The sequence below is a fragment of the Limanda limanda genome, chromosome 13 (genome assembly GCF_963576545.1).
Source record: "Limanda limanda chromosome 13, fLimLim1.1, whole genome shotgun sequence".
NCBI lineage: Eukaryota > Metazoa > Chordata > Actinopteri > Pleuronectiformes > Pleuronectidae > Limanda > Limanda limanda.
Genome location: NC_083648.1, coordinates 15192153 through 15334435, shown reverse-complemented (window position 1 = coordinate 15334435; position 142283 = coordinate 15192153). Strand labels below are relative to the sequence as shown.

The 142283-nt window shown below is 42.9% G+C and overlaps 9 protein-coding genes and 1 pseudogene across 14 annotated transcripts in view; 5 read left to right on the top strand and 5 right to left on the bottom strand.

The window, feature by feature from the left end:
- Window positions 1-21414: 21414 nt before the first annotated feature.
- On the bottom strand, window positions 21415-45376 carry LOC133018676 (potassium/sodium hyperpolarization-activated cyclic nucleotide-gated channel 2-like). The gene is made up of 8 exons (XM_061085093.1): window positions 44202-45376; window positions 41360-41783; window positions 39307-39468; window positions 31801-32019; window positions 23592-23738; window positions 23157-23397; window positions 22899-23063; window positions 21415-22364 (listed from the first exon to the last, which is right to left on the bottom strand). The coding sequence occupies exons 1-8, from the start codon at window positions 45329-45331 to the stop codon at window positions 21415-21417; spliced, it is 3438 nt and encodes a 1145-aa protein (XP_060941076.1). The 5' UTR covers window positions 45332-45376.
- A 2157-nt stretch (window positions 45377-47533) lies between these two features.
- Window positions 47534-52904, bottom strand: LOC133017896 (E3 ubiquitin-protein ligase RNF126-like). The gene is made up of 9 exons (XM_061084141.1): window positions 52800-52904; window positions 51427-51485; window positions 51265-51325; window positions 50938-51176; window positions 50453-50521; window positions 50260-50329; window positions 49749-49842; window positions 49415-49530; window positions 47534-48584 (listed from the first exon to the last, which is right to left on the bottom strand). The coding sequence occupies exons 1-9, from the start codon at window positions 52872-52874 to the stop codon at window positions 48426-48428; spliced, it is 942 nt and encodes a 313-aa protein (XP_060940124.1). The 5' UTR covers window positions 52875-52904; the 3' UTR covers window positions 47534-48425.
- A 1152-nt stretch (window positions 52905-54056) lies between these two features.
- sugp1 (SURP and G patch domain containing 1) lies at window positions 54057-61641 on the top strand. The gene is made up of 14 exons (XM_061084482.1): window positions 54057-54154; window positions 54594-54762; window positions 54956-55062; window positions 56116-56331; window positions 56489-56612; window positions 56699-56799; window positions 57778-57901; window positions 57998-58314; window positions 58441-58547; window positions 58734-58911; window positions 59038-59144; window positions 60057-60202; window positions 60838-60967; window positions 61128-61641. The coding sequence occupies exons 1-14, from the start codon at window positions 54136-54138 to the stop codon at window positions 61152-61154; spliced, it is 1872 nt and encodes a 623-aa protein (XP_060940465.1). The 5' UTR covers window positions 54057-54135; the 3' UTR covers window positions 61155-61641.
- A 1217-nt stretch (window positions 61642-62858) lies between these two features.
- stk11 (serine/threonine kinase 11) lies at window positions 62859-77635 on the top strand. The gene is made up of 11 exons (XM_061084839.1): window positions 62859-63019; window positions 63808-64729; window positions 69792-69875; window positions 70068-70157; window positions 70422-70554; window positions 71018-71154; window positions 71703-71830; window positions 73221-73278; window positions 73431-73624; window positions 75244-75488; window positions 76921-77635. The coding sequence occupies exons 2-10, from the start codon at window positions 64446-64448 to the stop codon at window positions 75450-75452; spliced, it is 1317 nt and encodes a 438-aa protein (XP_060940822.1). The 5' UTR covers window positions 62859-63019; window positions 63808-64445; the 3' UTR covers window positions 75453-75488; window positions 76921-77635.
- Window positions 77636-80754: 3119 nt separating this feature from the next.
- Window positions 80755-94607, bottom strand: LOC133017511 (uncharacterized). The gene is made up of 13 exons (XM_061083618.1): window positions 94595-94607; window positions 94175-94314; window positions 94054-94132; window positions 93794-93861; window positions 91157-91228; window positions 85502-85647; window positions 85279-85338; window positions 85012-85179; window positions 84752-84932; window positions 84480-84623; window positions 83049-83247; window positions 82717-82921; window positions 80755-82630 (listed from the first exon to the last, which is right to left on the bottom strand). Exons 1-13 carry the CDS (start codon window positions 94605-94607, stop codon window positions 80755-80757), a joined length of 3351 nt encoding a protein of 1116 aa, XP_060939601.1.
- Window positions 94608-101413: 6806 nt separating this feature from the next.
- LOC133017510 (proteasome subunit beta type-7-like) lies at window positions 101414-104610 on the top strand (annotated as a pseudogene).
- Window positions 104611-112291: 7681 nt separating this feature from the next.
- Window positions 112292-117097, top strand: LOC133018313 (midnolin-like). Of its 2 annotated transcripts, none has more exons than XM_061084634.1 (7): window positions 112292-112690; window positions 113062-113149; window positions 113240-113302; window positions 114214-114639; window positions 114794-114899; window positions 115350-115598; window positions 116420-117097. In XM_061084634.1, exons 1-7 carry the CDS (start codon window positions 112482-112484, stop codon window positions 116590-116592), a joined length of 1314 nt encoding a protein of 437 aa, XP_060940617.1. In that variant the 5' UTR covers window positions 112292-112481; the 3' UTR covers window positions 116593-117097. The 2 variants fall into 2 exon arrangements, with proteins under 2 accessions (XP_060940617.1, XP_060940616.1); XM_061084633.1 differs by having other exon boundaries at window positions 114139-114639.
- A 3781-nt stretch (window positions 117098-120878) lies between these two features.
- On the top strand, window positions 120879-124105 carry cirbpa (cold inducible RNA binding protein a). 2 transcript variants are annotated; one of them, XM_061083745.1, is made up of 7 exons: window positions 120879-120961; window positions 121624-121744; window positions 121856-121962; window positions 122118-122262; window positions 122363-122555; window positions 122669-122727; window positions 123196-124105. In XM_061083745.1, exons 2-7 carry the CDS (start codon window positions 121645-121647, stop codon window positions 123207-123209), a joined length of 618 nt encoding a protein of 205 aa, XP_060939728.1. In that variant the 5' UTR covers window positions 120879-120961; window positions 121624-121644; the 3' UTR covers window positions 123210-124105. The 2 variants fall into 2 exon arrangements, with proteins under 2 accessions (XP_060939728.1, XP_060939729.1); XM_061083746.1 differs by lacking the exons at window positions 120879-120961; window positions 121624-121744 and having other exon boundaries at window positions 121891-121962; window positions 123825-124105.
- Window positions 124106-125971: 1866 nt separating this feature from the next.
- Window positions 125972-128727, bottom strand: ndufa13 (NADH:ubiquinone oxidoreductase subunit A13). Its single transcript, XM_061084185.1, has 5 exons — window positions 128601-128727; window positions 127397-127475; window positions 127229-127300; window positions 127058-127127; window positions 125972-126210 (listed from the first exon to the last, which is right to left on the bottom strand). The coding sequence occupies exons 1-5, from the start codon at window positions 128692-128694 to the stop codon at window positions 126091-126093; spliced, it is 435 nt and encodes a 144-aa protein (XP_060940168.1). The 5' UTR covers window positions 128695-128727; the 3' UTR covers window positions 125972-126090.
- Window positions 128728-129875: 1148 nt separating this feature from the next.
- LOC133018335 (transcriptional repressor p66 alpha-like) overlaps window positions 129876-142283 on the bottom strand; it is a 17172-nt gene continuing 4764 nt past the window's right edge. The window contains exons 2-11 of one of the 4 annotated variants that reach the window (XM_061084678.1): window positions 137398-137930; window positions 135756-135894; window positions 134958-135086; window positions 134755-134832; window positions 134539-134658; window positions 134133-134306; window positions 132765-133020; window positions 132179-132576; window positions 131559-131817; window positions 129876-131072 (exon numbers count right to left, since the gene is read on the bottom strand). In XM_061084678.1, coding sequence (XP_060940661.1) covers window positions 130933-131072; window positions 131559-131817; window positions 132179-132576; window positions 132765-133020; window positions 134133-134306; window positions 134539-134658; window positions 134755-134832; window positions 134958-135086; window positions 135756-135894; window positions 137398-137927 — 2223 coding nt within the window. In that variant the 5' untranslated portion in view covers window positions 137928-137930 and the 3' untranslated portion in view covers window positions 129876-130932. The remainder of the gene's footprint in view (window positions 131073-131558; window positions 131818-132178; window positions 132577-132764; window positions 133021-134132; window positions 134307-134538; window positions 134659-134754; window positions 134833-134957; window positions 135087-135755; window positions 135895-137397; window positions 137931-142283) is intronic. The other 3 variants (XM_061084681.1, XM_061084680.1, XM_061084679.1) reach the window with 3 other exon arrangements.

Sequence of the window (142283 nt, the reverse complement as noted above, 5' to 3'; positions counted from 1 at the left end):
AGCTGGTCATGTTACATGTCATCTAAACAAACTGAGCTTTCAGGTCTATTTACCCTTTGACTGTTTCTGTCTCCAGTGACTGAAGTAAACGGCAGCGGTTCAGCATCCTGCTCAAGGACACTTCAACAGGAGTAGCTCTGGGGGAGATGTGATGTGACTCTGTCTGTTTATGGAACAGCCTCATTGACCCCGAGGCAGCCCCCCCACAGGACACAGACACGTTCCCAGGAAACCATTTGAGCTTCTACTTGAGGGATAAACAGAGCTGACTACACTGAATATCCTCCAGAGGTGCGATCACATCTGGTGTTGATACAGTGCATTTTGATGAGTAACAGTACTGTGTTACTCTCCATCAGGCTGCTGGACTCTTAGTGGACTCTGTCTGTCTGCCCGAGCTTTCTCTGCCTTGCTCTTTAATACTTTAATTTCTGCATAAACCCACTCTGACTTCATAGCCCTGAGTCATTCTGGATCACATCAGACTTCACTTCTCTCCTCTCCTCTCCTGTCACCATCACACAAACAGCAGGGGGTGCAGTTAACACTTCAGCAAACAGCAAAGGAAGAAATGTTTTAGCAAAATTCCACCGCCAATAGTGTTATTCATTCATATCGGTTGCAAAATAATTCAAATGTAATGTAAAGTGTATTACGTCTAATTACAAAATAATAACATTAAACTATTACTGCATAGTACATATACTTTACTATAGTTTTTTCTATAAAGGTTTAGAAGTGAAAGAAGATTTATGATCTTTCACGGAAATTAACTATGAAACTAAAATGACACTCAGTCCCCTTGAAATTCAACCTGCAACAAATTGCACACACTCATAGATCACAGATGTCCGTCTTGTAAATATACCTGATGTTTTTTTCATTAAGATTTATGAATTATTTTCTGGTTAATCTGTGAAAATGTGAATCCAGATCCACACCAACATTGTGTAGGTTCTTCCTCGGGTTGTGCGTAATCTTGCTTTCAAACTAACAATCATTCAAACCAGCCAACAAACAAACAGACAGGGGTGAAAACATAATCTCCTTGGCGACTGTAATGTATTACTCAAGTACTCAAGTCCTCCATTCAAAATCTATTCGAGTACAACAGAATGTATATATAGTTTTAAAAGTAGTATTTAAATGCAGCAGAATTTTGAACTCCTCTCAATGATCTGGTATAAGAACTACTTTTTTAACTTAGCTGCTTTACGAGAAGTCTTCATCAGAATATATGTTTTTGTTTGTTGTCATTTGAACTCCAGCGCACCTTCTGAAATCTTTTCTTCCCAACTTGCTGCTGTTGTTTTATAAACACTGCTGATAAGTATGACTATAATTAAAAATCCATCCCGACCAATCAAATCAATGCTTTCTGCCCACTTAGCAGTATAAAATCACCAATTTCTACACACTCATTTCTGCTCCGGTGGCCTGGGAGGCTGTTAAAAGTGGAGCATGTGGCTCACATTTTTGAGTCAGAGGTTTTATAACCACAGCAACAAACATATGGTTAAGATATGTCCATCAAAGCGAATGCCATACTGTCTCCACATAATGCAAAATAAAGATGTTTATTTATATTAACATATTAGTCATCTTAGCTAAAAGTCTCTAATCTGTTGTAGTTTTGAATGATTTTATGATCATTTCTGTGATCGTCCATATGATAAAAACACAGTATAGCTGTGGAGTCACAACATGCCTCATCCTCTTTCCCTACAGCTGTCATCCTCTGTGTGTGTAAGAGTGTGTTCCGCTGTGACGGTGGCAGGGGTGGAGACAAGCTGTGTGACTTGGTGTGGGGCTTGTGGGCGAGAAAGAGACAGACGAGGGGGAAGAGAGCTGGTCTGCAGCTTTATACCCTTCTAGTGACTCAGCAATTTCAGGGATGAATATTTGTAAATAATCCCCCTCTTCTCCTCTCTGCTACCTCCGCTCCTTATCCCCTTTGTCCTCTTGACACTCCGACACCCTCCTCTTCCCCCCAACCCCCCACCCCCCCGCTCACTCCCAGTGATCGTTCATGTCTCGTTACTTAATTGCTTTTGCACATAAAAATAACATCTCATCACTGTAATGACTCTCAATCAGAGCAAAGAGCGACAGCACTCATTTTCTGCACTCATCACCAACACATCCATTGTCCATTGAAGCTCCTCTTTCCCCCCCTAAAAAGCGATTGAGGTGGGAAACATAATCTGGGGAAGTAAAAAAAGATTTGAAAAAAAAGAAAAGGCATTATTTAAATTCTGTTGGTTTGGGATGGGACCTTGAATACCCATCACTGACAGCTCTCATCTGTTTAGTGCAGAGAAAGACGTCAGAGGCACTTTGCTGAAAGCAGAGAGACGCAGGGACAGAAATAGACTGGGGAGGAGAAGGGAGAGGCCCTGGGTATTCTGCCATCCTAGATAACACTGTCTCTCCAGCATGGTGGGGCGGAGAGTTAATGCCAGAAGAGACAATGGGGAAGCATGAGCATGCAGTGGGTCATGTACTGAACTTGTGTGTGTGTGTGTGTCTCAGCCAGGAGGTGGTCGAATCAGTGGTGGTCTGATAGAAGACAGAAGGAGGAAAGGAAAGGAAAGGAAATGAGCTTCCATATCAGCTCTATTAGATTAGGATGAGTCTGCCCAGGATCAGGGGACACGGGACAATTAGAAGCCTAATGCAAGAACACGTGTCATGGATGTTAAATGCAGTCAGCAGTGGTCATTTCCCTGATCTGGTTAATATGTATTATTTATTAGCGCTTTGTGGTTTGAGGACTCACTCGATGTTTACCTGACAATCAGCATGGACTGATTGAACATTACTTTTTTCACATCAGATGAAGAAAGTTGCCATTTAAACAGAGTTTACACTTGTGTATGTCAACTTACCAATAGAGTATTGAATGGCATTCAGTAAAGTGCACCTCAGCCAAGACATAGCAGTACGCTTATGAAACCACGTTTAATTTCACTAGATTTTGATCTGCAGCAAATTGCGAACGTTCATAACCATCGGTCCCTTAAACATCCATAAATTATTCTATGAGAAATCAAGGAAAATCTAATTAAATGTGCTTCATCACTGACAAAATGCAGTTGAACAATGGTAATTTTTGCATGTCTGAAATGTGACACATTGCATTGTGGAATAACTTGCAGAACTACAGAGTGTACACCTCCACCAAGGCCCAGCAGTCCTCTTATGAAACCCCATTTAAATTGAACGGATACAGATTTTCCTTTTGAATCTGCACTAAATTTAACACACTCATTTAGAAACTGAGAAATCGAGGGACTTATAACAAAAGTGCAATGTTAAAGAAAGAGAAAAATAATTCCTGACACATACCACATCCTTCCACCAAGTTCATGGTAATCAGTTCTGTGTTTTTTGTGTAATGCTCCCAACTAACAAACAGACAAACCAACACACAAATGAACGCAGATGAAAACATGACCACACAAAGAAGACCACCCAGTAGACCAACAGGGAAATCAATGGAATCTATGCCACAACTAGGTCTAACAAACTCTGCAGTTGCAATGCATTCTCCTGCATACTAATGTTATGTGCCTTTTTTTTTTTTGCTGTTTCTCTCGCTCTGGCTCAGGAAGATGATGATGACGTCCCCCATTCCTAATCCGACCTACAAAACTCTGACGTGCTTTGTTGTTTTTCCAGAAGCATCTATGAACACATGAGACCGGTTTGAATCAGAGATGCCGACATTTATGGGTTTGGAGCCACTTAATGGAGCCTGTCAAGCACCAGTAAGTCAGGCTTGCACGCCCACATAGCACCTTTAGATGTCTCTCACCATTTCAGTCCAAAGTCAGTGGGTTGATCACATCAGCAACGTCAGACTGAGCAAAGGGTCGTCATGACTGGTTTGACTTTTCCTCGTTGTTCACTGTGATCAAACCTCACGCCCCCTGCCTCCCATTACTCACCACTTATCTATATTGGTTGGACTTGTCATACGAAGGCCTGATACAATAACATGGATCACAGAAAGTTGAACATGCTCATCATGTCTGCCATTAATGAAAAAACAACAACTTTGAGATTCACTCGCTTTTTTTTTTTTTTTTTTTTTATAGTATGTTTATTGAGCAAAGGTAATACAAAATGAGGACATGAAAGAGATACTGTACAATGCTCACATTTTTCCAAATTTTACAATTTACAGTGACCCCCCACCCCCCACACCCACCCACAAATCCTTCCCCAGTAGAGGTCCCACCCCAACCTGTCTCTAGGTGAAGGGAAAAGAGAAGAGAAGGAGAAAAAAAAAAAAGAAAGAAAAGAGAAAGAGAAAAAAAGAAACAGAGTTGAGAGGAAACAAAAAAAAAAAAAAAAATTAGAAACAAAACATTTGAGAATATAAGTTTTAGTGGTACGTCAGCAGAACTCAGATATCTGACTCCTCAGGTGTAATATCTAAAGAGTCTATAATGGACAACAAGGGGTTCCAGATTTTGTCAAATTTCCTCAGAGAGCCCTTGAGGGAAAACCTCAATCTTTCCAACCTTAAGTTGTGAAGAACTTCCTTAACCCATCGAGTGTAGGATGGGGGCAATTTGTGCTTCCAGTTCAACAAAATTAAGTGCCTAGCCAACAGAGTGCAAAAGGCCATGGAATGTCGTGCCTCAGCTGTTAAGATTTTGTTGTGTGGGATACCAAAGAGGGCAGAGAGGGGGTGGGGGTCGGCCACAAAATGGTAAGCAATTTGAAGGGTTTCAAATATTTTGGACCAGAAGTCAGTAAGTTTTGGACATGACCAAAACATGTGTATGAGGTCGGCAGGGGACTGGTTGCATCTATTGCAGGTGTCAGTTACATTGGGATAGAATTTAGACAGTCTATGATTGGTGTAGTAAGTCCTGTGTAAGAGTTTACATTGAATCAGCCCGTGTCGGGCACAGACGGAAGAGCTGTGGACCAGCTCAAGGATCCCGCCCCATTGATCTTCTGTAAAATTGAGTCCCAGATCCTGCTCCCACAGATGTTTTGTGTGCTGTGGGAAAACTGAAGCGATGGCGTCCATTGCATTAAAAATACGGGAGATATTCCTTTTCTGATTGGGGTTTATCATGAGAAGGGTGTCTAACAGAGTCTGAGGGGGGGTGTTCGGGAAATCAGTGTAGTTTTTCTGGGCAAAGTGTCTAATTTGAAAAAAACGGAACAGGTGAGATGAGGGGAGATTAAATTTAGACGATAGGTCACTGAAGGACATGAACGTGCCATTGTCGTAGAGGTCACCGACAGATGCCACACCTCTCGCCGACCACAACTCAAACGCGGAGTCCATAATGGATGGTTTAAAACTGTGATTATGGGATACTAGGGCATGAATAGAGGGACCCTGCAAGCCAAAATGTTTCCTGAATTGTAACCATATCTTAAATGACTGTTTAACTACTGGGTTATCGCTGGCTTCAGTGGCCGACACAGGAAGTGGGGAACACAGCCATGACCGCAGTGAGACCTGGGATGATGACATTTCAATGTGGACCCAGGCAGGCTGGTCGGCGGCAGATCTGCCAGTCCAGTACAAGAGCTTGTGAATATTAGCTGCCCAATAGTAATATAAAAAATTGGGAAGAGCAAGGCCCCCTGTGCTCTTAGGAAGCTGCAATAACCTTTTCTGTATACGCACAGGTTTATCTGCCCAGAGAAATGTTGATATCGCCTTATCCAGTTTAGCAAAAAACTTTTTTGAGATAAGACACTCGCTTTTTAAACAGCGACAAAACAATGTCACTTAAACTAAACTATTCCCAGACAGCATGTGGATGTAGGCCACTTCAGGTAATGGTGCAGCACCTCTGGTCTTTTTGAAGCCCGGACTAAAAAGATGGGAGCCTAAAGTGGCCCACTTGGAAAATAGAAAATGTGGCTCAAACATCCCAAAACAAATGTGGTAAATTATGAATATGGCCAAAACAGCACAAAACAGATTCAGGTCACCTTTGGCACCTTTGGTTGAAATGTGGTGTTGCCATGGTTAACTAAAACAGGAGCAGACCACCCATGTGCCATCATTCCATGTGGTATGTGGGCAAAATCTGGGCCAAAACAATTATGCCATGTAAGTTTCCAATTAGTCTGTGTATCTTCGATTGAAATAATATCCGTAGCTCTTTCTCTGTTTCAATCGAAACATGTCGTCATTTGTTTGCAGTGAATTGATTGAAGATGATTGACAGTTAAATATGCGCTGCCACAGGCTGAGTGGTTTTATGAACACGCTGCATATTTTCACCCTGAAATACTTTCCTCACTAAAAATGCTTTTCTCACAGTTTTAAGCACAACATTTTTAACAGCGGGGTCATTAATAGTTGAAAGGCCTATTTCTTTGCCATGTCTGTGGCTTTTCTGTGTTCATGTTCACAGCTTTTGTGCCAAGACTTGTTCTCCTCTTCATGACACTGTTGATAATTAGTGAGGTTTATACTTTTTTTCAGCTGCACTCTATTCCACACGCCTTCCAGAGGATGCAGGTCACAGTCGCTGAGATAAATATGAATATCATTAACAGTTGTAAAATTACAAATTCAGTTTGCAGGTAAAAGAAAAGCTAAAAACACAAGATCACTTGACACCTGTTGTGTTTTACATTCACTTTAAATGAAAACCATGGCCTTTCCTAAATTGAATTGTGCATTTAACTTAGTCCTTAACTAGGACTGGTTTACACAGATTTTCCTGTACATGTTTCATGTAATAATAAACCCAGCATGCTCTTGGTCAATGTGTTTACATTCAAAATGTGTTCTAAATCACATATGTTAATTACATGATTTTTTTTTTGTCACTGTTCTTCATATTGATTCTCAAATGTTTTGATTATAGTTTTATGAGTTCATGACTTTAGTTATGTGCAGTTAGTACCATTATCAGGACAAATGTCATAACTGCAGGCAAGAAAATTCTATGTACAACACATTGTCACACACAGGTCATTCAATGTGCTTTACAGAAATAAAAAAGGATTAAAAACTGAAAGGCAAAAAACAGTAAATACTAAAAAACATGTTTAGAAACAGAATAAAAGCATTTATTATGAAAGCAGGTTATGTCTAATGTAAATGATAAAGTAAGTGAACTATACAACTATAGCTGTCAATTGACTTTGTGAGATCGTCCAATTCAATCTACCATTTCTCACTCTCTGATAGGCAGAGTAGAGTACATTAAGTTGTTGCAACTTATTCTTATTGAGTCATTGTTCACTTTGTGTCAGGCCTGGACTGGAATGAGGACTCAGAAGCAGAGAATATCACGTACCAGCACACTTTATTGATTTCAGAACCTCAATGCAGAGTGACAAACAAGAAGGCTATGAAAATCTCACTAACTATATCTATATAATAATATAATACTTGGCAAGCAATAACTGGGGAAAAAGAACTTCCTAATAAATACAAAACATACACTAGAAAAAGAAAAAGCTTTTAAACATAAACCACTCCCGAAGGAGGACAAACAAATGGCAAGAGAAAGAAATCAAAAGCGCTCCCGAAGGAGGAAAACCAAACTACTAATAAATGGGGCAAAAGAAAAGGCTCACCTAAACAGGAGGCTCAACAAACTAACTAAATCTCTCTTAACATAAATCGCTCCAAAAGGGGAGACGCAGACTATAAGCACATGAGGGTGAAGGGAACAGGTGGAAACAGAGACAATCAGACCGGTGATACATGAGGAAGGGCAAGTGACCTGAAACGAGAGGAGAGTTAGGATTTCAAAATAAAACAGGAAGTTGTGAGACAAAAACCCCAAGACAAGACAAACCTCACCGCGGTGTGACAGTACGCCCCCCCCCCCCAGGGCCGACTCCTGACGGTCCAGGCTGGTCAGGGTGGTCCCTGTGGAAGTCTGTAATGAGTGTAGAGTCTACAATGTGACGAGACGGAACCCACTGCCTCTCCTCAGGACCATATCCTACCCAGTCCACCAGATACTGTTTACCTCGACCCCTGTTGCGAACCGCCAGCAACTGCTTGACCTTGTATACCGGACCGCCTTCAATCACTTCTGGGGGTGGCGGAGGGGTAGCGGCTGGAACCATCGAACTCTCCTTGACGGGCTTGACCCGGCTCACATGGAAGGTGGGGTGAACACGGAGGGATCGGGGCAGGCGAAGGCGAACTGCTGCAGGACCGATGAGCTTGATGATGGGAAACGGGCCCACGAACCGCGGCGCCAGCTTCTTGGAAGGGACTTTAAGATGTAGATCTCTGGCGGAGAGCCACACTCTCTGTCCTGGCTGGTAGGCGGGGGCGGGTCGTCTCTTGCGGTCCGCAGTTTTCTTCACTCTGTCCCCTTGGCGAATCAATACCTGCGTGGCGGCTGCCCAGATGCGGTGGCAGCGGCGAACCATGGCTGTCCCAAAATTAGAGTCTGTGACGGTGACTTGAATACATAGAAACGAATGTTTTCCCGGTGATGGTTAATGCACAGTTTGAGAGGTGCTGTGATATGTGTGATAGTAAACAGTTCCTGTCCATTAAGAGCTTTAGCTCTGATGGGCTTAGCTAAAAGTTCTGTGCTAAGGCCCAGTTGTTCTGCTAGTTCCCAGTCCATCAAGCTTTCATCAGCCCCTGAGTCTATGAGCGCCTTGAGTTCAGTGGTGGTGTGGTGCATTACCTGGACTGTCGTGAGAGTGCGTGAGGTGGTGCCTGAAACCTTGAATTCACTCACCACGGTCCGTTTGGCAGTGCAGGTGGCGACGAGATGACCGGGTTCACCGCAGTAGAAGCATCGGCCCTCCTGCAGACGTTTCTGTCGTTCCCCGGGTGTTAGTCGAGCTCTTCCTAGCTGCATGGGCTCTCCCTCCCCTTCCGGATGGGAATGATGGCGATGCTCTGGCGGTGATCGACGGGTGGTTGACCATCCTGGTGCTTGAGTGCGTAGGGGTCTCTCCATCGTTGTGGGTCTCGGAAGACGTTGCTGCCTGAGTTGACGGGTTCTGTTGTCTGTCCGGATTGCGAGTGCGATGAGTGAGTCGAGATCTGTGGGTAGGTCCAAGGGAACCAGAAGGTCTTGGATAGGAGCTGCCAGCCCCTTCAGGAACACGTCGTATAAGGCCGTTGTATTCCAGCCACTCTCCGCCGACAAAGTGCGGAAACGGATAGCGTAATCACAAACGGAGTCGCTGCCCTGTCTCAGCCCGCTCAGCTCACCAGCTTTCTCCCGGTCGGTCGTTACCGGGTCGAAAGTTTTCTGCAGCGCCGCTTCAAAGTCTGTGAGGGATTGGCATCTGGCGAATCCCGGGCCCACTCTGCCGAGGCCCATGCCTTGGCTCTTCCGGTAAGGTGGGAAATCATAAAGGCAATCTTGGCTCGGTTAGAAGGAAAAGCATTGGGGTTTAGTTCATAGTGTATGGAGCAGTCTATGAGAAATGTTTTGCATAATCCTAATTCACCAGCGAATCGTGCTGGTGGGGCTAACTTGCATCCCGCTCCAACGGCTGGCACAGTCAGGACGGGAACCACGGGTGTAGCATCCGCTGCTACTGGAGGCTCGGGTGCTGTAATTGTCATCTGCACCAGACAATCGTTCAGGCTCTGAAGTTGTGTCGAGAGAATCCCCATCTGGGATGCCATAGCGGTCTGGAATTCCTCCTGACGGGAGAGCCGGGCTTCTTGGGCTTGCAGGACTGCCGTGAGTTGTGTCATCCCTGCTGAGTCCATACTGGCCGAAGTGTAATGTCAGGCCTGGACTGGAATGAGGACTCAGAAGCAGAGAATATCACGTACCAGCACACTTTATTGATTTCAGAACCTCAATGCAGAGTGACAAACAAGAAGGCTATGAAAATCTCACTAACTATATCTATATAATAATATAATACTTGGCAAGCAATAACTGGGGAAAAAGAACTTCCTAATAAATACAAAACATACACTAGAAAAAGAAAAAGCTTTTAAACATAAACCACTCCCGAAGGACAAACAAATGGCAAGAGCAAGAAATCAAAAGCGCTCCCGAAGGAGGAAAACCAAACTACTAATAAATGGGGCAAAAGAAAAGGCTCACCTAAACAGGAGGCTCAACAAACTAACTAAATCTCTCTTAACATAAATCGCTCCAAAAGGGAGGAAGAAAAACAGTTTACAAACAACACAAAACAAAGCTAAAGTGGAAAACTTTAACAAACAAAAAAATCACTCTCAAGGAGGAAACAGAAAACAACTTACGTGGCGTAGCAAGAAACTCTTTGGCAAAAACGACAATGACTGTGGGTAAGGCTTAGGTGCACGAACAAGAACGAAACACTTCGGCACAAGACAAAGGGGAGACGCAGACTATAAGCACATGAGGGTGAAGGGAACAGGTGGAAACAATCAGAGACAATCAGACCGGTGACACATGAGGAAGGGCAAGTGACCTGAAACGAGAGGAGAGTTAGGATTTTAAAATAAAACAGGAAGTTACGAGACAAAAACCCCAAGACAAGACAAACCTCACCGCGGTGTGACATTTTGTTGTAGTTAAAAATACAATTGTTCACGAATGAAAACCCACAAGTTATTTTAACTCACCATCTGAAGTTTACTTTATTATTATTTTTAATATGTCAGTGTGGGAACAAGTCAAATAATATTAGAATTAAGTGATTAAAGAAAATATAAAACACATTGAAAATGTAGAAGTAAATAAGTAGTTATGAATGGCAGATGTTGATGTTGGTTGATTGAACAGCAGCTGCATGTCCAGGTTTACGTGTAGACAGACAAAATGTTCTGTATCTCACAAAAGAAACCGGGCACAGGGTTTGTCCTGACGAGTCTCTGATGTCCTACCTCCAATCTGCATCGGCTGGTTCATTGAAGCTTCACCATCGCCGGCTCATTCTTCAGGTGTTTTGCTGACGTCCAGTCATGTTCATGCAGGTTTACAACCCACCCTCTGTGACCTGAGAGAGCTCACTGTCACTCTGCTGGCTCGCTCATCTCTCTGCCGTTTACTCCAACCTCCTCCTCACAACCTCTTTTTCTGGTATCGCTGAGGTCAAGTCTTCATAATGCACTTTTATTTAGGGAGAAATAGTCCTGCGCTTAAAGGTGTGTGGACATATATGAATGATCAACGTGTCATGTCAGTGATATGGCCTCCACACTCATTAGACTCTATCGAGCACACAGCCTCAGGTATTTTATTGCTTTTCTTTGAGGTAGTAGTTCCCTGGTGGGATAAAGAGACGAGGGCGCCATTAGGACCCAAGGGTGCTCTGAGTGAAGGTGATGGATGCTTTGGGGTTTCTCTATTCTCCTGACAATTAAGCCATCAGTGCTGTTCGTCCCCCCTCACCTCCTTCTTCAGGAGCATCAGCACAAAGTCATCAATCTTTTCTAAGGCCACTTAAAATCCCTTACTAGAGATTATGTTTCTGCTGTGCTGAATTGCACTACAAAATGCAACAACCCACAGCAGTGTATTAGGTATTAGGGTCACATAGCCAAACACAGTGACAGAACAGGAGAACACGCGCTGGCCCCTCGGCTAATGCTCGGCGTCAGAATTAAATAGCTCTGTTCAAGGGTCACAGCAACAAATAGTTTGTCTTGTTAATAGTTTTCTCTCTGTTTTCTGGCACTTTCTGTGCCTCCTCACAATCTCTTTCACTCACTCTCACACATATACACACACACACACACACACACACACACACTCACACATCTATCTAAATAAGTAATGAGACAGTCATTGGCATTATGCATTCCCCAGCCCCTTACCTTAACCATCATGTTTAAATGCCTAGCCCTAACCTAAACCTTAAATCAAGTCTTAACCCTCAAACCGGCCATTGAAAGTGGGTCAGGAAGCAAGAACCGGCCAAAATGACCTCAATTTCCAAAAATATCCTCACTCAAAGTTGTAGGCTCAAAATGGACCACACAAAGATATCTAAGTACACACACGCAAGCACACGGACACACACACACACACACACACACACACACACACACAAACACACACACACACACACACACACACATACACACACACACACACACACACACACACACACACACACACACACACACACACATACACACACACACACATACACAGCGTGAATCAGCAGCGCCTCAGATATAGGACAAAAAATTCACATGGTCATTTGAACAATGCAGTGTTTGTTTGTTGTTGATTTGCCCATTGTTTGTGTTGGGTCGTGCGAGGTACGTTTTACATTATTTATTCATTTAATCTGTTCCATGTTATTCGTAAGGGACCATGTACATTATCAAAGATACATGCGAACATCTGTACCAAGTTGTAGCAGCGTTTTCGATTCAGCTGGTAATCCAGCATTGATATGACCCAAATCTCTACACAAGTGGTAAGGGTAAAGTTGGCATGATACACACTCAGAATGACCCCAACGATGAAAACCAATGTACCTTTAAACATTGAAAGTACAGTGTCAGATTTTCTTGTCTGCCATAAAAAAGGCCACTTATGATTTTGGGATTAAATCAACATGAATTGACTTCATAATAACAGCTGCCCATGAAGGATTTAGACACATCCATGTTTACTCGCTGCGTTCGTCTCTTGGCATGTTACCGCCCCCTGTAGCTCAGGGAAATAGCGTGATCAGTGTGAAGCCCATCAGTCTCCGGGATGCCCGTGCATGTGTGTATGATACAAACTAAATGGGGACCCACTTGTCACTGGTGTGGTTCACAAGCCAATGTCACGCTGTAAGTGGTCCAGAGCTCCACAGGATACTGGTAATAACAGACTCAGAGGTTGGGTGGTGTTTTAGTGTGTGTTCTCTTATTAGTTAATAACAGCTCTGCAATGAGGAGTGTACATGGAGAATGATACTTTTCTTTCATTGTGTGTGTGTGTGTGTGTGTGTATGTGCATGCGACAGTGTGCGACAGTGTGATTGTGTCTGCTCTGATGAATTGCCACAGTGTCACAGAGTGCAGACCTTGATAGAGCAGAACAGATGAGATGATTCAGAAGCCGGAGCATTGTCCGGGCTTTCATCACTTCAGCTCGGGGCCCGAGCAAATATTATCGCTGGAAGTGGATGATGGAGTGAAATTATTGAGCGGGGGCCTTCGTTTCCTGTCGCTGAACAATCACAGCTGAGAGACCAGAGGAGATAAAACGTTTGGCTAATAAAACAAAGTGATTGAGGGAAGGGAAAAAAAAATATCTACCTGGAGATTTTTTCCGCCATTTCTCCATGAATCTTATTTCCAGCTTATCACTGCTTTGCCGTCCACATTGCTTTTTTTTTACTTCACACCCTCCATTTTTCTTCTGTTTTTATTGGCCAGGGGGTTCATGGACGTTTCTGGGTCGACACTAATGGGAAGTGTTTAGTAGAGCAGATGTGCGGAGCGCTGCTCAGGCCAGCTGCTCACAGAAAGCCCAGAAGCCGACCTCCTCTTCTCCTCTTTACCTTTTCTCTCCTGAAAATTATCTTTTGTCCTTTCAAGAGAAGGAGATCTCATAACAACAGCTTTTCCATGGGTGTAGATCTGAGCAGGGGACGGTTTACCTTTTCTTAGTTTGAAGTTCCGAAGATCAGAAATTTGAAGTTCAGAAGAAATAGTTGCTGTATTATAAAACAGTATCAAGAGACGTTCATGATTTATTCCAAACACTGAATGTACGAGCGGCTACATCCAGGCTGTGCCCTTGTTACTGCTGTTGCCCTGTTCCTCTTCCTCCTCTTCCTCCTCCTCCTCCTCCTCCTCCTCCTCCTCCTCCTCCTCCTCCTCCTCCTCCTCCTCCTCCTCCTCCTCCTCCTCCTCCTCCTCCTCCTCCCCCTCCGCCTTTAAGAGACACAGTGCTCATTATATAATTTGTTGCCCTAAGCACATGTACACTATTTAATAAGAAATGCTTTTAAATTCTCTATTTTATCAATTCAGTTACAATTAGATTTTACTCTAAAGATCTGCATCTCATGTCTGAATTCACATTTTACCACACAAGAACATTGAATAATTAACTTTTTAACTATAAGGTGTAGAAACAATAAAACTATTTAATATATTCATGCACAGGAATATATAGTAGTCTGCTCAATTGGTTGTTGCCACAATAAAATAAATCTAATTCACTGGTCCAAGCAATTGTCCTAATGTTAGATGTATATGTATAGTGGTTTAAAAATGTGCTAATACCCAGAAATATAGCAGAGGACGTTTATGCCAATTTTGCTTCACATATACATGGATCACTGGACGGAAACGGGAGCAATGAGAAATATCTCTTTTCCATTTCCGGTCTTTTGATATGTCTGTGCTGTAAGTGTGCTGCTGAATGGCAAGCTGTTGATTTGGAGGCCAAGTGTCCTTGGATGAAGACAGCATCGATCACTCGGCCATGAAGACCATGCGGCCCTTCCATTCTGTCTCTTACACTCTGTGTGTTTTCACTTGATCGTTTCAGATTGACGCACTTCTCACTTCCGCCCCATCCCACTGTCCAGAAAACTGTGATGTTACTGAGGCCGCTTGTGGCTGTAAGATGATTTACTGTACCTCTCTCTCTCTCTCTCTCTCTCTCTCTCTCTCTCTCTCTCTCTCTCTCTCTCTCTCTTTCTCTCTCTCTCTCACACACTTACTCATTCACGGACTCGGAGCTCGGACCAAATGCTAATCCTGGCATTCAAATCCGAGCTGTGTTCTACAGATGCTCACCAGTGCAGAGAGACACGGCTGAGGCAGTTTCAGGAAAGAGGAAATGTTAGGCCAGAGGAATGAGCCTTCGTTCCTCTGTGTGTGTGTGTGTGTGTGTGTGTGTGTGTGTGTGTGTGTGTGTGTGTGTGTGTTTGTACTTCGTCACACACAGATAGTTTTCTGTGCACATGTACAAGAGCACCTGAACTGCAGCAGGTGTAAATGCACATTGTGCTTACTGGGACACAGATGCTCGGAACTGTACAAAAATCCAGACGTGTCGAGAAGTGCTAGGAAAACCGGAGGAGATGGATGGGGGTACCAGTAAGAAGCTAAATAAGCAAATTGCCCTCTGGAGGTAAACAGCCTGGGGGGGAATGGGGGACGTGCTGATATGATTAATTGAAGTAGGACAGGCAGGGACACAGTAGAGGACCGGTACTGCAGAGGAAAAGAGCTAGAGGACAACCCTTGGCCATCTACAGGAGGAAACTATATACGCAGACTACATATAGCTTCACAACTTGGTGTAGTATCTGCTTGCAGCCACTATCAGTACATTGCTTCCTCATTGAATTACAATGAAATGGAGAGACAGAGGGAGAGAGAGAGAGAGGTTGTGTGTGTCAGTGGAGTGGAAGAGAGAGAGGACATTATGTCACGTCAAGGTAAAAGTACGTACACGCAGTGCGGATGGCCTCACCCACATTTGTAGGAGCTGCATGTAGATGTGAGAAGGCAACATGATGTGTGTAAAGCTCTGTGTCGAAACCTCACCTTGCATGTAATTCTAATTTTTCTATCTCAGTGTGCCATGCATAATCACTGAGGATCCAGACTGCAGTGTGTGTGTGTGTGTGCTTGTGTGCAAGGAAAAGGAAAAGAAATAGACAGAGAGGGAACGGGTGGGTGCTGCTCCCAGGCTGCCAGAGGAGTGTGTCCTTGGACTGCCCTCGTCACTGAAGCACGCACCCACCCACCAACCCTGTCACACACACAAACACACACACGCGCACACACACACACACACAGACACACACACAGACACACACACACATTCTCCTGCCACTAGTTCATTTACTCTCTCTCCATATCCAGACAAATACCAAACCGGGCCTTGCATGTGAACACACGTGCTTTTAGGTACAGGAATAAATACACTTACTGCTGTGCTGTGTGCGCTCTCTCTCTCTCTCTCTCTCTCTCTCTCTCTCTCTCTCTCTCTCTCTCTCTCTCTCACACACACACACACAAACACACACTCATAAGCAGAAAGCTCTTAGACTGGGCTCAGACATCTCATCAGGGATGCAGCAGAGCCCCTGTCTGCAGAGAGAGAGAGAGAGAGAGAGAGAGAGAGAGAGAGGGATCAGATGTGGTGTAGGACGAGAGTGGAGGGGTTGCTGATATACAAGGTTAAGGTGTGTGTGAGTTTGCAGCTACCAATTTAACTCCAGGAGGTATGTTAGAGGTTCAGACACACACATATACACACACTGTATTTATCACAGCATAACGACCAGCACAGACAGTGAATAAAAGTCCACACAGAGTGATAAGTATGCCAATGCGCTCATCTTTTTATTGCACAACAATGTATCGTCTTTTTACGAACGCTTAAACAACATTGCCACTGACTGACGGACCAGCTTATTGAGAGAGACCAGGGTGTGGCTCTGTGTTCTCGGCCAGCAGAGGTGGTGGACAAGACAGCCTTGTGGACACAGGTTCAAATCAGCCCCGTGCCCTCGCCGCCAGCCGTGCATCTCAGCACGAAGGGACTGGACGGAGACAAATCATCACCAGTGTCCCGAGAATCCACCTGATCTCTCGGAAGCGAATTGAAAGTGCATCAGCTCGGGCTCGGTGCTGATTTGTCCCTGGACTGTAGACATCAACTTAGACAGAGCTGGAGTTGTGACATACTTGCACCTTTTTGTTTAAGAGCAGAAGCCGAGCACAGCCTGAAGTGGTTGCAGACTGGCCTTCAGAGAGAGAGAAAGAGAAAACACATGCTGTGTCAGATGTCTGTGCTGTCGTCTACATGGTGCTGGTAAAGTGGATCGGGATGCCCACACTGAGCTGCGTGTGCAGGCTGTGGAATGCTACTAAGTCTAGGGATGTGCCAGAGTCATTTCTAGGAGGATTACAGTGGAGGTTTTTTTTGGTTGGTTTTGTTTGATTTTTTTTTATAGAACAAATGGAGTTTGTGACTGTGGAACACTTTCCAGCTTGTGCTGGTATCTCTCTTAGCTTCTTGTGGGTTTCAAACCCCTAAATGGCATCATATTCTCAAGTGGGACCAACATTATAGAAGGAAAGGCACAGGAACACACACGCACACACAAACTCAAGCACACAATACACAGAGTCCTGAAGCAAAGAGAAGGCTTAGGTAAGTTAAACAGGCTACAGTAGCTACGACACAAAGGTTTAACTGTTAGACTAAATAAAATCATTGTACAGTTGGTACACGACAATGTCTAGATTTGAAGGTCCCACTAAGAATCGCACACAGAACTTTGCTTAGATAAGAAAAATACAAGCATGCACTCTGTTATTATCTGTCAAGGTAACTTGACCGGGAGACGTGACTGTGGCTCGTGAGCCAAATTCAGCCATGGAGAGATCTTTTTCTTTTTTCTTTTTTTTTTGAATGGCAAACACCAGATCAGTGTGCAACCAGCAACAGCGTTTAAAGAACTGTGCAACAATTTAGTCTGAGAAAGATTTTCCAGCATGTTCACAACCTAGGTGTCTGTATTGTTGTTGTGTGGGCCTCTCCGCAGTTCGAGTCATTCTTTTCATTTTTGTCAGTTTTGGCTGTGTGCAGCAAGCAGGTCATCTAAGCTAACGTCTAGACTGCCGATATCCACCAGAAGCCTGTCAGAGCTCACCCACTCACTGTAGAAAATGTTTGTGATACAGCAAGTTGTGGTAAAAACACAACAATGTGCCCCACATCTCTGTGTATACCATATGTACAGGACATGAAAAGTACAGAGTACAGCGCGCATGGTGTTGGAAGGCTCGAACCAACAAAAATGTGCAATTTTGTGTTTCCCAAATCAGGGAAAATTATATATACTGACATTGTCATTTTAATTCAGCAATACTAATCTTCATCTAATTTTTTTTTACATATATTGCAAGTTGAAAATAAAAACACATATTTGCATTTTTACAGGCACATACATACCACAAAAATAGACTATGTGGAAACTAGATATACTAGGCACAAGGTATATACAGTCCGTGTGCATGGGGCACATTGTAAAAACAATAGTCCAACAAAATATACTGAGAAATCAAAGACACTTGTACAAACAGAAATTATACCCTGATTTGCTAACATATCAACACCAAGGCATTCAGTACCCTTTATATCTGGCACAGCAAGAATGAGAGGTTTGGAACTTAGATGCTCTCAATAATTGTCAGTCAGTGTCAAACATGTATATGAGGGATCTCAGTCCCACTTCACAGCAAGGTCCAGAAGAAGAACCATTAAACAATCGCACTTTGAACCCCCCGTCATCAGGCAAATACAGCACCGCATCACACGCACAGCCTGTCGACGGTGGCTGGAGGCCGAGCTGACTGAAACACACGCGTGACACAGACAACGGAAAGAGATAAGTGACAGAAGCATGTGCTCGGCCGGGGCTGTACCGGCCTCATAGCCGAGGGTTCAAACAGAGCAGTTACTGATCTGGGATGCCATCCCGTCGAATGGGAGTGAATTACAAACTACAGTTTCTTATTGGATGGATGCAGTGAAACAGAGACGGTGCCTGATATTGCCTGAAACATTAGCTCTTTAACTCTCCTTCCATCTTGCTCTCACTGACTGTGGACTCATTCAAATAATATCAGCACAGTCCTGATAGCAGCTTAATAGGGCAAACTCTGGTATTAGCACAAAGGAATACGGAAGAGGACCAACTGATTGCACTGGAACAGTATTGAAGCACACAACAGCTATTGACTCAAATGGACTTCATTCACAATCTTATTGGCATTTTGGCATGTACCTTTCCCATAGGAAAAAAGCAATACAAAGCTCCTGTTTTGCTGATGAAGCTGATGAAGGTATGACGAAAAAAAAAAGGTTTAGTGCACGTTATTGATGGAACACAAAGTTAAAATGTGGCAGCTCTACAGTAACAATGAACCAGGGATTACAAGCATTAGAATGAAGCCCTTGGATAAAATAAAAACAATCACCTACACCTTGTTCCAAGATTTTAACAACGCTCAGGGAACGTGATCGAGACAAAATGGCAGCGAGTTTTACTAAGAACAATCTGAGGGTTGCGACTCTGCCAGATCCACCTTGTTTCTCTCAGCCAATCAAAATTCAAGGGGAATCTTTCAGCGTGGTTAAATCCACAAGTTGATTATGGCAGGATGGACAAGTCTACGTAAATCAATAAGAAGCGCCACGGCGAATCGATACATCTCTCTGGAAAGGTAGCAAACCTGAGTGAAATGTCCATCGCATCGATTTTACAGTTTGGCTCGAGATCGATGCTCCGAGCTGGAAAAAGTTGGGTGTGGTGTTTGTTAAACACATCGAATCAGCTGCCTATTTTCTATAACAGTTGGATTCACTTTTTATCCGTACAGTTTAACAGGGTAATAGGCTCCAGGAGAAGTACCGCAACTGTTTTAAGAGAACAGAGCATTGATTTTCATTGTTGATTACAAGGTCGTAGTGCAACACAAGGGGCTTAAATGGACGTCCTCTGTGTTTTTCCGCTATAGACCGAGGAGTTCAAAGTGGTTTCGACTCGCTCCCGTGCACATCCACTTCACTAACGAACTAAAATGAAATAAATGAATCCTCTCGTGTTGGATGTGGGGATGGGGATGTCACAGGGGGGTAGCATACAGGTTAATTACAGCAATCCAGAGAAGCATCATTGAACCGAAAAAGATCACACAGACACTCAGCAACACACACAGCAAATCCCACGAACCCCTGTTGCATCATAAAAGCTCCTTTGAATCTCTGTCCCTTTATTTACATGGCAGTTTATATCTGATTAGCTGTCTTCCTTCTCGTATGGCATACATTCAGCATGAGAAGGCGTTTAGGTTCAACAGGATCAGAATATTTTGAATAAATAAAGCCCCCAACCCCAGTCGCCAATTTTGAACTATATAGGATTGTTTTATCTTAATGTTGAGACAGTTCAGATGAGGTACGGTTGCAGAGAGACTTTGATATGGGACAAAGACTGGGAGGAGTTCTTGCCCCATATTGCCAACCTCAAATCCCCCCCAATCATCTTATGTCTTAACATCTCCAAATGGGCTTTAAAGTGACATTTTTTGAGGATCTGACTTGCTCAACTCAAAGCATGAATTTGACCTGTTATTCCGAACCAATTTTAAGACGTTTGTCCCGTCTGTTAGAACAAAAATGAAACTTCACTTCCTCTCATTCCCTCAAACATTTTTGGTTAAGGTAACGACATGGTCACTGGATTACAATACCTCAAGTGAAGCCACAATAGCTGCTGGATTCTTTACGATTTCACATTAAAAAGAAAAAGGAAGAAGAGAGAAGTTCACTTTCCTGTACAGAATATGTATAGATATTTATATTCATATATATATTTATATATATAGGCGGGGTAGAGTATTGCAGAATTATATTGCATGTGTTAATCAATAAACCTAGACAAAAACAAGCTAGTATACAGTATGGGTTGTTCACAAATGTTTCCTTTTCAATAAAGCTCAGATTATTTAACCACGTCTGCCTCAGGGTTACAATCAGTGCGGACCGAGCAGCTGACTCCTCCCGGATGTTTCAGGGGAACACGTCAGCGCCGCCGTCGGGATGTCAAACCAGTCACGCTTGACGAAGCAGTGGAGAGAGTATGTGAGTCCAGCCTCCGAAAAATAGAACCGAAACGTACCAGCAAACTCACGCACACAAACTTACACCCACATATATACATACACACAAACCAAATATATGGCTTCTAACGTTGAATCAAGGCAGTTAAATACATGGCAATTTCTTCTAGGTTTCTTTTTTAGTTGATACAGACACAACCACACTTTGTGTTCAAGCTCAACTTTGGTTTGGGTAGATACAATGAGTATAATATCCGTCCGTACTTTTTTAATCAACTATTTACACATCGATGTAAGATCGACCAGCGGTCTAAAACACTAAGTTCACTACTATTTTAAACAATATGAAGAGCAATGTGTTCTTTTGCTACGACAGCTTATACAGAAAAAATTACACATAAAACACTTTTTGAACGCTTAAAATGTCATTGTCATTTGACTTCAAGTCCCTGATTTTCATTTTTAAGTCCAGCTCCTGCTAGATTGCATTGCATGGATTCTACACAGTATGCAATAGTTACAATAATCATACGTTTCTTCATATCTTTACAGTAAAGACAGCAATATACAGTAGGTGTTTGGAAGCAGAGTGTAAGGGGTGATACTAAGACTAAAGGTGCTGGCACAGTAGACTAGACCAGTTCAACCTTAAGTTATACATGTTTAGTTGTATAGACTCCTCATAGCCAAAGTGTCTCAAGACTTTGAGTTGCTCTTTTCCTTCTGCTGACACCACCACACAGTGCATCCAGGTCAAATGACTGGTGGCGAGGAGCGGTAGCTGATTGGTCAGTTAGCAGGCTGACAGATCAGCTGGACTGACCTAAAACAAACAGATTCTCCTACAAAAAAGGCCTCTTTCCTGAACTCTACCAGGGTCACAAGTTGGAAGACAGCCGGGATCTGGCAGAGTCTAGCTCTGGAAGGCTGACAATTGAATCTTTCTTGGGAACTCCAGAGTCTGGAGGTCCTGATCCAGCAGCTGCTGCTACTGCCCCTATCCCAGCAGGTCCACCAGGAGGCGGTGTGGAGGCAAAGGCCACCCTCTGTTGAGCTGCTGCCGATCTACCTACCCCTGAGGATCCGGGCAGGACTGAATGAGAGGGCTGAGGTGGGCCGATGGAGGTGTTGGAGGTGCGGGTAGAGGGCGAAGGACTGGGGGCTGCAGAGGCAGCTTGTGGTGTTCCCTCCTGGGGGAGTGAGAGCTGGGAGGCAGACAGGACCCGGGTATCCTGACTCAAGCTGCCTGTATGAAGGGAGTGGGTGCTTTTGTGTGATGCATGCCTCTGCTGGGTATGTGTGGGGCTGGGTGCATGGTGCTGTACTAGGGACAACTGGGACCCAGAGGGTCCTGCACACGCCATGTACTGGAAAGTCCGTCCTGAAGCTGCGAGCGGGCTTTGGACCGGAGGGCTGGAGATTGCAGATCCAAACGCCCCTCCGAGCGTCTGAGGGGGTTGAGACTGAAGCGGGGACATTGAGTTTGGGCTGGACATGCTCTGCATCACCTGAAACCTTCGCACCATACGAGGAGACTGCAGCGTCCCCGGGCCCACCAATGGACTCGCCATCTGAGGACAGAAGCTCATGGCCACGGCCTGCTGGAGGGTGGCGATAGCAGAGCCTGACTGTGGCTGACCAGGGGGAGCAAAGATACCGCCGATGGAAGGGGTCATAGACATCGCTCGCGGCCGCTGCAGGTCCACCAGCTTCACCATCTCACGGTCATACTTGACGATCTCCTGGATCATCTCATTCTCCCGGTTGTTGAAGACACCAGAGTTGAGATCATGCTGAACCTTGTGCATCAGGATGGAGTTCTTTTTACCTGCAGAGACAAACAAATGCGATGATTTTTTTAAAGAGGTACTGGCAAACATGAGAAAGGACAGGGAGGACGAACAGCAGAACAAATATGTGAAAAGAAGAGGATTTCGGGAAGGGAGAACACATTTAGAGTTAGATATATTATATGATGTCCTTCAGGGCAAGAACATCCTCCAGTAGAACAAGCCCAGAGGAATGGACATGTCACCCTGTACTCTCATCTAGTGTTACAGTGTCCTGTGTCTTTCTGAGAAAACAGCACAGCTCATTTTACTGCCTATTTCAACATTAATTTTAATGAAACATTTCCTGACTCATCTTTTTGTTTTCTGAAGACGGGCTTCAATTCAAAGTACTCTCTGCGCTTTTATTTAAAAACAATATATATATAATGTGAAGAGAAACTTATTTTTTAAATGGTCCAATACAGATGTTACATGTTTTTATATTGCTAATTATATGTTTGACAGCATAAATGCAGGAGGATTTGCTTTCCTCATTCAAGGCTGTGAATGTAATATTTTTAATTCCTTACCTATGCGGTCGAGTCGGTCAATAGCAACAGTCTCAAAGGCTCTTCTCATCATAGGGTATTCCTCCAGCACCTCATTAAAGTTGTCAACAGACAGAGAGTAGAGGCGACAGTAAGTCTCTGCCCTGACGCTGGCTGTACGCCGACCCCTCGTCAATAAACAGATCTCTGAAACGAGGGAAGACAAAGAGCAACCACTTAAAAAAAGATCTTAAACACAGGAAAAAAAGGTACTTGGCAGCCACAAACTGTTTTCCTTACCTCCAAAATAAGAGCCATCCGAGAGTTTCATTGCCAGGGTGCCCTTGGTGATGACGCTGCAGACTCCGTGCTGGATGAAGTACATTTTCTTTCCTATCGTGCCCTCCCTTATGATGTAGTCGTGTGGCTGGAATACCTCGAAACGCAGCTTGGTCAACATGGCGGTGACAAAGTTTGGCTCTGCGTTGGCAAACAGCGGCATGGATGCCACCAGCTTGCGACAGTTGAAGTTGACAATTTCCTAAGAAGGGGTAGATGCAAGAACAGAGAAATATATCAACGTGGAACCATGGTGATGCACTGACGTGTTCTTGTGCATGCATGAGTAAAAGTGTGAAAGTTAATCTTGAATAGACTAAAAAAATGTGTTTCACCTATATAAGATTACAAGCTGATGCCTGTATATGAACATTGGGTGTCTTGTTGTGTGCTTACCTCTCTGAGTGGCTCACTGAGTTCTCCCAGAATGCTCTCCTCGTCAAACATCTTGCCCTGGTACCTGTGCTCGTAGTAGTCATGGATTTTCTGTCGGAAGTCGGAAGGCAGCTTGTGGAAGGACATGTACTGCTCCACTTGCTTGTACTAAGAGATAATGAGAGATAATGTTCTGTTAATGCAGTGCACATATTGATTTTAAAAATGTCCACACATTTTTATATTAGCCCAACGTCAGCATGTTAAGCAATGCATTATTGGAGCTGGTCATATTCCATATGTTTCAATGTATATCCTGTGACAACACACAGTATATGTCTAAGTATGGTCTGTGTAGCACCGACACGATAGAACACATGTCTCTGTTCATTCTGTTGAAAACTGTTCAATCACATCATTGTTATGAGTGTGGCTTATATTGATTCAGACCCAATGACACTGTCCTAATTTTTGGTAAATACTCTCTAGATCACAAAATGCGTAACCCTCCACAGCTGAAAATAGTGCCCGGTAAAAGCCTTGTTACTTTCGTATGAGTCATTTTCGCTAAAACCACAGAGCCTGGCTGTTATGGATGCTATTTACATCTAAGAAGAGCAAATGGGCGTGAAGCTGAGAGACAGGGTGAAGAAGGGGGGGAAACAGACGACAGATGGACTTTGTTGATTTATGATCTTTTCATGTAATTTTCAGAAAAACACAAAGATGTAAAATATTGACAGCCTTGTCCTTTAAACACACATGAGGAATAAATACACAGAAACAAAGACATGAATAATTTGTTGAACAAGTTTAAAAGCACAAGGGATCAGATCATGTGTGTCCATGAATAAGTGTCAGAAAGAAAGAAATGCACTTCACATACAGTAAATACAGTACGGAGAAGTCTTTGTATATTGTATTAAGCCACCTGAGAAATAATTAGAGATTTCTCAGGGTCGTTTGTAGATATTTTAATGACGAACTGTTACATATTGTGTTTTCAAGGGTCATTTTTCGAGGTTGTTATTTATATTACCCTTGAATTTCCTTGTCTTATCCTCATATAATATTTCATTTTAACAACAACACAAACTAGACTCAAATAGGGACACAACTTATCAACGACACATGAAGCGATGTCTTATTTGAGGATGATGGATCCGTATTTCATTTGCATTTCCTTCCAGCGAGTAAGTAAACACAGTCAATACAAACAACCACACCAAACAGCGCCGGCTCATGCCCTTCAGCTGTCGACTGAGAGGAACACGCTCGGTCTTTGATCAGCGCTACACCAAGAAGTGAATCAATGCCAGATCAATAAAACGTGAACGGTCCGACACGGCAACAACACAAGCAATCAGCTTCTATTGTTGAGAAATGCTAATCACAATCCATCCACAGTGACCAGCGACAAACAGAGGACTGCTGTACGTGGCCGGGCTGCAGAGAGGGGGACTGAAAGATGTGGAGGTAAACGGAACGGACACGAACCTAAACACTTTAAAAAAGATTGTACTGCTTGTACTTTGCTGTCAGACTTCGTGCACTGCAGCTCAAATGAAAAGCTCGATAAGACCAGAGCTCAACTTCGCACCTGTATGAAGTTGTCTAGGACTCTATTTTAAGAGGTGTTGTGGCAGCTCCGCTCACAAACTCACAGCTCCAACAGACTGAAGAAGTCATCCTCTGTATACCCCCTTTATCCAACTACCCCTTAAAATCCATCGAGTGGTGGATGAACGCCACAGAAGCGGTCAGCCGGCTTCAAGCGACATCCTGCTCCTACAGTTGGTTTGACTCATCAGAGCAGAAACCCTGCAACACATCTGGAAGGTCCAAGGTTGAAGCAACTGTGTGTCCTTGTCAAGACCCCAACCTAAAAACAACTAGAAGGGGAAATCCCACCATTCTTCATTCACACAGTGCATCTATGTGAACTGATTCTGTATCATTAATCAAACACACACAGCCAGCAGGGGCAATGTAGAGTTCAGTGTCTTGCTCCTGTTCATAGATACAAGCCCTCTACATGGGCCTGATTTATTTTCTTTTTTTTTTATCTGCGCAGATTGCCCGTCCTGTTTTTTTTTTCACATTAAATCATTCTTCACTGCTGCCTACATTTCCATCCCTGCGGTTGGGTCCACTCAGCTAAGATCTATGGCAGCTGCATGTGACCCCATCTCGAGGGCTGAGGGATACCACTTGATGAATTTAGGCATTGTATGCAACTCAAGTGATATGATGTCATTTAAAATATGTTGGCCACTTCCCCGTATACTAAGTGAGACCCCTCAGCAGCAATTTGCACTGCTTTTCACTTAGTCCCAACTGTCATGTCCATCAGCATATGATAGGAATTCCTACGTCCGAAATTGTTTTGCCCTTTGTTTGCAGAAGGAAAACATCTTGTTCGCAGCGCAAGCCAATAAAATTTTCACTTTTCTTTTTCCCGTACTTTCGTTCAGGAGCAAAGCACAGTGCAGCAGGATCATAATGACTCCACCACAAGTCACAACAGATAATTTTGTCTCCGCAGTCACAAACACTGGGTGAGCACATCCACATCGGGATGGAGTTGACGGTGACAGCCATGGTCTCCCGTTGACTTCCACTCTGCGTCCCACTGCCACAAAACATAAACATGAATAAACCAAAAATGCAACATTTGAATTATTCAGCATCTATAGGGGAGGTGCAAGACTGAGTCTCACCTGCATGAGTAACTCTGCTTCCTGACATCATGGAGAGAGGCCTGAAGAAATGACCCCGTGTCACAACTCTCTCTCTGACACAGCAGGTGCTGCGAGTCTCAGAGAGCAGATGTGCTGATTGTGGACAAAGTGGAGGTGTGGGGTGTCCATGAAGGGGGGGGAGATGAAGTGACTGAGCAGCTCTGGTTATACACGACAACTCACTCCAGCCAACTGTGGCTCAGCTAAGTCTGAGAGAACGAGGCAGCAGACGCCTGACTGGACGTTTAGATGGTGGCGTTGAATGACTTGACTCGTCTCAGTGAGCCGGGTCCATTATCTCCCCGGCTCATCTGGAGTCTCTGCTGCGTCACGGAGGAGAAGCGGCGAGCGAGTGTTGGTCCGGCGCATTCCGTGCAGCGTCCAGAGCGAACAGACAAACGCTTTGCTGACATTTTGTCATCTAAAATACTGTTTTGAGGAATGTCCATTTTGTTGTTTGTCATTCAGAGTACAATTTATAAGGTTTTGTTTTGTTTCCTTTCCTTTTAATGTCCCTCTTTCTTTCCAATCGTATCCATTGTCCTTCCTCTCCTCTTTTGGTTTTGTATTCATTCTAATATTTTCCCTCTTTCTTTCCTTCCTGTTTCTTTAAATTCACTTCCCCGTCCTTTACTTTTCTTTCCTTTCCCATTCTTTCTCAGGGTGTAATTTCTTACACATCCTTCTTTTTCTTTCAAACCCTTCCCTTTGCCTTTCCTCTACTCTCCTTCACCATTCTTTTCTTCCCTACCGTCTAATTTAACGTTTTTAGTTTTTCCATCTATACACTTCACTTTCTTCCAGGGCCTTTACCTCTCCCTCTCCCCTTTTCTTCTTCCTCTCTCCCGCTCATTCATCCCACAGCTTCTCTCCATTGGAAATTCTAATTCGGGTTCATCCCAAACGGCCATGTAGATGTTTAATTCATTCACTTCATTCCCGAGCTAAATCGCCTCATTACATTACGAAGCACATTCACCAAAGAGAAGAGAATCAGATAGCGGCCAGTCAGAGCCCGTCTGCAAGTCTTCAGCTGGAAGATGTGTACAGAGGGAGGAACAACACACTGTGGGGTCTCACGCAGCACAAAGACTCATTAAATGAAACAGAGAAAAACCCACGATTCAGTCAAAGGGAGTGACAACTAAAGGATGCTGATAGGGGTTTGTACATCAGACGTATTGTCTACTAGAGTAGAGACTATGATTTGGCACCACCACAGGGACACTGTTTTTGTTGTAGATGTAGGGGAACAGGAATCTCTTTGGCCACTGTCTCTGCACAGTCAGCCCGGTTCTGGGTAATTGGAGCGATCAGTGAAAAGCAGTGTTGGCTAAGAGAAGACACACGGCTGTTGATGGTGTCAGCAGCACGAAGACGGAGACGAGGAGGATAGAAAACGGTGTTGTCGTGCAGTGCCACATCATGGCTGAGAGCTCAGACTGGCGTCTGCTCTCTGACTGAGACTCTACCACTACAAGAGAGAGACGCTGATTCAGTGTAAAACCCCCGGCGAGGCCATTAAGAGCAGATTATGGATGTAAAAGGTGCGTTAGTGCAGAGTCATAGCTTTCGCCTTGAAGGCACAGTTCATGTTTTCGAGGGAAGACGGAAAAATCCACAAACAGAAATTGCTATCTATTATTTTTCTCTGACCAACTCTTCACTGTCCCGTAAATACCACATCTCCAAAAGGTCAATAAGCCGATAACATCAGGAGCCATGTTTTCAGCTACTATAAGTCTGCAGACCTTTGTCAAGCTGTGAGGTTTTCAGGTTTTTTTTTCTTAAATATGTCATGTTTAAAACAATCAATTTGAATTTTTTTTATCCTCACCCAAAACTTAAATCAATGAATTAAATTGTAAATATGCATCTCATTAATATTGTCAGAAAGAGGAAATAATAAAATTGAATGAATAAATGTGTCTGTTTCACTGAAGACATTTTCTGACCTATCACACTTAGAAAATCCAATAAAAAAGTATTTTTAAGAGCTTAGGCTTTGAATTATTTGTGACATATGTGCTTTTCCTGCAGTGATAGATCAAAACATCAGCAGCTGCTGAAATATCTAAATAGTCCAACTACACAACACACTAACTCCTGCTCAACAAGTGTCTGTTAAAGTTTGAGTTGTGCAGAGGAAACAAAACGTCATGAAGCATTTATAAAAGTAGAACCCCCCCCCGCCCCCCCGACAGGTGATGTGGAGGGTGTTGTCAGTCGAACAGATGTCAACAACGCAGTACTACAGTACATGTCACATGTCACATGTCACATGAACGTCATCTTGTTAAACCATGATAACAAACTGCTGGGCCAGAAAAAAAAACACATTCACGTCAACCCCCAGAGGTGTCGAGAATTTCTGACAGTTATGACAAGTCTAACTACAGAGATGTCAACAGACTGATGGTGAAATGACTGCGAAGCCACCATCAGTGCATCTAAATAAAGTCCTGTTGTTTTTATTCTGCAGCTAGGGCATGAATGCAGAATGAGGCCGAGTCTGATCAGGATGAGATAACTGAGAAAACTTGTGAAAGAGTGAAAAGTTTGGGCGAAGAAGTGTTTCTCTTGGACAGATGTGCAGGTTTGCAGGTAAAATAAAAACAGAAATTAGTTTTGATCTTGAGATCTCAAAGAGCCATATTACATTTTCGTGATCACCAGAAATACATTCCTAAATTTGCCAGTGGTGACACAAGTGAGGCTGCTTCTATCTTGGTCTCTCTGGGACTTTGCACTTTGTGTATTAATAACTCACAGCTCTCTGCGCCAACGTAACCAAACAAAAACCCTCCCTATATTCCACCTGCCTGGATCCTGAGTCAGACATTACACCTGGGCTGGAATAGAAACATCAACACAAAGTGAGCCAGGGCCTCACTGGGGTTGTAACAGACTGCCGACAGACTTCTTTGACTCGCACCTTCTAAAAGAATAAAAAACGCCACTCCCAGTCCTTTGTTGAGGTGTGGTAAATTCACCCAGCAGCATCAGCTCCCGCCTCACTGTCATGACTGGCGCTTTTCTGCTCTGCTTGGTTTTTTATTTCCTTATTTAAAAATGTTTTTTATATATCCATCTTCAGCTCAAAAAATAATCCTCACAGAGCAGCAAAGAAAAATTAAAATCTGACAACTGGTCAGAAAAAATGTTATTGGGGGATGTGTAGTTTCCGGCCCTTAGCACAAAGTGATTTTGTGATGGAGTGAAGACTTATTAGAAAATGTCTAAATGTGAGTGGATACACTTGGTATTATCAACAAAACTCTTACTTCCTTAATTTAACCTTAATCTGAATAAAATACTGTTTGGGGATGAGACCAACTTAATTTATCACAGCCCCTAAATAGAGAGTCAAGCTACAGTCCCCTTATGAATCACACACCAAACTGCAAACCATGTATCAGTCTCCTACACATGTATGTTTTTTTTCCATCATGATCCATGAATTATTCTCTGAGGACTTAACAATAAAAAAAGAAAAATTTGAAAATGAGAACTGGTTGTCTGGATCTGCATTTGGATCTTGGATCATGCCCCACCCTTACAAGAAATTGCTTTGGCAGTTTTTGCGGACTGACTACCAAACAAACAGATGCATAGTATGCAGGGCAAATATATGAGACTTAAGTCAGTGTTCACACTGGTTCTTGTGCAAAATCCAGTGGACATTAAAAACTGAGGGTAAAACATCTGAGGAGTGATCTCCTTCCTCACAGATATAACACAATGGATTTCTCTCGGGCCTTTAACTTTCCATTCCAGGACGCACACTAAAGAAGAAATCACCAGTCAGCACACAACTTGCTGAATCACCGTCTTCTGAAACATTTATTAAATATGATTCAAGCATTCACTAACACTGCTGATAAAACCCCATGAAAAGTTTCACACAACTCTAGCCAGACTATATCCATCTGTTTCACGCTGATGGCGTCCAAATGTCTCGCAGTGAACCAGGACGTGTGTCGACAACAAAGCCCTGCTGTCTCCCACAGGTTTCCCCTCCCCCTCGCTCTGCGCCCTGTAGGAGCCGGTTAGCATTAGCACTGAAAACCTCTCAAGGACACCACCAACAAAGAGGAGAGGATGGAGAGAGAGAGAGAGAGAGAGGGGGGGGGGGGGGAGAGAGAAATGAAGATCAGGAGGGAAGGAGACAGAGAGATAAAGACCAGAGGGAGATAAGAGGGATTCAGGTGGAGATGTTTAAGAGGTTAAAGGAAAAGGGGGGATGAGATCATGTACAGAGGGATATAGCCGAAGGTGCATGATAGATGATAAAGAGAGAGAGAGAGAGAGAGAGAGAGAGAGAGAGAGAGAGAGAGAGAGAGAGAGAGAGAGAGAGAGAGAGTGTACAGGTAGATGGAGTGAGTGGGTGATCAGGGAGAGAGAGAGGCAGCCATGGTTGCTTACGTCACCTTCAGGATGACATTGGCAGGACACACAGGTCTGCTGCCTCATCAATTCCACTGCTGCCCAAGGGGACATCATATCTCTCTCTTTCTCCCTCTCTCTCTCTCTCTCTCTCTCTCTCTCTCTCTCTCTCTCTCTCTCTCTCTCTCTCTCTCTCTCTCTCTCTCTCTCTCTCTCTCTCTCTCTCTCTCTCTCTCTCTCTCTCTCTCTATCTCTCTCTCTATGCCCAGACCCTGGCGACGTGGCTCTACCTGGCCGAACACACCCGCAGCCTCCGATTGGCTGCTGAAAACCAGGAACACTCCCCCTGCTCCCCAGCCGGCGAGACTCTGCTTGGAAACAGAGAGGCTGCGCTGTTTCCACCACAGAGCCCTGCTGCAGCTGAGGCTCGGATGCCCATCACGGCTTTGAGAGGGTTGTCTCGTACAGTCAGAGAGAAACACACTCTAATGACAGCAAACAGTGCGTGAGTGATTTAACAGGAGCTGATCATGTGGAGGAGAGAGTGTGTTGGTGTGACCTCATACTGTTGCACCACATTACGGGCTAGTTATACACATTTTTAACCCTTGTTAGAATATGTCATATTCATTCTATAGAAATCCTGCACTGCAGATTAATGAGAAGACATGAGGCTGCATTCAAATTCCCACCAGCCGCAGCATATACTTAAAAATGTAAAATCAGCTGCAGCTTAAATTTGCTTACCATGTTACTGTGAATACCTCCAGTTAACACCTACCACTGGAACAGAATGGAAATCTCAGTATGTAATGTTCAATGTGGTTTATCACATCTGGCCGATACCAGACTCACTAAATAACACAAGTATCTACCCTGATTCTGATGCAACCGATCAAATCGCATCATCCCTGAAACACACAGAACTTTATTTTCTTCTAGTGGATCCCAAGGTTTCCAAAAATAACTTATATATCATGATATTTTTGTGAAAATGTGAATAAAATGACACACAGGACTCCTCAAATATGTACTTTTGAGTATTTCACAAAGACAAACGTGTTGAGAACATGGAACAGAGATGATATGACGAAGCTCCTCACCTTTTCCTGATACTGCCGTCTGGAGGAGTCCAGGGATTGGATGAGAGCCGTTGCATGGCCAATAAAAACAGCATAGCAAGTCGCTCCTACAATCATACTTAGCATGGTGAGCCAGATATCTGATAGACTCTCCGGGGCCTGCCGACCGTAACCGATGCACAGCATGTGGCTCATTGCCTTGAACACAGCGAAGGAGTAGAGCTCTGACCACGTATCGTTCTGTGGAGAGATTGGAAAAAGGAGGCATAAACAAACAGTTTAGGTGACATCAAGGTCACACATAAAAAAATACATGTTTTGAGGGTGAGTGGTGGCAAGGGAAGCAGGAGAAAGGCTTCGGGGGCAGCAGGGTCACGGAATAGCACTTACACAAATGAGAACTCAAGGGACAGAGTTGCACGGGAAAAGGAAAGAGGAGGGAAGTGGAAAGGACATCAGGAGAATCCTTCGGGGCCTAATCAGTAAAGTAGGAGATGGTTTGGAAATCTTTTCCTCCAAGTGAAATGATAATGAGAAGTTATTAAATATGGGCTTTCAGAGCTGTGTGAATAGAGATAGGCTACAGGTGGTGACAGCTGGGCAGCAGGCACACGGCTGCCTGAGTGGAGCTTTACAAAGGGGCAGACCTCATACTGTAACTTGACTGAAAAACATCAAGGGGCATTAATCATGTTGTTGGATCAACCTTCTATACCTCTATCACATTTGTAAATAATAGTTCAGTGTTATTTCCCTGCTGCGAGAGGCATTTTCTGATCTTTCGTCCTTAAAAAGAATATAGAATTAGTTCAAGAGAACAATCCCCGGCACAACATACCTGCCTGTGCCTCTGCACAGATATATTATGATCCGTTGTGATGGACGACATTAAAGAGCCACGCAGCGATATCGTGAGCAGAGGAAAAATGTAGACCCCAAAAATAAATATAGCTCCACCAAGTGGGCTGAGACTAAATGGTGTATGTGAAAACAGAAAGAAAACAACGGAGTGAAACAGATTGAATAATGGATGAACGATGGGCACTTTGATTCTGAAATAGCACGGGCAAAAGAGAGCGAGGGAGAGAGAGAGAGAGAGTCTGTATCCTCACAAGTCTCCACAGGGGTTTCAGTTTGAGAACCATCCGCTGCTTTGCTGGTAATCACCGTCTCCATTAGCAGCACATGAGACTGTTTGAAGTCGGCTGACGATGCGGTGGCTTTAAATTGATCACCCGGTGTCTTGAGCTTTTCCTTTGTGTGCACTGTGGCAGCCTGGCAGTGCAGCGGGCCTCCTATGCATGAAGATGCTCAAACTTAAGAGGAGCGTGCCGTCAGAATAAAGGTCTGTTGCTGCACAGCAGAAGTCGTGCTCACCGTGTATCATGCTGTGAGTATGAAAGTGTTAACAGATGTGTGCGGCGGCGGATGGTGTATGAAGAAAGGTCACGATGTCGAGTCACCGGTGATACTTTATGATTAGAGCTACGCAGAAATACAGTCTTTATTTTCTTCTGCACAGGGTGACGCATAAAGTTTTTTAAAAAATAGTCAGCATTTTCGTGTCTGCCTCCTTAGGTCGCAGCTTTATTTTAGCATGTCAGCATGCTCACTTTTGATAATCAGCACCAAGCAAGTACAGCTGAGGCTGATGAGAGTGGACAAATAAAGGGAACATCTAATCCACATTGTTGGTAATAGTTGTCGTCACATTTAAATCCTAACCATCGATGTCAAACTGCTGGTAGCGCTTGATAGAAAAAAAAAATCATGAGATTGCCATATTCATCGGCTGACATGAAGGAAGTGGTCTTCATGGGCTGGGTAGACCACAAAGGCCAAACCCTTGTATGATAGTATTGTCTACATAGACTTCATAGAATGTTTTAATTCTGTCTGGTTGAGTTGAAGCATGATACTCAAGCAGTCTCAGCACTTGCAGCCTGTTGAAGCTTTCTTTTCTTGGGAATGGGAGAACGCATTTGTCGGCTGTATCTAAAGGAGCCTTCAAAATGCAGCAGTAGTCCCGCCGCTGTGTCACAATTGAGACACATATTTGTAAATTATCCTCAGGGGACCATGAATTTCTAGACAAGAGTTCATGGTGATCCATGTGATAGTTTTCTCATTTTTCAGTCTGGACCAGAGCGCTGCACTGGCCTAATATCATCATCCCTGGAGTCACGGCACTAGCACGGCTACAAATGATGAAGAGTCCAAAGACCTGCACAAAAGATGAACTTTTGCTCTGTTACACACTCCCTCCCTTCACAGAGGCCTGATGGACCGAGTCTCTCTATTGGAAAGACTGACGGTGCGGGAGAAATGACAGCGAGAGGAATAAGCAGATAATGAATAACGGAGCAATACAACCCACTGAATGACCAATCTTTTCAGTGTGTCCAACAGGCGATAAGCTAGACAAATATCAAACGATAATTGACGCACATGTAACGAGGCCTCTGCCCCGGCCCACCAGTTTAAATTACAATGGCTTATCAGAGCTTTATTCTGCAGTCACCTCTGTCTCTCTCTCTCTCTCTGCCTCTGTCTTCCTGCAGCTTCACCGAGTGCATGTGGTCTCTTTATAAACTGTGGTGTGGAAAGTGAAATGGGCTTTTACTGGATGTGAAAACCAGGTCATCACCTTCCCCACGACAGTTCAAAGGTCAAAAGAAAAGTGGCATGTGGTATGAATGAACGGCAAAACTGTATTTGTGAAGCACTTTGAGTGGTTGTCAAGACCTGAACAGCTCTATATAAGTACAGGCCATTTACCATGTAATTACAAAGACTGGAAACAGAGGGAAACAACGAGCCTGCCTTGTTTGAGCATATTTATAATTTCTATTTAATAGGTGTGAGCTCTAGTGTAGCTGCTATATCAGGTTAGCGGTTTCTCCTGCTCCAATAGCCTCCTAGCTGTAGCTTCACATGTACAAACATGAAAATGGTGCTTCTAAAATGTCCAGTATACCTGTTGATGATGTTGTAATCTTTCATTGCCTGCAGTTAGAGTTCATATGCACTTGTATTCTGTATAAGTGCAAAGTATAACAAACACCTTACAGGTACTCTCACTATTATGGAGACAGATTTTGACATCTTGTTTTGAATATGAATAAGTTAGAGGGGATACTGCGAAAAAAGTTATTGCTGCACAATCTGAAATTTCTCGCCGTCATCCTCATGATGTAAACTGAATTTTATGTGCAAATTTCGTAAATTTTAAATGGTCTGTATTTATTTAGTGGGTTCCAGTATTATCAACCGCTCAAAGTCCCATTCATCCATTAACACAGCACTTCCATACGATATATAATGCTTTTTCTATCACACTGCATTCATACACTCTCAGCACATCTGTCAGGGGACACTGCAGACTGGGATCGATCCACTGACCACCTGGTTCTTGAACAACCCTCTCTACCTCCAGAGCCGCAGGCAGAGGTGGGGTGGACACTTTTAAGTAGACTTTGAATGACGTTAGGCTTCTGTATAGCATTACTGTCTGAGAGGCCATAAGGTCAGCTCCTGCTGTTCAGTCTCTGTCTGTGTGACTGAACTGGAGAGTGGACTGGTGGTAAAGTGTTTGGGGAAATAGTCCCATTCATGATGTGACATTTGTCCTTTCACTGTGACCACATCTAACTTAGTAACTGTCGCTCAATCTTCAGATAGTTTTAAGTAAAATTGTTCTCGACATAAATAACGTCACAGCAGCTGGAGTAATGTGTAAGTCTACTGTAGCACTGCATGTATTCTGCACAGTGAGATATTTTTAGAACAAAAACACCTGAGCTGCTGTGGGACTGAGATAATCACATCCTTTTCTCTCCTCGCCCAGGAAAGAAACATCAGCTCATCTCTGGTCCATTTACAGAGGTCGGACAGCAGCTTTTACTTTCCATGTTTATCAGCTGTTACGGATCTAGTGTGTTTAGTTCAAATCCAATTCACGACTTCCAGCAACAGACCTGTAAAAGTGTTTAGTCAATATAGCTGTGGTGACTTAATAGAAAGATTTAACACCACGTAAAGGGATTAGCAGCTTTTCTTCTCCAGCCGAGCTGACCATTATGGTGCAGTGTCGTTATTCTGATGCTGCTGTCTCTAACATAGAGATTTACTTTTTTGTGGCAATGCTGCATAAAACGAATGCCAAATATAAACTAAATGAAATGAATGGATAGAAGTTTGTGTAGGATGCAAAAGCCGCCTATTTTCCCTGAAGTATCACAAGTTCCACTCTAATCACTGGTCGGTTGATGTCTTCCAGAGCTTCATAGTGTTCTCGACTCCCTCTGTGGGTCCTGCCTGTGGACCCCACTCCACCAGAGCCACTGTGGGATGCGAGGCCTGATGGATGGCCAGGCTAATGTTACAAGCTGTCATCCACTCAATAGGGGGGCAGTCTCAGGTGGCTGTAGGCAGCCTGTACCATGCCAGGCCGGGCCTGTAGTTTAAGAGTGACGGCTCTCTGGAGACTGGCTGTCTCTGATTATACAGAGGGTGTGAGCAGCAGAAGAGTCGGGAGCCTGTCAGCCCTGAACTTCATCATGCTGGACTTCAGCCGCTGCACTGTACACACTGCACACTCATCCTCCTCTGTGTCCTGTTTTTAAACATTAGTTTTCTTCAGGTTTAGGTTGTTGTGCTTGCGGTAATACACAGGGAAGGTCAGCACTGTTGATGCATACATACATGAAATAAAAGAAGGGCTATATTTAGAGACAACCAACTACTATCAAAGGTCATCACAATTTCTAGGTGATAAATATATTGTCTCAGAAAACTGCTTGTTTGGCTTGAACGGAGAAACAGAATTGAATGATAGTGAATGACTGTCAAACAATCAATCAATTATTAATAGTTGTTGAATAACTTTCATTTGGATACAAGAACTCAGTGATTGATCATTTCTTTGTAACACTGGGCGTTGAGCGTGTATTTCATTTTAAGCTGAACACTTGCAGTTCAAGGGCAAATATGATGGAGTCTTTTCTATAACATCAAAGACTTGGTTTGGATTTGGTCGAGAGTCGGCCTCAGGGACAAGCGGACCCACCTGCTCTGATCTAAGTCTCGAAATGTCTAAATGCATTCTGGGTGCAACATTGATATAGTATATGTAGTTTAATTCTTTTTTATAATCCAGAAGGGGACTCTGAATTAATATGAGTATATTCTCTGAATATAAATGATGGTTTTAAAGTGGGAATAAACAGAAAATCCATCAACCTCTTTTGCAAAGAGGAAAAATCTAATATTTTTCCTCTTTCTTTTCTTTTTCTGAGGTCTCGGATAAAATATTCTATGAAAGCACCTTGTTGCTGACATCCTGAGTCAAAGGTGTATTATATGATTAGGTCAATCATATACATGTTAACTAATTAGTAATAATTAAGTTAATAAAACTATTGAACAGCACCAGTAAAAGTGTAGTATGTCCCTGTCCTTCTTCTTTCTTTGTCCGGCTTTGTCCGGCACATTACACGCAAAGGGACTCCTTCCTCTTCACTGAGATGAAAGAGAGGCTATTTTATCTAATTGTCACATTAACTCTTGACTATTGTACAGTAATAGAAACTGCTGCCATCCAGGAAATATTCCAAATGGGAAAAATTTACAAGCAGTCATGTTCGGTCCTGGCAAAGTCGTAGAGCGGGACCCAATCTGTTTCAGCACTATTTGGACCTGTGCCTCGTGTCTGGAGTGGTAGACAGACAGACCTATAAACAACCAGCTTTTATCTCCATGAGAGAGACATGGCAACAAAGAGCCCAGCTGCCTGGTCACATACTCCCCCAATCACTCTGCCCCCCCTCCCCTTTATCTTCCCTCTCATCACCCCACTAAGCTGGAGAGGAGGCATGGGGGGGATCTAGAGGTTGCGCTCAAATCTCTCTTTAGATATATTATCTGAGGTTTTCTCTTTTTCTTCATTAGAAGAGCTGCTCGGGTAAATTCCTCATAGAAATAACAGTGGGTGCATGGGTAAATTTAGGACAATCATCTGACCTATTGCATCTGATATCTCACACCAGAACTCTCATTTATCCCACAGGCAGTGAAACAATGTCCCTTTCCTCATACTAAATACATGTATCTGGCTTATTACTGTTAGATTTATGTATTTTGACTTTGGTTATATATATGTGTGCATTATCGGTTAATTGTAATAGCTGTAATCTTTTGTTGAGCGAGTTTGGGCTTTCAGACATACATTGCCCCACTCTTCCAAGGAGATCTCTTCCTGCATGTCCTCCTTCCAAGCATTCAATCGGTCCATGCAAGACTCAGTAGATCCAGATACCAGTAAGTTGTGCAATAAAGAGATTTGTCCTCTAACTGAAGATCTCTGTCTCCAAGGTCAACAGAGGAGCGACATTTAGTTTTTGGTTTTGGGCTGTTGATATAAACAGTGGTGTGTTTGCGTATTCTCAAGCACATCATCTCGTGGCAACATCCGCTAACATTGCCAACTTCCGGTTGTGTAAATTTAGGCTTAAAACACAGTGTAAACAACCTTGTTCTGGGTCAAATATGAACTTCAGGGCTTGCAGACACTTGAATGACACCGTACAAACTGACTAAGACACTTCACCAACCCCTTCATCGGCTCAGTGGTGAGTAGATAATGAGTGATTTTTCATTTTTCTGTGAACTTCCCCTTTAAGTTCCTCAAATCTCATCATAGCATCACCATTATACAAATCCACAATCTTACTTAACCTGTTAATAGCCCATAAGTGAAATCCTGGATCAGCTCTCCCTGCTCTGAAATAATCATTACCCCAGATGGGACTGGAGTAGGAAATGCAGTGTTTTACCTTATACCAAACATTAATCATGTTTAGGACAAAGGGATTCATTGTTTGTTTCCTGAGATTCCTAATGTTTGTGGAGTAGATATATAAATTGAGTGGTGGTTTAGATATAGTGGATATTGCTTCAATGTCTACCCATGTGGGGGATGGAGCTGAGGAGAAATAGAACAGCCCGATAGTACTTTTGGAAAGCTAATAAGCAATTTAATTTAGCATTCATTAGGCGTGTAAGCAATCTGCAGTGCTAATAATTATTAGCATTGTTATGTGAGCCTCTGCTGTCGCTGGTATTTTATCTTGTGGCTAAGAGCAGGCTCACGGATCCACTCATGTGGCCGTAGACTATTCATCTTGTTTCAGTGAACTGGACCTATATTTATCATTGCGTATCCTTTCAAAGCACGACTTGAACAGATTGAACAAAATGTTGAGTTATGAGGATCGTAAACCCTTTTTTTTGGTCTTTAAAACAATATAAAGCTCATTCAAACAAAATATTGCTCATCTGTTGATACAAGCACACAGATCTTTCTGTTTGATTAAAAGACCAGAAAGGGTTTATCCCCCACATATTGACTGACATCCATCCAATATTTTCTGATTACGGTCCAACACTTCAATCAATATCTGTAACCACAATCAGCTCTTTCCCACTCAACTCAAGAGGAAAGATGTAAATCCAGTTTTGCGCACATACCTCCATCTTGTTGAGAGACACCCAGCAGTCTGAGGGGAAATCCTGCAGCATGGGAACCAGGAACTGTAGACAGCCGTCCCAGTGACACAGCAGCAGCATCATACCGATCAGGTTAAAGATCCGCATTACAGCACTAGCCAGGTCATAGGTCATATGGAAGATCTGGAGAGAGAAGGTAAGACAGGAGGGGGAGTATAATCTTTAGTAAGAGTCATTCAGAAAATGGTGGATTTAAGGAGAGAAATATACTGTATCTTAATTTATTGAATTCATATCACAGCAGCAGCACTCAGCTCCAAAGTTTCTTTTGGATTCTACCAAGTTTGATTAATGAGGCTAGGAGACAGGCTCCCATCAGCCCTGAATCAAACACAGCAGGAGCAGGTAGGACATTTGTTAAATAGAGACACATGACATCAATCAGAGTCTCAAACATCCACACGGGGTCCAGTCATACACGGACAAAACGCTCACGCGAGCCTGCGGCACAAAGACAGACTAACAAGGCAGATGTGCCAATTTGTACAAACACACACATCCAAACACACAGGATGATGGACAGGGACCATCATGATCCTTAACAACTGATAGTCCGTGCTGCCTCACCCATCAATCATTCTGAGTCACCGGACAGTCACTGAGGCCAATCACATATCGCCTCACTGACTTCAACAGACCGCTCCCTGTTGCTGCTTAAGTCTGACGGCTGCTTTAACACAAGAATTACATTATGACGTGTACATCTAGAGGTAACAGTAGTTGTCATAGCAAGAAAATTGCCTGATAAAGATGACTATGAAGGAATGGGTGGTTTCTTATTTAGCGCAGTTGAGGTAGACGTGATACTCTGAGTTGGCAATGATCAGAATGAGACTGGACATGAATCACATGTGTTGATCTTTCTGAATGCCGCTTTAATCTTTAGAGGGTCAGTAACTGACTTTGATTTCTCAAATAATTTTTTACCAAGGATGTATTAGAGAAAGTGAATTAGACACAGTGGTGTTGGTGGATGATGTTTGTGTTCAGCACCATGGACAGCTCAAACACAGCTAAAGGATCTAAAAGTAGTTCAGACTTGTGGATTTTCAAAATAAAATGATGCCCGATAACGTCAAAGAGAAAGGCATTGCCTGTGTCAGTGTCTCACACTCCACTGCATCTCCGCTCTCATTCTCCATGCATGCCAAGTATCATTTCCCATCATGCACCACTATGTGTGTGTATGTGTGCGTATGCCATCCTATCCTCCGAAATCCAATTATCCAAAGGTCAAGTGAGCAGCCGAGCCCCACTGCACTGCTCACCACTGCAAAATGCCAACACCATGCTGCAGATGCTGGCATAAATGAAAAGTCGAGTGATCTGATGACATCTTTGGTCCGCCCGTCTCCATGGCTGTTCTCCTTCATTTGAGGAAGGAGTCCGAGGAGAGGCTGGAGCAGGGCCCCCGACAAAGTGCATCTCTCACTGAGTAAATAAAAGCCAAGTGGTCAAGAAGGGCAGGGCTGTGTCTTTGAGTTCAGTGAAGTGACTTTACCTGGCAACAGCACCCACCTTCACATGCAGAGCCCTCACATCAGGCCTCTGGAGAAGAGATAACTCATCCAACTCTCCAAATGCTTTAAATGATCAATTAGTGACATATATAATCGCAGTCAGCAGCCCCAGAGTGCTGCATATTATCATCACCCGCTACTCCACCTGCTCTTGCTCTGGCATCTTAATTGATTAACTGTGTTTGGCCTCGTAATAGGCTGCTTATTAGACCGCCTGGTGTTGCCTGTGGGACTCTCAGGTCAGACAGGGAAACAGACGGGTAGGGGGGAGTTGTGTGACAGTTACATTACTTAGAATACAAGGTTTCTTAAAGCACGTTTCTCACCAGGTGAGGCAAAGAGGCAGATTGTTGGTTTGCTCACCAGCCAGCAGCAGCATATTGGAGCTAAATCGTCCACTAGATTGGGTGTTTCTATCCTCTGTGGCTAAAGGTGATTTGATAAGCGTTAATATAATATATACACAGGGACAGCTATGAAATGCATGCTCTTACCTCCTCCCATTGGTGAATATAGCGTATTAATCTGGAGAGCCTCAACAGCCTCAGAAGACTTAGGATCTTGGTGAAGCGGACGATCCTCAGGGCCCGCGCAGTCTTGTACACCTCTGAGTCGATTCCCTTCTCTACTATGAGGAATATGTAATCCACTGGGATAGAGGATACAAAGTCCACAATGAACCAAGTCTTAAGGTACGTCTTCTTAATGGTTTGAGGGTCCAAAATTATGTCTGAGTTGTCCTCAATGATGATTCCAGTGCGAAAGTTGAGCACCAGGTCCATGAGGAAGAAAGTGTCCGAGACCACATTAAAGATGATCCAGGGCGTAGTGGTCTCCTCCTTGAAGAAGGTGATGCCCACAGGGATGATGATCAGGTTGCCCACCATAAACAGCAGCATTGTGAAATCCCAGTAGAACCTAGAGGGTGTGTGTAGTTGTGGTGTGTGTACATGGATGGTGTTTTACATGTGTGTGTGTGTAGAGTACAGGAGGAGAAAAGGGGGGAGAGGGAGTGGAGGAAAAAAAGACAAAAATAGAGTCAGATAAGAAAGGGGAGTTGCTGTGGAAAGTCGATAGGCACAAGAGACTTCCTGGGAGCTGCACATCGCCTGTCTGAACAGGCAGAGAGTAATGAGAGAAAGAAGTGCTGAACTCTTGTTAATTTGATATTGCTGTATAAAACAAGATGAATCTAATAACCCTGCACTGCTCATGTGAGTTTACCCTGGAGTAGAAAAATGTGTTAGTGTGGTTGTTTTTCCTCGACTATAACTGAACTTAATTAGCTATTCAGCCGGAATTTTTTCAGGTGTAAATGATGAATTAAAGGGTCGACACAAGTTTCCTCCTTTCGACTTATCCCTTCTGTATTGTCAACACTCTCTTAACGACCTTCTTATTTAAGGTTTGACTTTGAAAAAATATGGCAAATAACAATACCAAAGAAGATTTTAAATCTTTGTTTTCATTTTCTTCAGACCTTGTTAGAACCAAATATGTAGACGATGATGGTGAAGATAACCAAACACTGAAATAAACACAAAACTTTTTTTTTATTATTTTTTATACAATATATGGGCTATTCATGAGCTATGTGTCACTATTTTGCTGAAAATAATTTGCTAACAAAGACAGGTCCAGCCTATGTTGAGTGATTTTATTTATATTTAGGGAGATATAGACCTATTTAAAACAAATAGACTAATCTGGTGTGTGCTTATGGTATATGTTATAGAGTCAGGGTCTCTTTGATCTCAATCAAGTTTCTGACTAAATAGGGTTTATAGGTAATACTCAAATACTATCAAATTAGTGTAAGTTAATAAGTATCAAGCGGATAAATACATTTTAAGTGGAGGGCCAAACCCAACACAGGGTTAATTTGCACTCCGCACTAGGAGCTCACGTTGACCTTGCAGTGCACATGGAGGCCGAGGAGGCTCAAGCCAGCAGTGATGTGGCAGTTTGGTGAGTGGGACAGACATGGAATAAAAGTAGTGAGGTTTGCGCTCGTCAAAGGAATCTCTGCAGGACAGGTGCAATGCTGAGTCATTACACTGCAACTTATGCAACAAGCTCTGACTCCACCACTCCACGGTATGACAACAATAACCGCCCTGATGATGATAATGATGCTGATGTCTGAGGAAACTTTTCCGCTTTAACTATGCATTCATGCCGAGGGCAGATTGTCTGTGTTCTCACCGTGTGGGGGTGGTAAAGACAGGTCTCCAGAGAGGCCTATTGTCAAATTACACCTCTGCAGTTGGAGACATCTCTCAAGTTATAGCCTTCAGGGGGTCTACTGAGGAGGTGTTATATGATGCAGATGGTCCACATATGAATGGTGTTGTGAGAAAGGGGCGTGGGGGCCTTGGAATAGATTGAATTGGGTCGGGGGGAGGAGATGTGTGTGTGTGTGGGGGGGGGGGGGGGTTAAAGGTATCGCGCTCAAACGCAACTCCAATTTGGACGGGGAGCTGTCCGCGCTCTGTGGTGCTGAAACCAGAGGACAACCCCTGGCTACATGGTTCCCTGGTCCAAATATAATCCAGCGACTCTAACGCGCGTCGAATAAACGCCTCACAGGCTGATTCTACTCAGCCATGGGTCGTGGATTTCCCTATAAAAAGGAATTGTCGGACAAAATTGCTGCCGGGTGACACACTGGGTTATCAGTGTCGAGCCGTGATCAACAGAGCGCATCCGTCATTCAAATGCAGGATCCGGAGAGTCGTACAGGCGTCTCCAGTGAGCATGCTGGAGGTTTTCGCACACTTGGCTCAAGGTGACATTCCATTACTGAGTGCATCGCGCACACAACCACACACAAACACACACTATAGCCTTTACATCCTGTCAGCATGGCTCTATAGACGCAGAGAACGGCCGATATTACAACGCATATTAACTTGTTATTTGATAAACGACTGAAATTAAGTCGGTTTAGCGTCAGAGCTCTTTGTTAATGTGAGCGTAAAGTGTGAGATGTGTTAGCAGGCCGGGCTGGTGGAGCATCCCAGGCACGCTGCTGTACACACGGAATAGGATTTGTTTACAACACCGAAAAGACACTGCTGAAAAAAATCAATTCGCCTGACAACAGGTTGTTTGGGGAATAATAGCAGCAAGTTGCGATGCACTGATGCAATTCTCTGCAAATTTAATCGGGGGGGTGGAATGAAAAAGCAGCATCCTTCAATAATATAACTATGCATGTGTTCCCATGGAGCCACCGTGGTTACTCACTGTTAAGTAAGTTGTAGGGGACAATGGGGACCCGCACTAGCCCCTCATGACTTTCAACGTGCAGCTAATGGCAGCTCCAGCTCTTACCTGAAATCGCTGTAGGGGTGGATAATCCAATTTCCAGCTGATTTGACCCTCTCCTGCTCCCGCTCCACCGCTTTTTGACTACCATACATGCGTAAGGAGAATTTGTTAACTCCAGGCTGCAGCATGCTACTAAACTGCCGCTGCATGAAGCTGGCTTGGCTTTCCTGTTCTCCATCTTCGGCGGGCACAATCGGCGGTCCATCCTCCGGCTTCAGGAAAGTGACAGAGTTCCTGGGCTGCTGGTTCTGAGACGGGCCCCCGTACAGGGAGGACGAGGCTTTCCGGCTTGGTGCGTTGGAGAAGGACACCTTGGAGTCCTTTTTCTCGTGGACACCGCTGGACACCGGGGTAGTGCCGGGGTTGGCACCGTCTCCTCCGTGCCCCCCGGCCAGGGACCCGCCTGGTGTGATCGAGCCGTCCATGCTGGCGGTGGTCGAGTTACGGGCTCCGCGCTTGGCGCTCCCTGCCTCCTCGGCCCTCCCCGACCCTCCCGTCTGCTTCTCCTGCTTGGAGATGATTGAGCGCAGGCTCCCGGTCCCCGAGTCCCTCCTGCATTCTCCGTTTTTGTTGCATTTCATGCTGGAAATTGGAGCGACGCTGTTGCAAACATCACCTGCTGTCGCGGTTAGAACCTCGACAGCGACCACTGATTCCTTCGCCTTCGCCCCAGATGCTCTGCTGGTGTCGCCGCGTCGGGCAGCATCGCCCGCACAGGGTGTCTGGGTCTCGGCAGCTCTGGAGGCAGCGGAGGGCCGTCGGGCGGCAGCAGCGTCCTCTGTGTGCGTGAGGCAGGGCTCCTTGGTGGAGTTCCTCCTAGAAGCCGAGGACGCGGCTCCCCCTCCTGGCGTAAAGTTCTTCATCCTGATACTGCCTCCTCCTCCTCCACTTCCGCCACTGCCGCTCCCCCCGGCTCGGCGCAACCGCGGATGCTGAAACTTGGACTCCTCTTCTCCGTCCTCCGTCTCATCCATCACGACGTGGCTGGCCGCTCCGGACTGCTTCCCGCTCGGGGCGGTGGATGTGCCGGGCTCCAGACAGTTATGGCTGCTGCTCCTCGTGCACTTGGACGCGACAGCCTTGGGTGCGCTGACGCGGCTGGAACCACTGCCGCCCACTGCCTTCTTCTTCATGGTGGCAGCGGACGCCGGTGAAACCTCGTTCCTGTCTACGACACTAAGCAGATCACATTTTACCTCCTATTATCTTTGAAGAAAACCAATCAGATTTTAGAGTCGCAATGGAGAGTAGAAGATAGAGGGGGGGAGAAAGGAGAGGTGAGAAGAGGGAGGGGAGGACGTGACTTCTTTGCAAACTATGCGCTTCTACTTTCACCATGTCATCCTGGGGCAGATGCTCTGGAATCACACTGACCGACACGTTGAATTGCGTCAAATACCAAAAAGCAGTTTTCTTGTCCCGCTCCCAGTTCAGTTGAAGTACATTTCTATCCGAGGCCTCTCAGACATGACACTTACCTCAAGGACCTTTATTCAAAAACCACACAAGAATAGATGCTTAACATGAGGTCAAATCAGGTGCATATTAACGTCTAAAGTTTAACTAGCAGGCGTTAATGACAAGTTAAAATGATGTCATGTGTTTTAGAAGGTGTTTTCAATGACAAACCCCCATGAAGTGGTGCCAACCTGAGTTGGCGTTTAGCGCACCCTAGTGGCCATGAGAGGGAGGGACGTGTTTGATATTTTGTGTGACGCAACTGAAACTTTACATTTTATCAAAGGGACTACCAGTGCAGTGGCCTTCTTAAACCTGCCTATGTTGAATGTGAGCTATTTTAAAGATGTGCCCAGAAACCGCCACAATCTTTAGACCCAACACCCACTGCTGCAGAGAGTTTATTCAAATATTATTAATATTGAAAGTATCGTGAATACAAATCACACCAAATTCAAAACTGCACTTCCTCAGGCAATTTACAATAGACATACCAAGCATCTGTGTAGCAACATAAAGTGTTGATTTGCAAACTGAAAGATGAGTCTTCAGCATCACCGATGGGCTAATTAGAGCCCCGGTGTTTGATGTGAGCCTAACAGCTGATTGCAAAAGTGCAGTAGAGTATAACAAATGGGTTTTCATATCATCTCAGTTAGAAGGAATGACACCGGTGCTTTATATGAGACGGTGTGAAAGCATGTGTGTGGCAGCGATCACACCTCCAGAACATCGTCCCTACACGGTGAAGATATGGGCCATGATAATTGAGTGCTCTGTCACATGAGGAGAGATAATGTAGCTAACCTCTTTTCCTTGATCTAGTTTGGGTTAAATCTAAAATGGCTGACATATGTAAGATTTAGTATATACATGCACTAACGCATCTGCTTAGCAACAGCAATATGCATAACTGGTGCCAATCAGATCATTTATACCATCTCTGTTACTAACTTACTTCACATCATATGTGATGTGTTAATATAAACCATATTGATATTATATATAATTTTTTTACAATAATATTGTCTTTTGCACACTGTCTAACAATAACATTACCATCATATCATCAGTACTATTACCATAATCTTGCCACTGCACCTTATCTACCTATTTATCTTGTGTTTCTGTTTTTATTCTTTCTACCTCAATATTTTTATTTTATTCTATTGTATTGTATTTTATTGTATTCAAATATACCGGCTGCTATGACAACTTAATTTCCCTTCGGAGATGAATAAAGTAATCTATCTATCTATCTATCTTATCCTAAATATACCTAATAAGGAGAAATGATTGAATTAACTTGTTTGTACTTCTTTCCCAGTTTTACAACAAATAATGGTGCCTTTTCTTCACAATAGCCCCTTTTTGTCAAAGTCATGTAAGTCAGCCTTATAACTTTTTAGATTTGCAGAGGGTGGAGACATCTAAGCTATTTACATTGGCAACTTTGGAAGGAATACTGTAATTCCCATTAACAGTGCAGGTTTCCTGTGTCCTGTTGAAGGAGAGGAATACATATGCAAACAACGACTTTTGTATATTACATTTGAAATGAATGTATATCACTCTGTAGACATCGACTTTTACATTTACTTCTTGTTCATTGTCAAAAAATACATAATCTGTTATATTCAGTGTTGTAAAACAATAAAAAATCTAATCTTTTACTTTTGAGGGGCTGTTTGTAAAGTGATATAAAATACATAAATTGTCAATAAAGACAAAGACAAAGTCCTAATGAAGACAACATTTGTCGTGGTAACATCAGTCCTACCCCCTCCACTCCACTCAAATTACTTTCACATTATCAAGTGTGTTAAATCAGTAGAATACCATTTTGAAAATGCACATTATCAACAGAAACTTTAAAGTTTGTTTTAGCACTTTATTTCGACTGTCCGAAAAATCATGAAATAAAATGATAAAACACTTGAAATACATTTGGCCAGTTCCACAGAGGTAAACGATCCCATGCCTTTTTTCCCCGCTTTGCTCAACTTGTGTCTTGGCGAGGATCTAATAAATAAGTGGGTTTGTGAGGTTTAAAAATGTGTCCACTGTGGAGCTGTAAGGATCTTCACCTTGTCCAAAAACATCAAACACACTGGATCACGCTCTGATAAAATCAAGGTCTAAAAGAAAAATATATGTTCAGTAGTTTGCCCAAATTCACATTCTCAACATCAGGCAGATTTTTTTTGTGCAAAATGGAGAAAAAAAAAAGGTGCTATTAAATAAGAATCTGATGCATACACTCAGCTTCCCTTTCGCAAGGTTTTAGTTTGATCCGATAGCTGTACAGTTGCTGACCATTCAAAATGAATTCTCTATCTGCATATCTATGATCCACCACAGGCAATGTTTAAAAAAAAACAAAAAAACATTTTGTCTATATAAAATGTGTTCCAGCTTTGTGGTGAAGCCATTTCTCCATCAAACAGCAGTCCACTCTGGTTCAAACTCTGCCCCAAGTTCTGGTCACAATCTCACTTTCATTATTAGCAATATTACTGTTCACAGCCTTTCTGGATCCTCTTTTAACACTTTCCAGTTCCACACTTGGTAACAATAGCAGCAAGAATCAGCGTCCGTTCAGGGCGGTTTGAGGAATGATGACTCATAGTCTGCCCCACATTCAGAGTTCCCCTCGACTGATATTGTCCCCTGGAATTGGGACAAATAACCGTCCTGGTCTCAGCTGGAGAGAAGAGCTGTGTTGTCTCAGTTGGGTGCAAGGTTTCTCAGATGTGAGGTGGTTCAAATCTATGAGTTGCTGGCAGCGTTCTCATTGTTAGGTGAACTCGAGGAGGACGAGGAGGACGAAGAAGCGTTGGGAGAGAAGTTAATTTCTGATAACCCTGGTGGGTCGGTGGCTGTGTTCTGTCCGCTAAGACTCTTCCTGCACACAGGACACGTGTCGTGCTGTGGGAAAGACAAAGAGTCCTTAGGCTGTTCACCATCAACATATCCACAAATTCAGATGACTGTTCTGGATGTTCAACAGTATCCACATGAGTAACAGATGTAGCACAGCTGTTAGGGATGTCCCGATCAGTTTTTTTGCCTCCAATTTGAATTATACAATATCCAATGTATTCAAATACCAAGTAAAAATCTAATATTTTTATTTTCTAACGTCGCTAAACTGCACACTTTTTGCAAAAGCTAAGGAAACTACTCCAATTCACATGTGATTGACAGCTAAAAGATAGACTGCATTGTAATTCTTCTCTAAGATCAGCATTTCATAAAGCTCTAGTGACAGCTGTTTCCCGTGGTATAGCAACAACTGTCCAATCAGAGCTTGGATACCATTTCTAGATCTATGTAGTTTTTCAAGTTGTATCAACTTTTAAATTGGCTTATTTTTGGAAATAACACTACACACATGACATCAGCCCCATTTTGATAGTAGTTCAGCTAACTTATCGGTCGAGCTCTGCACAAAGAACACATTCAATCTTCTTTACTACTTTCCGATTACTATAGTGTTTTTATAGTGAATCATATAGCAAATAGCACAATGCTGGACAGCTTTTCTTCTTTATCAATAAGAAAACACTCAAGTTTAAATAACAGCAGCACCAAAGGAATGTTTTTGAAATGAAGGCAGAGCTTAGTGGGGTCTTTTACCCAAAGCAATACTGCTGGTGTTTTTGCTCACTTACTGAGGTCTGTGCTTTACTGTTGTGATCAATGTCTGATACTGAGATGGCAGATGTATTTAAGAAATCCCTGACAGATATACATACCTGTTCCAGCCATGGTACTATACAGTCGTTGTGAAACAAGTGATTGCACGGCAGTTGTCTAACACTCTCCTCGACGCTGTAGTCTTCTTTGCACACAGGACACTCTAGACCGGCACCTGCACAAACAGAAATTGACATTACAACATTACTCTGTGTTTGTTTGTGTGTGTGACCTTCAGTCAAATGCATGAGCTGCAAGGAAAATTGTGATCATGCTGATTCTGTTTATTTGAGTTTCGGCAGTGTGAGACTGTGGAATGTTATGTTTAATTCAAGTGGTTGGGACACAGTGTGTTACTGTGGGAGAGCATTGGACAGACACGCAGTGACTCACCCACATGTTCCTCTTTGATGTAGATGGTGGGTAAAGTCTTTATTCTGTCTCTATCTGCAGGAGGAGGACCTGTGTTCTCAAACTGGTTCAGTAACTACAAGTGAAAAAGAGCAGATTCACATTAAAAAGCTTTAAGATATTCTCCTCCAACAATTAGCAAAAACGATATGTCCAGTATATGTCTGATTTGATGGAATCATTCTAAATGTAGTTTGATCCTCCAGCTACAGAGCTACAGTCTGACAAAAAAGTGCTATTTGTTTGGAGCTGACTGTCAACACAGCACTTTCCCTGTATCCCGTATTCTAAAAAAAAAAAAGACTTCCTCGAATGGGTGTGCAGCCTGGTCTCATTATAGCACTATAAAATAAATATCATTGTAATGAATTATTAATTATGATATTATAAATAGAACGGGTCCTGGGGATTGACTGAGGGACACTAGCTGCCTCACTGAGATTCACTTTTATTTCCAGTGTAATGTGAAAAGACAAAGGACCAGTTCTTGTACCTGTGTAATGATAGCATCGATTCCATTGGCGCCCCAGGCATAGTCCATTGGATTGGAGTGTAGCATGCCCCTGCAGAACAAGAAGGTGGTCAGAAAAAGAAAAACAGAAATAAAAAACAGCAAATATTTGTATCTCAGTGACATGTAAAAAATATACAAACATTACACACAGTGGAATGTTTCTTACACTTACCATGGTCCCATTCCAATATTTGGCATGGCTGTTGGTGCTATGATTCCATTGACTAGCTGCTGGATGATTCTGTAGCAGGAAAAAGTGTTTCCAACAAAAAATGTGAAATTTAACGAAGAAATTTCCCTTTTCTAGAATATGTCTGTACATATTAGAAATTGTATGGTTGTAGTAATATATTACTTCTTAACATAGATTGTAACACTACATATTCAATGTTTAGCAGTTATAGAAAAAAATATAGAATACATTCTTAACATTCTAAAATGACAATGGATATATATTTTATGAATGACAGGCAATACATGGTATTCTCATTAATTAAGTATAGTTCTATATTATGACCAGATTTATCTTAACACATCATGTAACTAAAGTCTAAAGCTAGGAATAATATTGTTTTTGTATTGTCTGATATAACACAAGATGCAATTTGTGTCCCACACCAACCTCCTATGCACTCTCAACTGCTGAATATGTCTCACCCCTCTAATGTGGGCACGCCTTCGTTGCGTGTAACCTGTCTTCGAGGAACCTGTCGACCCCGTGGTTGCCGCGCACCGTATCGTTGCCGCGATGCCATTTCCCGTTCCCTCCTGTTTTCTGTCTCTCGGTTGTCCTCTCCGGGTACCCGCGGTGTAAAGTCAAAATTTTCATCAAAAATCCCAAGCGAGAATGGAGGAAACCCAGAGGAAAGTGTGAAAAAGTGTTGGGGATCCAGGTTCTAGTAGAAAAGACAGAGTCAATGTCAAACCATGGTGCAACGTGTAAAATGTTGTAGTAGATGAGAAACTCTTTTGAGTTTCACTGACCTCAAAGGATGGGCGGTTCTGATCACTACTGGAAGATGTGGATGCAGATCTATTTTCAGAACTAAAGGAACAAAGTAGTGAGGAAAGTCAAAAGCTTTTACTCATGTACAGTATCCATTAAAATATCAAATTAATACAAACAATCAGAATAATCGTCCATACCTTCTTTGCTCAGTTAATTCCTCAATGAAGCCAGAGTCACAGCGTGGACAGGTGTAGTCCTGCAGTGAAAATACAAATGTCAATATCTAGTATGTATATGCCATGACATATATATATGCAGTTTTCTGAAAAGTTACGTTAAGCCTAGATAAAACAGATGTATGTTCATCCGTCCTACAATAAAATCCGAATTTAGGACTTCTATAAAGTTAGGTTTAGCATGTGAGACAGCTGTGGATTCCACTTTATTTTAATTTTAGTAAGATTTGATTGGACCAAGCTTTTGAAGGCATTCCATATTGGAGGTATTGGTCTGTTAGGAGAAGTGATTTCAGGACTCTTCTGAACTGTTGGAGATATATTTTAAATATCTTGGACCCTCGGAGGAGTATACTAAACTGAGATTAGGAATAACGGGAATGAGGGGGTCTCAAGTGACGTTGTTTTAATAACGATTACTATAATCTGACCATTATAGACATGGTGAATGCAGGATAATGCATCTCAATAATAGCACCACAGCTTATAAAATAATCGTGAACAGTGTCAGAAAAGTAGAAACGGTTGTATAAATTATTTATACCATACATTCTTTTTGTGTACCCAATATACTGCCAATTGGTTTTGTGATATCTAATAATGGAAAACACATTCTTCTCAGTGTCTCTTTGAAATTCACAGTATGATGGTGATGATGTTGAGCATTGGAGCAAATCAATTACATCCATCACATGTATTGAGACAGCTGGTTATTCTAATGTCAATGTCCCCCCCATCCAGTTAGTATTAAGCACCATCTCCTGACACAGGTGAGTCACTGTAACGTTCAAGAAGCTTCTCGTTAACAGCGGGATCACAGACTGCAGTGGTAGGCAGGAACCATCACAACACTGGGGACATTAAACTGAGACAACGGTGCTTCTCTTTACAATATAACCACTGTCAGCAAACAAGTGAGCCCGGGTTTTTTTTTCATTTGAACTGGCTGGAAGTGACAAAGCCCCTATGAGAACCGACTGGTTCTGATTCCCAGTGAACCGACCCATTCTGCTGGGAGCTAGCTCGCTGCTGTCAAACGCCACCACTACAGCGGTTGTTCTTGGATGTCATGGTTCTCGGATGAGAGTTTTATGAAGCAGATGTCCAATTATACTTTGTTAATACTAGAATGATGCCTCTGCTGCCACGGGATCGTACAGTGAAGCCTCCCTGACAGCTGAATGACTTCCTGTCTCTCTGGACCGTCGGCGCTAACCAGCCTAGCGGATCAGCAGCGGCAGTCGACGCACAAACAAACTCAAATCAAACCGTATCACAAACACATTATCATTTCTACTTCTCGAACCAGGCAGCTGTGAGTCTCGGGTCCTTACCGGCAAACGCGGACTTATCTCTGCCGAGCACCGGTGACAGAAAAAGCGGACGGGCCGAGTGGGAGCTTCAGCCATGTCTGTGCAGAGCAGCGGGACGAAAGTACGGACGGGTGGCAGCGAGGGACAACTGGACGTTCGCACAGTGACGGGCAGGCTCCCGTCGTGGCAGAGGCAGCTCGTAGAGGCACGTTGGGTGTCAACAGAAGCTGCCACAGAACGGCCGCTGCCTCTGATGCCAGGCTGTTCAAAGGCAGCTGTCACAGATGCCACACCGTTTAAAGGCAGTTGCCTTTGTTGCCTCCACACTGCCTGAGAGCAACCAAAGCGGCTTGTGATTCATTCAATGAGATACCTGTTAATAAAAGTTTATTTGATGGTTTGTTTTCTCTCCTGGGGTTGGACTCAAAATGGATCAAGACAAGCTCCACATCTATCAGATACAAATGCAAGATCTTGGTGTCTATAAATAGGTAAGAGCTCAAAGTCTTTATTCCCAGTGTCAGTCTCACTGTGACTGATACTGTGCCTGAGTAAACTGTGATAAACCAAAGTAAAAATGTAGATGTTTGTGCTTGCGTTAAATTCTACATAAGATGGTGAATACCTCCATTATAGTCAAAGCCTTAACAGCTTTTAAGCAGCATCGGTACACACATGACAAAGAAACCTACGAGCTGCCGCTGCCACGACTTGAGCTGGCTGTCTCTCAGCAGCGGTGCGTAACGGGAAGCAGCGAGGGACAATGGGAGCAGACGCAATTGAAACGGAAACGTGCAGCAGTTACACGAAATACTGAGTTCCGGTTGAACATTTCCATCTAAACAAAAGTCTCATATTAAAAAATAACGAAAAGAAAAAGGAATTATTTTATCCAACCAATCACATAGAGATCCTCCCATCCCACAAGATGGAATGACCATCTACAAAATAATGACCATTTAGATTCATCTTAATGTCTATCCATCTATCTTCAGTAATTTCATTTTATTTTGGTGCCTCAGCCTAATGTATTTTACAGTCTGTAACACAGTCGTCTTCGTGTGATGTGTGTAATGTGTATTCGTATTGTCAATGTTCGACTATGTGTTTTGAATAAAATACTACCAATCTATTCAATCAATACACATCATGAGACCTTCACGTATTAATGCTGAGGAAAATGAGTGTCATGGAAATCCTACAGTCTTGTAGATATGATGCTTTTATTCTGGACATACTACGACCGGAAGTGTTGTCTGTGCTATCGTTAGCGTTGCCAGCCTCTAAGTGAGCAAATCGTTAGCATTCTCGGTCTGTGAGCTTGGTTTCGAAGTACATTCTTCATTCTGCCACGGTCATGGAGTCTGGTGATGCAGGTAAACATAGACAACTACAGAGAAACGACACGGCCTAAGAAATACAGCTGCCCTCAGTAAACACGCCATCAACGTCAACTAGCTTATGTAGCCGTTTTGTTGGCGAAACCAGCAAACAGCGTTAGCTAACGTTAGCTGTTGTGTTAGCTAGACTATGCTCTTATTAAAGACAGTTTCCTTTTCAAAAAATGCCCATTCTCCCTGATATCTGCGTCCTGTTATATCGGCATGTGAACACATGACTGTTGTTTATAGCTTTTAAAATTAGTTGATTGTGTTGTTGAGATTCGCTTTCATATTCTAGTCAGTAATGTCTTACAATATAGCAAAGTTATTACAATATATTCTACTGTACATATATACATTCTGGATGTAATTCAAATTACATGGCAATATTTTTAAATCATTTGTTTGTATTTTCCCTTTCATTTTTGTTCAGGCCGAGGAGGATGGAAGTCCAAGACTGTCCAGCCTCAGAAAAGCAAGATGAGCATGAACATTCTCCGTCAAGAGAAGCTAATAGCTCAGAAGAAGAAAGAGATCGAGGCCAGAATGGCAGAACAAGCTAAAATAAACGTGCAGACCACTAGCAAGCCCCTGCCTCCAAGGTAAGGACACATCCATGAGCCCATGAATATGTTAACAATAGATCAGTAGGATTTACGTTATTCTTAAATAATAACATTGGAGGTACTGCTAGATGGTTTTGTAATGATAGGGTTGTAATGCATGATGCATCTTTGGCATTTGTATTGTTTCCCATTAATATTGGCCTGAATATTTTTTTATTTCTGATCCCAGTATTTCTCCCAGTTTACAAGGACCCTCCTCAAACAAGTTTAATAATGATGGAAGCTTCTTGCAACAGTTCATGAAGATGCAGAAGGACAAACCAAACAATGGGCCTGGTCAGTATCATATTATTTTAGCTGTTTTATAAATGGTCATTATGCTTATTTGTGCCACAAAGTCTAAGGACGCCTGCTGCAATATTCATGCACAAACTGCTTTGGGCGTGGTTCTGATCTGGTTTGCATTTATGCCTTAAATGTAATTAGCTTTAGTTATCATATATCATTAATATCACCTCAAAGAAAATACTTTGACCCCTCCCACTTTTGTCAGACTAGAACTTATTTTTTTTACTGTTGTCTGAGTTCATTTTTTACTTCTATTTCAGTAAAACTTCCTTAAAGTAAATACTCTTTCCACTCTACTCTTTTTTGTTGATTACTGTGATGGTGAACAGGATTCACAGGAATTGTTCTGGCTGGGACCTTATTATTTTTATGTTTTTGTGAAAGACGGATAAAGAGGTCCTTGTCCTTGTTAATTGTGTGGTAGAGGGTCTTATGGAATTTACGGAGACACTGTCTCCTCTCCTTGAGACGTAGTGCAGCTGTCTATCGTGTTTGGGGGAGTACAGGAGCCATGGCCAAGGTCAAAGGACAGGGCTACTTCCCTCCCAAGACACCACAGATATGACACTGCATAGTCAGGTATTACTGTCTCCAGAACTAGAAAATACATTTACTTGTTTAGGAACTTGCAAACCAATAGACTAAATGATCTTTAGGGCTTTAAAGTGCGACCACAAGAGATCAGACTTAAGAATATGAGAGGACTTCATGCACAGTTGTTGTATTGATGAATTCTGAATTTCTCCTTGGCCAAGCTTCAATAAATATTTCTGCATAAGACATCAGAAGACTCCTGAACACTTTCTTACTAATGAGTGGACCATTGTTTAGCAGAATTTAAACAACAGATTGCCTAAGCAAAGCAGATAAGAAAACCATCACAGGGCCATGGACATGCCTTATCTTACTTTGGTTGATCATCCTCTAAATGTTCTGATAGAGGAAGATCTCTTATCAATAGCAGCAGAAATAATAATAGCTTTTTACTTGCTGGTAAAGCCTACTACTTGATTTTATATGTGTCCTCTTTACTCTTTCTAGGTTCCACCACTGATACCAAATCTCCCTCTGAAAAAAAGAGCATTCTTGTTGGCAAGCGGCCGGGCCTTGGAGTCAGTAGCATGCTCAGTCAATTCAAGAACTACTCGCAGTCCAAGAAGACTCCCGTTCTCAGCCAGAGGTCGAGCGTGTTTTGCTCTCCAGATGATGAAGATGAGGATGAAGATGATGATTACTCCAAATTCTTAGGGATGAGAGGTAATTCAAGGCCTATGTTTTTGAGAGTTTTTCCGGAAAACTTGGTGGCGCAGACTTTTCAGTGCACCTTTTGCATACTCCACTGGTACAGTTGCCTTGTGACTGGCATTTTGTCATAGATGCCCTTACAGCAAATATACTCATAGCCTGCTTAAAGTCTCTCCCCCAGAGGATTCAGACACCAGACTCATTATCGACAAGATGGCCTCGTTCGTGGCAGAGGGGGGATCTGAGCTGGAGAGGAAGGCCAAGGAGGATTATAAAGACAATCCGGTTTTCTCGTAAGTTTGATAGACCATATCTGAATTTATTTTACTCATACTGTATTTTACGAGTTAGTTTTTTAACTGCTATAATTGCCTTTCAGATTTTTGTATGATAGAAGCACTTTGGAGTATCTTTACTACAAAAAAAGAGTTGCAGAATTGAGGAAGGATTCAATAAGATCTGATAATTCCTTGGATAATGGTAAGTTACCTTCTGTTACCCTCTGTCTTTTCTCTCACACCATCAGAAATGAAAAATGTACTGTCATCAGAAAAGGACAGAATATTGTCAGTAAAGTTTCCAGTTCACACAGTATGATCTTGCTATTTTATTATCGGTAGACATTATGATGATTACTTTTCTAATAGTCATTCTAAAAACATTTATTTAATTTGTATACATTCATGTTCAAGTCTGTGAACTTAATTCCAAACCCTTCACTCACAGATATATAACTTTAATGAGTTATGATAGTCCAGGGAAGGTGACCTAGACAGGAGCAACCTGACACTCTTCAATTCTCTACAGCAGCCTATATGTGTATAGTAAACAGTGTTTCAACTCCATGCATTTAGCAGTGCCTGTGTTACGGAATAATGACCGCAGCTGCTAAGATGACTTTTTTTCATAAGAACAATCAGAACAAGCACTGAGTACGCCTGTCGCAATCATTTCTATATCGACTGATCGTACGATATACAAATATGAACGTGATTACTTGGCTGCCATCGATACATTTTGCATTCTGTTTATATGCTCGTTTATTTACATAAGAATGTAATTTAGCGAGTTGTTGATAAATGGTGACCACTTATTCAAATGTATAAAAACAAGAGAAAAAAAACTGAATTGCCTCTACTATACTGCTCCAAGTGTTCGTAACCTCGACATTCAAATTCGATTTGATGTTTTAAGTTCTAAAACTGCAGAGTACTACACGCTCAGTATATCAGTATAGCCATAGTGTATGTGGTGGAGCCTCTCTGGGCTTCATTTGTTCATTTACTACAGTAAAATCCTCACATCCATACAGTCCCCCATTCACCACCCCTGTCCCCTTGCTCCTCCTTCCTCTTCTTATCCCCTATTGGCTCTAGACTGGTGGTGTATGAGGGCCAGTTGAGTACGATACAGTAGTAGAGTGTGAATTGAGTCCCAGTACTGATAGGCTGCTTAAAGTCTCCCCCCCAGTGGACGCGGAAACCCAGCAAGTGGCTGAGAAGCTGGCCAGATTTGTGGCGGAGGGTGGCCCCGATGTGGAAGCCATTGCTGCAGAGCGCAACCGAAACAACCCCACCTTCAGGTCAGTTACAGTGTATAGGACTATTTCCTAATCATGACCTGCTACATTTGAATGGGAGTTTTTCACCTCACACAATGTCTGCTGTCCTTCTTAAAGCTTTTTATATGATCACCAAAGTCCAGCCTACCACTTCTACAAAGGCAAACTACAGAAGTATCGGGCTGCAGCTTCCCAGAGCCCTTTACCTCCTTCAGGGGACTCAACGACAGATGTTGGGCGACCAACTGTTCCGTCACAAGGGATCCCCTCGCCGCTAATGAACCCACTTATTCAGGGGCCAGACACCCCACCTGTCAAACGGAAGAGGAAGAGCAGATGGGGGTCTGAAGATGACAAAGTTGATTTTCCCATGCCTCCCATCATTATTCCTCAGGAGATTCATGTTCCAGATCCAACCTTACCCTGTCTCTCTGGTACGTGAAGTTGGGTTGTGTAGATTTTCACAAAATGCACATGTTACTTTATTTACATTTCTGTCCCATTACTATCTGTGACAGTAAATATTTTATGAACATGTACTTTTGTTTCTGTGTTTCCAGCTCAGGAGCTCAGGGGTCTTGGTTATAAGAAGGGGAAGCCCCTTGGTCTGGTTGGAGTGACAGAACTATCTGAGGACCAGAAGAAACAACTCATAGAACAACAAGATGTAGGAAAATGCAAACTGATATTATTTTATTCCATGATACTTGAACTATCTATGACTCTGCCCACCTTTTCTCTCTTTCACTTTAATGACTCTGATCAGCCACACCTTAATGTCTGGATTACTTCCTGTAATCTTTCTATCAATATTCCTCACTGTATATACAACGTGTTCTCACACACTCTGCAGATGCAAGAGATGTATGAGCTGATCATGAAGCATAAGCGTGCGATGGCAGACATGCAGGTGATGTGGGAGAAGGCCATAAGGGAACACCAACATGAATATGACAGTGATGAAGAAGTGGACAATCAGGCAGGGACCTGGGAACATCGTCTACGACAGATGGAAATGGAGAAGACGCGCGGTAAGATTCACCTTCAACATGGAGATATATTACAATTAGCATTAACACTTGTGATACCTGATAAAACTCTTTAAGTTTATTAGCTTGACACTTTCATTAAACAACTCCTTGTGTGTACTTTTCCAGAGTGGGCAGAGTCACTGACAGATATGGGTAAAGGGAAACACTTTATCGGGGACTTCCTGCCTCCTGAGGAGCTGGAGAAGTTCATGGAGACCTTCAAGGCACTCAAGGTCAGTTTTCCTCTGAAACCACTTGTTCTCAGGGGTAATAAGGAAGAAATGTTTTTCAACTGGTGAGATCGCCTCTGTCCATTGGCAAGCCAAGGTTTGATTGACAGGAGGAAACTTTAATGTGGGCTATCCCAGCGGTCTTTTTATTATTATTATGTACAGTAGTTTTAGGTAATTTCACTAGGTCTGCAACTACAGAAAGGAAACATTTGAAACTTAAAGCTTTACCATAAAGCTTCCATATATTTTTTAAAAACATGTGTGGTGGCAGTTTAGGACTGGGGTTGGTTTGAAATTTGTATCAACAGGATTTAATCATCCATCCATGCCTCTATTTTGGAGCTGCTTATGCAGGTCAGGGAAACTGGCAGCAGCCAGCAGAGAAACCCAGACGTCCCTTTTTCCCGCAAATTATTTTAGTTCCTCCTCAGGGATTCCCAGGAAGAGACTGTAATTGCCACTTGTTTATCTGAAACTCTGGTCAACTCAATTTGGCACCGTTGTAGAAATCCACACTTTTCCCTTTTAAAGTTGAAGAACAGCACACTATGTAAACAGATTTTTTTTTTTGGGAGTTCATTGCTAGAGTCATGAGAAGGAATTAAACATAATGCACCAACATAAGACACAGGATGTAATTGTTAATCTACTACTAACTAGACTGTCTATTCAGACTCAACTGAATAATAAAAGGAATCTTTAAAGGTGAGAATTATTTTCAAAAAGACGAAACAATTTTTTTTACTATAAAATTAGCTTTGAAAAACATCCCTACTATACTCAAGGAAAAATAGCTAGTTGTATTTAGGCAAATGTCTTTGAAAGATTAAAATGATATTGAACACTGTGAAATTATGCAAGTCTTTAGCGTTTGTGTGGCGTGAATGCAGCTTTACTCATCTTGATTTGCAGGAGGGCCGTGACCCCGACTACTCAGAATACAAAGAGTTTAAGTTGACGGTGGAGAACCTTGGTTTCCGAATGCTCATGAAGATGGGCTGGAAGGAAGGTGATGGCCTCGGCAGTGACGGACAAGGAATCAGGGCTCCCGTCAACAAGTGAGTATCCACCCTCATTCTTCTTACTGTTCCCCATGTTGGATTATTTTTTTATTTCTTCACATGATCAACACAAATGCATACAAATGTTTTAATGTTATGGGTCAAAATTCCTTCATTTTAATTTATCCTTTGTGAGCAGGAAATCCACGAAACTGAAAATGCATCAATATCATGCTGCACATGGCTCTAATAACTGCAGTTAGTCAGGTCTAAATGTTGATGCTGTTACGATGGATATTACCTCATTTCCTTTCCTTTCATAGATGGTCCAGTGTATCCCACGCTAAATGAGATAAGAAAGAAAGAACTCACTGAAGCGTATTTCTTTAGTATTCATAGGATTTTTCCAGCTCTTATTCCTGCTGCCTCTCAGATACTTCTGGATCATTTCACTCAACGAGGAACCTTCCCTAACAAAAAGAGACTGCGGACCCATAAACTGAAGCAGCTAAATGGAAGCCAGCCATTTTCCATTGTATTATTTGTCCTGTGATTTTCAGGCTGTAGCATGTCATGACTGGCTTTATCTAGATAGACTGACACTAGCACAATAATGTTTTGATAGCTCTTAAATAACCCGACAGACTAGAAGGTGCAAACTAATCTTTTCTTATCTCTCTGTCCCACTCCAGGGGAACTACCGCTATGAACGGAGCAGGTTTCGGGGTCGACCGTCCGGCTGAGCTCGGGAAAAATGACGATGAATATGATGCGTATAGAAAGAGGATGATGCTTGCATACCGCTTCCGGCCTAACCCACTGGTATTGTCTTATTGTTTTCTGTTTGCTGTGAATTTGTACCAGTTTATTGTTACATTTCAGATGATGTTAGAAAATGTGTAATGGTTTAAAAACTCATCAAGTGTCCCTTGCAAAACTTTGTGAATTTAATCAAGTGTTTTCCTTCTTTTTTCTTTTGCAGAATAACCCACGGAGACCTTATTACTGATGTAGAGGACTGGTCTTGTTCATGCTTGTTCTTGTTCATCACAACAACGTTGGTTTCTTCAGTTGCCACAACTCTTACTCACAATACTTTATGAAATGGAAACCTTTGCACAGAAGAAATGTTGAACTGTGTGAAGGTAATGAGAATAGTAAATTGATAGATGCCTCACATGGGAGGTTTATTTTGGTTTTAAAAAATATGTTTTCTTTAAAATAGTTAACATGTCTTCTCACATTTCAATCAAAAACTGTAACAGCTTTAAATATTTAAAACGTAGTTTCGATGACTTCCGTGATGATTTCATACTTTTGTGCAACTATGTTCTCTTTCAAAGCTTCACTCGATCTTGCATTCCAACTAAACAACACAGTCCTGTATTAGTATACAAACTTATCTATGTTTAATAGCATTAGGTCATTTTCATTACTGTGCTATACATTTTATTTTATGCTGCACTGTTCACAATTAAAAATGGCCATTTGCTGAATTGTGTGGTGAAAGATCTGTTTTATCATTTAGCATGCGGCAAACCAACTGCACTCACCTGTTCATTGTGAAACTAGATAGCTCTCAGAAGAGCACATAACTCTACCAAGGACAACAGTCCCCTTACATTTAGTCAAGCTGCACTAAATTTCATGTACTAACAGATATTAGTCCCCTAAATATCTTTTTTTTTAGTCTCTAGGAAATTGGTGAAAACATAAAAAGACATTCTCATCTAGCAATGTTAAAGTAAAAAATCCTTGATCCACCCGCTGATTCTTATCCACACCACAATGTATTGTAGGGTTCTTTCCTGACTCATATTACATCCTTCATTTAGTATATTACCCAACTGTACGAAGTGCAGATATTCCTCCGATGCCATGTGTTCATTTGTGTGTGTCTCATGGCGCAGAGCTGACCTGGCTCAAGCAGCCAGCGGTGAAGAGGGTGACAGGTCAGTGAAATCAGACCTTCACTTTGCCATTCCCGAGGGTAATTTACATGGGATAAATATAACTCCAAAATCCCAACTAAGCAGGAGCCTCTCTGGTGTTGGCCGCAGCATCAGTCGAGAGGCGACTCCAGCCTCAGCCGCTGGTAGACCGAGACGCCACTTGTTTGGTGGTATGCTGAAGTTCACAGTATTTATTAATCCTGTGGTCCATATAATGTAGGCAAATAGTGAAAAATATGGGAAGCACCAAGAGATGTCTTGGCTTGTTTATGCTGAGCTTAAGCAGAAATATAAATATAATCAATTAAGTATTTAACAGCATGAAGAAAGGTGTAAAGCTTATGGTTTGAGAAGCTGGGACAAGGGAATTCTTTGTTTTGTTTGAAAATTATAAGTAGTTATTAACCTGGTATTAAAAGGTCTTTAGTTCCCTTTGATATTTCTGTCAATTGATTACATAATTACTTTTTTTAGTGAACTTGGAAGCTGAGGTAAAGTATGTGAGATGAAATATGTGACAAGTTCAAATAATATAATAGTGCTGCTTATGAACAATATTCACATTTATTTATTTTAAGGGGAAACGTCTTTTTAAAGATCTGCGCAGTAATATCAGATGACTCCATTACATTCTAATGAGTGAAAAACCACGAGTCCATTGTTGACAGTGTTCTTGTCCCCTCGCTGTGGACAGAGGAAGACAAACTTTGATTTGACGCAGTAACGTATGGGCTGTCAGTGCATGTTGGGGGGGGGAGGTAAACAAGATGGCGACAACCTGAGCGTTGAGAGTAACACGAAGAGTCAGAGAATTCCGCTCTTCTCCCGTCGGAACCTCAGAGAAAAACCCACTGCTTAGCGGACCGGCACGAAGACAGGCACTCGAACCTGCAGCGGAAAAGCGACATTCATGCGGATCTAGGTGAGACCCGGTGCAAGGAGTTAGTTAGCTTAACTAGCTAGCTAGCCATTTACATGGAATCTGTGCGGCAGGCTAGCCAGCGCAACTCCGCTTAGCTAAGCTTGCATTAGCTGAATTTGCACGATTCCCTGGTGTCGGTTCGGAGGCTGGAGCAGATACATGTGTGGCCGCAGGTTCGAACCCTAATGCGGGACAGCCGGAGCACAATGTCCGCCTGGTCTCCGCTGCTCCACCGGCCGATGAGATGAAGTGTGCTAACGCTAATCTGAGGTAAAGTTGGCTAGCTAGCGCTGCATCCAGGGCTAGCTACAGCTGTGTGACGCCGTTTGGGTTATCCTCCCTCATCCGTCCACATGCACTCCCCGTCCACATTTAATAAACTTTCGCTGTTTTAACACAGACGTCCATTTTAAAGGCTGCAGTGCTCACTGGGGGGGTTCCTGCCCGGGAGCCGGAAAGCTGTAGTTTATGTTTGTGAGCCTGTTCATTCAAGCAGACGTGCTATGTTAGCTTGGCAGCTAGCTAACGATTATCGCTTAAAATTATTATTTCATCAAAACAACATATTTGCGAGTCGTAACTCACGCACTTCTGTGGTTAAATGGAAATGTGCACGTAAATAAACGAAATTATATGGGATTTCATATCAGAGAGGAAATCCAGTAAGGTTAACCGGTCAATGTTGATGTCTGGACACATTGTTTACCCAAAGAGGGATAAGCCAGCTCAGAGGAGAGCGAAGCCCATGTGTGTATTTCATTAATGTTTAAATGTCCCTTTGTTTTCAGGCCCCAGGCTGAGGGAACCGTGGTGGGATGGAGGACACCTGAGGACACCTGAGGACAGGTGGACACGGTGGACGGCTCAGTCGCCCTCCTGGAGCCGGGCTGACACCAGAGATCGGACTGTGGCTGCTGCATGCGTTTGGCTGTAGATCCGCTCTTGGATCCAGTCCAGTTGTGCACACATATGTGTCCTGAGGAGAACTGTTCTATGCAGCATGAAGCTTCCACAGAAATGCTGCGCTGCTTGGCCTTGAAGCAGGGCTAGAAGGTATTAAATTCATATTGAGGCGTCTGGAGCAGAGAAGAAAAAGATTAGAATCACATTTTTGTCTCAACAGCACTTGATGTAGCAGCTAATTCAAAGTATAAACCACTAACTCGGTAGAGGACCCAACAGGTTGTTCATCTTTATCTGCACCTCCCGGCACTAATGTTTACAAATTGGGATTGATCCCCCACCTCCTCTCTCAACTCTCTGACGTTCAGTATTTTATAATTCCTCAGTATTGCATCTTGTGGAATTGAGACACTCTGCTCAGAACGGAAAGGTTACCGGTGGATTACTCTCCAGCAGCAGTCAGAGCTGTTGGCAAACCTTTCTTTGCACAGTTGGTGTAAGCTGTGGCTGTCGACTGTCAGTCATGAGTAGCGGGGAGCTGCAGCATCTTGACTATTTAAATGAAAATGAACTGATGGAAATGGATACCTTCATTCACCGCATTGACTCGACAGAGGTGATCTACCAGCCACGTAGGAAGAGGGCCAAGCTGATAGGAAAGTACTTGATGGGGGATCTGCTAGGGGAGGGGTCTTATGGCAAAGTGAAGGAGATGCTGGACTCAGAGACACTTTGTCGCAGGGCTGTAAAGATACTGAAGAAGAAGAAGCTGAGGAGGATTCCTAATGGAGAAGCCAATGTGAAAAAGTAAGTTCAATTTTTTTCCCCTTATTCATACATCACAACACCATCTGAGTTAATTCATTTGAATCTGCCCACTGAGAATCTAATTCATCCTTTTCCACGTAATTGGGATTTTGTTAAGACCTTGTCACAGGAAAAAAGCCCTTCATATCTTGGCCATTCTCTTATTTAACATCCTTCCTTTTGAAACCTTGACCAATTCTTGACTTCACCAACTCTTAACCATCATTGTTGTTGACCACGCTTATTGATAAAATTTTTCCCTTTTTCCTACTCTGGCACGTGTAGGATTCTGTGTTAAGGAAAAGTGTGCCATGATATCTTAGATGAAAATGTTTTTCTCATTTAGCAGAATAAGCCAAACGCATCAAACACATAGTTTAGTTTAACTTGTGTCACCTCTTGTGATGAAGGTTGTATGTCAGTTTAAGTTCTGATCCCCATCATAATTAAGTTTGGTTAGATGTGTTTTTGTTTTGCACCTGTAACCACACCCACTTGTGATGGGAAACTACACATCACACTCTAAATATGCTTCAACATCACTGCATCAAAATAGGAACTTCAATCACTGGAGACCAGACCAGTTCAGATGAAGGAATAAGAGAAACACAGAATTCTAAGTTCTCTCAATAACACTGTTTATTGTTACTTCTTTTTTTTTCAGTTCGAAACAAAACTGAGACTCTTCTTAATCCATCATTTGTACATTTTGTTTAACTGTTTATCCCTTTATTAATTCTCAATCTCCATAAATATTCTGGTAAACTTTAGTAAAGAGACTGAACCTTTTATTCTTAACTGTACTGTTAGTAATACACCAACCCTCTCTATAATTAGATATTTAAATTTAATTTAAAGTAGAATTCATAATAAAGCTGTAATATGTAATTTCTATCAGCAGTGGGACCTTCAGTTGTTACTCGGTTCTCCATTTGTCCGTCTATTCCCCTGTCCCTCCCCCTTCTGTGTTAAATGCCTCTTTAATGTTGCTGGGAATTCTATGTATTCAAAGTTTTTCCCAAATGTCACGTTTCCTGATTTGTAGTAGAAGTTTTAATCACACAGCAGTTTATTAAATAAAACTCCAGCCTTTAGCTCCGGGCCTGTGTTAATTATAGAAGAAGCTTTAGAAAACTGTCCAAATGAGTTCACACAGAGGGAAAGAAGAGCTGCAAGATGGCGCGTTATTGAGGCCGCAGTTAAAACGGCAGCAGAAGAACAATTAAAAGCCTGCAGAGTCAGCTTACCAGCGGTTTGGTTGGTATTCCAGTACCTCATATTTATCACATATCCAGGCTAACCTAAATGAAGTCTGTCTCAATATATAGTAACAAATATATATGTGTATAACAGTTTAAGTTAAATTGATCACATCAAACATGAGCTTGCTTTTTTAAATTTACAGGCAAAATGGGTTTCTCACTTGATACAGGACAGCTGGAGAAAGCAAGAACATCTTGAAAGACAGGAGGTCGGCAAAGTTCAGGCCTAATCGTGATAAGATATTTGTCCAATTAGATAAAACTTAACTTGAAGACAACTTTTTGTTAAGAAATCCCAGGTCCTTGCATCAATTTCACAGTAAGTGTCGACTTAAAGCGTCTTGTCACCAGCTGTCACACCCAGGAGTGTCCGTGTGAAAAATGGTATAATATATAAAATTGAATACAAAAGTGAAGCTGTGTGTAAAATATTTCAATAATAAATAGGGAAGTTTGCACAGTCATCGAGATCAGTAACAGTCAGTAACTATTCTCCAGGGAACACCCTGTTAAATCGTATTGTGGTTTTGTGGTCTTGATGTAAACCATCAGACATTTATGGTGTTCAGATCTTGGCTTTCTGCTTTTTCCTTTTACTGATCTATCAGAAGAGCTAGAGAGACTGGTATGATTATCAGGCCTTGGAAGAGGTATGCACAGAGCTGTAGGCCATTCGTGTTAAATTTCTGTAATAGCTTCATAGCAAGAAAATACATTCCTCTGTGAAACTAATAATTGGGGAGTCTGTTGTTGACCAGAGGGGACCAAAGTGCGGTCTTGGATACATACACCCACATCTCCAAATATTTCAAGTATATCTGCTATGATGTTATGAAAGGTAAAGAACTCAAAACAGTATGAGATGCTTTGTCTCAGTAAGGACATTGGTAAAAACGTCCTTGTCAGAAGGCCACGGCTGTGATCGGGGCTGCAGGGTTCCACAGCTGAGCTAGTCAACGCTGAGCATGAAATAACAGCTGCCTCAGATGGAAACATCCTCTGGTTAAGATAGTGAAGGTAGAGGGTAAAAGAAAGTGTATTTTCTTCAGCAAGACAACAACCTAAACTTAAAGGGAATGCTACACAGAATAATATCACAGAACTGCTAAACCCAAGTAAGAACCTTATTCCAACCCTGAAACCCTGACAGAACTTTAAAATGGCTGTTAAGTCCCAGTATCTTCCAGAAGTTGCCACTAATATTTCTCGTGCCATAAAGGATTTCTATTTTCCCCTGAGTGACAGGGTGGTCTGCAGGTATTTTTTAAAATCCCGTCTATACTTTTAGTACAAAGCAGTGGCTGTAGACTACATGGTTGTATCACTTTGGTTATAAGACCGAAGCAGTGCTCATTGATGTATGAAAGTGGTTTCCCCATGTTTCCTGTGCTGCTTCATTTTTCTTTATGCGTCTCACTCGGTGGTGCCCGTATGTTTTCCATTCTGAGGAAGCTGGATCCTCCAGCCTGTAAAAGCCTGCCTGTGTGTGGATGCCATAGTAGCACCCAGCCTTCCCATTCAGCCTCTGTTCAGCATTCCTGTCCGCCCAACACTTCCTGCTTTTACAGGGTTGCTGTGGGGACGGGACATGCTCATACGGGCATTGTTTGATCAAGTAATGCCACTCCTGTTACTAGGGTAACACCCCAAGAAAGCCGTGCCCTTGTTTGCAATGACAGGAGCGCACATGGGTAAAACACACACACACCTGACCCAGGCTGTGAAAGAGCAGAGTGTAGATGCAGATCAGTTGTTGCCGTATCACTGATGAAATCCTCTGAGCCCGGCAGTCTGTGGGCCTTGAACACAAAACATCCATCTGTGCACTCTTGAACTCAGACTGCAGAAGGACTGCAGCAGTCACTGTGCCTTCAGTGGCCGCGCCTCCTCTGTTTAGTGCTGAGTTTATTAATTCAAGCAGTGATGCAGATGCAGTGTCATCTGCTCACAGCTGAATATCTCAGATTTATAGTTTGAAATGTGGCCGTACTATATTTTTGTGTGTCAGTAGGAAGGTGTTTAAGGAGAAATATTGACACAGCTCATAAACTGCAGGGAGATATGGGACAGAGAGAGAGAGATTCTGCTGAAGTGTAAAAAAGAAGAGGGATGATACCTCAGCAATTGAGGGGCTACAAGAATTTAATTTATTTTTGACTCAGACCCCCTCCTTTTTATAGGTTTGACTTGTTATTGCCTGATAGATTAAATCACATGCAGACGTAAGGGACAATGGTTCATGCAGGAATCAAGATTTTTATCACCTGTAATTCTAGAAATGTTCAGGGGACCGGAATAGATTGTGTTTTATTGTTAGAGACAAATCTGCTGTGAGTCGTGATGTCAGATATAGCTTCGGCGGCGCTGCTAACTATGACACCATGGGGGAGGGAAATGAATTCAGTTGAGCATTTCAATTTTATGATCTTCCAAGCAAGACATAACTTAACATGAGTAAAACTGTATTCAGGCTTACTGCAGCACAGTTTTCAGGATCTTACTTCAGTGTTTGTTTTTTCAAACATATAATATGTTATACACTTTGGTGACTTTCATACTTACATTATCCAAAATGTTTCCCCTAAAAACCCTGATGGCCATATTGTACATTTAATACAGGGGAACATTTTGCTTTTTCTTCTCCACTGAAACGTTTACAGTGAATTAAAAAATGTTAGGCTGCCTAATTTAGACTTTACCGGCAGAATTATGCAAAACTATAAACGAGCCAGAATTGAGACCAAGTGTAATATTTCTTCATGCTAACTCAAACTTGCAATATTTCCCCTGTGTGCATGTGGGTATTTTGCCTGGGAGAGGTTCTGGTTTGTTCTTCATGCTCTTCCCATCCACATCCCAATTCATGAATGTCCCCGCTCACAGCTCCCTGATGAATGTTGAGTCTCCTGGGGCCTTGGCCACGCTGCTGATTTGAACCTCTCCTCCTTGAGTGAACTGTCAGGGTATCGGCCTTTATAATGAGACTGGTGTAATTGACTGCTGCAGTACTTGTTCACTAGCCTGTCTTAGAGCTGGGCTATACTGACAAAGTCACAATATTTATGACATGTTACCTAAGTAGATGATGATCTCTGACCAAATGCTAGACTGTATTAAGATGGTATTTCAGTGCTTTTCATCAACTCTTATTTTTAGACTCACGCTTTGGAAAAATCACACCTACAATTTCAGAAATGTCAGTCTGTGGCTTGTGTGTCGCGTGAACCGTTCATCGGCCTCACACTTTCATTTGTATTGCTTAGGGCTTGAGGAAGTTCAGGGTTGAATTTGGTACGATTTCGGCCTGCAATATATTAAATATGAATAAACTTTGGATAAACAGGCGACCAGAGCTATGTAGCACGGTCTGAGACCCATCAACGTGACAGCACGCTCATGACAACGGCAACAACTACTGATTCTCCAGTTGAGCTTCTCCAAATCGGTGATGCAGCTATGGGGTTCTGTGGACTGAGTCCCTCAGCAGATCTTAACCCGCTGCCACTCAATTACTTGACTTTTGCAGTTTCAGAAAGACAGACACAACCAGCTTTGTCACAGGCCAAGCATAGAGCCCACTCTAAATGTCATAGTTTAAGACACTCTACATTATTATAAGTATCATTAATAAAGCAGTAATACACTTCTCAAGCTAGCAGTGCCATATTAGTGCTTGTGTACTTATGTTTGACATTCAGCCTTCAGCCTACAAAGGCCATATTAAATGATGCCAGATCACTCACATGGCTATTTGTTTACCTAATGTTCTCCATGTATTTTGTGCTTTTATCCATTTATAGGGAGATTCAGCTGCTGAGAAGACTCCAACACAAGAATGTGATCCAGTTGGTGGATGTCCTCTACAATGAAGAGAAGCAGAAAATATATCCTCAAGCTGCTTAAAGAATGTGCACATGTTCTATTTTTGATGATTAATGATTTCAGACAGCAAATGTTGCTGTTTGTTATTTATAGCTAAATATTTCTGTTTGTTAGCGACCAGCTTTAGAATGAACTCACTTTATTAAAGGATGTGTCTGTTTGGTTTGGCAAATCCCCCTTGACTCCTGACTCACGTATATGGTGATGGAGTATTGCGTGTGTGGGATGCAAGAAATGCTGGACAGCGTCCCAGAGAAAAGGTTTCCAGTATTTCAATCTCACGGGTAAGTCTCTCTCTTTTTCTCTTCGCTCTCTCTGCTATATTTAGTCTGCGCCTCTGCAGCCTTTGCTCCAAGCCTATGTTTAGATGCTAGACTGCAAAGCCTCGTTAAAATAACTGACCATAGATTGTGAATGTCTGGTTGCTGCTAGAAAGCCAGTGAAGCAGAAGATACATGTGATGAATTTGACCACAGGCTTGATATGCTGATTGTTTCTTTTCATCCTATAATATAAAACCCGTTCCTTTTGTTTTTCTCTCCTCGCAGGTACTTTAGCCAACTTTTAGATGGCCTTGAATATTTGCACAGCCAGGGAATAGTTCACAAAGACATTAAACCAGGGAATCTGCTGCTGACCACAGACGGGGCGCTGAAAATCTCCGACCTGGGAGTAGCAGAGGTGAGCTCAGGCTGCATGATAATGGTGTTTGCTAACCATTCATTTTTTTTTTCTTCTCATAACTACCAGGTCTTAGGGAAATAAAACTTGTACTTTTAATTTTTTTCCACACATCCTGAAAAATGAATAGTGGCTTTATAAAACTAAAACACATAATTGTGTGGCCACAGGCAGCTCGAGTACACAAAAGCAAAAGGTGTGCTTTTAAGTTGAAGTACTTGGAAATTATCTCTGTAGAAGCCATTGCTATGTTGGTTTATGATGCTTGAAATAAATGCCAACTCAAATGGAATTTACATTAATCTGTTGATTGAGTATCAGTTTTTCTATCCATTGGCAGCAGTGGATGAGTGTAATAATCGCTCGTCCATTGTCCAGTTATTTCATGACAAAGATTTGGTGAAGTTGATTTCGAGAAACATTGACTGAAACACGTACTTATCATGTGCACTGTATTTTTCAGGCCCTTCACCCATTTGCAGAGGATGACACATGTCGCACTAGTCAGGGCTCTCCGGCCTTCCAGCCTCCAGAGATCGCCAACGGACTGGACACCTTTTCAGGGTTTAAAGTAGACATTTGGTCTGCTGGTGTAACACTGTGAGTTGTCATTGATAAAGTTCTCACAAGTCGGGGAATACTTTGTATTACATTACATTTTTATTGTCGGTTATAAGCAGGAGATGAAGATATGTGAAACTATATCAGAGAACATTAAATGTAATGTGAATTCAACATTCATATTATTGTATTATTGTTGATCACCAAGATCTTCTATTGTCTACGCTAATAGAAATTCATTGTACTTCTCAAAGACACAAAAGCAAACACCTCACATATCACTGTTCTCCATGTACTTGTCATATCTTAGTGTATAGATACATTAACTTTATACCTTACTATAGTGTAGGAAATTAAGAGCGACACTAAATGAAAGATAAACTGAAGATCTTCCAGAATTGGTGCTTGTAAGCTTGTTGTCCTGTTTGTGGGTTCTGCGATTAGATTTTAAAGAAAAGTCAAAGATAATCTGAAAAGTATATCTCAATTCATAGATAAATGTTTTGATATTTGCAGGTAATTGTGGCGGCCATTGAAAGTGTGTCTGATCTAGACCAGTTTGTTGACACTTGCTTCTTTCCATTCAGATACAACATTACAACGAGTCTGTATCCATTTGAGGGGGACAACATCTATAAGCTATTTGAGAACATTGGAAAAGGAGACTTCACTATTCCTGAGGAGTGTGGGCCGCTCCTGTCGGACCTGCTGCAAGGTTGGTGGTGTTCCAAGCTACGTCTTTTTCAGGAGAAATTGAACTTCACGGTTTAGGTGTTGGCATGGTTACCATCTCCTGAGTACAGCTCAGACTGTGTCAAGCATTTTAACAACTGTAGCAAAAACATTTGCTCTTGCTATTCTTGTCTCATCAAAATAAAATGTACAGAATATTTGATGAAGAAGCTTGAGTTGGAATCAGTCTTGTAGCCGGTGAGAGCCAATCACAAGCCCCTGCTAGTTTCTCTCTGATCTTTTCTGCATGTGTCCAGTAGGTGGTGCCGTGACATTGAGAGTCTTCTCAGCCGCAAAGGCTTCCTCCAAACTGTAGAAATCCCTCCAGCTGCTGACGTAGTTTCCATTGATCTTGAGCCAGCAGCAGAATACTAAACGCATCATAGTGAGGCATTGCTTCTCTGGATCGGAATGCTGCGATGCTTCTGCCCTCGTTAAGACTACAAAACACAAAGAATCAGGAGTCTTTTTTTACAGTGGCACATAATCAGCTCCATTGCTGCAAACTAACTGCCTGTAAAATCCAAAAAGAATGCAAGGAAGATTTTGTTTGTACCAACAAAGACACCCTGTTAATAAAGGCCAGTAAATGCCAGCTCTGCACACTATGTCCTTTTGTGGAACTGAACCCAGCGCACACAGTTCACCTTCATTCAGAAGATTTGACTTCTACATTTGAAATAACACATAAACAGATGTAGGTTTTTTAAATAACGTTCACATGACGGTTAATCTATTGTTAAAACATGAAAAGGAAAAACCTGCTACAATTCATCCGTCCTCCATCTTCCTCCTCCCCCCCTCCCGCTCTGTGTGAGCGTGTGACGTCGGTGTGTGATGACGCAGCACCTGAGAGACAGTCACTCCATAATTACATGGTCTAAAATAAGCCCAGTGCAACAAAAGGTGTCCTTCAGCAGGCGCAGCACTACTATCAGCACTCTGCACGCTGCCCTGCTCTGCCTACTGGGAGACGATTACATTATGAGGTCTGGATAGGCACTGCATCACCGCTGCCTTATCACGCCAACACGCTGCCGTACCCACAGAATCAGCCCACATCATGATGATAGAGGCACAAAATCCTTGTTGCATTGTTACAGCTGTTCTCCTGCCGGTACTGATGTTTTCCTACTGTACCTCATTGACTCGTTAAGCTCCTCGAAACACGGTGATGAATTCAACTATTACTCACATTAATTAATGTTGCTCTCCGCTGTGAGCCGTCCCCCTCCCCACCACCACCAGTTTGTGTAAAAAAAACTCCTCAGAAAGAGATGTGAGTGGAGAAGCTGTTCTAGGTGGTTGTAATTAAATGGACCTTTTATGATGTGTGTGTGTGACGTATGTGTGTTTTTTATTACATTTTTCAGGGATGCTTGAGTATGACCCTGAGAAGAGGTTTTCCATACAGCACATTAGGCAACACAAGTGAGTGATTCAGCACATGAACTCTTTGTCATTTATCCCATGGAGGATGAAATATGCTGTATCCTGCTTCTACCCACATGTACCTGACTTCAAATAAGTGTCTAGGAAAAATACTCAAAGATCGATCTGCCCTACCCCTCTGTCTCTGTCAGCTGGGTGCGTAAGAAACACCCTCCGTCTGAGCTGCCCGTGCCCATCCCTGCCAGCTCCGAGGGCAGGGACCCTTGGCGGAGTATGACAGTGGTGCCCTACCTGGAGGATCTGCACGGCTACACCGAGGAGGACGATGACGACCTCTACGACGGAGAGGATGAGATCATATACACTCAGGACTTCACAGTGCCAGGTCAGTGGGAGCTCATGCCATTCTTACAGTTGTACGTGTTTGCTCTGTTTACGTTATAAGACATTGGGCAGAATGTGAGGTAATGTTTTTTTTTAGTCCTCTATTCTTTCTCTGTCACTTTGAGAAAATCAGAAGTCGTCAACAATCAGCATTCACTCTCAGGTCAAATAATTCTCCAATGGAGACAGGTTTTTATAGGCCCTGGCAGTCTTGATGCTTCTTTGAACGTCCAGGGGGCTGTCACGTAAATACCCATAAACGTTTTCTGTCCATATTGTTTTGTATATTTTTGTAACAACGTGCAACAGGGAATTTTTTTCTTTTCTTCTTATCGTGTAAGAATGTACACTGACAGCGAGCTGAGAGAGCTTTTCCGATTCTTCGTCATTTGTGACATCGAACATGACTCACCAGGGGGAATAAACAGAGGCAATAGAGGTTTAAGAAACCTGAGTACACCTGCATATTTTGGTTTAAAATCAATGTTTAAGGTTAAGCTACATTGAAAAGCAGCGACATGACTGGTTCAGCTTCTTCACTGCTTACTCCACTGCAGTTTCATTCTGTTTCCAACTAAGTCGTTTTTTTGGATGATTGAAAACCTGATTCTTTATCATCAAAAATCTCAAAACATCTAATGTTGCCATTAAATGTGTTTTTTATAATGTCCTGCATAATTCAGCAGTTTGCAATTATCAGCCACTGTGTTTGTTTCTGTACAGGGCCTGTTGGTTACATTTTTTCCACAGTACAAAAACTGATACTCCCCCTTCTTCACCTTATCATGTATAGGTCTGACACAGACATTTTGTCCCTTTTTGAAATTTCAAGCAAACAAACTCACTTTTCTTTAATAGTTTTTCCCTGAAATCTTTCCAGTAGTGGACGTTAACAGTGTTGAGTGACTTGAGGATAAATAGCTAATGACAGAATCCCTATGTTTGATTTCATGTCTTCCCCACCTCTTTTATCTTTTCCCCCCAGAATTCACATCCTTTATCTGTTGCCAGGCAACAGCCGGCAATGATAAATGCAGTAGCCAGTGTTGGGTATCTAGAAGCGGTGCCCCACATAAAAACCAAATGGAGATGCAGAAAGTGAATGAAGGGGTTCTAAAAATAGCTCTGTTGAAATGGTTTTGGTGTGGGAGTGTGAATGGGTTTCCAGTGCTCACTCCTACACACGCTGAGCACTGTCGCTCACAGGGTGCTTCTTCTCAATGAAGCAATCTGCTGATGTGGTACATGAAACAACAGTTTGTGTTTCTTTTTAGCTGTAACTACATCTCCAAGTGTAATATTCTCCACATGAGCACACACAGATCTGCAATTGAATTTTCCACTCACCAGATTTCTTGTTGTTGTAGGTTAGCACACAGTATATCTCATTTTGATCTTACCTGACATTTTGCTGCTGCTGACAAATTAGCTTTTTAAAGGTCCTTTCGGAAAGAAATAGCTTTACAGCAGCAGGTCTGGGGATTTCCACACGCTATCAATGACCTTGTGCACGCTCGTGCCTTAACCCCACATACGATCAATAAAGCAGCTCTTGTGTCAGCAAATGTGTGGAATTGTGATGAATTTGTCTTGTCTCTGATATGTGTGTGTTTCTTTTAGGACAAGTGACCGAGGAGTATCGGGATCAGGGGAGCACGGATCACAGTCCAACTGTAGCCAAGCCAGTTTGTGTGAACGGGACAGAGGGGGGTTCCCTGAACAGCAAGGGTAAAGCCGAACGCCGCTCCTCTTCGTCATCCAACCCCTCACGCAAAGGAGTCTCCACAGCCAGCAAGATCCGCAAGCTCTCCACCTGCAAACAGCAATGACCTCCTTCCCACCCTCCCTCGGCAACAACCCACCTGGTGAGTGCAAACTGCAAAAAGCTGGTGCCTGTGAAGGACACTTTTTCGTACAGTACACTGAAGGGACAGACGAAGATAAACGGCAACGGAGAACAGGTGCAGCAGATTCGGATGAAAAGATTTTGAGGGATGAAATGAGCTGCGTTAGAACAGTCACAGAAGTAGAGACGAGTATCAGGCAGCAGGAGGAGAGGCAGCGGAAGAGCAAATCATGCAGGAGAGAGAATCCATGTTGATATTCACCAAGCAGTGCTCTGACTCACCACCGCTACACACACGCGGCACGCACGCACACACACACACAGGCGCAGTCATAAAAGCTAGATCTGGACTGTTCCGGTCTCTTTTCTGTTTGCTGCGAGGGTTTTTCTCCATTATATCCCTTTGCAAGTTCATCGTTGGACCTCATTCAGGTGCAGCAGTGGGGGTAGATTCATGCTGCAAGTGTACACACCAATTTAACAGGATGTCCTCCTCTCTTTCCAGTCACCACCCACTGTGTGCTCTTTCAATCTCGCACATACAAACCACTCACGGCAATTTGTCATGGCTGCAGTGCAGGGGAGATGCTGTGTATTAATTTGTTCAGGCGATGACTCATCCTGGATGAGATGAAGTGAGCTGTGCGTGTTTGTCTCTCTCTCTCTTTCTCTCTCACACTGTGGATGAGTCTCTGTGCGTTAACGACACCAGCTCAGATCTTTGTGCACCAAGTCTGCAAATTTCGTCATAAATTGTCACATGTTAAAAAATAAAGTAGACCTAATGCTGAGTCAATGAAGTTTACACACCAACACCGGAACTTCTGTCCGTCTGTATAGTTTTCAGAACATTTTCGATTTGCTGCATTTTTTGGCGTTTCCAGGATGTTGTTTGAGGACTCGGAGCCAGACATGAAAAAACAAGCGTATCTGGCTTTTGAGTTCACATATTTTACGGAGATTTCCCCGTTTCCCACCTTGCTCGTGCCCCAGCTGTTCAGAATACATAGAATCAGTGGAATTTGTCTTCTTTTTTCTAATGTGCGGTCCCAGTGTTGATAGTACAGTATCAAACTGCACCACTGACCTCCTGAAATGGACTTGGAAGTGATCAGGATAATTAGCTGCTCCTTGATCAGAAGATGAAATTCTGCTTTTTCCTGTTGGCCTGTCAGTATTGGTTGAACCCAATAGTTCATCTTTCTTCTTTACAGAAGTAAGATTACCACAAAATCATCCTCACTGCCCAACTCCATTTTATCTCCTACTGCGAATTTTCAGATCAAGTAGAATAATAAAACTCATCGAAGTCAGTGTGCAGGGTTTCTTTTGTTTCTCATTTATTGGATGATGGATTTTAAAAAGGCTTATAAGAAATGTCCACTTGGAACGCAATGACCGTTAAATTAACAAAAAATAATCTGTTAATACTCTGTCTCTGTCCCTCTCAGGTTTACCTGTCCCCATCCTGTGTCTGGTAACCTCACAGCTGGGAGGGAAACCTGCTGACATTATGTCCCCGCACCTCCTCGGACTGCTGCTCTGCAGAGTCTTTTGAAGATGCGGTATGAGTGACAGGAGGAGGAAGAGGACAGCATGAAATGTTATTTTTGCTCTGAGACTGAGGCACTGGCTGTGAAAATAGTTTTTTTTTTTTGTCCCATGTTTTGGCTCCTTTCAGCTCCTGTCATCCACCTGTTACCCCCTTCTCTCCATCCCATCATCCTCTTTTGAAGAGCCAAGTGTTGCACCGGCAAATACAAACACCATCACCCCCCTGTACCCCACCCCAACTCCCCACCTTCTGTTTCTTTGACTACCTTTGTTTTTACAGAACCCTAATGGCAGTTTTTAAGACACATTATGATGTGTAAAATTAAAGAGAGACAAAAAAACAAAAGTTATGAATAATTCTATATTTAAATCTGTGATGAGAATAATTATGATAGTACTCTACTACTACCAACATAAAAACTGCATGCTGTACAGAGCTGGACGAAAGGGAAAGTGCTTGGTTTGTGGACAGACTGACAGACTGAAGCCTTGAGATCCACTGCTGACCTGTTGGGGGATTTTTGATTTCCATTTAGTTTTTTCCTTTTTTCCCCCTTTTTTCCAATGAATATTTTTTAATTATTATTTATATAAAATATGTCCCAAACAGGCCGTTTTGTTGTATGATCCTTCCTGTTTAACTTGAGCATATTTTCGTTATTCAATATAACTCAGTGGTTTATGTCCTGTTTATTATTATTTACGTGTCCTTTACAAACACACACTCTACATCCGTCTCTCTGATGCCTGCGACCGGCTTGTTGTGTCGTCACAATCGCCCGGTCAACCTGTTTTCCAGCGATGCTCTTTGTCGTGCCCTTCACATCAGCGGGAGCAGCTCGGCCCCCGTCTTACGCAGCCAGGGCTATCATCAGCTCCTCGCTGGGAATAGAGCAGAGATCTATCAGGTGAGTCACATCTCCGAGGGAGGGAGAGAGCAAGTGCTTCCCACGTCAGCCAGGTCCACAGAGAGTTTCTCCGCTTGACAACGCACAAGCAGGGAGCGGCGTGTAGAGGATGAGGAGACGCCCGTGTTAACAGGCTGCAGAACATTACAGCAATATCAGTATGTGACGACACACTTAGGTTCTTATAGAAGTGTTTTTTAAAGGTCTGTTCAATACATCAGACTCTATGAATCACATTACGTCAACATAATATGGTTGTGGCCCCCCCCCCCTCCAACCATCAACAAAGCTGCAAGACATTTTCTTTCTGCACGGCTTGTTTTATAATAAAGCAGATGGTTCACCATGAATAAGACAAAGACATGAGTTTGATCAAATACATGAGCTGCAGCTTAAATCAGAGTGTGGAGGAAAACAAAAACCTGCACCAATCTGCTGTCACAGTTTCCCAGGTGACATGCTTCACCTCATTCAACATCAATGTAAACACATCCACACTGGAAGAGACAGAGGAAAGAAAGAGGTTCAGTCTCTGGAATGTCATGACACCTTTAAAAGCTTAAAAACAATGAGTCATCTCCAGAAGAAATCAGCCGCAACAATAAATTAAACTTAGTTAATTTACAAAATCATTCTCTGCAGCAGTTTTCCTCCATTTTGATGAAGCCAATTATCAATTGAAAACCACTATTCTTTGGTTGCGGGTTTTTCGGTGCGAAGATTTGCTTCTTTTCCTCTAAAGAGTTTAAAGTCTGGGATTCCGACTTGAATTTCTTATCAGGTTTGACCAATATTTGTCGACTCTTAGTTCACAGCCACATCTCAGCCTTGCTCAGAAGATGGAGTTTCTTCACTGTGAGAAAACTCCATCCTTAGCTAGATGAGATGTGGATGTGAGTTTACAACAAAAACATTAACAAATAGAATCCCGTTATCCAATTAGCTTTTTGGAGACCAACAACTACAGAATTGTATTTGTTCTTTTTTTTTTGTCAAAGTAGTCCCTGATCTTACAATGGACATTTTTAACCAATTTAAGTATAAAACAAGAAAAACGCATCAATAGTAATAATAGTCTTAGTTGTTGATCTACTCCAGATTTGATCCTGACGTGTGATGAGTAAAACTTCTGGAAATGAAATTACCTGTTTTCTATGAAAAGACAAAAAGCAACATTTTCAAGTGTCCTTGAATATCTATTCACTCTTATACCACATCCATTGTTCTTAGTCTTAAATGTATTGATTCCTACTTTAGATTTAACAGGACACAAGCGTTTCCTAAAACACATGGATACCCTATATTCTAGCAAACTAGTGCGTTTCGGGGGGGACTATTTTCAGCTGTGGATGTTCATGAAAGTAAAGCACTGTGGCTCATTTTATTCATTTAATCAACAACAATCAACCTCTAATAAGTGATACTAGACTGTTCATTGTTGGTTTGTGTCATTTCATGGGATTTGCTGACAATGACCAAAAAAAAAATATCACCAGACTTATATTGTGTTGAGTTATACAGAGCAAGTACTTTCCATTCTGCCGGGATTCAGGAGCAGTTCCGACCTCCGCTTCTGCATCACTGGACCAACTGTGTAAAAAGCCTGAGAGGCTCCTGTATCAGTCACTTAAAGTATCATCTGTCAGTCCCCCCCCCACATCAGCAGCGGCCCGGCAGTGAGACCACACTCCAGGATGCAGAACAGGGACAGATGACTAACGACAAAACAGATTTGATTTGATGACAAAAATGCTTGATACATATATTCTCATGTGCTGTGTTGGAGTTATAATCTGGGTTTCCCATCTGTTTTTACTTTTATGATATATAGTGTGTGACCTCTAGATCTGCTGAACCTGATGAGAGAGAAGGCTGCAAACATAAAATCATTAAGAGTAAAGTCTTTTTCTGTTTCCACATGGTCAGAATTGTTATTCCATTAGCCGACAACAAAGCTCTTACACGCACACCCTCATGGTGACTGAGACGAGAAGGACACTTGAGGAGGACATAGTTTAAAAATGAAAGAAATGGGTGACAGTAAAAGCAATCATTATCTTTTTTCCCATCAAAGTGCTATTTGTTTTCAAGTTCAAACTGTACAGTATACACATACACATTGTTTGGACATACAGTAGCATGCTAGAAATTCACAGTTAAGTCTGAAAATATTAACTTTTTCTAAAGATGGGTCTTTATTTTCAAATCTATGTAATGAAGGATGCATTTGATCTGAGGAGCGGTTACCAATAAAAAGGGGGCATCACATGTCACAGTGGAAATTAAGGTCTGAGTGGAATCATTGGAAGAGACTGGTCATTGAGAAAGTACTTCAGTCTTAAAATATATATATATGTGTATATATACTGTATATGTGTGTGTTTGTTTACTTGTACACATACCATTGCAAGGACTACATCTGAGCTTGACCTTTAGATATAGTGAAAGGACAATCTGTTCAGTCCTCACTTTCCCAGTAGGTTAAGACTTCCTCTTAGGGTTAGAATTTGCTTTAGGTTAGTGTTAGGGTAAGGATCAGAGTTAGGAATCAGTTGTGATGGTTAGGGGGAGGGGTTAGGGAATGCATTATGCCAATAAATGTCCTCAATAAGATAGAAGTACAAAGTTGTGTGTGTGTGTGTTGATGCGCCAGTTTTCAGGCCATAATTATTTTAATGAATCGTCCCGATGTAAAGGGAAATGATAATGACCCAGTATCTAAAACATGATGATGTTTGAGTTGCTGTCGACTTTGTTTTCAGTCTGTGGTCAACACCATGGATCTGATATAAAGGTGATGAGGAAGATGGCGGTGTGGGCAGGTTATATGGGACTAAAGCCAGGTGAGGACGTGCGAGACACGGCGAGCACGCGCTCCGAACCTCCCTGGCTGAGTTTCTCTGCCGTGCGCAAGCCGCCGTAGAGCCTCTCCTCCACCGATTCCGCCAGCTTGTCAGACAGACTGCCTTCCTCCTGCAGGGACACCTCTGACAGGATAGCTTGACTACCGTTGTTGTTCCTGTTGTCACATCTTGGATCCATGCGGCAGTCTTGTGCAGTCCCGGTATTCAAAGACTGGCTGCCTGTGCTCTCCGAGTCCTTGTTTGCGGTGACTTGGCAGCCGTGGCCGTCTCCGCCCGACCCTGCACGACTAGAGCTGCTCCTTCTTGCATCCGTGCCTTCAGATGTTTTGTTGGCTGCGACTCCATCCCTTGACGGATCTTTGTTCTCCCCACTCTCGATGGTTGCCTCCTCGCAATCTGCAACCTCGCTGGCTTCTTCGTCGGCAGCACTTGCGATGCGTGAGAGTGTGCTGTGATACCTGGTGTCCAGAGGGTATCCGGCGCTGTCACCCCTTCTCAGCGGAGTAAACCTCTGCCTCTCTAAAGAAGGGGAGTACCTGCCCCCGGTGCATGACCCTGGATCACTGTATTGCTTGTGTCTCTGCCACTGTTTCCGAAGGTGAACTCTGGAGCGGTGCCTGGAGCGCAGCGGAGATTCCTGCTGGTCAAACCGGGGGTCGTGTCGCAGGAACTCGTTGAAAAGTGCATCCGTCTTCTCGTCAATGCTGTAGTCGCGGTGGCGGAGGCGAGGTCTGTGAGGACTAGGGGGCGGTGGGATTTGCTTCTTCAGAGGAGTTACGAGCTGTGATTGTGACACTGGAGGTTTCTGTGGATGAAGGGATTTCAGAAGTTGATATGGTTCTTGAAGGGTAAGAGACTGGCTGCAGGTGTGAGCTCTCTCCTTTAGTTTCTCTGTCTCTGTGCCATCGGCCATCTCGTCTTCCAGCTCCTCCTGAAACAGTTTGGACTCCATGCTTTCGCACACTGAACCTTTTCTTCCAGAGTTGGTGAAGAACAACCTTCTCTCCGATGCTGTCTTTACTCTTTGGGATCCCGGAGTCCCAAAAAGCCGCATCTCCTCCGGGGCCCTGGATGGTGCTTCGATAGAGGTGTAGCCACTGTCCATCTGAAGGAGCTTCCTGTTACTCGCCTCACCCTCTCCTCCAGCTCCACTTCCCATCTCACTGTCGCCACCTGACGCTCCTCTGATTCCTCCCTCCATGACCTCTCCCTCCCCTTCTCCGTCAGGGTCATCATCCAGATCCTGGGACAAGTAGCTGTCCAGGCCAGAGCGAGCTCCCGCACCACCGTAGGATGAGACGCTATCGGCATCACTGCGGATGGACTCCCGATCTGTGCTGCTCTGGTCTGACGAAGCGTATTGCTCCAGGGAGGCCCTCAGGCTCCAAATGTCTCTGTACAGACAGGGAGGGGGCTCCAAGCTCTCCTGGCGAATCATGAAGGAAAGAGACGACCCGGAGTCGGCCCTTCGTCGGGCCTCAGCTCCCAAAACCACGTCTTCTCCGTCGTCTACGTCTACTGCCTCATTCTTTCTCCTCACATCTGCTGCCAGGCTCTCTGTCTTTGCACCATTTGTTTCCCTCAACATGTCTTCAAACCTTTCTGAAGCTTCTTGTTGCACCTCAAACGGGTCGTCATCCTCCTCCGATTCCAGCTCGACTCCCACAGCTTCTGCTCTTACAACCGCATCTAGTTTAGTTTCAGTTTCCACTCCTGTCCCGTTGGTTGTGGCCTGGTCATGTCTCATAACAGGACAGTCGTCTGCTTGCAAACAGGTTTTCTCTCTCCTGGTGCTGCTGCCTCTACCTACCTCCACCATGGCCTCCAGGTGTAGCCTGCACAAATGGAGAACAGTCAGTTAATCAGTAGTTCTGAGAATTGTTATGGTGCTGGTCGTGGTACGATGGGATGGGGTTTGTACCTGCTGAGGAAGACTGAAGAGGGGGGTGTGGTAGTGTGGTGAGACAGAGACTCTGCAGAGAGAGACTGGAGCTCACTGGTCTGGATGGGAGTTTGTGGAAAGGATTCCATGACCTCATCTTCGAGAGATATAGACTCATCTTCTGTGTGATCGGTGGTTTCACTGGCTGCTCTCTGTCTCTGGAAGGGCCTTCTCTTGGGCGAACCTAATGCCCGTGAACAGAGAGCTGTGAACTTGATTCTTTTCACCTTCTCATCAACTGACATGCTCATCTTTTACAAAGCTTACCCACAAATCAATTGTACTCATGCATTCATAACATTTATCCAAACCTTTTGCATCCAGACTGGCAGCACGGTGACTGCTGTCGAACTTCCACCTCCTGAAGAAAGGCCCCGCCCCCTCCAGACTAGCGTGGCGCCGCAGCTTAGAGAAGAAATGTAGAACTGAAGTCTGGCCCTGAGCTTGAATCCGCTCTCCTCTCATACTCCCTTCGCTCTCAGCCTCTGCCCTGTCACCGATAGCCTCCATCTGACAGGAGAGATGAAAAGGAGGATGAAGGGAGGGAGGTGATGAGACATTAAGGAGAGGTTGAGGCAGATAAGCTGAGATGAATCGTGACGGGCAGAGGGAATGACCTCGGGGGACAGCAGTTTGTCTTGTCACTCATCTGCAGTGGTGACGGATGCCACAGTGCATCAGTGGGTTTGAACTGAGTGAGTGTGTGTGTGTGAGTTATATGTGTTGATCAATCCACTGGGAAGAACCTTTCTTTGCAAATGTATTTACCCTGCATAAATTTGCGTTAACTAATCCGTCATTGTAACACTAGAAAGCAATTAGTGTTTATGGAATGTCCATCCATCCATCCATCCATCCATCCATCCATCCATCCATCCATCCATCCATCCATCCATCCATCCATCCATCATCCATCCATCCATCCATTCATCCATCCATCCATCCATCCATCCATCCATCCATCAATCCATCCGTCCATCCATTTATCCATCCATCCATCCATCCATTTATCCATCCATTTATCCATCCATCCATCATCCATCTTTCCATTTACTCTACAGCTATAGGTGTGCGGGGCGGGAGCTGGAACTAATCCCAGCTGACATTAGGCGAGAGGCCGGATACACCCGAGACAAGATGCCATCATATCACAGGGCCCACATACAGTGCACAACCATTCACACATATGGAAAACGTATCATTCTGACCCATAACAGCAAGTCTTAGGACTGTGGGAGAAAGTACCTGGAGGAAATCCACACAGACATGGGGAGAGCGTACAAACTTCGCACAGAATGACCCCGGCCAAACTGGGACTCGAGGCCAAAAATCAAGGAAATATTGTAGAAGTGGTGTTATGAGGACGTCAGATAAAGGTAAAGCATCCAAAGGGTGTTACGGGTCATCCTGAGGGGAACATGAAACGCCAACAACTTTTCCTGCAATTAATTCACTTGTTCTTAAAAGCCCAAATGCAACAGTTATCTAAAACATCACTGTGACAAACTCTGTGGATCATTAAAGTCAATAAGAGTGACTGCACAGGAACCATGAATGTCTGTAGTGAGGTTTCATGGACCTCCATTGGGTAGATTACATATTTAAATCTTAGCCAAAGTGTTTGACTGACTGACGTAACCTTAAATGAAGCTGTGCCAATTGGATGTCTAGATTTATTGAGCTCTATTATTTAATGCTCATTTCAAAATTCTCAAAAGAAAGTGGAATATGTTGAAACTCACTGTCTGGGACCGTGTGTGCTGTGGTTTCATGGCTGATGAGTTCTGTCTGAGCCTCTGGTCCAGGATGATGGAGTGGTGAGGGTCTCCCGGCAGCCCTCCACTCAGGCTCTGTCTAAGCCAGTCGGGGACTCTTCTCTCACCAGGCTGCAGACAGAGATCAACACGCGACACAAATGAAAAAACTACCTGATTCGTTGTCTTTGTTTGTGTGAATTTCCAAAAGCCAAATTAAACAGCAGCCGTTGTGACTCAGCCACGCAGAATCGTTTTACCTGGTAGATGGTGAGGGGCAGTTTCTGAGCTGCGGTCTCACTGATGTTGACCGTGCTGCTGTCTGCTGAGTCACACTCCATGATGGTGAGGATCTTTAGGTCACATGGGGCCGGCGGCAGGTGAAGGTGGGTCAGTCGGGCCTTTTTCAGGTGATGGAAGTCTCCCTCAGTGAGAGTGTACCTGGAGAGGAGGAGAACTCATGAATCCTCAGGCTGTCTTATCAAATAAGCTGTAAAACTGGATACTAGATGATTTCTACCTGCGTCCTTTTTCCTGTGTCGTCTTCTCCTGTTCGTACAGAGCAGACTCATTGAAGGAGACTCTGCGACCAGTCGACCCAGTGAAGACGAATCGCTCTGACTCTCCCTCATGGCAGCTGGAGGCTGAGAGAGCATCTGATTCATCCAGACGAATGGTGATCTCTGAGGGACAAACAAGGCAAGGACAACGGGAATAATAGTTAGTGACGACAGTGAACCAGACCACATGCAGAGAACAAGCTTTAAAAAAAACACGGCTCTGACCTTGGGTGGGCTGAGAATCCTCAGCATAAGTGGTGTTGGTCTTCTCAGGGTCATCGCTGGCTCTGAAAGACGAACATCAGTTTTACTCTGTGTGCATCACAGCCTTCGGTCTCACATCTGCTTTGATCTACTGCTCATGCTGCCTCCTAATCCCTCCCCGGTGTTTGCAGACCAGAACCAGGCCAGTCCCACGCACTGGGCTGCTCAGCAGGCTGCGGCACCCACCTGGAGTAGCGCCGTCCGCCCATGCAGCAGTGGTGACAGAAGAGGAGCAGCAGGGAGAGCAGGACCAGCGTCCCCCCGGCAAAAACACTCAGCAGCACCAGCAGCAGCACATAGTTCTCCGCCTGGCCTGCTGACAGAGGCACCTCCTGAGAGGGGGGGGCAACCAGGAGAAGAGGTTAAGACCCTGGAAGGTGCAATTTAGAGAACTGGTATATTAGCTATTAACGTATAGCTGCCAACACAACAGGCACAGAGAAAAGTGAAAAACACAGTGAATAGCATCAGGATTAGACCACAATTCCTTTTAAAGATGTTTTGATGAACGTCCTCAGCTGGAAATAACTGGGCTGTAAGAAGATGACACCACACTGTGTATGAATTTCCTGGTTTAATTGTGTAACATTTAAAAAGACCAGATATGTACACCGGAATCTGTCCCACTCGAATCTCATAATTTCATAGTTTTTGTCCCACGAGAGCAGAAGATACAAGAAACACATTTAACTTTGAGTGACTCACTTACCTAAAGGCTTTATACAACAGAGACGTTGATAAATTGAATTCGCCATCCGTTCAACCCTCCCACCTGCCCACCAACTCAGGAGATTAAAGTCCGTAAAAATAAAATCAAAATCCACATCTTAACAATGGCTTTAAAAAACCCTTTGAATGTATGTTTTTATTTTTTCTCTGGCTTGATAAAATACACAACATCCATCACCTAAATAAGAAAAAGGATGATGGATGTTGTTGATTCACTTCATGGATCAAACACCTTGCAGGGAGCCCAGGATTTGTTTGATGTTAAACCAACGAGGGCGCAGACTGGGTCAGGGTCAAAGTGGACGCCTCACTAAAGTGATACTTATTTAGAAAATGGAAAGATTCAGAGAGACAAACCATGCACATTTTGGTGTGCTGCCAGACCTCTGCATGAAATACCAGCTCACTGTTTGGACAAATCTTTGATCGCATCTTGTATTGAGCTGCTCACCTTGACAAAATATCTTAGTATGACATTTAAATAATCTGTAGTCTTTTAACATTCCCCCGGTTTGGTGTTGTAGCTTTCCAATTTAAATGTACTGGTATGAACTTACTTTCAGAGTTTGGAGGCCCATCCTGCAAAAGCACAAACATGTGCCATTAAGTCATTGGTGTAAATTGAAATAATCCGCCCAGTATATTTGCTTCAGACACAGAGAGCTCAGTTGCCTCCATCAGAACAAGGGTTTTACCTTCTTAAACAGTAACAGGCACATGAGGTATGTTAATCTCTGGCTTTTAAACTAAATGTAATTCAATCACATGCGTTTGAATTTGTGTATTTAAAGCTTTTAATCATTACTGTGTTCATGCTGTATACTAACTCTTTTAGTGAGAGGGAGGAAATCCAAAAGCCCCTTTTCCAACTAACCAAGCCTTAAAACCACAACACACACACACACACACACACACACACACACACACACACACACACACATACACAAACACAACACCCTCACTCCCCTCGCTGACAAGAATACAATTTCAAAACCACACACAGTATTTACAATAAATATCTGCATCACTGCAAGTACCATTATCAGTCAGACCCTGCTACTCACACTTCCCTGTTAATGTTTGAGCTGTACAACCTCAAATACATTTCCATTACCTGCATTCAGAAAGCATAGACGTGGCTCATAAATCGTTCTTTTAATAGAACCATAAGTTGGAAGCTTACACATCCGTTTCCATGTTTGGTTGTTGGTTGGGCTGGGACAGAAATTGATTCGTCGCTCTTTGCGCTACGTGGCGATGAGTCACTATGTCGCATTACGCTGTCAGCTCAGGAGTGGAATTAACACTGATAGACTCTCTTAAGTCCTTTCCTCTTCACAGTGATTGTTATCCACACTAACTCACACACATCCTGCTTACACACACCGACACACACATAAATACAGATAAGACAACTGCTCTCCTCTCTACTCCCTCTGATTAATACTCTAAGTCTTGGCTGAGTGAGCCTGGGGATGCTAATCGAAACGTCAGCGAGACCCTTAATTCAATTTCCCAGCTCTTCTCAATGAGGGGGAAATGAGTCCTCCGCCAGCTAAAAATGGAAATCGGAGGAGGACGCAGACGCCCATGAGCGAATCCCCAGACTTTTCTGGCTCTTCTTCTGATGTCAGTTTCAAAAGAGAGTGGAAATAATTGGGCTATTTTCACCTCCACTAAAGGAATATTCATCTATTGCAAAACTTAGCATTATAAATGTGAAAGGATTATCATTATGCTTTGCAGGAAACCCAGAAGTGGAGGAGCTCCTTGTGTAGCACAGGCCAACCTTTGAATTATGTTGAATTATGTTGACTTTAACAGGAACAGTTGAAAAACCCCAAGTCTGCAGCTGAGAGAAGATCCACATACTGCAACTAATCTGCCCACTTCTTTTCCAGTTGATGGTATGTTTATCGAGTTATAAAACGTCATCTTTGAATTCCTTGTTTGGTTTCATCAACGGCTGAAAAACCCAAAGATCTAGAGTATGAGTGACAAAATAAACAGCAACCACACAACGTTTGATATTTGGATTGAAAAATTACAAATAATTAACATTTTTTTCAAATTAGTTGTCTGTTAATTGACCAATCAAATAATCAACTTTACGGGAGATGGTGTGTCCGTGTGTGAATGCTTGCATTTGTGTGTGTGAATCTGCAAAGGCAGCAGATTTGATGGTGACCTCTCTCACTGTAAAGGTGCTTCCATGAGACACAGCATCAACCAAAGTGTTTCAGCTTCAATTCGCGGCTCGGAGGAGACGACGAAGCTGCTGAATAGAAGAAGCTGTAGTTTCCTGCTGATAAACTCACAGGATTGTGAGGATTATGCACATGAGAGTGAATAAAAACCCTTTTTCATTCAACCTCAAACCGGCTTCAGGCCAGAACATGTTAAACTAAGCACAGTGTCACACACACAAAGAATGTTTTTCCATTAGATGCTGTGGTGGCCTATATTCAGATGAAGCCTATGGGGAGATTCTGTATAATACGTTTAAAGCTGTTTGTGTGTGTGTGTTTGTGTGTGACTCAAGGCTCCATCACAGTCTAATGGCAACACACACACCGTTGATACTCACAGTTACGTGCACACACCCACACACACACACAGTATTTGTCAGAGCATCTGTAGCTTAATGAAATCTGCTGTTTTTACAAGCTCAGCCAAACAGGAGGAACAACACGATCAATCAGCTGCAGCAGTGGAAGGCTCTGGCCAGTCTTCAGGCCGTGTTTCTAACACACTCAGAATGGAGGCAAGCGACAGTCAATTCTCCCTGTGCACAGACGGCTTTAACTGTCAGATAATCACTGCTGCTGGATCAGATGTCCCTACTGTCCTCCCGAGGCGGAGACAAAGTCCAGCAGCACACGCAGCCGTCACATCCGGCCGTTCTCCACTGCTGCTACACCTCAAACCTGCTGCCCTTTTTTTTTTACCACTATAAACGGAGAAGTAAATTTATAACTACACTATACATGGTGTGATTGGGCTGTGGACAACATTGCGTGTTGCTTCGAAGCCTCTCGAGCTGTTTCCCTGAAACTAGGTCCAGTAGCCTCTTAAGCAGGGGGTGAGATTCGCCTAAAATGCCTGTCTGAGGAGTACCGAAAGTAAATTGAAAGCTGTTCTTGAACCATTTGGAGTACATGCATGATCTTGGTCTCTTTGAAAGGTAACATTCTGAACTTTCCCCCCCAACAGTCAGAATCAGTCTAAGTGCTACTGACATTGAGTAATAGCAGTTGGAACACAGTGAAGTAGAAGGTTTTTATTTCCGCCTGAATATTTTTTGTTAAACAGATGCCTGCAGATGACTCTAGCTGGGACTTACGAGCTGGAAAACACACTGGGACCCTAGCATGAAGCCTTGACTAGCCGTGGTTCAAATTTGATAACAATACAACAGAAACCCTAGCATGAAGCCTTGACTAGCCGTGGTTCAAATTTGATAACAATACAACAGAAATCTGTGAAATAACAATTTCACAGATTTTTTTCCTAAGGACATGTCTAGGCGTTTTCCGCAAAGGCCATTTGGAACTATGGTAACCAACTAGGCTAAAAAGGCTACTTTTACACTCAAAATCATACTTTTATATAAAGGAGGCAAAACCGGTCATATGGTTTAAAATTTATACAAATAAACATCTTTCATGTTGTTTACATCTTGATGCTGGCTGCGCTGAGATTACGCAACAGCTGACTGGGGCTATTCTTTGATGTAATAGTGTGTTTTGGACTGATTATGTTACTGGATTGGATCGTCTGGACCTTTGGCAATGTACCAAGACTGTTTTCGTTGGAATGTTATCGATCTGTGGATTAATATGATGCTTCTTAGGTGAGTGACGTCGACTTTGTGATTGTTTTTTTTGTGTTAGTGTCTTGACTGAGACGTTAATTGTACCGGCTGTGGTGATCGGATCTTGAAATGGTTTACATCAGTCGAATTGGAAGAATCTTAGCTTTCTAATGATATGTTGCATCAGTAGCAGTACGAGGCAGTTCTGAAAATAACAATGTTTGAGGCTTATCGGCAGCACCGGCCCGCCCGTGAGCCGGTGCTGCTTAACAGGTTCTGGCTGGTAGCTTTCCATTCACTGAGTATTATTCTCTTTGCAACTAACAAACATAAGTGTCTGCTGTGCAGTATGTGGAAGAGAAGCTACTGAGCAGCCAAACAGGGATCAGATTCAATCTGTAGATCCTATATTTTAGAAAACCAATTAAAAGGATCCTGCCATAAGGGAACAATCTCAGGACAAAGCCAAAAGCTGTGGCCTCGAGTGCCTTATGAAGATTTACCTCTGTCACAAATGTCAGATAAATTAGAATACATTGTATGATTTTTTTCTTTAGAAGGATGTAATCTTTGCATAACTTTAGATTGAATCAACTGCAACCTGACATTAATTGAACCTCCTCTAAATCCCCTACACTCCACACCAAGATTTGAAACAACAGGTTTAGAATTAGGATGTTGTTTTACAAAAGCATAAAAACAGTGTTCCTTTGGTGCGTTTTCGAAATTATTTTATGACCAGCTTGTAAGTAACAGAAAAGTGAGCTTGAGGACGGGAGAAGGTTTCTGTCAGCTATTTATAGAACGCAAAATGATTATATTTATCTGCCAGTGTGCGATAGTAGTCAGTCCTTTCTACTTCCTGTAAATACACGCCTGATATGATTGAAATGGAACATAATTATAATTCAAACACGCGGGAGAATATAACAAAAGGGCAGGAGCTTGAAGCATCATTTAATCTTTTTTTTTAATTTAAGTGAATTTTGCAGAGCACAATTTGCCACAACTAGATGCATTGGATAATCCTGAGTGGAAAACAGGAGAACTGAAAGAGAGCGATCTCTTACTGCGGTCGATTCCAATTGCAACCACTTGGGTGTGTCAGGGAGCTCATTTGACTGGGGAAACTGGTCTTGCCAATAAATAAGAGCTCTCGCATTTGCTGCCACTGGAAGCTTCTTGGGTTGTTGCATTGAACCTTAAAATGTTGTGTAGGACCTGCTTTTACAGCAAGCAGCAGATGTGAGGGTGTGGACAGAATGTGTTGATGGTGTCGGACGCAGCAGTTTACTCACTGTGGAGTTCTCAGTCAGACTTGTCAGAAGAGGCAAATCATTGCTCATGGTCCAGGTCAGCGTGAGTGAACCCTGCAGAGGAATGAGAAAGTGGAGGAGGTCAGACACAGCTGCTCTTTCTATAGGAAATACCATTACAACAGCGGGAAGGAAGATTTTACCTTTTTAAGAATAAGCTTGGTGAAAAGATTCAAACAATAAGTGAATCAATCCACTTAGATAAATTGTCTGTGTAGTTAAATCTTTATAGATGTTTTCCTCTGTATGTTAGAGCTCTATTATTCTTTAAGAAAAACAATAAGGCACATCAGTTAGCTACACTGCTGCACTGTTACATTTTCTTTCATTACGATGAACATGGGAGCTGTAATTTATTTTCAATCTTTCCTGCACTGTGCACACATCATCCTGCTGCTGTTGAGTACTCATGAGAGCACAAAATGTGTATTCATCCACAGCTGAAAATAGTCCCCAACAAAGTCTTTTTTGTGACCTGCCTCTGTAGGAAAAGTAAAGAAATAATCCAATGAATTACAGGGAATAAAAAGAGCCATTGTTAATAATTGTGAAAAAGCCTGTTTCAGACAAGGTTGTTTTTCAGGCTATTTTTTATTCTGCTATTCTTTAAAAGTTACCGCGCCTGAATCTCACTATAGCGAATAATAAAAACAGTATGAAGGGTTTTGATTCAACAACCCCGAGCAAAGATCACCCTGACGACACAGGTTTGTTTTTCTACCTCCAGAGCCGCAGAGAAAATCACTCAACAGCCTGAACACAACTCCTCATGTGGAAAGTTGACGTAATGCCCCTTAAACATTCCGAACTGACGTAAACCCAACTGCTCTCTGGTCTGAACGCTGGGAAATAAAACCCAATTTGATTAGAAATAGTCTGACATCTCCTGAAAATGAACTACTACAGTGTGATAACCGAGAATCCCTTTGACATCTCATCTCTATACATTATAGACAGATGAGTGTACTAACAGACAGACAGAGGCAGAGGAGCTGACAGTACATGATTATTTACACAGCGTGCAGCTTGTTTAATCAGTGAATGTTTTCCTCACACACACTGCCAACGCTGCACACATTCCCTCGCCATGTGAGAGTCGTGTTTTATGTAATGTCTCACACATACCAGCAGCTCAAGGTAAATGTGATGTGGACAAAGCTCTGAGCAGAGAGAACGCTCCGACAATAGAGAACAGCACACACACACACACACACACAAACACAGACATACACACACAGAGACCCACACAGAGACTCACTTGAAAACACACACACACACACACACACCACATACACATCCTTGTTTTGTTCAATTATTTGGGTGATGCTTACATGGTCAGTGTCAGCAGACCATTACGTCTGTGTGTGTGTGTGTGTGTGTGTGTGTGTGTGTGTGTATGTGTGTGTGTGTGTGTGTGTGTGTGTGTGTGTGTGTGTGTGTGTGTGTGTGTGTGTGTGTGTGTGTGTGTGTGTGTGTGTGTGTCTTTGTGTGTTTCTTGATAGTTTCAAACATGCACTTCCAAACACAAGAGCCAACAGCAGATTAATTTAAAAGTTTCACGGTTGGGGAAAGGAGAGACTCTCTATATATATTTTTTTTACATGACCAGTGTTCCCCTCAGTTCAAATCACATCTGCTGCTCAACAGATCTGTCTCATCTTTGCTGTTTAAATATCGGACAGTTAAAATGGTTTAAAGCTAAATATAAAAATGAAATTACATTATGCATCACAATGTTCATAAAATGTGACGTTAACATTTGCCCTTTTTCCTTATATAATAATAATGATTATATTTATTATATAGTCATCCATTCAAGCCTTAAATGTATTGTTACTTCTCTCTAGTGTCTTTTATAAGGAGATGATGATGATGATGATGATGATGATGATGATGATGATGATGATGATGATGATGATGATGATGATGATGATGATGATGATGATGATGATGATGATGATGATGATGATGATGATGATGTTGATGATGAGGATGAGGATGAGGATGAAGAGGATTATTATTATTGTTATTATTATTATTATACATTTGTCCTACCCTGAAACAATCTGCATGTAATCCAGTTGTAAATTATAATGAGCAGCAGAGACCTTTGGGCTTCAGCATCTTTTAATCTGTGAGTAAACAGTGAAGGTAAAAATGAAAACACTGACCCGGGCTGGTGCAGAGAATATCAATCCTGTGCAAGCGCGTGTGTGTGTGTTTGAGAGAGAGAGAGGGAGAACGAGGAAGAGTGTGCGCGTGCGTGTGCGGGCGTGTGCGCGTTCCAGGGTCTGATGCCATGCTACACCCTCGCATCTCCTCTCACCTCATCACACAGACAGACATCCGCCCACTTCATTCATAACATGTGAGAGAGAGACAGAAACAACTCCAGCAGTGAGGATGAAGAGTGAAGATGAATGGGGGGGGGCTGCCTATCATCCTGACGTGTGCCTGGATGCTGCTGTGGTCCAGATGTGCTGTATCTTACGGTCTATGTTGAAGCAGCTGTTCACCCCCCCCCCCCCCCACCGCTCTGTGCAGGACTGACTACAGCGACGCGCGGCAGCCGGAAGCGCTGCTCAGCGGCAGCGGCAGCTCCAGCGGCGGCAGCAGCACCTTCTCCTTTTCTCCAAAAACCCTCCGATCAGCGAGGTCCCTCATCCCTGCGTGGTCTGCTCTCCAGTCTGCGGGGGAACCAATCAGCGTTAGAATCACGCAGGAGGAAGCTTCACTTGCGGGGCATCGCCGTGCGCACTGAACGCGTCTCAAGAAATCTAGAGTCGGTTATTCCCACGTTACATTATGAAACGGCCCCACATCGCCTGAGTGGGTCGGGGACGTGGTGCTGATGGGAGCCGGGCGGAGGAGGCACTCACCGGGCTGTGGACTCCGGGTGAAGCGGCGCGCAGGCAGCCTGTCCCGGCTGCATACTTCAATCTGAGCTCCGAATGGAGACTGGAGTTATGAATGAAACCACACGCGATTAGACACACCCACCGCCCGCTCCCGACGCAGCACATGACCTGCGCTGGTGCTGATGATGAGGATGATGGTGGTGGAGGTGGTGATGATGTTGGTGATGTACGATGGAGGAGGAACCCCGTCGTCATTCACAGTCTTTTGCTCATGAATGGCAGCTGCTGACAGATCGATAAATTGATTATTTTGAAATGAGTATTCTTAGTAGTAGTATACCTAACTCTGCATTTGAATATTTTTCTCTTTGCTGTGTTTCAGTTTTTTTCTTTTTACCAGACAAGATGCAAGAAGACAGATTGTTGTCGTGGACGTTTGTAATCTCATCTTTCACCACATGGTGGCGTCGTTGCACTATAGTAGTTCTCGTGTTGAATATTCTGAACTTAAAATGGAAGCGCCTCGTGTTACGTTTTGTTTGCATCCAATGAAGGTGCAGACCTTCAGGGGCCATGACGAGACCCAGACGACCCTCCAGCTCAAAGTAGTTTCACGTCTCTGGAAATTAACAAAGCTAGTAAAAATGAGAAAATGTCACAATGTGTTAATTAGAGAAGTGTAAATTTAGCATAAAAAACAACAATAGACGCAAATTACAACACAGAAGATATACATGGTGCAAGAATTTGGTTTATCTCATCATCTTTACACATGTGGCAGAATTACCAACAGGGGGGCAACTGCCCTGAGCTCCTGAGATATCGTTATGTTTCATCAATACATCAAGCCTGCAACAGGTAACATCCCAGTATGAGTTCTGCTTGGTTTATATTGTGTACACTGGGCTTTGTGGGAACTTGGAGGTAACAAAGTGTGAGATCTAGAGACATCTATTTTAATCAAGGAACAATATATTGCAGTGTGAGGAAAGTGTGTATGTAAAGCTCCGTCTCCTCAACTTGTGTTTACTATTATCTTATTGCAGAACTATATTTTAGACTTATTTTAGCTTATTTGAGTATTTTAAATTGTAAATCTTGACACTAGTAGTGCTCGCACAATGACAATAAAGTTCTGTAGTATCCTGCTTGTATCCGGTGACCTGCTCATGTTCGTAACCAGTCTTTACCGGGAGAACAGATTACATACTGGTGTATACCCGTGCAAGTCTGCAGAACGTATTGATCCTGTCCATATCTAGCAGTTGGCTGGTTTCCACTTGGGACTGCTGTTGCTCTTTGTAGATATAGTTTGTTTGTTTGGCTTCAGATAAGTTTAAAGTAATTGAGAATGACCTATATGAGGGTTTCTTCAGAGTCTGACTCCTTTTCAATTATATGTCGGTCTTTTTCTGTCCTCTGAGTCCTTTCTCTCACATCAAATAATTTCTCTATCAGGCTGGCAAAACAAAATTAGCCCCCAAACTCTAATCCAACCTCCTTCTTGCAAACCGGCCCTCCGCAGCGTGCACTTCTGTGTGATGTAGAAAATGAAGGCTTGGCACAAATAGAAAACGCCTCGGCAGCAAAGTGGCAGGAGGTCTAAACTGGGGCTGGATGATAACACCAAGTGGGAGGACGGTGACTCTGAAGCAGCAAAGTTAGTCAGACGTATGAAGAACCTGTTTTATGTCTCTGCAGAAAAAAACTTTACCCTCTAAAAAGCCTCAGCAAAGCGGCTCAAAGAAGAACTGGTTGAGTGACGGAAATAACTACAAAAGTCCAGCGGTTTACGAAGCCGGGGGAATTGTGGCCTACATGTAAACTGGAGTTAACATTTGCTGGAGACAGAGGTGTCATAGTTTTCACTTTTGGTTCAGGAACGTGCCTGTGTTCCATGTGACGTGTAAATGTGAACTTTCCTGACTTTTCCTGTCTTCTCAGACAGAAACAGAGCACCAGCACATTTTTGGGATATTTTGAGCTCTCCTGTGAACTTTCCGCTGCTTAAGAGGGTTTACTTTACTCAAACAGCCTCAGAGATTTATTTAAACATCTTAAACCTTAACACAGTATGTGACTTGGGACTTGTTTATAGAGTTTACAGGGGGGAAAAGCATCCCCTCTGTGGGCTAACATCTTAGCAGCTGCTTGCTTTTAACGAATTGAACCAGTAAAACTAAACTCATCTATTAACAAGAATGACACACAGTACAGAGCTTACCTCAGCAAACTCTTAATACCCTTAAATTGACTTAACAGTTTATAGTTTTACGAGTGATAGGTATTAAATACTGTGGATATACAAACAATCAGAGCTGTGTTTGAAACAGATGAGTGACTTTCAGACCATAATAAGAAATAAATTCAGTGATTTATTCAGAATGTCATCAAAATTAAGGAAACCAATACCTTAAAGATCATCAGAGAGCCTTGAGAGCTCTCTTCCATCTGTGTGTCTGTATTTTCAGACAACCTGAGGCCATTTGATGTTTTCACAGTCTGTCAGTAAGACGAGTCTTGTTGAAATAATCTGAGCAGATTCCTTAGATACAATCTCTGAAATTCCTGGGATTCTGAGGTGTAACATAGCAGCAGATTGAAACATCTGGGAAATGATGCCAAGAGAGGGGGTGGGAGGAATGTAGGGGAGAGCATATACAGTGTGTGTGTGTGTGTGTGTGTGTGTGTGTGTGTGTGTGTGTGTGTGTGTGTGTGTGTGTGTGTGTGTGTGTGTTGCTGTAATGCTGACGTCAGAGCTGCGTCTGTGCACGCACTGGAGAGCAGGACATCCTGTGGAATTGTTCTCGGCGAGGCCTGCCTGATGAATGTAAACTAGCGACCTCTCCCTTTCAGTATGACACCCTGCCATAGAAATGCATGGGGGGGACGGGTGAGGGTCTGGGGGGTATAGTCTCAGGGAGGGAGGGAGGGAGGAAGAGAAAATGGCTCCATGGGACGTAGAGTTCCTCCAGTCACGTAAAAGGAGAAAAGACCGAGAATGGATGAGTGTGGGATTCCTTTTGAATTCCAATGAAGCTGTGCTCTTAGATTTCATTTTCTGCATGTCCACGCAACAGTATCCTCAGGGATTTAACAAGCATAGATTTATGAAGCGTCTCACAAAGCGAAGCAGAAAAGGAGAGAAAAGAAAACATGCTTTTTTTCCCCACACACTGATTGACAGAAGGGACACGATGATAAGAACACTACATGTTTCATAGCTCTATGGAGCGGCTCTATGGAAGCAGAAAATGAGAAAAAAGAATAGATACAGTTTTTCCCACACACTGATAGACAGAAAAGAACACAAAGATAAGATCACAACATGTCTGCATTTAGGAGAGAGTGCGGAGGAGTGAGTGTGGGGGCGAGGGAGGGAAGGAGAGGAAGGTTATATGGGAGAGGAGTGACACAGGCTGGACAAAGCGGGGGTGTTATGGGTGCAGCTATTTTTAGCAGCAGCGAGGAGACACATATTAGCTGCATTTCTCTGCCCACTTCCTGAGTTGCTTCACTCAAGAGCAGCTCCTCTACTGCGGGCATCATGTGACAGGTGCAGCCCGAGGCACCGCTGCCGTGGACACAGGCTGGACACGAATAAAGCAGAGGATGTGGACGTCTGCAAAATACAAATAAACTTGCTAAGCCTGGTGGTAGGGCTGCTAGAGAAGCCGACCGGCGGCCGATGTTAAAAGTTGAAAGGAATTTTGAAATTATGACAATTATGTGCTATTGTAAGACATTTATTAACAATACTTATTAACTAGTGCTGTCAAACGATTCAAATATTTAATTCTCGATTATTTGCAACTTTTCTTTCTATTCTAAATGTCACTTCATTTATTTTTTTTCCATCATTTTTTTTTTCGTTTTAATGCTCTTATCAACATGGAAAAGTGGATTGGCTTGCTTTATGTAAATGTTTTATTTACTTGAAAAACAACATTGCGAACAGGGCGGTACAAAATAAAATTATAAAGTGCACATTTCAGGTAAACAAGAACTCAGCCTATAGTGCAGTTAAACCATGGCTTAATATTAAAAAAAATTCAAGTTTGCTGTGTTGCGAGTGGAAATCAAAGGCAGGAGGCGTCGTTCTCAAGTTAAAATTAAGCAGGTTTATTCAGAGGTCACAGGTCAGGAAACTGCGGTGTCTAGCAAATGATCATGCATGGTCCACTGATCCTGCACAGGAAAAATGGCGCTGAGGCAGAGTGCGCACAAAGCTTATATATCGATACTGGGCATGACAGGGGTTCTTCTTGGATTGGGATTGGTCGGATCTCGTTGGGTCGTCCTCCTGGCGTTGCGTGATGATGGCGCTGTACGTGCACGCCATTGCTATGGTTACCAGAGGTCAAAGTGTTCTGGCCTCAAAGCATTCTAAGACTGATGATCTCACAGGAGAGAGGAGGTCTCAGAATTTATGAAAGTCTACTCTCTGTGTGTGTGTGTGAGTGAGGGAGGTCTGTTTGTTATCTGTCTGACCTCCCTCAGATGTTGGTCCTCTGCCTTGTGTGTGTGTGTATGTGTGAGGTGCATGAAACATCTGAAGTTGAGAAGCAGAAGAAGAATGTATGTGCGTTTAGGCCTGTCACATTTTTCTGTGCGATTAATTGCCCCAGAAATGATTGCGATAAGCGATAATATTGCCGTTTTGACACCATTTTCAACTTATATAATGATAATGGCATAATAATGCAAGTACACCCTTTCGAAGATCAATAACTTTTATTTTTAAAGAACACTGGAACTGGACATCTGGAAGACATTTAAGAAAGACTTTTTTATTGCCAAATATATGAACTGTTTAAAGTAGATTATAAATATAAATAAATACAAAAACTTTTTAACTTAAAACTATGAATAATATAGTATAATAACTGTTAACAAAAGTTTACACTTTACTTAAATAAATAAAAATAAATACAAAACAGACACACTCTGACTCGTGACTCTGACTTCGGTGCCTGAGCCAATTGAGACCCCGTGTCTCTGCGGAGACCCCTGTGTCAGACCGCTCGGAGACCCCCGTGTCTCCGCGGCTGGGGCTGTCGCAGGCAGGCTTCCGCCCGCCTTCGTCCCCCCGAACGTTTTTGTGAAACCTTTCTCGCCGTGGTCTCCGTTCCTCCCGCCCCGAGCCTTTCCATGCCGACCCGGAGCCGTCGCGGCGCACCACGGAGGAAATGCGCCCGGCGGGGGCCAGCCAGCGCTTGGGAGAGGGCTCGCGAGGAGATCCTCCCACACCTGCACGGGAGCCCTGACGCACGCGGGGCGCGGGCAGCCGCGGCCGACTGCCGGATGGGATCTGCATCGATCTCATTTTTAGCCTTATGCGAGCAGAGTTGACGGAAATCCGTCATAGCGACGGAAAACTTTAATCCCTGAATTTATTGCAGCCGGCAAAAAATTATCGCTCATTTTAATTTATCGCGCAATTAATTGATTTATTGCATATCGCGACAGGCCTATGTGCGTTTATGCTCAAAGGACATTATGTGTATCTGACTACACGTTAAAGTGTGTGTATGTGTGTGAACAGTGGTGTATTATCAATAGCTGTGAACATAGCAGTCAGGCCTCTTATTTCAGAAATAATGAACCATAACAGTTAGGTTACCAATAAAAGGTAAGCCTACTCATTATTTGCTTTCAGCCAGCTACTCAAACAGACAAGCAACAAAATAACAAACACCATCAAAATACACAGGCAAGTGTCTGCCTACTTTGAAATAAATTAAACACAGAACTTTGAAAGGCTATTTGTGGAAAATGTATGAAATAAGAAGTACCCTATTTTTAAATAAATAAAACCATATAGCTGCAGCCTAATAGTGTAATGGACTAGGTTTATGTTTGGTTTTGACGTATGTTCAGTAAAACACTGTGTTGAAGGAGCGTTCTGATGCCTGAGGGTCAGTGAAGGGGTCGGGGTGGGACATGTGACTGTTTGGACCAATAGGATGGGGTTGTTTGGGGATCGGGGCTCAATGAGGAAGTGAAGTGTTTTTGATGTGTGCGAGTGACGGAGTTTTTTTTTTTTTAAATAAAAAAAACAAGCGACGCTTAGCCTGGTGGGGGGGGGGAGAAAAGCCTGGCGGCCCGCCAGGCCTATACAGCACTGGGGGAAACTCTATGGAAGAACTACATTTCCACATCCTGTACAAAATGTGTTGTGCTGTGTTCATTGCATCATTTATGAATGGGGAGTGTGGCACAAAGTAGGGTGGAGCCAGGTCGGGAATAACGCGTTTTGATTGGACAGCCCAGGCGGACTGTCCCCTCGGCTCTGTTGATTGGCTGTGTGCCCAGACGGGCGGGGCTTACAGGGAGTTGGCTGTGGTGTTTCATGCCGGGTTCGCACCGGACGCGTAAGCGTCGCGTAAATGTCGCGTAAGCGCAGCGCCAAGCCTTAAATAACAGCTGGCTTCCATCCACTCCCATGTTAATCCTTTGTGCCGGCCCCACCGGAGGCTCAAGCGGCGCGCTGCACCAAAGCTGCCTCGCGTCGTGCAGTGATCGTTTCGGCGTCGAGTCTATTTTTTGCGCTTGACGCGAGCGTATCGCTCCGGGAAACACAGTGAAAAATGATTTTAAACGAAATTGATGACATATTTGATATGATGTAAATGATAAAATATGCATCCCATAGTTTGTTTTCCCCTTCTGTTGTCCTGGAGTTTTAATTTTACCAATTTTACCAATCACATTATTAAATCCTCTGCCCACACTTCAGCCACGGGGGGGGGGTCTACGTAATCTCCACATAGGCTTGAGTGGAGAATACGTAATTACGTAACACCCGACATTGAACGGAGCAAACAGCGGAGAAGTTCTTGAAGCTGGATGACATTAAATTAATAATTAAAGTGGAGAAGTAGTAGAGTGTGCTGTATAATCCTCGGCACATGTTGTATAAAGACAACATTAAAAAGGACAAATGCTGGGACACTGTTGCAGTTAATGACAAATATCAGCTGTATGTGTGATTACGGAGAGGATTCGCAGGATGACCGCCGCGGAGTTTAAAGAGTTTCCGGACCAGCGTTTACGCGACGCTTAAGCGTCCGGTGTGACCAGCCTAGTGCCGGCGCGCTAGGGATTAGCGCTTACGCAACGCTTACGCAACGCTTACGCGTCCGGTGTGAACCCGGCGTTACGCTCGGTGGAGTAAAGCTGCGTCTGTCAGACAGGAAGAGAAACTTGCGGTGAAATCGACCCATAATCCTCGTCTTTTAAAGACATTCAAAGACGCGTCACAGTTTTTCACGGAAGAATGAGAATCACAACCCAGAATAGAAACACTGTCTCATCCCGTGTGAGCTGATTCTGGACCAGTCTGGTTTTATTAACTGGGAGGTTTCCCACTGTCAGCTCGATGGAGCAGCAGCGGAGGGACGTGTACGGCTGCGGGGCCGGAGGAGCCTCCACCGGTCCGTCCACCATGCGTCTGTCCATCACCTCCACCACCGGCAGCCCGGTGGAGCTCACCGTCCCCCGGGGAGAGACCGTGGAGGGGCTGAGGACACGGATCTCCCAGAGGCTCCGGCTGCAGAGGAACCGAGCCGTGCTGCTGCATAAAGACAGGTGGGCTGCAGACCCTGCATGCTGGCAAATCATTAAGTGTGTGTGTGGGTGTGTGTTTCTAGCTATAGTTATGAGGGCCAATTTTGGTTCTATAGCATAATCCTGAGGACGTTCTGACGTTTTGAGGACATTTTCTCTGGTCCTCACAAATTCAATTGCCTTTTGTGGGTTAAGACTTGGTGTTAGGGTTAGAATTAGGCAGGGGTGTAAAAAGTACTGAAATATTGTATTAAAGTAAAAGTACCTTTACTTTGATGAAATTTTACTTAAGTACAAGTAAAAGTATCCATCTAAAAATCTACTCAAGTAAAAGTGCAAAAAAGGACAAGGGGTCATAAATCCAATCCAAAAACAGTTATTTTTAATTAAAGGACATCTTTACAAATTTAAGTGCAATGACATTAAACATTTCAAACATTAAACATTTAACATGTCAACACAACATTTAAGAACTTTTGGGAGGACATGTCAAGATATGAACCACATGACAGCTAAAATAAAAAGTTAAAATGCCGCTGTCCCACTGTATATTTAAACTTTTGGTTAAACTTTGGTCCATCTTTCGAGCACTAGTCTACAAACTTCTTGTTGAGTTTGAGCAGCAGCTGATTTTCAAGGTGAGTAGAGCTCATCCGGGTTCACTTTGCAGTGAACAGCAATCCAGCACAGCTGAAGAGTCACCCGCAAGCGGCCGAGGCAGGTAGGCCAGTAGGCTATTGAGTTTCAGGCAGTGTTGTGCATGAACGCGTTCATTGAACGTGTTCATTTTAATGAGAACATTGAACTGAACACAACTTAATGACAAATAATGAATTTGAACGGTGAACACGTCCATATTATCTGAGGTCTAGCTAAAACGTTACGTAATGTTTCCTTCTCCTGAGGAGAGACGCTGTCTAAAACGAATGCTTGCACCATGTCGTTGCGATCGTTGTTGTGTTTATTTGAAAAGAAATGCAGTCTTACAGGGCAAAATACCGTATGAAAGTTGCAATTCCGTTTTTCAACTTTTTTTTTTCGGGGGGGAAGGAGTGAAGCTTGTATAGAGCACCAAATGTGCTAGGGCCGCCCCTGTGTAGCGCAGTGATTCTCAAACTGTAGGCGCGCGACCGGGAGGAGAAAATGTGAGGCGGATGTAATATTATAGCCGAACTAATGTTTTGACGTCCGCATCTCTTTAACGGCGGAGCAGTAAACTAATCGCTCTTTCGCCGTAGCCAGGGGTCTGCAACCCGCGGCTCTGCAGCCCCTCCGCAGTGGATCCCTGTGCAGTGTTGTGCCTGTCACGCATATTTTTCACGAACAGTGAACTTTACGATCAGTTTTCATATGTTGAATGTGCACGTTAGGGAACGTCATCCACTTTATGCAGCATCTACCACTGCAGTGAGAATTGCCTTGCGCCCTGAACTATGTTTTTGTTTTACTCAGTAACGGATGTCATTTTCAATGTAGCGAAGTACAATACTTCGGTTAAAATCTACTTGAGTAAAATTACCCATTTCAAAAACTACTCAAAAAGCTACAAAGTACACAAAAAAACGACTCAATTACAGTAACGTGAGTAAATGTAATTCGTTACTTAACACCTCTGATTCTCGGACGCCAACCTATGCGCGATCCACGCCAAGCGCGTGACCCTGTTCCCCACGTTCAGCTGGCCTGGAGGATCCGCAGCATTTTTTTTATTTATCAAAAGTTGGCAAAATATCATCAGAATGACAAGTTCAGGTCCACTGAGTCGCCTTCAGAAGTCTTTAAGAAGAAGGAAAATTGTCCTGTGTTTTTATACATTGTTAATGATAAAGTTATTTTCTTAATAAAAAGCCATTTTCTTCCTATTCATCGTGATTTGGTATTTTGATCTGGACACCAGCAAAGATTTAATATCAGTCATTTTGTTTCTGTTCAACACAAGTGTAAATAACGACGCGTCTCCACTTCCTATATATCAATGAATGAATATCTCTGCATATATACAAGATTATATCTGGTGTATATATATATATGCTTTTTGATTCAAATCACACAAATATTTATATCTTTATCAGCCCGCCTATGACTTATTAATCGAAAACACATCTGCTTGGTTTTCCAGATTTGCTTCTTGTGAAAACAAACATATCTCTGTAATTATAGAAAATAAAACATTTTTTTTCCTCAAGTGAATGCAATGTGTTTCTGTAGGAAACCAAATACGCCCAATAGTAATACTAGAATAAGAAGTCGTTGTTTGATTGTGGTTTCAGGTTCTGGAGCTGCAGCTGCCGTCGCTGTATTTGAGGACAGATTCAAACCGAAGATGGAGGTGAGACGATGAATCCAATAAACAGATGTGAATAGGTTCATCCTAAAATGATGCTGCAAATAAAACGTGGTAAAAGTCTGCTGTGTAAATATTCAACAATAATACAAAAAAAACAAGTAAAAATACAAATGTGAATCATCTGCACAGAATAAACAACCACTGTCTGCTGTGTTATATATAAATCCTATAATATAGAGTCTGTTTATTCTGATGTATTGAGGTTGTAATGCCTCCATCACAAACAGTGACGTTGTGTATTATTGGCTTGGTCATGTGCTGTGTGTCTCAGCTGGAGGAGGCGAAGCAGCTCGTACGCGACGCCATCGCTGCCGGGATTCTCTGCGACCTGGGCTCCGGCAGCAACGTGGACCGTGGACATGTGCGTGATCAGCGAGGCCGGAGTGGAGCACCTGGGAGGCTACGACCAGCTGGTGGTCCGAGGCAAGAGTCCCCCCCGTCAGGCCGAGCTGCTGAGAGACAGGGATTTCTGTGTTTTACAGTTCATTTACAAAGTGTGATCCTCCTCTTTGTTTCTTCCAGAGAGGGAAAGTACAGGTTCGATCCCGGTACCACTGCCGTCCTGACCAAGACTGTGACCCCTCTGTCCCTGGACGTGGTGGATCAGTGTGGCCACGCCATGGACGCTGAGTGACGCCTGCTCGGATCAGCTGTTTGCAATAAAAGCCCTAGTTTGTTAAACCACTTAAATGAACATCAGCTTGTTTGCGTTTCTCCTCATGAAGTTAAATGTTCACCTTGTGTCTAACGAGCAACATTTTCACATTCTAATCTGTTGTAATGATTTCCAGTTTCAGTGATTTATTTATTTTTATTCAGCTTTATTGCACAAACAAAAGGTTCATACTGTGAACTATATATTTGCGTTAAGATGTGTAAGTGAATATGTTTAAAGAATCTGTCTCATCTCATCTGATCTGATATGCTTTATATTAAACGGATAAATGTGGATTTAAACTTTCCTCCAATCACCTTGTTTCCTCCGGCTCCAGGGTGCGTTTCATCCTCACACCCGGAGGAGCCGGTGTCTCAACGCGACATGCTGACAATATGACCGTTACGTTCCCACCCCACTAAAGTTCTGAAGGTTTGTTTTCAAGCGCTCTCGAAGCTTGCCCCCGCCCCCTCCCTGCCCGCTGGTTGGCCGAGCCGGAGCAGCGGGGTTGTTGGAATCTGTTGTGTTTCATCACATGTATCTTCTGCTTTACTGGCTTTCTAGCAGCAACCAGACATTCACAATCTATGGTCAGTTATTTTAACGAGGCTTTGCAGTCTAGCATCTAAACATAGGCTTGGAGCAAAGGCTGCAGAGGCGCAGACTGAATATAGCAGAGAGAGCGAAGAGAAAAAAAAGAGAGACTTACCCGTGAGCTTGAAATACTGGAAACATTTTCTCTGGGACGCTGTCCAGCATTTCTTGCATCCCACACACGCAATACTCCATCACCATATACAAGAGTCAGGAGTCAAGGGGGATTTGCCAAACCAAACAGACACATCCTTTAATAAAGTGAGTTCATTCTAAAGCTGGTCGCTAACAAACAGAAATATTTAGCTATAAATAACAAACAACAACATTTGCTGTCTGAAATCATTAATCATCAACAATAGAACATGTGCACATTCGTTAAGCAGCATGAGGATATATTTTGTGCTTCTCTTCATTGTAGAGGACATCCACCAACTCGATCACATTCTTGTGTTGGAGTCTTCTCAGCAGCTGAATCTCCCTATAAATGGATAAAAGCACAAAAAACATGGAGAACATTAAGTAAGCAAATCGACATGTTTAATATGGGATTTGTAGGCTGAAGGCTGAATGTTGAATATTGTGAATTTAAAATGGAAGCGCCTCGTGTTACGTTTTGTTTTCCTCCAATGAAGGTGCAGACCTTCAGCGGCCATGACGAGACTCCCAGACGACCCTCCAGGTCAAAGCAGTTTCACGTCTCTGAGATTTAACAAATGTAGGCAAAATGAGAAAATGTCAAAATGTGTTCTCCAATGAGAGAAGTGTTTATATATATAAACAAATTTAGTATAAAAAACAACAATAGCCGCAAATAACTACACACGGAAGATATACATGGTGCAAGAATTTGTTTTATCTCATTATCTTTACACATGTGGCAGAATTACCAACTGGGGGGCAACTGCCCTGAGCTCCTGAGATATCGTTATGTTTCATCAATACATCAAACCTGCAACAAGTAACTTCCCAGTATGAGTTCTGCTTGGTTTATATACACTGGGCTTTATGGGAACTTTGAGGTAACAAAGTGTGAGATTTAGAGACATATATTTAAATCAGGGCCAAATATATTGGTGTGTGAGGAAAGTGTTTATGTAAAGCTTTGTTACCTTCACTTGTGTTTACTAATATTTTATTGCAGAACCATATTTTATACTTATTTTAGCTTTATTTTTACATTTCTTTTACAAAGTTACTTATTTTTTATATTTGAGTATTTTCCTTTTTAAATCTTTACACTAGTAGTGCTCGCACAATGACAATAAAGTTCTTGACTCTTGAATATATATATTGCATCTATCAGGGGAAACATGGGTTATTAGGGCTTTAAAGAGGAGTCTATACTCAGGATAGGAAAAGACCACAAATACCCTCTGCCCCAAACTGAAAAGAGACCCCTGAGAGCAGTTGATGAAGTTAGTGCACAGTTGCGTAAAGGAGCAACCAGTTCCTTTAAGCCTGATGCTGCCCCCCCCCAAAGTCCATTAAAACGCTGTCTATATGTATATGTAACACTTACTACTTGTTGCAGTTAAGTAGGTGAACAGGACCAGTTCCTAGGTTCGTAGGAGCAGTAAAATAGTTAAACAATGGAAATAATAAATATAGTGAACACACCACAGACAATAGAGTTAGTTTAAATGATGGTTTCTTTTATATAAAAATAGAAAAGTGAGTAGTTTTAGATAGAACAACAAATAGGTACCATATAACACATTTACAATACAACTAACATAACACACATGTTACATATAAGTCTTCAAATGAATTAAATCAGTCCAATTTTTTCTTTAAGGAAAAGAAAAGATTTACCATTTTCCTATTTTTGGTTTTATCAACTCTATTTTGACTACTGTTTAAATTGGTTTTTAAACTTTAACTTAATATTATTGTTTAGTTTCTATTTGAGTTATCTGTTATATCACTACAACAGAATTATAAATAGTTATATTAAGTTCTCAATTTATCTTGAATCAGGCCTATTTAAACATCTAGTTTTATTTTCCTATGTTAAACCTCAGCTAAACCAGTGAGTTGCTGGATAGCATTAGCACAGCACATCCATATGCTTAACCAACACAGGCAAAATAATATGCATGCAATGCAATACAATCAATATCAAGTATAACATTCAAATTTCAAAAGAACGCATTCTAAGCATTCTGTGAATGTAATGGTGTTAATCCAGTTCAGTGTGTGGTAACTGACGTGTTAACAGTTCAGACGGATCTTTCTTACGACCACGTTGTGCAGTTCGTATATTCCACTCGAGGTAGAAACAGTCTGTAGATCTGAGGTGTTCACTCTTACCTAGAAATGTCCAACGTTTACTTCTAGTTGAAGTAAGGGAGGTTCCTGTCAGTCCTACCATCAGCTGGACTGGATGGATGCTGGTGAAGAAAGACAGCTGCTCTCCTCCGATGGAAACAGGACTCCGTTCAGGGTGGTTACATCGCTGGGAAGGGTGTGGTAACTCGCCATCTTATCCTCTCCAGCGTGGAGCTAGGTCGTTAGCTCGGATGCTGCGACATGGATGCTCAACCCAACGTGCGCTCTCAGTAACTCTCAGTAACTTTTCAAATGTAAAACAAAACCACAGTCCAGGGACGTGGACAGAAAACAACTCAAAACACTTTCAGAAATAAAATAAAAGTTTACCACAAAACAAATCCAGTCTTTTTAGTTACTTTAGCTCACTGGTTGCAAACTCAAACAAGACTTTTTTTTTTTTTCTCTCTCTCCTCCACCTGCAGTTCACCGGAGCAGGAGGACTACCTTGGTTCTGATTGGCTCTTGCAACTGTGCTCTCTTAAAGCAACAGTGCACGTTATTTAACTTTCAAAACTGATTATATACAGAACTATTGTATTACTTTTAATATTCATTTTAATCAGATTAAATCATGGATTTCATAACTAATATAAACTTAACTCAGGTCACTTTTAATACTATTTATTCACTTATTTATATTCTAATCATGTTTCTTTTACCTGGGTTACATATACAGCACACAACGCTCTTTTGGGAAACACTTTTATCCTGCTTGTATCCGGTGACCTGCTCATGTACGTAACCAGTCTTTACCGGGAGAACAGATTAGATTACCTACTGGTGTATACCTGTGAAAGTCTGCAGAACGTATTGATCCTGTCCATATCTAGCAGTTGGCTGGTTTCCACTTGGGACTGCTGTTGCTCTTTGTAGATATAGTTTGTTTGTTTGGGTACAGATAAGTTTAAAGTAATTGAGAATGACCCATATCACCTCTGCCGGGGGGTTTCTTCAGAGTCTGACTCCTTTTCAATTATATGTCGGTCTTTTTTCTGTCCTCTGAGTCCTTTCTCTCACATTAAGTAATTTCTCTATCAGGCTGGCAAAACTAAATTAACCCACAAACTCTAATCCAACCTCCTTCTTGCAAACCGGCCCTCCGCAGCGTGCACTTCTGTGTGAGTGGCAGGAGGTCCAATCTGGGGCTGGATGATAACACCAAGTGGGCGGACGGTGAGTCTGAAGCAGCAAAGTTAGTCAGACGTATGAAGAACCTGTTTTATGTCTCTGCAGAAAAAAACTTTACCCTCTAAAAAGCCTCAGCAAAGCGGCTCAAAGAAGAACTGGTTGAGTGACGGAAATAACTACAAAAGTCCAGCGGTTTAATGAAGCCGGGGAAATTGTGACCTACATGTAAACTGGAGTTAACATTTGCTGGAGACAGAGGTGTCATAGTTTTCGCTTTTGGTTCAGGAACGTGCCTGTGTTCCATGTGACGTGTAAATGTGAACTTGCCTGACTTTTCCTGTCTAGCACCAGCACATTTTTGGGATATTTTGAGCTCTCCTGTGAACTTTCCGCTGCTTAAGAGGGTTTACTTTACTCAAACAGCCTCAGAGATTTATTTAAACATCTTAAACCTTAACACAGCATGTGGCTTGGGACTTGTTTATAGAGTTTACAGGGGGAAAAAAGCATCCCCTCTGTGGGCTAACATCTTAGCAGCTGCTTGCTTTTAACGAATTGAACCAGAAAAACTAAACTCATCTATTAACAAGAATGACACACAGTACAGAGCTTACCTCAGCAAACTCTTAATACCCTTAATTGACTTAACAGTTTATAGTTTTACGAGTGATAGGTATTAAATACTGTGGTATATACAAACAATCAGAGCTGTGTTTGAAACAGATGAGTGACGTCCAGACCATAATAAGAAACTAATTCAGTGATTTATTCAGATTATCATCAAAATTAAGGAAACCAATATTTTAAAGATCATCAGAGAGCCTTGAGAGCTCTCTTCCATCTGTGTGTCTGTATTTTCAGACAACCTGAGGCCATTTGATGTTTTCACCGTCTGTCAGTAAGACGAGTCTTGTTGAAATAATCAGAGCAGATTCCTTAGAAACAATCTCTAAAATTCCTGGGATTCTGAGGTGTAACATAGCGGCGGATTGAAACATCTGGGAAATGATGCCAAGAGAAGGGGAGAGCATATACAGAGCCTGTGTGTGTGTGTGTGTGTGTGTGTGTGTGTGTGTGTGTGTGTGTGTGTGTGTGTGTGTGCGTGCGTGCGTGTGTGTGTGTGTGTGTGTGTGTGTGTGTGTGTGTGTGTGTGTGTGTGTGTGTGTGTGTGTGTGTGTGTGTTGCTGTAATGCTGACGTCAGAGCTGCGTCTGTGCACGCACTGGAGAGCAGGACATCCTGTGGAATTGTTCTCGGCGAGGCCTGCCTGATGAATGTAAACTAGCGACCTCTCCCTTTCAGTATGACACCCTGCCATAGAAATGCATGGGGGGGACGGGTGAGGGTCTTGGGGGTATAGTCTCAGGGAGGGAGGGAGGGAGGGAGAGAAAATGGCTCCATGGGACGTAGAGTTCCTCCAGTCACGTAAAAGGAGAAAAGACCAAGAAGGGATGAGTGTGGGATTCCTTTTGAATTCCAATGAAGCTGTGCTCTTAGATTTCATTTTCTGCATGTCCACGCGACAGTATCCTCAGGGATTTAACGAGCATAGATCTAAGAAGCGTCTCACAAAGGGAAGCAGAAAAGGAGAGAAAAGAATACATGCTTTTTTTCCCACACACTGATTGACAGAAGGGACACAATGATAAGAACACTACATGTTTCATAGCTCTATGGAGCGTCTCATACAGACAGAGACGATGATTCCAAAACAAGGGAAGCAGAAAAGGAGACTAAATAATAAATACAGTTTGTCCCACACACTGATAGACAGAAAATACACAAAGATAACATCACAACATGTCTGCATTTAGGAGAGGAGTGAGTGTGGGGGCAAGGGACGGGAGGAGAGGAAGGTTATATGGGAGAGGAGTGACGCAGGCTGTACAAAGCGGGGGAGTTATGGGTGCATCTATTTTTAGCAGCAGCGAGGAGACACATATTAGCTGCATTTCTCTGCCCACCTCCCGAGTTGCTTCACTCCAGAGCAGCTCCTCTCCTGCGGGCATCATGTGACAGGTGCAGCCCGAGGCACTGCTGCCGTGGACACAGGCTGGACACGAATAAAGCAGAGGATGTGGACGTCTGCAGAATACAAATAACACTGTGGTCTGAGCAGTGAGGATTATCCAGCATCCATATATGTGCATGTGATGGGTGCTTCCCTGGGCATGGTGGGACGTGGCTCCAGCACCCATGTGACCTTGAAAAGGAAACAACGAAGGAGAAGGGATTGAGAACGTTCTTTAAACACACAGATTTGATCTTAACTGAACAATAAGAGTATATTTCAGAATGATTATATGTTTGGAAGCAAGATGACACAAAAACATCTGAACAGATTTCCATTTGAAAGGTCTGGGCATGACCCAATAAGAACCCTTTAAATGTTGCTCCATATCCTTACATTCTTGTGGATTTCTTACAGAATAATTCATGGATCTTGATGAAGAAAGCCAGGCATATTAAGTCTGCAATTTGTAAAGATTTATTTATATAGATCCAAATACAGATTTGATTTCCAAATATATATGCTTTGGAGGACAGGTGTGTAAATAAAAGTTTGTAGTTTATGTTGCACAAGCTCACACATTTTTACTATGTTGGCTTGTTCTTCATATCCTTTATCCATAAAAACTGTCTCAACAAAATTTGTATTTTTATCTATATATTATAGAAAATAAGGTAATACATATATATTTTGCCTTTCAACCTGACTTACCTGTGTATCTCTCGCCCAGTGTCTATGTATCCTTGCTAAAAAGAAGATCCAGATGTACTGATACTGGTTTTATGATCAGTGAGCTCAGGTTTCACAACTCAAGGTGATGCCTTGTTTCACGCCACACTAATAGATTGACTGATGAGTCCGTGATTGATGTTACAATCATCCGTGTCCTGGAATTTGTTTTTACACATCAACTTGTGTGTCATCATCCAAAAAAAACCTCCAGGGCAACAGGGCAGTAAATATCCTCACAGGAGGTGGAATCCAAGATTTGTTTCTCATGATGCCTTGAGTCACAGTCAGTAATCCAGAAAAATGAATTATCTTGGAGAAGCTTTTAGTAGTGAAAATATATTTAAACATTTAAAAACTGGCATACAGTCGATCATTTTAAATTAAAGATATTATGAGTAGATAATATCGACAGATATTTGAAAATCTAAAAATATTAGTAAAAATGTATTACCTATACAGTGCATCGACATTTGAAGTCTTAAAAAATATACACAGAATTAGAACTACTGATGTAGTCAATGATTTAATTAGTCAGGTATTAAAATCTTTAAAAAATTTGAATACAAAATGGATTATTGATGCAGACGATCATTTCATAAAACTGAATTCTTAAAAGATATTTATACAAAAATATTGATTGATGTGGAAGAACTAACATTTCCACATCCTGTACAAAATGTGTTGTGCTGTGTTCATTGCATCATTTATGAATGGTGAGTGTGGCACAAAGTAGGGTGGAGCCAGGTCGGGAATAACGCGTTTTGATTGGACAGCCCAGGCTGACTGTCCCCTCGGCTCTCGCTGATTGGCTGTGTGCCCAGACGGGCGGGGCTTGCAGGGAGTTGGCTGTGGTGTTTTACGCTCGGTGGAGTAAAGCTGCGTCTGTCAGACAGGAAGAGAAACTGTTGCGGTGAAATCGACCCATAATCCTCGTCTTTTATAGACATTCAAAGACGCGTCACAGTTTTTCACGGAGGAATGAGAATCACAACCCAGAATAGAAACACTGTCTCATCCCGTGTGAGTTGATTCTGGACCAGTCTGGTTTTATTAACTGGGAGGTTTCCCACTGTCAGCTCGATGGAGCAGCAGCGGAGGGACGTGTACGGCTGCGGGGCCGGAGGAGCCTCCACCGGTCCGTCCACCATGCGTCTGTCCATCACCTCCACCACCGGCAGCCCGGTGGAGCTCACCGTCCCCCGGGGAGAGACCGTGGAGGGGCTGAGGACACGGATCTCCCAGAGGCTCCGGCTGCAGAGGAACCGAGCCGTGCTGCTGCATAAAGACAGGTGGGCTGCAGACCCTGCATGCTGGCAAATCATTAAGTGTGTGTGTGGGTGTGTGTTTCTAGCTATAGTTATGAGGGCCAATTTTGGTTCTATAGCATAATCCTGAGGACGTTCTGACGTTGTGAGGACATTTTGTCTGGTCCTCACAAATTCAATTGCCTTTTGTGGGTTAAGACTTGGTGTTTGGGTTAGAATTAGGTTTAGGTTAGAGTTTAGGGTAAGGGGGCTGGGGAATGCATTGTGTCAATATGTGTCCTAACAACTATAGAGAGACATGCATGAGTGTTTGTGTGAGAGACTTGCATTGAAACTGTGTCCACATGATGAATACACATTGCCATACATCCAATAATACCAATATAACAAACCAGGCAGCTGACAGCAGGAAGACTGCAGGAGCTGGGAGTAGCAGATGGCAGCAAACTGACCCTGGTCCCTGTCATCGAAGCTGGTTTAGTCGTAAGTAAACCGATGCAAATCCTTCACTTGTCAACTAACATTTACACACGTACATCAGGCTTCATGGACATGTTCTGTTTTTACTGCCAGTGCTCCACTGCCAGGGCCGAGAGGACTGTGATGGACGTTTTGGAAAGTTTAACCGAATCTCAGGTGAGATTTTGATGTATAATGTAAAGGGCTCTGTATGCGGCAAACAGTTAGTAAGACAACTTGTTGAATGTGGTGCAGAAGTAACAGTCACGTCCTATGCATTGGTGTCACATATTTTGGGACAGGTCAGAAAATACCTCACACATTTCCAAATTTAAAACCATGACTGCTTTGTGTCGATACACTGTAATCTAAATGACCAAAATGGACATCATGTAGTTCTCACTGGAGAACAACAGCTCAGCTGAGAATGTACAGGAAAAGAAGATCCCACACATTCCTATGTGGAAAAAGGTGCAAATCTACATTCTGCAAACATCACACACACACACACGTTTGCGCAGCTATATCTTTTTTAGAACATTGCATCGATATCCATTCCCAAACCTTCATCATAACCTTAACCATTCATGTGACGTAAAGCAGGGTGATACTGCTTAAAGTTAATTTAAAAGCATAATTGTCAAGATTTGTTTGAATTCATATTTGATTTTTGATTATGAATTTGACCTGCATTTGAATACTTTTTTTATACTAACCCTCTGTTTTTAGTTATTAGTGTTACATTCACAATGACTGTCTTAAGGTACAATTTTTAAAATACATTCAGTGGTGTGGCTTTGCTGAAAACTAAAAAGCTAAAAGTATACAAGGAATAATCTTAACGTGCAGCTTACTGAATCAGGAGTTGTGCATGGACGATGGACATATAATTGACTGTGAATGAGTTTGGCCCCTTTAAGGCCCCTGATTTAGAAATATCTGCCCCTGGTGTTGTCAGTTCACCCAAACTCACTGTCACCGGCTGAAGTGTTTGTTTCCTGACTATCGTGCAGATCAGTGACTTCCTGTCTGGACACTCCCCTCTGACCATTAACCTGGGACTCGGTGCTCATGTGATGTACGTGCAGCTCCAGCTGTCGGCGCAGGATGTGAAGGAGCTGCAGCAGGACGGGGGCGTGCGAGCCCTGCAGACGACTGGCAGCATGAGCCCCCCCAGCTCTGCCTCCACTACCTCACCTGCTCCCCAAACCCCCTCACCTCCATCTGCTGACTCTACATCCCCGATCCAACACAGCTTTCAAAGACCCAGAACTTCATTAATCACAACAGCTCCCACCCCCCACTCATCCACCACTGTCCCTACTGTAAACTGCCAACAACGCTCATCTCTACCTCAATCATGTCACCCTACACACACATCTCCCTGTGATCCTTCTCTGCCTTCTGGTGGTCTCGGCTGTCCTCCACCAGCAGCCACACCAGTCTGCTCACCTGCTCCGACCGGCTCCAGTCCTGGACCCTCAAGCCCAGTGCCGGCCTCAACCTTCAAAACGGTTAGCTTCAAGTATTCTACTGCAGAAGTAAATAACATATCCTTCACAGAAAAACATTTAAAAAGTTAAGGAAACATCCAGTGGTTTCTAGTCCCATTTTATTTCACAGATGGGGAAACCAAGAGATAAACTTTCCCTTTTATCTTTTTCACAGACTAGTGATCATGCATCTTTAGCTGCAGAGCTGTGCAAGCAGCCAGGAGCCGTCATAGAGAGTTTTGAGAGCCACTCTCCAGGCGTCTTCTCCGGCACGTTCTCTGGTAAGTCTCTCTCTGTGGAAGCAGCAGAAAACACATCACACAGTAAAGCCTAAGCCTTCTACCAAGGCCCAACAGGCCTCTTATGAAACCACTGTTAACATGTCTTGAAACATGTCTGATTGTCTTTCATCAAGATCCATAATGATTCTCTGATAAATTCAGGGAAATTATGAAAGCACCTGATCTCACAATTTTTAAGAGAGGGATAGCAAACCCTGGATCCGGGGGGAAAATGTATGGGTTCTCTCTTTACCTGTATCGCATCCGTTCTCTCCAAATGTTGTAGTAATCCGTAAAATTTTTGTAATCTTGCTTTACAAACAAACAATGTGGTTGAAAACATAACCTCCTGTGCTACAAAGAAGCTCAGTTCTCCACTGTGTTGGTTTGAATTTTCCTTTTCATCCATATCATGCTCTCACTCTCTCTTTCCTCTCCTCTGCCCATCAGGAAGTCTGGCTCCTCACAGTCAGACTGGTTTCAGCCATCGGCGCCGTGGAGTCAGCATCATCCTCCAGATCCTCAGCGACCTCCTCAGAGCTGCCTGTCACCACCAGGGGGCGCCACCCACCCTGTCTCAGCGCCACTGTCCCGTTCTAAACAACCCAGTCAGGCCAGTGCTCACAGCAGAGGGGCCCAGCAGAGCGAGAGCCAAACCAGTGGTGACCCAGAGGGCAGAGCACTGCAGCACAGCTCCAGGTCCGCTTGACCAGATTTCATGTTAAAAACACAGAGAGCAAGCAACTGTGGCATTGAATATTGCAGGAATAACCCCCAAGAGTACAGTAGTTGGATTCCATCATATACTTACAGACAAAATATATAGTCCTTCAGTGAATCTCAGGGACAACGGCGAATACAAGGGTTCATACAAACAAAGAGAGAGTCTTAATCCAACACTTCACAACAGAAGTTCAAGAGGTTTGCATGACACTGACCAAAGTTTCAGTGCTGTGTTAATTTTCAAATAGCTATTCACACAGAGGAGTGGGAGAACTGTAAACCTAAGTGACCTCAGTGTCCTGTATGTGTGGTGAAGCCTACGAGTTGACCATACAAGCTTGACTTGACTTCTATCTTCTCTTGGACCCAGAGGATCTAAGAGGGTTTTTAGGGGGACTTATCTTATCTTATCTTTATGAGTGTGGGCAAATCCAAATAAATATCCACATCTACTGAACTTGAGTGTGGTTTCGTAAAGAAACAGTTGGGCCTTTGTGGAGGTCTGCACTCTCTATAAGCCATTTTAGTTACCTGCAATATGCGTTTTAATTATTTAGATTATTTCCTGGTTGCTTTCATTATCAATTTATTAATTCTCTCTCTTGGACTTACATGTGTGAACTTCATTTCCCATGAATACTTTCATAGAAAAGCATGTGTGTGTGTCCTATTCCACTTCTAACTCTTCCAACATGAATATATTTCTCATGATGATGCGACTCAGGGCAGAACCCACTTAAAGACAACTTACATTTGGAGTAGTATGTCTGACAGTTTATTTCTTGTCTGTCCTGTAGATAAGGAGAGTCCCGCCCCGTGCTCGTCCACAGAGGAGGATCAAAACTTGCAGTGTAAGCTCGAGCACCTCCAGTCTCTGATGCATCAGCGGCGCCTTCGCAGGCGGTCTCGAAGGAACTTGCACCTCTCACAAACGTCTCACCCGTACCAACAACGTCAACACCACCCCTAAAAGACCACTGGACACGAGAGGTCCACTCACTGTGACAGCTGGGCAGCTTACTGAAGAAAAGAAGCAACTAACATAGAAAAACCTTTGTGCAACAGGTGAAATAACAGTGGAGTAAACTCCCCCCAAAAAAAGATCAGAGGTTCTGTGCTTTGATTTTATACTTTGAGTATTTCTGAGGAATGTATTATTAAAAGATCTGAGGACTCGAGATTCCTTTGGTTGTCGTCACACTGATCTTATATCGTCTCCGATGTCATTGTTGTGTAGCATATGCCACAAAAGCTTAGGTGTAAATTTGTGTCTTGTTATGTGTCTGTGTTGTTTGGACAAAGACCGCTTGTTGTGTGTGTTTTATGTGTAAAATGCCTTAACTATACATGTCTTGAATGTAAACTGTATGTTTTGACCTATGTAGACGATGTTGCTCAAAATATTTTGCTCATGCTATTGTCAGAAGGAAAAAATATGCAAGGAATAAAGGAAGAGGTGTGAAAACCTGAACTCACTGAATTTATCAAGTCCTTTTCTAGTAGCCTATTCATCTACTGCTCTTTGTCATTGATAGAGACATTTCTCATGTTAATTCACTCAGGATTACTCGCCTATTCACAACTAACACAATCACACATCCATATCATATATAGGCCATATTAGGTAAATATATCATTTATTTTCCTACAGTATGTGATGATTTGGAAGCAATGGAAGGGATTACATCTGCAGAAAATGTCAGGCTAGTTTCATTAGCTCAAGATGGATTGTAACCCGAGACTGCAGACGCAGAGGACTCATTCAAGTTAGAAAAGGGGGACATTTTGGTTATTCCTCACCCCTGGAGCAGAGCAGGGGGTTCAAGTGTTGAACTGTAGATGGTTTGGGAGGGGGTTGGGGATGTCCTTGAGGTGGGAAAGACCAAGCGATCAAAAGACTTCATTTCCACAAAAGTAAGGTTAACGGGTCTGTAGTCATTAAGTCCTGTGGTCCTTGGTTTTTTGGGGATTGTGGTGAAGGATTTGAAGCAGGGTGGCATATGACATGTCTCCAGTGAGGTGTTAAAAATGTCTGTGAACACTGGAGACAGCTGAGCAGCTGCTCTGTGGGGGGTTCTGTCTCCTGAGGAGCTGGTTGACTCCCCTCTTCAGGATGGAAAGAGATGACACTGTCGTAGAGGGGGAAGGTGTGAAGAGTCACCGCGTCCTGCTGAGCTGTTGTTGGTGTAGACCATTGTCTTTCAAAACGACAGGAGAACCGGTTCAGCTGGTTGAAAGCGCAATTAATTAATGATGTGAGGGGTTGAAAGTTTGTAGTTTGTGATCTGTCCCAGCCGTTTTCATACAGAAGCAGAGTCGTTAACATAGAGTGATGTTGGAAGGTCATCTCTAAACTTGGACTTGGACTCTTTAAACCTATCCCCACTACTAAATGCCTTCTCCTTCATCAACCATAAAGGGATAGTTCACAGAATATTGATCTAATCATCACTATCCCAATGGAGGGGTAGGTGAAGTGTTTTAGTCCACTGGAGGTCACTTTGGGAGTTTCAGGGGTAAAAAGCATTACAGTCAAATCCAAAACAATTGAAAGAACTGGGGTACCAATTCTTCAAACGTAAAGAAAACTATAGAAAAATGAATAAATGCCTTCATACTGCTCCTGTGGTGTGTGTTAGCCCAGAACATTCAATTTGAAACAGCATAATATATACCATGCTTTAGCCTAAATGTCTACTGTTATATTAATACAAAACCATTTACCACTGTGATCCACGCACGAATGCTTGCTCCAGAGGAGGATATCAGAGACATTTAAGCTGAAAACATGGTGTAAATGACTATTTTTCGAACTTAAATGTCTGGGGCTGTAGGGCACTTGAATGACACCCCATGAGGCATTTAAGGTTTTTAGGGCCCGAGGACCGAACGATGGGAGGCCCTATTGAAATGGAAAGGATTCTTATTATTATTATTCAGGCAAAAGAAGGGGCTATTTGAGGGCTTCAACATGCTCAAAAATATTGTAAAGTTTGCAATACATTACAAAGTGGTTAAAATGTACGTATTCTGGAGTATTTGGAAATGGGCAAGGCAAAATGGCTCAACAGCGCCACCTGAAACTCAGCCCCTAGGTTTCCCCTCGATCGATCTTCACCAAGATCGGTCGAGGGGATTGGTGGGGCGGATCGTGGACTTATTTTGATTACACGCCATCAAAATATGAGGTTCTGTATCTTGGACATATTTTGTCCAATCGAGTCCAAACTAGACATGAAAGACAAGAATCTCGGCCTGATGACATCTACACAGAAAGCATGGCTTAAAATGGCTACAGGGAGTGACTTTAATGTCACAGTGTCAGTGGTGTGAGATTCCTTTCAAAGTCTCAGATGCAAAGGTGAAAGATTTGAATGACTTTAATGTCACAGTGTCAGTGGTATTAGATTCCCTTGATGTCTTAGATGCAAAGGTAAAAGATTTATACGATATGAAGAGAGAAAAGCGTGTTTTTGACCTGAACAGATCATTTAGTCTACTGTAGTGAAAGGGACAGCACCACCTACTACCAAAACCAGGTAAGTTTTAAAACTAAACTTGATTTAGATAAAGTTTTCACTATGGGGTCTAACTTGATGGCTACAGGGAGTGACTTTAATGTCCCAGTGTCACTGGTGTTAGATTCTTATGATGCCTTTGATGCAAAGGTGAAAGATTTATACGATCTGAAGAGAGAAAAGCGTGTTTTTGACCTGAACGGATCTATAAGTCTAGTAGGCTATAGTGAAAGGGATAACACCGCCTACTGCCATACCGAGGTAAGCCTCGTTTTAAAACTATATTCGATTTAGATAAAGTTTTCACTATCGGGTCCAGCGATGCATGACAGACGCAGGAAGTGAAGCGTTTATTCTTGCCGCAGTACGCAAAACGCATGCAATGCGGAGATTGATCGCTCTCTCCACAAACAGCAACAGGCTTCAAAATGCGTGTGCTCGGCCTGTCTACAAAGTAGCCCTAGTTTTCTCTTGTTTTTATACGTGGTCACTAGTTACTACAATTATATTGGATTAAGCTTTTGCACTGTTTACCCTTGAACGTGTTTTGTGGACTTAAACACGTCACCCACCCCTCTATCCAAACAGTGGTGAATAGATAATCAAAGAATTTTCCCTTTTTGGGTGAACTGTGAGGGAGAGAGAGAGAGTGAGAGAGAGAGAGAAAGAGAGAGAGTGAGACTTTAATGTCACTCACTCTGACATTAAAGTCACTCCCTGAAAGAGAGAGTGAGAGAGTGACTTTCCCTGAGATCGAGAGAGAGAGAGAGAGAGAGAGAGAGAGAGAGAGAGAGAGAGAGAGAGAGAGAGAGAGAGAGAGAGAGAGAGGACAGAGAGGAGAGAGAGAACATTCTTTTTCTGCCTGTTGGCGGGAATCAGGCTGGCCATGGCGAGTGTCCCATAATGCACCGCGGTGGGCTATTGTGTAACAGTGATCCAGAGTGTTCTCCTCTCTTTCTGATTCATTAAACTGTTTGTATTTGGGGAGTTCGTGGCTGAGATTCGTTCAAATCAGCACAAGTAAAGAGTCCGGGTCTGTCCGCTCCAGGCACAGTATCTATGTGCCGTGCTGCACGTGTGCTGCGGAACGTAAACATCGCTGCTGTTGTGACTGTGTGCACATTGTCTCCCCCCCCCCCACTTTGGTTCAGAGGATTCCTGACAGATCGCGTAATCAACAGATACCGGTCGAATTAAACGCGTCTTGTTCACATCACACGTCATTTGGCGGAAGCTTTTATCCAAAGCGACTTACGTTTTCTGCATTAAACATCTACGATCGTGCACGATATATATATCTACGCTCCTCCACATGTCCGAGGAACGCCGGCCAATCCGAAGAAGAGTACTCAACTCCTCTCACAGAATAGTATAATATCTGCTTTCATCAATAAAAAGCTATTTATATTTATACCGGGGATCTTGGGTATTGTGTCACTTGGTACGAAAGCGAAAGGGAGTGAAACCATTTCTTTGTATATATTTTTTTACAGATGGCACATTTAGATTCATGTGTGGATTGTTGTCCGTGAGAGAGAAAGAGTTTATTGACCAGATAGGTGAACTCTGTGTTTCTGTTAAAAATCATCCACATCGGACATATCAATGATCACAGGAGGAGATATTCTGCCTCCCCCCACACCCAAAGTTGTGTTTAGAACAGCCGGCTCTGTAGGTGGCGCTGTAGAGACGTCGTGTTTAGGTGTCGGGTTTCGCAGAAGAAGAGAGCCGGACGCGCGCTGAAAAGCGGAGCGCCGCTTCCATTCTCCCTCATTCGACCTGCGGCTCCGCTGATCGCTCCTCGCTCCTGACACAGAAACGGTAAAAGCTCTTTAAACATCACCATTCTCCTCCAGCTCTTTGTTAGGGACACACATCGATGCGAGCTGTCGTGTTACCTGCTTTATGATATTCTGCTTTATTTAAAAAAACCTATTAAGTGGTCAAAGCTCGCTCCTTTAATGGTGACGAACAAATGTGACGGATTTTTTTTATCCCCACGCAACGATTTATTCGACCGTGTTTAAACGATGCTCTCTCGTTCTGTTGTGATTACTATAAGACGTATTATTTTGATTCCGCTGATCTGGTGCTAATCGCTCGGTTATATAAGGCTGGAACGAGGCAGCGGAGACTGGTGAGACAAAGTGAACGCATCAGCTCCGTGCTACAAAATGGCGCCCGCTGGAGAAGAGGATAGCTGATCCGCTAGCTGAGCCGAGGCACGCGTGCAGGCCCGAAGCCTCACCATGCACCAACCACCAAATCGATTTTTTTCGACGAATCTTTATGAAATAAAAACATTTTATTTATAGTCTCGTTCGATGCTGCCTTTAGAGCCGGGATTTAGTTTTTTTTTGCAGATTGCGCAGGGAGGGGTGGTCCTTCCCTCGTGTAACGGTCCCAGTGACCTACATACATGCTGTCGATGTTTACCGAGGAAGCGGTGGTTTAACACATGTGTGTGTTCTCTGTGCCTGTAGGTTTTTTAAACCACACATAAAATGTCGGACGAAGGTAAATTATTCATCGGAGGACTGAGCTTCGAGACCAACGAGGAGTCTCTCAGCGCGGCCTTCGGCAAATATGGAAACATCGAGAAAGGTAGAGTCCCACACTTCTCATGCCTCCTATTGATAAATCACAGTCCACTCGACACGATCGAGTGTTTTAACGGATTTAATTAATTTTTTATGGCCGTTTTCCTCTTTTCAGTCGACGTGATCCGAGACAAAGAGACCGGAAGGTCTCGCGGCTTCGGCTTTGTCAAGTACAACAACGCTGAAGACGCTAAGGATGCGTTGGAGGCAATGAACGGCAAGGTAAATCATTTAATCATTTTATAGCTAGCAGTGTATTATATTTTAATACAAAATGCTATTTTTTTTAAATAATTTTTGTATTGAATCGGTCCATCCACATCATTGTTGGTGGTTGTATGTGTATATACATATTAACGACGGGCTTTGTGTTCCAGACTCTCGATGGCAGGGCCATCCGCGTTGATGAAGCGGGAAAGGGGGGTGGACGCCAGAGGACTGGTTTTGGTTCAGCACCACGAGGTGGCCGATTCACAAACTCCAGGGGGAGGGGCGGACGAGGGTACTCCCGAGGTGAAGACAGTAAGTATTGCAGCCCTTTCTTTTATTCATTTTATTCAAATTTTATTATTTTTGTTGTGTTAATTTGGTCACTGCTTACTCACTGATTTGTCTTCATTAGATTTCGGTGGAAGCGGTGGCTTCAATGGTGACCGAGGATATGGGGACAGGAGCTACAGTGACAGAAGCTTCGGTGGTGGTGGTGGTGGAGGAGACAGGAGCTTTGGTGGCGGCAGCAGCGGTGGTGGCTACAGAAGTGGCGGATACTCGTCAGGAGGCGGCGGTGGTGGCGGCGGCGGCTACAGGGAAAATAGGTAAGTTGTGGAAACACTGAATGAAAACAGTATAAGTTAAAGTGACATTGTTAGGGTGCTAATTAATAATCAATTGAAAGCTAATCAATTTCAATTTGTTTCTGAATTTTCAGGGGTCAGAGTGGATATGGTGATCGCTCTGGTTCTTACCGTGAAGGATATGACAGCTATGGTGAGCATGAATGATATGAATTTATGTAGACTTGTCTTTCGAAATTGAAACTGTCAGCCACAACACATGTTAAATACTTCCATTATTTCTACACTAAACATTTATAGTTGGTAGAATGGGATTTGTTAATCCTCATCATACATCCACATTGTATTATGTCAATTTCACAGCCCCACCGTGTGAAGACATGCACTGCGTATGCCCCTCAGTCTTATACTTGAGCCCAAGTTGATGTCTCGCTTGATACTGATGGCCGATCTTACTAGTCCATCCCACTGTGCTAACCAGGCCGATTTGAGACACCTTAGGTGGCATTCACTGCACATTGCTCGTATCTCAGCCGATGGAACCCTTTAGGCCAGCAAAATGAGGGAGGGTTTTAGGATTGGTGGGTTGAAGGGGATTTTGTGAGACTCCAGTGTTGGAACTTTCAGTGTCTTTACCTGTGTGCCCACTTCTTATCCTCAGCTACAAACGAGTAAACGTCTCCCTGATTCAAGATCATCACTTGGCTGGCTGTATTTCAAAGATGCGCTCCTCAAGAAAAATGTCCACGTGTTATTGCTGACCTTAGTTTTGTAGTTCTGTTGTAGTAGCTCAATTATCTTAAAACAATGTAGCCATGAGTTTTGGTCATTCCTTAACAACCCATGTTATAAATTGCAGTTCCAGACTCTAACCATGCTTGATTGGCCATCTTTTATTCCTCCAAAAGACCGTTTAACTAAAGGGCATCTCTGTAATCTGATAAGTACTAGAACTTAAGTCCCATTTTGGGGATCAGACAGCTCTCCACATGGCGCTTGTTGAACAGCCACTACAGTCGCTGTAGACTTCCTGTCCAGCACATTTAGTGTTTCCTGATATGATTCTGAGTTTTTTTTATTGAAATATCTGACCTTTTTTGTTTTTGTACTTCATTTCCCTTCTCAGTCTCTGACTCGACTACCACTTGTCAGGATTTGGACTGAGTGAGAAGAGATCCCTTAACTGTAGAACAGACCGGGGATTTGATGCTAAATTCCTTTTTACTTTCAAACTTAGTTTAGCTGAGGCTCCTGTGTGTTCAATTTCCCAAAAGAGTGAATTCCTTTCAGACTGGTGAACTACACATCCGAAGTGGCCGGCTGTTCATGAAGTTGCAAATTGCAGCATGCTACAGTCTGTCCAAGGTATCTTCTGTGCTCAACATCTGCATTTTAAATGTGCTGTAAAATGGACTAATCTTGTTTAAGTGATCGAAAAATGTACCTTCGTTTCCCCAAAGTAATATCTCAACCGGGAACAGTTTTGTACTTTATGTTCTTTGTATGATCAACGTTTTTTTTCTTTGTCAGTTTGGCTTCATGGAGCCTATTAAACAGACTGTGGAAAATAATCTTGACTTTTTTGCCTTTCGAAACTATCGCATGGGGGAAGTAAAGCTGAGAGCTGTAGGCTCATATATTGTAATTTGCTGCGTGAGAATCAAGTCACCTGCGGAAAGCACTGACATTAAACAATGGATGTCTATGTAGGGGAAATAAAATTTGGCAGATTAGTCTCATGTTGTCTTGAAAATGCAGAATTTGGTGAAATTTGTAAAAGTTCACTTTTGACACACTGTCTGATTTCGTAAGATCATAAAAGTTGCATTTTGGCCCAGTGAATTCTGAGTGTCTCAAACAACTTGTTAGTCAGAAATGTTAAACATCATAGAAAACAAGAAACCTTATGAGGTCTGACTAAATAGCCCTCAAAGTGGCACAAGGAAATGCTGGGAAAAAGTCAGCTTGTGTCTGGTCATGTTAATGCTTCATTACGTTCAAGCGGTCAGCCACTTCAAAAACCTACAAGTCCTTGGAGAGCGAAGTGTTGCGTCTACCAACAAGTGCTCCTCAGATGAAAGCTGCTCTCTTGCCTAGGTCATATGTGGAGAAAGTAGGCCAATGCACGTGAGGTAAATCTTTTGCTTTGCTCACATCCTTCAAACTCAGTTCTCATTGTTTCCATGAATACCTTCAAAATAAGTCGCTGTATAGTCCTCTGCTTCAGATGTCTCCTTCCAACATGCCATGGCCTCTTCTCTTGACACTTAAATTTTCATCGAGGGGGGGGAAGCTCCTCTGTGGCACTCCGGGAATGCAGAGCTCCACCTCGTCCACAAAAAGCATTGGCCTCTTAAGTCATGGGTAGTACTGTGCTCAGTCCACTTCTGTTCACTGCATTAGTCCTCCAATTCGCTCCAGTAATGCCCCACAGCAGTCCTATTTGATGTGTAAGGTGTCAAAGACTATTCAGTTGTTTTTCTTTGCAACCTTACATATGAAATAAGTGGTGAGTTTCAGACTCATGAATAGTGTTGCATGCAGATATTTTTCTGTCTTTTTCAAAAGCACCAGTTGCCAGACTTAATCCATCTCTTAATCTCTCTTTAGATTGAACATATGGTCTGAGGCAACTCTGGATCCCCTCGCAGCTCAAGTGGCAGCTTTAGAGCTCAGCAATAATGCAGTTGATCAGGTAAGTCATGTATTAAATTACAAGTATTTATTCCATATTGTTGCATTAAGATCTGCCAGGTTAATGGATTCCTGTTTCAGGGCCAACGTGCAGCAGATGATGCAGTGGCTCCCTGGAAGGAACCGGCAAACTAAACGGCCATCGCCTTTATGGTTATTAAATGTTGGCAGGATGAAGGAACTGTGTTCACAGTGGCTCAACATTAAAATTCTCTGGCTGAGAGTATATACTGTCTTTGCAATACTAAAGAAATGTGCAATACTCTGCCATTTGAGGTTTTTTGTATCGCAATATCATAAATAAAACTCAATATGATAAACTGCTGTTTTATTTTGCATGTCACCTCAAATTTGTGTATTTGGTTTCCACTTAAATCCTCAATCTACAAGATGGTAACCTACAAATTCCTCATTCAAAACACTGATATGTAGTGTTTAATAAACCACGTCCTGACTCACCTGAAGTCAAACATTAGTCACTTAATGAAACTGTTAAAAGCACCTGCTAAGTTGGTCATGAGAAAGTAACCTGAGGATTATTAATTACAAAATTTCCATCTGTATCTCCCAAGGTAAATCTGATTGTCAGCCTTAAGTTTTTTTTTAATTCAAACTTAGCAAAAAAGTATGTACAAGTTCTCATACTTTGGTATTATGTTAAAGCCAATATTGTGTGCTGCTGGAAATGATTCTTCATAGGACTCGTTTCATTCATACTTCATTAAAAAAAACAGGATAGGGTACAGGAATCAAAATAATTTTAATATTGGACATTTACAAGCTGAATTGAGTGAGCACTCGGGTCCACTTGATACTGGTTGAGGAAGGTGGTGCAGCTCGGTACACTTTGTCTTTGTGGAGATTACACGTACCACAAGAAGCCAAATTTCTTGTGCAAAAGCTCCTCACGTGGCCGGAGGTTGAACAGCTCCTCTGACAGAGGGGTGACCCAGCGGTCTGTGTTGAAGACGCTCTCACCGACCTGCGCAAGTGTTGGAGACACAGTGACTTAATGATGCATCTGATAACAGATTTATTGCGACATGTTATTGACCAGCACAGAAAACTAAAATGGATTAATTCAACATTTCTTCAAACACTCTGCACCACTTATTCTAATGGTTTTCATGTTTTTATCATCGTTGCCTTAACCCTGTTTTCAATAACAGTACCCTAAAGCTAAAATACATTTCTGCAATTCAAGGAAAGATCTGCCAAATCAACTTGTCAACCTGTACATGCATAGGTAGGTGGAAAATAGATACTTCCTTATGCGAGTCAAAAATGAACATAAAAAGAAAAGTGAAGTTGTATCTATGTGAATGACACTTTCTAGAGAGTACTTACGGCAACAATTCATCCACAACTATTTATTTTAGCCCTCTACAGTGCACTGATCACATAATGAGATCTCAGTTTATCAGCTGAATTAACATTTGTTAATGGTCAAAATACAGATAAGGTATAAAATATTAAATGGTCCGTGGTTGATGCCAACAGTTGAGATGTTGTCCACACTAACCCATGGAGTACACCTTGTGCGAACAACTAAAGTGGATTAACACAAAATGTAGCATCTTTTTTATAGATCATAATCTTAAAAAAATGAAAATCTAAAATAAAATTCATGAAGAACTGAAGGTGAAATACTTAAATATTTAAAAGCAAACAGGGAAACTAAAAAGAAAAACAGATCAGCAGGTTTATATTGGACTATGTAATGTGACACCGGTGCTAACTCTATCAACAACCTGGCATATTTTACAACATTATTTGCTTATACTTTTTCTAGACAAAAATAACTAGTGGGCTACTAGAATTAAGATTACCTTCCAGCCAGGAACGTCCTTCATGACAACTGCCTCTTCTTCTAAATTTTCCCTCAGCATTCGTAAGGTCCTGGAAAGAGAGGAAATGTAACTATTCCATAAACAGCTACACTACAGGTTTTGCCACCAGATAAGACACAAATTTTGATTTTTTTCTTGTGTGTGTGTCACCTTCGATCTTGCTCTGCCTGCAGCAGGGGCATCATGGCTATCCTGGCTTCCATCTCCTCGATCTGCAGGCGTCTGCGAAATACAAACATTGACAACGACACCAAGATTAGTTTGTTTTGTTATGATCACACAGTTTTACTGAGAGCAAAACCCAAAGCGTCTTCTGACCTCCTCTCTCTGTTCCACCTAAACATCCTCCAGTAGCCAAACACCAGGACGCCGATGCCAAGGCCGAACATGCTGTATCCTGTTGATGACAATGAATGAGTCAGAATTTATCGCAAGATTTAATTTCACCACAGATGCTTTACATTTGTGTTCAGAAGAAATAAAGAAGTGATATATACATCCCAGCTAAGGACAGAGGAACAATAGGATCATTGTAAATTCCCCAGTTTCTCCCTTAGTGTTATAAACATGGAGTAAATGATAAATATATAAATATATATATATGTATTTTCAATTAATTCAGTTTGATTACTTAGTCACAGGACAGACTACAGTCCCTCATGTGAGAGGATTTGCTCACAGTTGCAGGTGTATGGTCCTGGCCATGTGACTCTTGTTGTTGCTGTGCCAGGTTTCAGGTGATTTTCAGCAATGACACAGTTGATCCCAATAACCTTTAGACTTTAGTTCAGGTTCAGAAAGCAACATTTTTAATGAATGTATTGTTAGAAGGGAATACACTTTTTGTTGTCTTTTATTTCAGTGTGAATTAGAGCAGGACATAAATAAGCTGATTTGACCAGGATCACTAGTTCCCCCCCCCCATGACAATATGGGTCTATAAAGATGTGACGTAGTAAATACAGTGCGACTGTTTCTATGAAACGCCTTGTCTTGTCAACACGTGATCTTTTTGTAGCGTTTAAATCCAGTGAGTGATCTGTACAGACACAGAATCTGAGGGGTCACAGATTCATATGTAGCACCAGATCCAGGTTATTAACTTTATCTCATTGGTTTTGTTGGTTCAAACCACTAAATGAGCAGTAGATGCTTAAGTCACCATCTTTCAAGATTCATTTAATAAACTCTTAAACTCATGTTCCATTACGATACAATAATAGAGCCCCTGTTAGCTAGTTAGCAAGCAGCTATCACTGCTGTCAAGAAGAACTCGGTCAGAAAGGTGATTTAGACACATTGCTGTGTACACAGGGTCTCATTGTTACCTGTTAAAAGACACAACTATTCATTAAAGAGTCAACAAAAGCATTAATATTACGAGTTTCCATCCCACCGGCGCTAACCCGTTAGCATTAGCTGCTATATGGGGAGTGAGTGTCAGGCAGTTCATGTGTTTGTCAGCTTGTGTACGGATATGTGTACAGAGTGTAAAGTGTGAATCAGATTCAGGTGCACGTACCCGAAAGCCCTCGTTTCGGGAGGTTTCTCTTGTAATCAAACGCGGCATATCCTCCCGAAGGAGGCATGTCCTGCTTCACCTTGGAGCCGGCCATCTTCCTCCAGCCTCCACAACACCACGCAGCTGACGTCACAGAGAAACGCTCTTGTTCACTCGGGCAGGAAAGCTGCGGCAGCGCCCTGAGCTTCCGCCCCCTGCGGTCAGAGTGAGAACTACTACTTCGAAACACACCAGCACTTTCACTACACACTTTACACATGAAAACATACTGCAGTGTTTGAATAGTTTTCACGTTGGATTTTTGTACTTTTTTTTTGTACTTATTTTTGAGGAAGTTATTTTGTCAATAACTTCCTCCTTAACTCACTGAACCTGCTTTTTAAGAAGTTTTAAGTTTCCTCTTGTCTTTCTACTTTATTCATCGTCATGCACCAACACACAAAAACAAATTCCCTGTATGTGAAAATCTATTAGTATATATCCACATAGAGACACGTTTCAAACTGTATTATGAAGCATGCAGAAGCAGTTTTATTGTTATTTTGTCACAAACAACCACAGCAGATAACATCTTAGAGACAGTGGAAGAAGTACTAAGATCCTTGACCAAAACAAATGTGACCACAGTATAAAATACTTTATTACAAGTTAAAATCCTCCTTCAGCCAAAAATCCACTGGAGTATACCAGGTGTTGAATAAATGCAGTAGAGTCGACAACTGCACATTAAGAGGGAGTATATACTGTAAGGTTTCAACCTTAGTTTGCAAAGTGTAAGTTTAAAGATCTGTTGTGATCTGAATTGAAGTTAATTTAAGTAAAAGTACACAGTCCCTCTGAAGTATAAGTGGGTAGTGATACTAAGTAGATAATGTGTAATGGTTGCATTCCCCTGAGCTTCATATTTTAATGTATTGAGGCCTGTGAGGTTGTCGTCGCCTGCGGCACTTATCTATAAACTTGATCTCCAGAAGTCTTGTCAATCATCTCATGAACCCGTCTGTCCTGTTTCCATCACACTTGCCAGCAGCCTTACATTCCTAAACAGCCACATATGATTCATTTCTGTGCTCAGAGGGGTTTACATTGTCCTCTTCTCTTAGTTGTTGTTGGGACATGCCTAATGGAAACATTTTTTAACCTCTTTTACAGGCTGATCTCATTTACTCCACAAGTGAATTCTATTTCTTGATGATATGAGCATCATTAAAAAATCAAAAATATCATCTTGATGACAATGAATGTTTTATTACCCCAAATAAATGGAAACACATGTTTAAAATTGGTAATTTTTTATTATTTCTTTAGGAGCTAGGAAAAAGTAAACCAAATAAATTTTAACATAAGTTTGTACAATGCAATTAAGATCGGGAAGCAGAGAAGTTATGCAATACGTCGAGAGGTACAAGATAAAAAATGGTCTTGTGTTTTCCAGGGTCTCGGGACCAGGGAGATGATCCTGATTACAACGGATTCAGAGTCATCTATATGCTGGATTAAAGTTGTAAAAATTGGAGGCAAGGTCACTGGCTCCAATGTGGCAAATTCTGTTTGCATTATTTCAGCACTGACATAACACTCAAAAATAACCTTACAATGTTGACACGGATATAAAATAAGCAAAATACAGATGGTAATTACAGATGAATTAAGCAACAACACCATGCTTCGTCAGCTAAGGTGCGAAATGAACAGAGAGGTTAAGGGGAGGCATGCTGTTAAACAGGAAGAGGAAAAAAAATACAAAGCTAGAACTAACTCTTTATCTGTGGAAACCACAATTTACAGAGTGATTTTTAACATCAGTCAAAATAACTTAAAGTAAATACAAAATAAAGTCAAACCTTTAACTACAGGGGTGATGTACTGAACATTTTACAACTCAGTTGTTTTTGCTTATGATAAATGTATTCTGGAAGTAAACTCCTGGGTATGACTATAACCATTCAAGTGTCAAAGGTCTGGTCAGTTTGACCCACATCATGGCAGAAAGAACAGAGTCCTCGTGTTTATCAGCACACTCACTGCTGACATAACCTCTTACTTTTATTATATCTGCCCGCTGTGCAGGACAGAGGTACCCAGAGGGGAAGCCCTTCAAGTATTTGTTTTTCCTTATTTGCCTCAATCAAATCAAAAATTATTTCTGCACCATAACCAAAGAACCTCAAGATAAACAACAGAAAATAAGAAAACTAAAACAACAAAGAGTGAGTAAGGAAGGATCTTTTTTTTTTCCAATTTGAGAAACTGTATTTGGTTAACAGTCCGCCAGGGGGTGCTGTTGACCTTATTATTGGAGCTGAGGATCTAATGGAGTAATAGAAGAGTACTATTTCCATGTGTTTGCAGTCTGCGATAGGGACGAGCGAGAGGGGATCATGTCCAGCAGGTACTCCCTCTGACGAGCGTCCACAGTAGCCGACGTCTTGTGCCCGGTCAGGCTGGGATTCACGTAGGCCATAGTCACTCCTGAGAACATGCAACAGAGCGGCAGGTCAGGGTGTGAGACTTGCAGCATGTTATCGGTTTAAATCCTTGAGAGTAAAGTGAAAAAAGCAGTGTGATATAGTGCAGCACCTGATGATTTAGACACCCATGTCCCCACAGCACACAGACAGACAAAAGGAGACATGAGAGAATTTCTACTCGGAGGAGGAGGAGAGACACCCAGGAACAAATACACCACCAGACTGAGGGACTATATTAGGAAGATGAGACCAATTGCAGAGGGGGAACTGGAGAGTGGGATTGCCTTGTCCAAAAACATTTCCTCCTGCATGTTTCTTTACCTTATGTTTTTTGCTCTAATGTGTTTGTGTGATTATTTGAGAGAAATGAATCCTTAAAACTAGAAAATTTGAATTTAAGGAAGTGTAAGGATTGCTTTGGGACCGGACAGGAATTTGAAAGAGAGCAGATGTCAGGCGCCACAGTCGGGCGGGTATGTGAGTCTACCTGTGTTGCTGTTGCTCTGCTTCTTCCATGCAGTGGATGAGGCACTGCCTCCGCTGATAATCCTGCCGCCGACGATTCCACTGCTGCTCACCTTTGAACTCTGGACAGAACGGTGGGGAACATGGGCGTGCTTACCTGGCCGGGTGACCAAGGCTGCCGCCGCCACCGCACTCTGCAGCTGGGAGGAGGAGGAGAAGGAATGGGGGAGGCCCCTCATGCCCATTGATGAGACACTGTGGGACAGCTGGCCCTGGGAACTCTGAGGGGGGAGAAGTTCAGAGACACACAGAGAGGTTTTAACTAAAGCACCTTTTCCACAGGAAGAAAAACCCACAAACATCTGGCTAACAACGTGTAACGGTGATTGTTTTTCTTCATAATGATCAAAATGCAACACCAGCTCGACAGAAAGGTTTCTGATGAGTCTGTGACATCTAGCCTGACCCAGCAGGGGGGAAAACATGAATGCAAATTCCTCTACTGGCAATGAGAAAGTAGTCAATTGCCTTTTAAGCAGGTTTACCCACATCTATCAAAACCTGTAATACCTACTATTTGAAGTGTTTAGTGAGTTATTGATAGCACAAAGGTGACTGGCAAAAAGAAAAACTGATTCCAACCTTGATGGCGTGATGGTGGAGGATGTTGGCTGCTCGGCTGGCCTGGTGGTGGTGCTGGAGGGAGGACGCTCTGGCATGAGCCTGCTTCAGTTGCTGAGACATCAGCTGCTCTGCCTTCAGTGATGAAGAGGATGAGGAGCCACCGTGGGACCCTGACGACGTCTGCTGGAAGATTCGCTGCTCGATTTCCTGCTCCTGTTGCAGCGCTTTGACAAACGCAGCTTTCAGCCGACTGGTGTGCTCGGCTTTTAGAGCCTTTTTCTGATTGGACGACATGCAGTCCTCACAAAGCACTTTAGTCTTGTCGTGCCTCCAGCGACAGGTGAAGTCAGTGTTGCACTGAGTGCAGATGAGGGGGTCTTTGCTAATGGCCTTGGACAGTGCTACACCTGTCTTCCCTGAATGGAGACAGACAGGAAACCCACAGACACTGATCTTAGTTTATCGTTTTTTAAATCTAAAACGTAGTTTAAAACCAGTGGATACAACTTTAAGATTTTCATTTTCATTTGATAGATTGATTCAACGGCTTATCACTTTATCTGAACATGTAAACAAAATCCGTCCCAACAGCAAACCAACCCACCTCTGTGTATGGTATCCAGCAGATTCTGTACCACATCCTCCAGTCCCACCAGGTAGATGAACTCATTATTGGCTGCTGAAGGCAGGAAGTTGAACTCTGGGGCAGGGGGCTTGGGCGGGGGGATCTCCAGGAGGGTCTTCTCCAGTTGCTTTCTCAGGGCGAGTTTAGCTGCAGCTTGGCGGCTGGCTGGAGAGTCGTTGACTCCAGACAAACCGCTGCTTCCTGAGGAGGAGCCCTTCAAACTGGATTGTGACATCTTTGAAAACAGACGGACAGAAGAGAACACATCTGATTGAAACATCCAGTCAAAATCATAACGTGTTTGACTTGTTTGAGCAGTAAACAAGTGACCAAAGTCTCAGTGTGAACAATAACTGATCATTAACTCAAAGCTTTTGTGACAGCTCATGTACAAAAATACTATCAACTGTAAGTGTAAACAAATATATTAAATCCAGGTTAGTTTATGATTATTATATTTATATCATTCATGTCTATGGTTTAACAGTTCTGCTTTTAAAATAAATAGCTGATTACTTTATTTTCACAACATCACCTTCACATTTTGCTTAATAGTTCATCGTAAAAAATAGCTGGAAATGTTTTAGCTGCAATAGTGGACATTCATCAAACAAGATATTATTTAATATAGTTGTGTGCCATCAACGAAAGTTGTGCTTAACCTGTCAAAGCTGAAAGATAGACATGAATCATTTGGTAACCGAGTGGAAGTTATATTTCTCATTATATCTGATCTAACAAGATTACTATCCCATAAAAGGATCTGGTATTGCCTGTTTGAAATCATTTTATTTACTGCCCTCTTGTGGCTGCAGTAGGCTGTTGTCTCTGGGAGTGAGCTTGACTACAGATGCTTCTCACTATTGATGACATGATAAAGTCTGCCTCACTTTAAAGATTATTAACACTTTTCAAAATATGTAAACAATACTTGATTTCGATTTGACGTTTTTTTAATTAATTTCTAATTCTTGAAAGTTCACTTCCTCGAGCTCCCTTGTTGACAAATCCAGAATCAATTAGCATGAACCTCTCCCACGAACAGTGCATCCTCAGTGATTGTGCACTGAAGGTCTCAAGTCTTAAAATCTAACTAGTGTAAGTTACACACTAGACCACGACTCATTTCCAAATGAATTGTGATGTCACAAAATTTGACTTTTAAACTGACACTTGAGGTGTGAACAGAAAAATTTTGTTCTTCCAGCAGATACATTTAAAACAGATCTATACTGTCAAACACATTCAACCCTGTAAGCTATCATACTATTTCTTCTAGACTGAATGGCAACACATGCGGTATATATTCTCTTGTTTTGAACTGGGAAGCACAGGGGAGACACTGACCATCATGTTACCACTATTTCCAACTCTGATGAGGCCTGACTGCATCATCCCTCTCTGGCCCTGGGCTGTAGGGGCTGAGTTCCTGGAGCCCAGAAGCAGAGGAGGGGGTCCTGAGCCCGAGCCCCCGGAGGCAGACAGCTGCTGCTGCTGGTGCTGGCGGAGAGCCTGGATCTGCTGTGGAGATACAGAGATGGTCTAACCAGGACAATGCGAGGGACGACATGGAGGGACATCACAGACACACACACACACACGAAGGTGGTGGTGGACGAGGGAATATCAATGCCCAGACAATGAGATTTAATAAAATAAAAAAAATGTGTTTTAAATTAATAAAATTAGAAAAATATAGCAAAATAATAATTACCATGCTAATAACAGCATTTAAATTCCCCCCATGACTCACCTGCGCCCCTCTGACCAGAGGCGGCATGATGATCTGGGAGCCATGTTTGGACGAGATCTGCTGCCCTCCTCTTACCAATGGCGGAGGAATGACCGTGCCTGAACTCCTGCCCGTCAAAATCTGGTGAGAGAAAAGCACCATCAGTTTGAATAACAGTATGAGGGGGATCCACACTGCCAGCAGAGTGCATACAGTATGTGATGTTTCCACACTAACCTGCTGGGAGCCTTTACTGCTTGCAATGGTCCCTCGTATAAGAGGAGGAGGAGCAGAGGAGCCAGACAGACCCGACGGCTGGAAAAAGAGGAAGACATTAGACAACGAACAGAAAAAATAGACTTAAGAGGAAGACCTGTGTTGTAGGGATGTGCAACTCTTTGTGTGACCCTGTGCTGCTGTGGGAAATAACTATAGTTTACCTTCTGGAGAGTGTCCCTCTGTATTTGGCTCTGTCGGAGTTTCTTCAGCAAAACCAACTTGGCCTCCTCCAGCCTCAGCTCTTCCTTCAGCTGCTTGATGATTCGCTCCCTCTCCTCAGGGCTGCTCTTCTACACGCAACAGATCATAACATCCCAGTTACACCATCCACTTTACAAAAAACTAAAATACCTCTCCAGCTACTGAAATGTTAAATGTCATCTGGTCCTTGTTTCCACCAACAGTCATGCATGATATGGGACATTTTCAGCAGCTCTGGGCATCTCTGACATAAATCTATGAGGTAAAAACTAAAATCGCTTCTTCACACTATGTCCCAGTTTACTGTCAAGATCTTACTAGAATTACTGCTCATATATATGCGCTTCTAATAACCAATCAGGACTCAGTTTTACAACCATAATATACAATATTTGGTGAAGACCTTAATGTACTGTAATTGTATTTTAAAAACAAAAAAACACATGTTTTGTGTGGTCACAGTGACCTTGACTCATCACCAAGATCGAAATCGCTCCATGATCGAGCACAAGTAAACGTTTGTGCCTAATTTAAGGAAATTCCCTCAAGGTGTTTCTGAGATATCTACTTCGCAAGAAAAGGTCAGACCTAGCAGAAGAACAATCGGAAAACATGAAACTTCTTGCAAAGGCTTTCAAAGACATGGAAGCATAAAGTTCAAACTCGAGGTTGTGATTAAAGCCTAAACATAGGTATCAATCTGAACAGAGCAGCAGCATGAAGTGTACAACTTGTAGCTTAATGTTTCTTTGTCTCACCATGAGAAAGTCGGTGTCCAGCTCCTTAAAGTGGCTCAGGCCGTTCCTCGGAGGACTCGGGGAGTCATTATCTGACAGGATGATGACATCATCATCATCATCTTCAGGGGACGGAGGGCGTTTCTCCCTTTTTATACTGCTGGACATGCGGGAGACAAGGACAATCTGATTTAAATTTCAGCTTGTTATAATGCAAGCACTTATACTGTAAATCATATTATTATATTTTTGCAGCAACATCTCTCCATCAAATTAACACATCATATGGGCCTTGCACATTATTTTATACACTTTTTTTTTTCAAATAAAGACATTTGGGTCCCCGACTAGAATCTAAAATAAATGTTTGGGTTTAAAACACTGTTTAGCTGCTAAGCATGAGCTGAAGAGATCAACAATATTTCAAGTTGAAGAAGCACTCTTTAACTGGCTCAAATTTGGGATTATATTATAAATGTCTGAATTCAAAGAGGTCTGCTCCTTAACTATAATTATAATTCATGACCGCGGCTTGATTTGCTCAACGAGGATGTAGCAATTCCAGACTCTCCTCATGTCGATGCTACTAACTAACAACAGACCTGTTCTAAATGCCACAGAGGGGCAAAGTGGGACTGCAGTCAAAGGCATTTATTTCACAGTGAAACCGCAAACGGGATATCGTGACAATGTATAATAGAGGATCACCTGTACAGGACTAACGTCATCATACAAAGCATGCTGCAGAAATTAAAAGAAGCGGGGAAGGTTGGAGGCCGTTTGGATCGACCGTCTCTCTGGTCTACAAAATCATGTCGTCTGATGATTATTTTTGCACTTAATTCCACAAACATCTCTAACCTCGGCTGCACGGCGATAACTTCACGTCGCAGGCTTTTTATGCTAGAGCAAGATGACCTAAATTCCCTGACTAGTGTCGCTCACCAACTGAAGGCCATGAGTAATGCTCCCATAAAAACAAGGATGGCTTCCTCGTTTCACAGATTATTGGTTTCTATGAGGCATAAAGAGCCGTTAAAGTCAACGCATGACAACGTGAGGCCTGTCTCTTTGCCTGCGTGTGTGCGCGTGTATTAGTCCCTCCTCAGGGCTTAGCGCCAGCATCACTTCCTGTGGATTAATCACTTCTCTTCCAAAGAAGTCACATGACCCCAAAGTCATCATCACGTGACACACTCACTTTCGCCCCCCCCCCCTTCCCCCATTCCCTCCTCCCCTGACTGCTCCTTCCACTGTGGAAACCATGGCAACAACCGGCTGGAACCGGTTTGTGACACACGGCTTCATTTTGTGTGCGGGGAGTTTTTTAGGGTTCAGGTGGTTAGTGGGGGGAAAATGGAGGTAGAGTCAAAGAGGAAGTTAGACATCACCTCTGACCACAACAACACCACCCACAACCCCCCCCAAACACTAAGTTCAAACAACACACCGCTCTCATAAAGTAACTTTCAACATATTTAAGTCTTTATAGATTCTATTTTCTCTTTTTGTAAATTCCCATCTGTTTTTTTTGAAGATTACAAATTTAGGAAAGGAGCTTGAGTCTTTCAAATAAACTTTCCTGCACATTCACAGCATTACTTCTACTAACTTTCTCGTGTTTGTTTAAGTTGAGCTGAGTTTACTGTGAACCGTTCCTCACCCCTTTGACGTGCTCATATCCACAGGCTGCTCCCCCATCTGAACTTCCACTTTAATGGTGGCCTTCACCTCGCCCGCAGCCAGCATGCCACCTGACGCCTTTGGCTCTGTCGGTCGAGTCCGGTTCTTCGTATCTATAGCTGGCTCCGTCCTGCTGGCTTTATCATTGCAGTCCATCCGATTGTCAACGCTGGGTTCCGCCACCTCCTGGGTCTGGGTTGTCTCCTCATCATCTTTAACCGGCTGGGAGGCCGATGGTAACACTAAAGGCAAAGGTAAAGGCAAGCTGCTCGGCTCTTGCTCTCGCTCTTGCTCGTCCTCTGATCCGGTGCTAGTCCGGCTCTGACCATCCTGCACCATGAGAGGGTCAGGGTTTGGTGCAGTTTCAGCCTGTGCTGTGGGTTCTGATGGGTCCAGTTTAGGCTTTTTGCTGTCATTTTCAGCATCGGAGGATTCTAAAGACTGGGGGTCAGAATCCTTATCCAGCGCCCTCTTCTGGCTGCGCGTCTGGCGCACGGCCTCCTCAGACATCCCCTGCAGAAAGAGGAAGAAATAACTGTGTTATCTTGACTGTTATTTATTCAAAAGGGATCAAAGTTGACGATCAAATTCCACAGGCTACAGAAATACTACAGAAAGTCTCTTAGGCAGACAAAAGTATATCAGAGCAGGACATATTGTGTACATATTTATGTGAACAAGTTTGTTCACAGGAGACAAACATTCTCTTTATTTTTGTACGACAACCAAATGCTCGATGTAAAAAAACAAACATTATACCATTCAGATGTTGATTGTCTGACAAACTGGAGAGTAACAGTAGTTACTCCAGTTAACTACCAAAAATATCAAGACATGATGTTTTTAACACAGAAAACCACCACAATCTGAACCCCGATCTATCTCTTCAGTTTTTAAATTTACCTTCAAGAATATCCAGACGAAAACCAGCATATGGGCTTTTCTATTTGCACCTTTATAACCAAATATTGACACTGTTTTCATAAAACAAGAAGTTAAACGTCAATTTAAATCAGAAGCCAATAAATTACACAACCACTGAAAAACAGTTTTTTCAGTTACTTAGATCTCAAGTAGAAAAAGATCATAGTAGTAGCAGATGCTGGTTTGGTTGTATCATTTCACCTGGACCTGTGTCGCTATCTAACTTTAATTCTCAGTGTTTCTGGACCCTGTGAGATACAGATCAGTGGAGTTGTACCGACCTCCGTGAGGCACTCGACAACTTCCTTCTAAGGTTGTCGTATAGATGCGTCTTATTACATCTGAAGTGCTGACTGTTGCCAGGCAATGTTTATAGATAACTTTACTTTGACCAATATCTGACGGTGCATAACCGAGCCACGGCCACACTAGTGATTCGGAGTCCCTTTTTGGCACCGGCTCCTGATCTGCTATGTCCAATCACACATGAAATCCTGTTCAGCACAACCATTCAGCAGTATCCTTAAAAAAGTTGTTTGATTATTGCCTAAAAAAGTTCAAATTTCTATTGCATTATGTGTATAAGGGGAGGGCAAACCAATAAGACAAACATAACTGCTTGAATAGGTATATTTTTCTTCAGAAACATCTACGAATCAAGATGTGGCTGTTTGGGTGGAGCTCCAGACATCAGGCCATACTCATCTGTTTGCATATTTTTGACACGTGCCCTCAGGTTGATTGTGCAGGACTGACATGTTAGCCTCGCTTACGCACAACTTTTTACCCCGAGGTTCCACAATGTTAATGATCAAAAAGTATTATTTAGGAAGCTCAAAGTGCAAATCACTGTAGTCTCAGAGGCTGACTCGGATGTGCCCTCTCTACCATAGTTACCAAACAGTTACAGTTAAGTTACTTGTTTGTTTCTGTTTGATCTACGTCATTGTCAATGTCATTTTAAATCGATCAAAGCAACGTTGTGTGACTCCTGTGCAGTTAATTTAGTTCGTTGTTGTCTTTTTACAATTTGATAATATAATATCATTTTAAATATTCTTTGGCCACCCTGTCTGGTTTGTGAATGTAGTCTGGATATGAGTGTAAATGCCATATCAGTAAACATCTCCACATCCATTTTCAGACATGAACTCCGGGAAATGTACGGATGCAATTGTTTGGAGTTTTCCTTTCACATATAAATGACGCAGCAGGATTGTTCGGGTCAGAGTTGTTCACAACAACAGAAAAATCTCCGGAGCATTCATGTGAGGTGTGGCGTCTGGGTAGAACATGCAAGAAGCAGGACAACGACTTATAAATTCCAACTGCTGCAGAACTTTCATGTTTTTGTTTACAGCACATTGACACCAGCGTCTGCCCTTTTCGCCAGAAGCGTTCTCAGCTTTTTATCTGTCAGGTGCATGAGACGTCATCAATTTTTTTGCAGGTGTCTTAAATGCCAATCACAGTATAAGATCGTCAAATTACCAACCCCTACTCCGGCGCTAATAATATATATATATTAATAATAAATATCACCTCCTGAGCAAAGATGACCTTGAGCCAGCTGCAGAAAACACACGATCACCACACTATACAGGTTGAATTAGTGAGGTCAAATGACCAAGATGTTGACTCAAGTAAAATTTCAAAACATCCAATTATCCAAATTTCAATGGAAACCACTCAGTGTGCAGTGCAAATGAAAAAATCTGTGGATCACCTGATTATAACAATGAGTTCTTTTGAAAGATGGTAAAAAAACTAAAAAAAATGCTGCAGTGAGACATCAAAAAGCTGCAAGAACATGACAAAATCGTAATCAAGTTAAACAGGGACTTGGGAGAATATCTAAAATTAACTGGAGCATGATTTCTGTTACAATATTCATAACGACCAGTGGCTAGGAGTACTTTACTTATTTATGTGTGCAAGTGAAACATTTTATATTTATTTCAAAGACTTAATCTTGTGTATAACCTCCCCCTCCCCCGGGGCTGGCACCAAGGAGAACCAGATACATTAACATCTGATGTCCCCGGGAAAACAAATCCAGTCCTACCAGATGATGACGTCTGGAAGCAGTGGATAGAGCAGCTTGTGTATCAGACAGATAAGCATTGCATACTCCTAAATAGAAAAACATCCATGCAGTGGCTGCTCTGAATTCTCAGCATCAGGTCAGACATGAGGGACACAGAGAGACGATGGACCGCATGGTTCGATATAAGTTTACTTTGAATTGATAAAGGCCGACCACTTTGTTCTGTGTAAATCTCTGATGCACTTTCCACATCAGTATGTCAAGAACCATTTATGTATAATAGACACCACACCCTAAATATCAATGTTTGAGAGACTGTGTTTGATAACAATTACACTTCACAGTACCTGAACAGGTCTTCACACAATTTTTCTGTCACTTTTTGTTATAAGTGAAGCTAAAGTTAACCATTAGACTGGCTTGCTAACTTCTGGCTTTTGTCTCTGCTTCGGAGGTGTAGGTCTCCCCAGCTGATGTCTCACAAGGGTGGTTAATGACAACAGCGGATAATTTCATTCGGCCTGAATGAAATGATTGGTTATGTTTTTGGCAGTCCTGTGAAGGCCATAGACACTGGCGTTTTTTTACCAACAACTTTATTTATTCATGTCCATCACAAAGTGGAGAGAACTTCAACAAATAAGATTAAAAAAAGTGCTCACAGTCACAACTTACCAACCCTAACTTTAAGTTTAAGTCAAAAATGTCAAAACCACAATACTACAATAATATTTACACACTCATTGAAATAACTTCAGTCATTATCAAATGTGTTAAAGGTGAACACATGCTGTCTCACATGGTACAGGAAGTGACCGATGGTCAAAGTTCACACTCTCAAACAGAAAGCACAAATGAAAATTCAGAGTACCCTTACATGGTTGCTGTACAGTATGTACACTGTTCAACCACAAAGACAACAAAGTCCTGCTCTGAATCATACATGTGTATGTATGTTACAGAGACCAGGCCCAGTGCCAACTGAGGCCTTCAGTCTGCCCAGCACCGCACTGCAGGAAGCTAGGATTTTTTAAAGATGGGGGGGGGGGGACGACGACTACAATTAACCCTTGAGACCTAGGCTACGTCTGGACACACACTGTACACACTCCAACCTCCTCCCCTTCCTGTTCTCGGAACGCTTATGGTAGCGAGCATAAAAGACGCTCAGTGTGTCCACGATGTACCTTCACAATGTACAGTGCAGACACAACGCAGCATGCAGAGCAATCATCTGATAATAGAGCTGGAGAAGTTTTTTTTTAATACTCTGACATCACTGAGACACGCATGACATGACCCTTCCCAGGATTCACTGGGACACACAAAGCACTTTTCCTGCAAACCGGTTTAAACCGGTTGGCTAGTGTGTGTGTGTGTGTGTGTGTGTGTGTGTGTGTGTGTGTGTGTGTGTGTGTGTGTGTGTGTGTGTGTGTGTGTGTGTGTGTGTGTGTGTGTGCGTGCGTGCGTGTGTGTGTGTGTGCGTGTGTGTGTGAGAGAAGCTGAAGCTAGTTTAACCCTTCAGGTGCTGGAGAAGAGCGTCCTCTGTGTGTGTGAGGGGGGTGGGGCGTAATCGTCATCAATTCTGGTGCATTTATCTGTGAAAAGATGCTGGTGGAAGAAGTTAGACACGGGGATGCAATAAGAATCCCGCAAGAACCCCCTCCCACCAAACTTACACGTACACTGACCCTATCTTTGTAGCAGGGGATCTGAATGGCCGACGGGTTTCACGTTTCATCTCCATGGCAGTTTACACACATTTCCCTCATCCCACACACACACATTAAATGGACCCTCCACCCAGCTGACGAAATAACATCACATGCAACTTGTGTAAAGTCTCTAGCAGCAGCTAAGACTGAAAGGAAAACTCTACTTTACCGGTATGACAC

Excerpts from the sequence above, each read along its gene's own strand:
- cirbpa (XM_061083745.1), top strand. The coding sequence starts at position 121,645 with ATGTCGGACGAAGGTAAATTATTCATCGGAGGACTGAGCTTCGAGACC. Across the intron at positions 122,263-122,362 it reads GTACTCCCGAGGTGAAGACA|ATTTCGGTGGAAGCGGTGGC; the intron begins GTAAGTATTGCA and ends TGTCTTCATTAG. Across the intron at positions 122,556-122,668 it reads GGCGGCTACAGGGAAAATAG|GGGTCAGAGTGGATATGGTG; the intron begins GTAAGTTGTGGA and ends CTGAATTTTCAG.
- ndufa13 (XM_061084185.1), bottom strand. The coding sequence starts at position 128,694 with ATGGCCGGCTCCAAGGTGAAGCAGGACATGCCTCCTTCGGGAGGATAT. Across the intron at positions 127,128-127,228 it reads CAGGCAGAGCAAGATCGAAG|GACCTTACGAATGCTGAGGG; the intron begins GTGACACACACA and ends CTCTCTTTCCAG. Across the intron at positions 126,211-127,057 it reads AGGACGTTCCTGGCTGGAAG|GTCGGTGAGAGCGTCTTCAA; the intron begins GTAATCTTAATT and ends ACACTTGCGCAG.
- LOC133018313 (XM_061084633.1), top strand. The coding sequence starts at position 112,482 with ATGGAGCAGCAGCGGAGGGACGTGTACGGCTGCGGGGCCGGAGGAGCC. Across the intron at positions 114,900-115,349 it reads CTTCTCCGGCACGTTCTCTG|GAAGTCTGGCTCCTCACAGT; the intron begins GTAAGTCTCTCT and ends TCTGCCCATCAG. Across the intron at positions 115,599-116,419 it reads GCACTGCAGCACAGCTCCAG|ATAAGGAGAGTCCCGCCCCG; the intron begins GTCCGCTTGACC and ends TCTGTCCTGTAG.
- stk11 (XM_061084839.1), top strand. The coding sequence starts at position 64,446 with ATGAGTAGCGGGGAGCTGCAGCATCTTGACTATTTAAATGAAAATGAA. Across the intron at positions 64,730-69,791 it reads GGAGAAGCCAATGTGAAAAA|GGAGATTCAGCTGCTGAGAA; the intron begins GTAAGTTCAATT and ends ATCCATTTATAG. Across the intron at positions 73,625-75,243 it reads TCAGGACTTCACAGTGCCAG|GACAAGTGACCGAGGAGTAT; the intron begins GTCAGTGGGAGC and ends TGTTTCTTTTAG.
- sugp1 (XM_061084482.1), top strand. Across the intron at positions 55,063-56,115 it reads CAAACCAAACAATGGGCCTG|GTTCCACCACTGATACCAAA; the intron begins GTCAGTATCATA and ends TACTCTTTCTAG. Across the intron at positions 58,912-59,037 it reads GGAAATGGAGAAGACGCGCG|AGTGGGCAGAGTCACTGACA; the intron begins GTAAGATTCACC and ends GTACTTTTCCAG.
- LOC133018676 (XM_061085093.1), bottom strand. The coding sequence starts at position 45,331 with ATGAAGAAGAAGGCAGTGGGCGGCAGTGGTTCCAGCCGCGTCAGCGCA. Across the intron at positions 41,784-44,201 it reads CACCCCTACAGCGATTTCAG|GTTCTACTGGGATTTCACAA; the intron begins GTAAGAGCTGGA and ends CACACCCTCTAG. Across the intron at positions 22,365-22,898 it reads TGACCGACTCGACCGCATAG|GTAAAAAGAACTCCATCCTG; the intron begins GTAAGGAATTAA and ends TTGTCTCTGCAG.
- LOC133017896 (XM_061084141.1), bottom strand. The coding sequence starts at position 52,874 with ATGGCTGAAGCTCCCACTCGGCCCGTCCGCTTTTTCTGTCACCGGTGC. Across the intron at positions 49,843-50,259 it reads TCGATGCTATCATTACACAG|TTACTGAACCAGTTTGAGAA; the intron begins GTACAAGAACTG and ends TTTCACTTGTAG. Across the intron at positions 49,531-49,748 it reads CATCAAAGAGGAACATGTGG|GTGCCGGTCTAGAGTGTCCT; the intron begins GTGAGTCACTGC and ends CTGTTTGTGCAG.
- LOC133017511 (XM_061083618.1), bottom strand. Across the intron at positions 94,133-94,174 it reads TGCTGCGTCGGGAGCGGGCG|TCTCCATTCGGAGCTCAGAT; the intron begins GTGGGTGTGTCT and ends TCATAACTCCAG. Across the intron at positions 84,933-85,011 it reads ACACAGGAAAAAGGACGCAG|GTACACTCTCACTGAGGGAG; the intron begins GTAGAAATCATC and ends CCTCCTCTCCAG.